The sequence below is a fragment of the Staurois parvus genome, unplaced genomic scaffold, assembly GCF_062004578.1.
Source record: "Staurois parvus isolate SC_StPar_1 unplaced genomic scaffold, SC_StPar_1.0 ptg000394l, whole genome shotgun sequence".
NCBI classification, from domain to species: domain Eukaryota; kingdom Metazoa; phylum Chordata; class Amphibia; order Anura; family Ranidae; genus Staurois; species Staurois parvus.
In genome coordinates this window covers 2,338,109-2,482,287 of record NW_028318190.1, presented here as the reverse complement: position 1 = coordinate 2,482,287, position 144,179 = coordinate 2,338,109, and the positions used below count along the sequence as shown (strand labels likewise).

General features: G+C 42.3%; 4 protein-coding genes across 5 annotated transcripts; 3 read left to right on the top strand and 1 right to left on the bottom strand.

Annotated features, from left to right (window-relative positions):
- The first annotated feature begins 19,328 nt into the window (after window positions 1–19,328).
- Window positions 19,329–40,702, top strand: KDF1 (keratinocyte differentiation factor 1). 2 transcript variants are annotated; one of them, XM_089686236.1, is made up of 4 exons: window positions 19,329–19,588; window positions 23,116–24,069; window positions 24,205–24,279; window positions 40,164–40,702. In XM_089686236.1, the coding sequence occupies exons 2-4, from the start codon at window positions 23,133–23,135 to the stop codon at window positions 40,244–40,246; spliced, it is 1,095 nt and encodes a 364-aa protein (XP_089542362.1). In that variant the 5' UTR covers window positions 19,329–19,588; window positions 23,116–23,132; the 3' UTR covers window positions 40,247–40,702. The 2 variants fall into 2 exon arrangements, with proteins under 2 accessions (XP_089542362.1, XP_089542361.1); XM_089686235.1 differs by having other exon boundaries at window positions 19,587–19,717.
- Window positions 40,703–48,475: 7,773 nt separating this feature from the next.
- Window positions 48,476–100,961, bottom strand: NUDC (nuclear distribution C, dynein complex regulator). Its single transcript, XM_089686238.1, has 9 exons — window positions 100,483–100,961; window positions 94,296–94,373; window positions 87,169–87,363; window positions 85,319–85,393; window positions 78,468–78,584; window positions 64,247–64,441; window positions 53,990–54,073; window positions 53,717–53,835; window positions 48,476–50,886 (listed from the first exon to the last, which is right to left on the bottom strand). The coding sequence occupies exons 1-9, from the start codon at window positions 100,567–100,569 to the stop codon at window positions 50,835–50,837; spliced, it is 1,002 nt and encodes a 333-aa protein (XP_089542364.1). The 5' UTR covers window positions 100,570–100,961; the 3' UTR covers window positions 48,476–50,834.
- Window positions 100,962–101,032: 71 nt separating this feature from the next.
- GPATCH3 (G-patch domain containing 3) lies at window positions 101,033–138,696 on the top strand. The gene is made up of 6 exons (XM_089686234.1): window positions 101,033–101,371; window positions 103,335–103,759; window positions 119,863–120,037; window positions 120,163–120,344; window positions 132,755–132,882; window positions 137,518–138,696. Exons 1-6 carry the CDS (start codon window positions 101,059–101,061, stop codon window positions 137,681–137,683), a joined length of 1,389 nt encoding a protein of 462 aa, XP_089542360.1. The 5' UTR covers window positions 101,033–101,058; the 3' UTR covers window positions 137,684–138,696.
- Window positions 128,022–129,368, top strand: LOC149455398 (uncharacterized). The gene has a single exon (XM_089686237.1). The coding sequence runs from the start codon at window positions 128,168–128,170 to the stop codon at window positions 129,359–129,361; it is 1,194 nt and encodes a 397-aa protein (XP_089542363.1). The 5' UTR covers window positions 128,022–128,167; the 3' UTR covers window positions 129,362–129,368.
- Window positions 138,697–144,179: the final 5,483 nt, after the last annotated feature.

Below are 144,179 nucleotides of genomic sequence, written 5' to 3'. Positions count from 1 at the left end.
TATGGTATATCTAAAGAAGAATCCATGATCTAAGGTCTGTAATATAGTATATCCAACATTACTCTGCATTTACAACCCTGAGTCTAAAGGTATATTCTGTAATGTTTTAAACTGCCTTCACAATCTATGACGTCATATTATTGTATATTGCAGCTATGGTCACATTTTTTGAATCAACTATATTCACAAAATCAATATGTAAAACTACCTAATCCAAACATTAAAAAAAATGTAAATATGGATCCACAAAATGCCCATTTCTATTACACACTCTGAACACTCATTTGAAAGTACAAATGCCTGTACACTCAAGATGATACATTACTTTTTGGTGCTATCAATTAGTTGCAGTATTGGTGGGCACAAGAACTTTCAGTATTGCTAAAATTTATAAATAATAAACCTCCTGTATTCTGATCGGTAACACAAAGGTGTTTATTTACTAAAGCTGGAGAGTCCAAAATCAGACTCCCTTCTGCATAGAAACCAATCAGCTTCCAGGTTTCATTGCCAAAGCTTCATTGAACAAGCTGAGGTTAGAAGCTGATTGGTTTCTATGCAGAAGGGAGTCTGATTTTGGACTCTCCAGCTTTAGTAAATAAACCCCAAAGTGTTGCAGGTCACATCATGGACATCTTCCATTCCTTACACACGCCAATAAAACTGACAACTGCAGGAGTAATTGTTCATCTGAAAGCACTGATCTCTGCTGCTGCTATCTGTGAAGGTTTCCATTTATCCAGTTCAAGTATAGCTATTCACACTTATAGTTAGTCACATTTAGCTGCACTTGTTCTGTAATGGTGAAGAAATGTTGAAGAGTATCCAGGCCACTTTAGTTCTAACAAGTGTCAAAAACATACCCCAGAAATTATATCTGCATTTATTGCGCCATGACGCCACTTCTGGTGCGCGATCTCCGGCCACCGAGGAGGTGCATCCTGCTCCTCTCATTCCTCTTGTGGGGTTTTCTTCAGACCGCTGGCCTTAGACACCTGTACACCATCCATTGTTGCTCTCACCTTTCATCTATAGAGATCACCATCCAGGCTCTCCATTTCTATGTCTACGAAACATGAAACCGCTCCCATCATTCCCTCAGTCTATGGTTTGCACTGATCCCTGTATGACATCCATTCATGGATACATCCTGATGGTAATTCTTGCTTTTATTGCTCCATTAAACTGTTTTAAATTGTCTGCTGGTCATGCACTTGATTGTTTTTTATTCAGGACATTTGCCACGAGCGCTCTGATTTTTTTATGTTTTTCTTTTGTCTACATACTCCCAATGGTCATTGGAGGAGCTGTGGGATTGCCTGTCTTTCCTTCACTCTTGTATATGTTGGTTAAGGGCATTAGCGCCTAGTCATTTGTTTTTGCTGAAAGCACTGATCTTTGCCTGCTGATATCTGTGAAGGTTTCCATTCATCCAGATCAAGTATAGCTAATAGCTATTTACACTTACAGTTAGTCATATTTAGCTGGACTTTTTCTGTAATGTTGAAGACATCTTGTAGATTATCCAGGCCACTTTAGTTCTACGAGTGTCAAAAACATACCCCAGAATTTATATCTACACAGGTAACACAAACACCCTAATCCAATCACCATGTGTAAAGGCAGATGCTGATTGTCCAACATCAGGATGGGAGTTGTGAAAGATGTTGAACCACCCTGTTCTAGCTGCATAATCCCATTCCTTAAGCTGGGTACACACGGGTCAAAAATTGTCTGTTGGTTCAGCTGGAACTGGCAGACTTTCAGCCCATGTGTAAAGCTGTTCTACAGAAGCCAGTGATCTGGAAAACCAGCATCTGGCCTGCTGCTAGCATTGATCAGTCTGTTCTGGCAGGGAGGCAGTCCCCGTCAGAACACAAAGGCACAGTAGGGTAGACTGGGGCACGAACATTGCTTGTATTAGTATGGTGACTTCTGGTGTGTAGCTTTAGTGTCAGGAAATCTGCTTAGGTATTAATTTTCAATTCACATGGCTGAAGTTGTGAATTGTTGTCAAATCACTGGCAAAAAGAAATTAACATGGTATAATATGTGGAGGACAGATGGTGTTGAAGGCCACCCACCCACCCACCACTGTTCCTGCATGGTTGTTATGACATAGATGGCCTCTTTCACACTTGCTGTCCAAAATGTGAACCCCATGTTCCTCAGCAAAATGTCACTTTTGCTTAAGGTGTTCTGAAAAACAGCTGTGTCTTATACTGTAGAATTTGCCCTCCTATGTTGGTTTATTTGTTCAGGGGATGTTCTCCCCAATAGTGGGGTATGTTCCTGACACACAACCGAACTGTAGAAATGGCTTAGATAAGGTATGAGCCATCTTCAACATTAAAAAACAAGTGAGGTTGAATGTAAATAACTCCTACTAGCCCAGGCCTGCTTTTTTTTTTTAATCAAATATTTACAATTCTGTCCTAACTTATAGCACTAGGGTAGGATAGAAAGTAGGACATTTTTACTTTGGCAGGCTATGGATTAGAAGTCCTGTTAGCTGACTATCCAGTGAAAACACATTAAAGCAGGACAAGGGGCGGACTTACAAATCATGGGGCCCCCGGGCAATAGGGGATCATGGGGCCCCTGTGTCCTCACCCACACTCAAATCACACCCAAAAAAAGCATATGAAAGGTACCAGGGACAGCTCATGGGGCCCCCTACTGACCCCAGGCCCTCAGGCAGTGCCCAAGTTCCCCAATGGTCAGTCCGCCCCTAAGCAGTACTAAAGTCCAGCAAAGGAAAAGAGTTAGATTTTTTTGTGAAGTACATATCCCAGCGCATTGTTGTTATCCTGAAAAAAGGGGATGGGATGATGCAATTTCAGTTACAGCATCAGTGGCCACCCAATGACTGCTGAAAAGGTGTGTGGCAGCAAGACCATGAAGAAGATGGCACAGATAGAACCCGGGGGGGGGGGGGTGCTTGGTGTGGGTTTTACACTAGGAGATAAGCATTCCCTGTTGTGCAAACATGCTGTCCGTGTTTTTTGCACATTATTGCAAGAGCCTCTTCCCTAGCCAGCAAGATTTAGTTCTGCTTTAATGACCCTATGCTATTATTGATACATTTAAAAAGTGTTACTGAACCCACAACAGTAAAATCAATCTGTATATGCTGTAAAGCATGCTTGTTATACTCACTGTGGAACCTAAGGGGTTAAACCTCTGCATTGTGTAAAAAGACTATTTGATCCTATTTTCTCTGATACTCCCCTTCTTTTACTGTCCCCAAGCAAGTCTGCACATGCTCTGTTTGGTGTGTATGGCTAGAGGGCCAATCAGTGCTGTTCAGAGGGTCAGGGGTCATGCAGCCTCATAGGACAGTTAGTGGAGAATGAAAACTCCTCCTAAGAGATTAACTAGTGCTTGGCCGGACACTGATAGAAGTCACAAGACTCCTATATACTGCTGGTGAGAAAAGATTTAGCAGTTTATATTTACTAAAATAATTGCATTCCCATGTTCTGTGCACTGTGGAAGACCGAATATAGTGAATTCAGGGTCCTGGGTTTAGTAACACTTTAAGATTTTGCTTTAGGTCAGGGGTGTCAAACTGGCAGCACTCTAGCTGTTGCAAAATTACAAGTCCCATCATGCCTCTGCCTTTGGGAGTCATGCCTGTAACGGTCAATCTTGCAATGCCTCATGGGACTTGTAGTTTATCAACAGCTGGAGGGCCGCCAGTTTGACACCCGTGCTTTAGGTTGTTATGCTGCTACCCTCTTATACGTTAAATGCAATTAAAGATCTTGCATATACAAAAGCAAATACAAATCTGGGATGCATATCCAAAAACATCATTTAATATAAGTGTTGTACATACATAACTCACTTGTTAGGCCACATTTTGAATACAATGTACAGTGATGGGGACTTCACTGAAACAAGGATAACAGAAGATCGTCGTTCAATGGTTGGCAATCAAATTAATACCAAGGATGGAAGGTCCAACATTATGACAATTCAGAAAATCTAGGCTTGCTTAGTTTCCAAAAAAAGACAACTTTGATGTGGCTTGCAATGGATAAATGTATTCAAAGCAAGCATGAAGTTTTAAATTCAAAACACTGTATGACAGGTCACTGGTCTACCGTTACACAGGCTATCCCCCCTTCAGTCTATTATGAATGCTGCTGCTAGACTCATACACCTTACCAACCGATCAGTGACTGCTGCCCCTCTCTGCCAATCCCTTCACTGGCTTCCACTAACCCAACGTATAAAATTCAAGATACTAACCACAGCTTACAAAGCCATCCACAACACTGCCCCTAGCTACATCACCAACCTCATCCACAGATACCGCCCAAATCGCCCACTCCGCTCCTCCCATGATATCCTCCTCTCTAGCTCCCTCATCACCTCCTCCCACGCTCGCCTCCAGGACTTCTCCAGAGCCTCTCCCATCCTCTGGAACTCCCCACCACATCATGTCCGGTCAGCCCCCACCCTGTCTGCCTTTAGGCGGTCTTTGAAAACTCACTTCTTCAGGGAAGCCTACCCCACCTCCACCTAAGAACTGTGCTTGAATCACTTCCACCAGATCATCCCCCGCAGCTATCACCTTTTGTATCACCTCCCCCTTCCTTTAGATTGTAAGCTCCACGAGCGGGGCCATCCTATTCCTTCTGTACTGAAACGTATTGTAATTGTACGGTCTCCCTTATATTGTAAAGCGCTGCGCAAACTGTTGGCGCTATATAAATCCTATATAATAATAATGACAGGACAAGTGGATATAATTTGAGCATAGAGGAAAAAGATTTCACCACCAGTATAATAAGTTGTATAAGGGCTTGTGCATACAGGCATTTGTTTGCTTCTCTTCCTGATACAACTCAATGTGAATGCAAAGGCACAGTGAAGCTAATCTGAAGAAACTATGCCTGCATACACAAACCTTGAGAAAGGTGAACCTGTGAAACAACCTACTGCCCGAGGTAGTAATGGAAAGTCATTAACATTGTGATATAAGCAACTTATCCAACTGAATGTTAGAAAGTACTTTCTTCCAATGAAGAAAAACTGACATCAGTACAGGAGGGGGATTTATTTAGCCTTCCTCTGAATGGGCATATTTTCCCACAGCCTAGCTGACCATAAAGCTACACCATAGTGCCCATAATCTTAAACCTCTATTGAGGAAATCTAAACTTTCATGCATATTACATAAATGATGTTATGCAAATCTAACAGCCACTGCCTACCCGAAAACAATTTTTTTTTTTGCCAAAGTTTTTAATTTCAGTACTATCACAATTTCACAGGGCTGCCTATCAGGAAAGCACATTTCCATTTTCAGAGCATGCACAATGTGACATCCTACATCATCCCTGAAATTTGCTGCTCATGTACACTGCAGCTGATAAACTCACGTTTAGGAGCTTTTCTGCGTTTTTCTCAGCAGCCCCTGAACTCTCCCTAATGTTTTCCTATGTGTCCATGTACACTATGTCATTTACAGGCAGTTCAGTTTACAGTTGTTTTTTTGAATGCAGAAAACTTGCGTTCAGCAGTAGATTTTATCAGAGTTTCAAATGCCAAATGCTTGTAAACGCATTTACAAGTGTTTGTGTTTAAATTTTTTTTTAACTCTTCCATTTCCAGATGCTGTCCAGAGCCTTTTTTCATCATGAAAAATGCATGCAAAGTGTTTTCCCGGTACTGAAATGGACCTGGTACACCATACTTTGAGGTTTTGCCTGAAAGAAAATATGTTAGATACTGCTAAAATAATTTCTGCACAGAAATGAGATGGAACACATCCAAACCGCACAAAAAAAAAAAAGACAGCTAATCTCAACAAATACTGCTCTCTCTGCTTCTGCTCTCTCTATTTCTCTCAAAATGTCTGAAATAGTTAATTTTTTACGATTTTTCAGTGCATTCTGGGCATTTTGGAAGGTCTCCTGAGGTTATCTTTAAAAAACGTTTCTAAACAAAAACGCTTATAAACGTGGTATGCAAACGTGGCTAAACAGACGTTTTTTAACCTACGTTTTCCAGCAGATTCCATCGTTCAGAAGTGTCCCGTGTACATGGAGCCTTAGAACCTTCTTCACTGCAGTGTTTGGATGCAGTCAGGGCTGCTGTTAGACACCACGGGGCCCTGTAAACCAACCTGATAGGGCCCCCTCCCCACAAAAAACACACAAGTTACTATGCTTCAGTTATGAATGAACACAGTGAGTGATCAGTACTGATCACTCATTGTATTCATTCAGGAAGAAAAGGGGTTGGTAAATGTGACATATTTACCAGACCCTTCCCACATTCTCCGTGCTGAATGATCCTACTGTGTGCCTGCAGCTGCCAATGGGAAGGAGAGGAGGGAAGCCGGCAGCCTTGTGGGGGAGGGGGCACACAGGGGGGCCTGGGCAGCAGGGGGAAACATATGGTGTACAGGGAGGGTAATGGGTGTTGGGGGGCAAATAGTGGAACCGACCACCCTGTATGGCTCTCTATGCAGCAACTGAAAGCCAACTAGAAGGAAAAGCAAGGAGAAGAAACCAGCTTTCAGCTGCTGCAGAGAGAGCCATACAGGGGATCGGTTCCTGTAACTGCCCCCCCCCCACCAATCATCTCCCTGCCCACATCTGTTTCACCTGGGGCCCCTCTGCTGGACTGGGCCCCATATAGGAGGACTGGTGGTATTCCCTTATCCATGGCCCTGGGTGCAGTCACTTTCCATCTTTCTCATTACAGCAGCAAAGATAGGCAAGCCATGTGTCAAACTGCTGATATAAAGCCAGGATGATGGGTATTTAATAGAGAGAAATATGGAAACATTTACTAGCACAGTTGAAAACGGTGTGAAACCTTGAATGTGTATAGAGACTAGATGACGATTTTACATTTTTTTAAGCTCCTAGAAGCCAAATAGTGTTTTCCTATGTGTCCATGCACACTACATTAGGCTATTAGCATTTTTTGAGCTTCAGCTTCAAGGAGCAGAAAAAAAATTGTTTTTGTAGAATTTCTTTGTAGCGTTTTTCCAGCAGAAATAAATGCTAAACACTTTCAAACACTCCTAAAAGCTTTTTTCTAACTTTTTCTCTTTTCTACATGTATTGTAAAAATGCTAATAAAATGCTAGCGCTCCTAAACGCTACTAAAAAAAACAAACACTATTACCAGTGTTTTTTATCCAGTGCCTTATTGTCGTCTGTAGCAGATGACCTTTAAAGTGGTCCTAAAGACAGATGTTTTTTTTACCTTCATGCATTCTCTGCATGAAGGTAAAAAAAAAAAAAAAAGTCTGCATGCAGTTCCCTTCCAGCCCCCCCCCTAAATACTTAACTGATCCAGCGATGCGTACGAGAGCAGCGGCTCTCTCCCTTCTCATTGGCTCAGAGACAGTCAATTAAAGCCAGTGAGGAAGGAGCAGGACCGAGCCACTCTCTGTGTGACTATGGGCACACAGAGCAGACTTGGGAGTGAGCACAATAGTGCCCTGATAGCGAGCAGCTTGTTATGGGGCACTCGGCAAGGGGGGGGGGGAAGAGCCAGGAGCATTGAGAATAGGAGGATCAGAGCTGTTCTGTGCAATACCATTGCACAGCATAGGTAATAATGTTGTGTTTGTTATTGTTTTTTTTAAAAATGAAAAAAGTATTCCATTACAATCACTTTAAGATCAAACCAAATGATATTCCAGTGCTCATAGAGAGAGAAACCCAACATTTTCAATGGCTGGTATAAGCAAGCAAAGAATAAATACAATCTTCAAGTTGTAAAAATAAGTCTGTGTGCAAACCCACATGGAAAAAAAATATATTTGAAATATATTTTAAAAATATTCTTCCTAAATATATTGCCATATATTTGAAATGCTACAATTTTGACCATATTCAATATATTTCAATATATATATATATATATATATATATATATATATATATATATATTTATTTATTATACATTTACATGCATACACACATTATATATATATATACACACACATACATATACACACATACATACAAACATATATATATATACTGCATGTTGCAATGTGTTATTATAAAACATGAAAAAATATTTTTAAAAATACATTTCAAATACACTATGTCTTTAAAAATACAAATCTACATTTTTGGAATGTATATAAAAATATATGTTAAAATTACTTTTTTATATGTTAAAAAAAATCTGAAGAATATATTTAAAAAATATATATTTTTAAATATATTCTTTAGATTTTTTTAACATATAAAAAAGTCCTTTTAACATATATTTTTTATGTTAAAATAAATCTGAAGAATATACTTAAAAAATATATTTTTAAAAATATATATATTTTTTAAATATATTCTTCAGGTTTTTTTTATATTGTATATTTGTAAATGCGTTCCAAAAATGTAGATTTGTATTTCTAAAGACATACATTATATTTGAAATGTATTTTTAAAAATATTTTTCATATATTTTGTAATAAAACACATTGCAACATAGAGTATATATATGTGTATATATATATATATATATATATATATATATATAATATGGCCAAAATTGTAGCATTTCAAATGTATGGCAATATATTCGGGAAGAATATTTTAAAGATATATTTCAAATACGCAACCTACGTTGACCTACACTATATTGACCTATTCATTCCTATAAACTTTATGTAAAACACCATAATGTGTCTATATAACATCAGCAGCCCCATCAATGTTACAAGCAGCAGCCTAGTTTAATTTTTTAGCTACAGATTTTATCCTCGATATCCATCCAGACAATCCATCTGATAGGTTAAATTGTTCATGCAAAGACTGGTATTTCAGTTAGTCCTTCCTTTAGCATGCTTCTTCAATTACAGAGATAAAATGTAATTATAACAATTATGAAAATATTATTGTGGATAATAATTATATATATTATTTGAACATGCAGCGGATCAGTCATTTAAACTAGCCTGTTACTTGCATATAGGTATCTCTGAATGACTTTTTTTTGGAGAATGTCAAGAGACAGCCATAAGTCAGAGAAATAGGTATTTGTGCCAAGTCATTTAATGACAAAGATCTATAGATCAAATTGCTGCACAAGTATTAAAGGAGGTTTAAAGCTCAACTGTTGAAAATGGAAAAATCCTTCCTTGCAGTGGGCCTGCCCCCACTTCAAGGATCAAACAATAGTTTAGATCTAGTGGACGAGAAAAGAAGTTTTACTTACCCAATCCTCTGCTTTCCCAGCAGACGGCAGTCCGCTCCAGTAGTGTTCCTTAGCATCCACACATCCAATGCAAGGCTATTAGCCCTGCATCGGTCTTCAAGACATCAGAGGATATCAGACAGAAGCAGCATGGGGAGGCCAGTCTTGCAGCATGGAGGAGCTTGCATGAACGGTGGACTGGGCAAGTAAACTTGCTTTTCTCAGTTCCCTAGATGTAAATGATCATTTAACCCTTGCAATGTGTATGCAGCCCCATTGGGAAGTATGCTCTGTTTACTGAGAGAACAGACGATCGGGTACGTAAAACTTCTCTTCCCTTCCCCTAAATCTAAAAGAACGTTTAGGGTGAATTTACACTATCTCCCCATTAAATCGCAGAGCAGCTGGAGCGATTCACCGCACTGTGTTGCTGGCTGTGCTGGGGGGGCAAGCGTGATGCACGATTTAGCACATCACACTGCTTTTTTTTTTTGTTTGTTTTCTACTAGCTTTATTTGAAGTGTACAAAACGTACACTTCAATCACTGCAATATTGGGCAGCACGTTGTGCTGCACTGCCTAACATTGCAGTGAGATTTGGGCCAATGCACTGCGACAAAATGAATCATGTCTATATTTTAGCGCAGTGCTAGGTTGCATTGCAGTGTGAATGGGACACATGCAGTGTGGGTGCAGCCACATTGGGAAGTATGCTCCGTCTGCTGAGGGAGCAGAGGATCGGGTTAGTAAAACTTCTCTGCCTTTCCCCTAAATCTAAACAAACATTTAGGGCGACTTTACACTATCACCCCATCAAATCGCAGAGCAGCTGGAGCGATTCACCGTCCCGGCCTCTCTGTATTGTTGGCAGGGGGATTCAGCACATCACACTGCTCCTTTTTTTTGTTGGTTTTGTACTAGCTTTATTTGAAGTGTACAAAGTGTACACTTCATTCACTGCAATATGGGGCAGCAGGATGCGCTGCGCTGCCCTACACTGAAGTGCGATTTGGGCTGATGCACTGTGATAAAATGCAGCATGTCCACATTTTAGCGCAGCGCTAGGCTGCAGAGAGAGTCTGACATTGACCAACAACACCCCTGCCCCCCACTCGGAAAAGCCTTCCACTAACCCCCCCCTGGTGATTGAAGATGAGTGTCTTTCTCTCTAAGCTCCGGACATCTCTGGGAATAGGAGTCAGGCTCTACATACACCATCAAGCAGCCCGCAGCCTCTCTTGGATCACCTGGTTCCCATGGCACGCATGTGCCTTCTTTCATCCCTTTTTCTGAGAGGTGCTGCCCCCCTGAAAAATGCCGCCCTAGGCAAGTGCCTTGTTGTAAATACGCCCTTGCCCGTTTTGACAGATGTTTTACAATGCAGAAAAACTTCTATCACTGCATATAGTAGGAAGTGGCCCTTAACCTTTGAAATGGTGAGCAGCCCCACCGTAAGAAATGTTTCCTTTTTCCTCAGCTGAGCTTTAAACCTATTACTTGTGCAGCAATTTGATCTAGAGGCCTTTATCATGACTTTGTACAAATACCTATTTTATCACTGTCTCTTGACAGCCCCCCTACAAGGGAGGATTTTAACTTTCCTTGTAATGCAGCATTATGAATCTTTGTCATTCATTCAAGAAGCTGATAATATTCACTATAGAATATGTATATTAATATGTGTAAAGATTCCCTGCAATTATCCAATCCTGCGAAAAGAAAATCCCTGTTAACTTATTTCATCTGCACACAATTTATTGTGTGAACGTTCTCAGACCTTTTACTAAATCAACCTCATTACACGAGACTCCAGTGCCAAAGCATCACACAGTAGATGACCCTACAAATTGAAAATAAAAATACCCCATCCTATAGCCTTCATTAAGGCATGCGGACATTCAAATATGAGGAAAGAAAGATGGTGAGATTCTAGAGAAGACTGGATTGTGAACGCAGGAGGCTATGTGCACAATTTTATCTACTGCCTCTTGTAGGCAATGGCTATGCACAGGAGGGTTCCTAGCTCTTGAAAGAGTCACAGAAAAGGCAGAACGTGTTGCTGCTGTCACAGTCAAATTTCTAGCTTTCTCGAATAAAATGTAGAACTACAGTACTATATATATTATTTATATATATAAAAAAAGGATTGTGAGTCATCTTTAATAATTACATTCTTTAGCAAAGTATGTTACTCAAAATACATTAACTTTTACAATACTAGAATTTTTATAACAATAGTAATTATTCATTTACAATATATATCCAGATATATACTTAAAAATACCTGACTAGAACTATACTTAAGCAGCCAATGATATTAAACGTGTGTACGTTAAAATGTAGTATTCCTGTGATTCTATTATAGATAATATGTACCAATAATAAAAAGCAGATTTCCTAACTGGTCTATTGTAAAGCTGAGATCTTCACTAGTTAATCTGTAATATTCATAGAATAACAATCATTCCATATATCGTTCTCTACAAAATAGAGCTATATACACAATCCCTGCAAACCATCTATTTAAAGTAGCCAGTTTTCATTTGGAATTATTTCATTTCAGTCTATAATCAAAACTGACAAGGCTTTTTCCCCATTGTTGACCAAGCTTTATGAAGAGAAATTGAATATATTATAGATACATGTATTATTTCTATTGGAATACATGAAGTCTTCCTGAAGTGCACCTGTCATAACAATATGTAGGTTGTCATTGCTGGACTTTTGAAACGGTTAGTTGTCTGGCTTCAGTATGTCACAGACCGAAATGAGCATGACGCATAGAAAAGTAATAAATCCACCTAATGTCTATACACACACCAGCCACTTTATTAAGTACACCTGTTCAATTACTTGGTAACACAAATTGCAAGGGGATTTAAGTGACTTTGAACATGGCGTTGTTGGTGCCAGCTGGGCTGGTCTGAGTATTTAAAAAAAAACTGCTGATCTACTGGGATTTTCATGCACAACCATCTCTAGGGTTTACAGAGAATGGTCCGGAAAAGAGAAAATGTCCAGTGAGTGGCAGTTGTGTGGACAAAAATGCCTTGTTGATGTCAGAGGAGAATGGGCAGACTGGTTGCTGCGACGTTCAGATGGCAGGGTCAGAATTTGGTGTAAACAACATGAAAGCATGGATCCATCCTGCCTTGTATCAATGGGTCAGGCTGGTGGTGTAATGGTGTGGGGGATATCTTCTTGAAACTAGCAAGGTGTACCTAATAAAATGGCCAGAGAGTGCATGAAGCCATGTCCATGACAGAAAGAACTGAAGCTAAAGCATTGGCATGACTTTGAGGTAAGTGGTGTAGGTTTCCCATGACAAGTGTACTTCGACTTCGAGAATTATGTAGATTACCATTGCTTACCTTTCTTCTGAAAATGCCTGGCTGTCTCTGGCTTAAATACTTTGAGTCATGGACTTGAAACAAGCATTGAGCTAGTGAAGTCAGAAAAATTCCATAGATCTGAACTCCCCATGTTCATTTATTCATGAATCGGCATGAAAGTCAGGAAGCTAATACTGAGAGCTCAGTGATGGCAGCCTCCACAGTATTTTAAAGTCCACCCATAATTGCTGGTAGGTTAAAGCACCCTCAGGATTCTTGTATCACCTTGCGTCTACAAAACTAACACCATTTCTGTAGAGTTCCCATTTTTTTGACAAAATAAGGATCCCTGTAAGCAGAAGTCTTACCACACAAGATGCCCTGAGAAATATTAGAAGTCAGTGCCCAACTCCCCCACCCCCATCCATGAGATATTGAAATATATCCATTTTGACCATACCGAGTCATTCATTAATGCAATACCTATAAGGGATAGTAACTAGAAGCACTAATTTTGTAAACAAAAGAGCAGAGGACTTATAAAACTGACCACTGCTACTGAAAAAAGATGGAATGCCCTATCACATTTTAACAAGGTTTGCAGCCTCAATCAAGCAAGAGACAAGGAAAGTGCAAAATCGCTAAATAACTGCTCACGGCAGCTAAAAAAAGTCAGAAGCAGCAGTTTTAGGAGGCGCCTACATTACCTAAATATCAGATACCATATATTTACAGGAAACCCCCGCTTAAATCGTCATTCAAATATTTAGGGCCCATTCACACCGAGTGCTGGTTATGGTTTGCATAAAGCATGTGCACTGCGGTGTATTGTTTCAACGCATTGCAGTGCTTGCCATTTTCTCTTCATTTTTTTTTTTTTTAAACGTTATTTAACTTTCTGATTTTTTTTTTTTTTTTTTTTAACTTTTTAGCTGTTTTTGCCACCTGTGAACAGCTAGCTGTGGCTTCTGAGCCCTGTACACTTCAGTGACTCTATGCAAAGTAGTGCATTACTGTGCGCTGCAATGGTTTTCTTAGGCTATATTCAGACGGGCAACCAACTCCGGTGCAAAGAAGAGCAGCAAGAATGACAGCAGTGGAGGCTGCAGCTATCCGTGGCTGTTCGCATAGGTAGCAACTACCTGCGGTGATTGCTGCTGGACACAAACTGCGCCCAGCAGCGATCACCGCAGGTAATTGCTGGCTGTGCAGACAGCCACAGATTGCTGCAGCTGCCGCCGCTGTCGTTCCTGCCGCTGTCCTTTGCACTGAAGCAGATCGTCCATGTGAATGTAACTTAAGAAAATAACTGTTCTCTACGTGCCCTGTTCACATCATACAAGTGTGCTGAAAAAAATGCAAAGCACAACAATATGGTACGATTCAGAGCTGTCATAGAGTCACTCAGGGCTCAGAGGCCACAGCTAGCTGCTCAAAGGGGGCAAAAACAGCTGCAGGAATCAGCAGATTTCCTGTGTCAATGTAGTCTAAGCCTGGCCATACATTTTAAAATTCTTTTGTACAATTTTTGTTTAGATTTACCAAAACCATATAATATGACGTCAAACCTAAACACTTAAATTGTATGCAGTCATGCAGACTCTTGCACTACATAGGTGAAGGTAAATCTAAAGGAAATTGAACAAGAAAATTGTATAATGTATGGACGGCTTTAGTTTCTGTGTAGATCAATGCAGCTCAACGCACCTGGTGTGAACGAGCCCATACAGTACTTTGAGTGCTTGTCATATTATAAAATTAGCAGATTACCATCATCTTTCTAAAAAATTTTTTAAAAAACAAATTACTAAATTGTCACGAAGGTAAGCTCCCTTTCAGATGGGGTTTCTAGCCCATGTGCACACAATCTTGGTGTTTTTGCGTTCCCGGGAGGCACAAATGCAGCATCTAGCTCCTCTACCTGTCAAATTCTATGGCAGGGTGGAATAAGCTGTGGCTGGTGGGCAACAGAGTGGACACTGCTCCTGTGCCTCCTGGGCACGTTAAAAAGCAGTGACTGCATGAACAGGGGCTAGACGCCATGTATTCAAGGGGCCTAAATGTTCAGCAATATCTTCAACTTAGCAACACCAGAAAATAAATGATAAAATATTTCTATATATACACATACATACAGGTTAATAAACTAAATATTACACTGAATTTTCATTGTAGCAGGACAGAATAAATAGGCTACAGTAAGAGCTAAAAAGAAACCTTACTTGAAGAGCATCTTAAAGCGGACCTTGACTCAGGCAACCTTACCCTACAAGCACTGCGTGACAAGTCAATTGTAAATGATGTAGCACTTCTAGTATGCATTCTACAGCTCTTCGTTTGCCTAGGTCCAATGTTTCATCCATTACACAGCACTTTGTGGCTATAAGGCAGCCACCATATCAGCAGAGGAGCAAGCTATCTTTAGGCAACTCTTTCTGTCCCTAAACCAGGCCTCTTGATGACACAGAGAGGAAAATTTATCAAAATTAATTGGCAACCAATCAGCTTCCAACTTGCATTTTCAAAGCTTAACTGTACAAGCTGAAGATGGAAGCCGATCGGTTGCAATGCACAGTTCAATGCATCAGAAACAGAAATGGTCAGTGTATGCCTTTGGTGATGCATGACTCCTGATAGGCTATATCAAAGATTCTTAACCAGAAGTAAGGGAACCAAAGGTGGTATGGGAATGGAGGCTCAATTCATAAAATAATTAACACAAGGCTGTCCTATTAAGCCATGTGAATTAAGCCTTGGCTCTCTAAATAATTAAAACAATATATATATTTTATATACACACACACACTGGATTCTTTGCATTGACATTTAAGTAACATTGTCAGTAACCGTACCTCAATAACGTTTTGATTGCATGAAACAACAAATAAGCTTATGTATATGTCAATGGCTGTTTTTTATTTTTTAATAAGTATGATAAAACAGGGCTTGAAATTTCCACTCGCCTGCTCGCCAATGGCGAGTGGAAATTATGGTGGGGGCGAGTGTGTCCCCCAGGGCCGTCTTGCTGAGCAGGCTCGTAGTTCAGGCCGGATCTGTCATTGGCACTGGGAGCTGTCAGACTGCTCAATAGCTGAGCACAGTGAAAGCAATGCAATGAGTGTGTGCTGTGCTCTCTGCCTCCCCCTAGAGTGCAGTACCCGGATCTGTGAGTGAACAACGAAGTACTGCAACTTTTTATGGGGGGTGGTGGTGGTGTGTGTATGTACATGTGTGCATCTGTACATGTGTCTGCGTGTATGTACATGTATGTGTGTGTGTACATGTGTCTGTGTGCATGTGTGTTTGTGTGTATATACGTACGTGTCTGTATGTACATGTGTCTGTGCGTGTGTATTTCTGTGTAAGTACATGTATCTGTGTATATGTGTGTCTGTAAACATGTGTGTGTGTGTACACGTGTCTCTGTGCGTGTATGTACATGTCTGTGTGTGTGTACAGGTGTCTGAGTGTTTGTTGGTGGCGAGTAACTCTAAGGTCTGGCTAGTAGCTCAGGACTTGAAATTTTAAGCCCTGTGATAAAATTCCTTACAATATTCCTACAGTTCTGTTTCTAGCTATGCATATGTAAAGTAAAACCAAGCTATTGCCATCTTTTTGAAGTCCTACTGGTACCCAAAATGACTGGTGATGATGATCTTTTCTACAAACCCATTGGAGGCTTGTAATCATAAAAAAGTGAGTGTGCCTAGGCATGGTTACATGTACTTTGGTGCTGCTGCTTCTAATCAGTAATGATATGCTTAAGGTATGATGTTTTACTAAATGCCATGGTCATGTTAAAGTGTGCCAGCGATGATCCGTTAAGACAACTCAACCTCAGACTTCGATCCGCATGAACACACTACGTTTGGTTCCCCTGCTGAGTCGTTACTTTCTATTCTGCTGAACGATGATAGTGCTTCTATAAATATATTACATTTCGCATTGCCTCATTAACTCATTACATTACAAATTTAGGACCTGATTAAGCAGAATTTCATAAGACAAATCCATTCCATCCAGGATTGCGTGAAGAAAAATCTGCCCTGTAAACATTGCCAATCGCAAAAAAAATGAACATTTAACAGAACAGAGCTGTTGGTGAATATGTCATACTGAAGCAGCCTGTACATTTTTCACCACTATTTCACATTCAACCACATAGCAGTTCAGCATTACCTTTCCTAGAAGTCAGTTATTCTGAATGCCTGACATACAGTTGTACACAGTGAAAGATCAAGTGATTATATAATCAGAGCAGCTTGTAAAAACCTCAGTACAGATGCTGCAGAAATATGGTACAGTGGCCACGGAATGTCATTTCACTAGTGATTTTTTTCCATAGATTATACTGGTAAGACCGATGGAGCCAAGTGGTTTTAGGAACATGGAGTTATGTCAACCGATTACATAAAACATTGGCGCAGTTAAATTTTTATGGAGTATGAGTGTAACTCTTAGTTTTATGGCTAAGCAGTACTAGAATGAAAAAGCCTTAATGTAAAAAGGTAACTGCCAAAATGTTGAGTCACAGGAAGATGGAATAATCCTTTTTGGTAGGAAGAGATGCAAGTCTTTTTTGGGTATTTAATGCCAGCATGTAATAGAAAAAAATGATATTCAGCAGCATAGCTTTTTAAGGTGAGAAGCACATTCAAAGGACTACAAGGTAGGTATAAGGGAGCCCTGACATCTATATATTAATCTCGTGTAGCAAGTTCTTCACTACCTACACAGCCTCTTAACACTTGGATTCGACCCTGGAAAACTGCACAACGTGAATGGCGAGGGTGTTGAACACTACGGCGCTCTGTTTTTGAAGGCCAGGGTACACACAGCGCACAAGCCAGCAACCGTGGTTTGTGACGGCGTAGAGCTTTCCGAATCCTTTGTCCATGAACTGCCGTTTGCACCTCAGCCCGACCTGCAGACTCTACCAGCTTTGCCAAGCCTTCCTTCTGCCTTGCTACTCGCAGTTCAGCTTGAAGAAAGACATAGTGCACCTGTTGGACTCTCGTCTCCAATGCGCAGAGAGCCCGCCTGCGACATTCCACTGCCATCAACCGGCGACGTGCCTCCATCAACTCTGACCAAGGCGGGCTAGGAGTCACCGGAAGCTGCTCCCCTTGTGTAGAGGCTCTTCGGGATGAATGGGGAGGAGGAGAGTTCAGAGGTGACTGAGCTGGAGAACTATGTGAGGAACTGCATGATGCATGTCTACGTGGAGTGGATGCAGCGGTTTTACGAAGAGAAAGTGAAGGACTACAGCGTGGTGAACGCTGAAGGGCAGGGGAGCGATGCTGGCCAGAAACATGTTCATCAGATGTTTCCTTAGCAATCAGTTTTGGGGAAGACAATTTAGATGGTGAAGGTTTTGAGCTCAAGTCAGAAAGACCTGGACAGGGCTCCTGAGGGTTTAGGTACTGAGGCTTGGCAGGGGATATACCAGGTGAAGAACCCAAAGAGCGTAGACTGAAGGAAGGCGACTGCGATGGAGAAGAGATATTTTGGGGAGAGCTAAGTGTACTATCAGAAGTGGAAGGATGTTTGGAAGCCTGATGTTTAGATCCAACAGGAATTTCAAGAACGTTCGGCTTTGAGGTAAAGGCGTGAGGTGCTGAAGTTGACTTACTAATGCTGGATTCATTGGCTGACACTGCTTCTGCCGGGGATGAGCTGCTGCAAGGACTCGGAGCTGACTTATGAGGCAGCCCTTGTGGAGCAGAGGCTGACCGTTTTGGAGACTGGCAAGGGGTCGACGAAAACCTAAGAAAAAGGCTAGAAGCATTAGCGGACTTCCAAAAAGAAGACCCATGGGAGGAAGGCACGGATTTGGCATCTTTGGTCTCAGTCTCTTTCGAAGACCTTGGATGGTTGAAGACCCTCTGGAGATTCCACAAGGCACTGCCCTGCACTATAGGCATGGTAGCAAAGAAACGTAGAAGCGATGGCAAGACTGGAAACGACACACAACACAGAGTCCTTGGTTAAAGGAGCTTTCCTGCAATGTGCAAGCTCTTGTTCCTGGTGATGTAATCTTTAACCGAGAACATCAGACATACCGAACATGCCACTCATGGACATGGTGAGCATACACAAGGCATTAGTAGGTCATATGCTGATGTTCCTCCAGGCATGACTTCACATCTGTCCTAAACGTCAGATGCAGACTGCTCTCCCCTGGCGATAAGAAGCTCAGTGCGGAGACTCGGTGTAGCAAGGCTTCTCCTCACATGCAGATTGATAAATGCTGCACCAGTCCCTTTCTCCTGAATACATACCATCCAACGTACAGATCACCCCAGCCGTAGATCTGCTTCATTCACCATTCGCCGTTCTGCAGATCTCTAGCAGCGACTTGACGTCACCGCTCGAAGATTGAGGGGGCAGTTAACCGGCTAAGCGCTAGAGGCCAAAACAAGAACGGCTCTAGCGCCAGTACAGGTGTTGTGCGGCGACCATTTTTCTGGAGACCAAAACTATTCCTAGCGAATACACCTGTCCAGTAGGTTTGTAGAAGGGGCCGCGAGACTGCTTTATCTTCTCTGTTGTCGCTAACGTGCTATATATGAGAATAGTAGACTACAAAATACAAACATAATACATTTATAAGTAGGGTTGCCACCTCATCCCTTTAAAACCGAACACAAATGAATTACACAGGTTCTGTGCCTGATTTAAAGTGATAATTAGAATCACTTAGTGCATTAAATCAGCCTCAGAACCTGTGTACTTCATGTATGTTCGGTTTTAGGGGGATGAGGTGGCAACCCTACTTATAAGACGGAGGATACAAGTTAAAGGGAGAATAAATTCAGTTGCCTCAGGTGCTTGGCGCCTAGGTTTTGTCCTTAGGTCGCCTCTTCAGTCTCCAGTGTGACAGAGAAAGGGCCTGGCTAGCTAAAGCGAAGCGGTGACGCAGACACGCAGGTGGGGGCGTGGTCGCGGCATACACACACACCTGGTGGACAGGTAGAGGCGGTGGTGGCCGGAAACGGAAATTGAAGCTCGCGAGAAACCCGGAAAATACCGGAACCGACCCCCCGGAGACTCTCGGGCTCTTTGTGAGGCTCCTCAATGTGAGTTTGGAGACGGCGCGATGTGGAAGTCTGGAGAGAGAGCGGGTGGGAGCAGGAGCTCGCCGGAGGGGGGGAGACGGCCAGGAGAGCTTAGCCACAACAACAGGGGAATGGTGAGGAGCCACCGAGGTGGGTGTCTGGAGCTACACGGGATATGTGCCTGTTCTGTTGCTGGGGGGTAGGGGGCGGTGTCACCGGGGAAGACTGAGCTGGGTATAGATGGCTTGGACGAACTAGGAGACTGTTCTGGGATGGGGCTAGAGCTCTATTAGTATTTATCAGAAGTTCTGGACAGGCACAAGGGCTGTGAATATCCACATCATGGACAGTTGTTATAATACAGGATGTATATAGCACCAACAGTTTGCTCTGCACTTTACAATATAAAGGGAGACAATACAGTTCAATACAAGAGGGTTAGGAGGGCCTGATCCTGGGAGCTTACAATCTAAGAAATGACACTGACTGCTTTTATTCAATGCAAGCCAACAGTTGTGGGTCAAGTAGCCCAAACTTTTTATTTTCAGTTCATCTGGCTAGAGCGGGGTAGGGATATCCCCTTGTTTTAGTCAATGTTGGCTGAGTTCCATTGCTAGGAATGCCACCTGACTGGTAAAAATGGAAGTTATTTTCAGTTATATTCAAGCCGAGCTTCCCTCCCAATTGTGGATTGCTTATGCCAGGCCCTCCCCATTCCTTTTAAAGGGTGGTTCATCTTTACCAAATAAACTGCCTAGGAAGATGCGTGGCATTCATAGATAAAAACAAACTGTGCAGATCGGATTTAAGTTGAACAATTTGCTATAGGTGAAGGCCATTTCTGTACCTTCCAACGCCTGACTGGAATATTCACTACTGCTCACCTCTACCATCAAATGTTGAGCTCAGAACTAGCGCATCAGGTGAGAGAGTATTTGAAGTGTTACTAAACCCAGGACTCTGCATTCACTATATCTGGTCTTCCACAGAACACAGAACTGCAATTATTTTAGCAAATATAAACTTCTAAATACCTTTTCTCATCAGCCGTATATAGGAGTCTTGTGACTTCTCTATCAGTGTCCGGCAGAGCATTGATTAAAACTGGCAGGAGGAGTTTTCATTCTCCCCTGATTGTCCTATGAGTCTGCAGGACCCCTGACTCTCTGTCTGGACAGTGCTGATTGGCCCTGAGCTGATCAAATGCACTCTCCTAGGAAAGAAAAAAAACTCTCTAGCAATATACACTAAATTGAACATTTGTGGCTTGCCTCCAGTAGAAGGATTGGGGACAGTAGAAGAAGAGGAGGATCAGAGAAGGGAAGATCAAAAAGCCTTTTTACACAATGTGGAGGATTAACCCCTTATGTTTCACAGTGAATTAAAAAAACCTAGCAATGCACACTAATCTAAAAACTCTAGCAATACACACCAAACTGAGCATTTGTAGCTTGCCCCCAGCAGATGGATTGGGGACAATAGAAGAAGGGGAGGATCAGAGAAGACAGGATCATACAGACTTTTTACACAAGGTGGAGGATTAACCCCTTAGGTTCCTCAGTGAGTATAACAACCATGCTTTACTGCATATACAGACTGAGTTTACTGTTGTGGGTTTAGTAACACTTTAAAAGGGTTTGAATCGGAGAAAGAGCTCACTCTTGTGATGGTAGAATTGAACAGCTGGGCCTCTCTTTGCAATATCCTGGGAATTTTCCCAGTCAGGCTTCATGAGCTATGTAAATGACCTACAGCTACTGCAAATACATTATTCCATTGTGGTCAGAGATGCCCAGTTTGTTTTTATCTAGAGAAGTCCCTTATTTGCATAGGCAGTTCTTTGGTAAAGGTGAACTATGCCCTTTTAATACATTTGGAAAGTATTTTTTCGAAGGTATCAAATGCCTTTTCAATAAGGTACTTGCTTCCACTTCCTTATTCTGCACCTATGCAAGGATGGCATCTGCTGAGGCTGTCTGCAGGCTCTTGGGGTACATCATATATCCCAGGAGGCTTTGGGATAGTCTCCTCCAACCCGTGCCTCTCGCACATGAACAGGAAATTTGAAGGAATGGAAAACTCTTCTCATGTGGATTTCTAACAGTGTGATTTTCGTTTGGGAAAGTTTGTTACTAAAACTCGCAAACAACATACTAACAGCTAAAATCAACAGTCACTATTCTGTACTCTTAGGGATCGTTCACACCATACTTGCTGAAAAACTGATGGAAATTGACATGTAGATTTTACTTGCAGAGACCTCAGTTTACATGCGCATTTAAATGAGTTTAAATACACATTGCAGATTCCTGTGCAGGAAAAAAAAAATCTGCACATGATACTAGTATTGTGGTGTGAACAGGGCACATAGAAAACAATTGATTTTATTGTGCTCTTGCAGAACGCGTGCAGAAAAACTGACGTCTCTGCACACTGGTGTGCACGATGCCTTACTCTTAGACCTCGCTGGTGTCTTTGATACAAATGACCACTCCATCCTTCTTTAAAAAAACAAAAAAAACTATTTCCTTGGTCTCTGTGACTGTACTCTCTGTTGGTTGTCATCTTGCCTATCTCACCGCACCTTCTTGTCACTTACAACTCTACTTCCTCTTCTCCTTTTCATTTTACTGTCAGAGTCCCCCAAGGTTTTGTCCTTGGACCTCTCTTATTCTCGATCTACAATTCCTCCCTTGGTCAAGTGATAGCATCCAACACCATTTCTATGCAAATGACACCCTAATCTATCTCTACCCATCAGCTCACCCCATCAGTTTCCTTCCTTACAAAAGTTTATACAAAAATCTACTAGAGTAAGGCCAGCATCATAGCTGGTTACCGAATCAAAGATGGTGGTGCGGGATCTAAGACAGTGCTGAAGATTTTGGATTGTACAAAGACAGCGCTGGACATCATCGGCTGGTAAGTACCTATTTTGTAAAAGTCAGCAGCTACAGTACTTTTAGCTGCTGACTTTTACTGTTTGGAGATCCAGCTGAAGTTCCTCATTAGTAGTAAGAAAATATGGCAGGTATTTTTGTACTAGAAAATGTGGCAACCCTACTCATTGGAGAGAGTTTAGTTCACTTCCTGTCCTGAAGATGCAACATAAGGGGTTCCTTATACTGCATCCATGTGCTATTGAGGAGGCGAAATGAGGTTTCAACTTGTAAATTGGCCGTAAATGCCTTCCAAACTCGCATCTTACACAGTTCTGACTTGTAACTCAGAGCTGCAGATATTGTGTTTACCATGAATCCAGTAGCTCAAGAATGCAACATTAGAGAGTTGTCACCAGAACATCTTACTCTGCTGGCAGCTGAAACATTTTAGATGTCCACAAGGAAAGGTAAAAACAGTGAGTCTTTCTAGCAGGGACACAGCCCTAACTTTGCTGTGGAAAACCAATAAAATGCTTGCACTTTAAAATGATGAGATGGCTCCATAGATAATAAACATAACCTTTACTGTATAATGGGTATGAATTATGAAAAACCGAATGCTTCCAATTGTAAAAACCTGACTATGTTTCTGACCTTTATTTCCAGGACTTATTCGTGAAGAAATGCCGCAACCCCAGCTCCAGCCAATGGCTATTCCTCGTACCCGGGGTTCCCCCCCAGCCCATCTTCCTGCTCAGCGTCACAGCTCCCCACCACAGATCTCAAGTGTTCCAAGTCCCAGACGCAGGAGTCCACCAGAAGACATCACTTTCATTTCAGGGTCTGCTGAAACACCACCAGAAGAGCAACCATGTTGCCCCCCGCTCTCCCGTGCCTGGTCAGCATACAAAGCTGTGCTCTGTTATGTGGTGTCCTGCAGTTGTTGCCCACAAAAGGACCCCGAGGTGTATCTTCCTTGTTCGGTAGAGGGTACAGACTGTCCGCCGGTGAATGGGCACCCTGCAAATAGCCCTCGTGTTACCCGTTTGGGTGAAAGGAAAACAAACCTTGGTAACAGTTTTAGTTACCCAGATCTTAAACTGATGGGGGTACCTGTGTATAACAGACAGCCTGGTGTCACAGATATAGAAACTGTAAAGGAGCCACCTGCCCCACTGCCACCACCAACGCTCCATAGTTCTTCTGGGGATTACTACTCATTGCGAGAGTCTGATCCAGAGCTGTCCAGGCTGAGCGGCTCCCTTTCCAATGCGGAGATTGATGTGCTCATCTGGCATAAACTAACTGAGTTGTTTAGTCTCCATCAGATTGATGAACTGGCAAGGTGTACATCCGATACAGTCTTCCTGGAGAAAAGCAGTAAAATCACAGAGTTAATCAGCAGTCTAACACAGGACTACCAACTAGAAGAGCAAGATGCTGAGTGTAGGCTCGTAAGAGGAATCATCCGCATCAGTACTCGCAAGGTCCGACAACGTGGAACCTCCACCCGCAATGGGGAAAAGGGTGGTGGACAACAGCATACCAGCCGCAGCGGAGGCAAAGCACCTGACAGTGGCAATGAAAGCATGCAAGAATCTGGACTTACTAGTCAGGATGGTGCGCATCTTTAAAGGGAAATTGGTGGGGTACTTGTTTTATGTAGAAGATACAGAATTAGACTCATTTTTGTTTCTTTTTTCCTCTACCTTTTTCTTTGCTATCTCTTCTGGTCTGCTGTATTTTCTCTTTCAGATCTGGATGTGAAGATTTCACAAGAAACCTCATCAGATCTCATGGCTCGAAATATGAGGAGATATAGCGCCCCAGGTAATTACCATGTTTTATTTTTTTAATGTTGTAAAGAAGAGTTTGAACCTATGTCAAATTGTTACTGCTGCCTGTACCCCTGGAGAGTGGCAGTTACAGCTTCCCCTTGTCTCTAAACACAGATTTCATTTTGGTATTGTGGGGATGGGTTAAATCCTCTATCAGATTTGTGTTTCTGTGTGTGATTCAGTTCAAGAGTTTTCCCTCAATTTCTTGTAGCAGCCACAGTGATCACTGGAAACTGGGAGGGAGAAAATATCTCTACACTAGGGATATAGAAGGCATTACAAATCTAACCCTTCCCTACTTCCAAAACAGGGGGGAGGTTTGCTGCAAATTGACGTTTAAGCATAATTTTTACACTCTTATGAAACAAAAAAATTGTGCTAAGAGGATGCCAACTTAAAGTGGTAACATTAAGTGTAAACAACACTAAAAAAATGCAAAAACGTGGTGTTTTATTGCGATATTAATAGATGTTTTGTTCTGGCCTATCCCATTACCACATTCTTTTGCCATAAAGTTGCTCCTTAGTTGCACTGTATTTAGGGCCCATTTACATTTTTGCATGTCATCATAAAGGCAGTCTACTTATTATGAATAGGCTGTTTTAACATGTGGCACAACAAATCCTTAAATTCACATGACCCAGTGACGCCAGACACAGCATGTGGGTTTGGTGCCACTGCATTGTTAAATACAAAAATATGAATATACCTTTTAGTGTATACCTGAGGGCAATATGGGGCTGCCATTACTAGAGTAAAATGTTTGTAGCTGCGGAAAAGTATTATTGACAAAACGTCAGAATTCCTTGCCCTTATACTTGTTCTGGGTAAATATTGAAGCCAGATAATCATCTTATGGCCAGGAAACTAGTGTTTCTAGAATGTAGCTCATATATTTCTACCTTGGCAGTTTTTCCTTTAGCAAGTATAGTTTTCTATAATTTGTAGGCTATTTTCATTCTTCCTGGATAATCCCAAACACTCTTCAATTGTTGTGTTTATTTTAAATGTTGGGAGACATCTGGTTGCTAAGGGTCAAAATAGGAGACAGCGCTTTCCTCAGAAACTTTAATAAATGAGGCTAAATCTGATTTGTGCCAGTCAGTTCTAAAAGCCAGAAGAAAGCTTGATATTCTTCCTCTGGCTCTGACTGAAACACAGCGGAGGGAATTCGATTTGTGCTGCTCTGTTTAGTTCACAGGGGTCTATGTGGAAAGGTCGACATTTCCTCTATGCCATTTTTCATAGAAATGTAATTTCCAACAGTTTTGCTTATTTTTTATAGCTGCTTTAGGCCATTTCTTTACATGGTTTTTAAATGTATTGTGCAACATGGCAATAGCCCAGTGGAATTTGTTAGAAACACATTTTTCTGGTTCTGGGCTGTAACTTAAGCCACTGTTATTCAGGGTTAGTCTTTTGTGTAAGGTGAGACGCTGGAATAGGTTTTGTGTATTTTTTCTTTTCTCTTCCAGATTTAGCTTCATTTTATTTTTTAAAATTTTTTTTTGTTTTCTTTCGGTCTACTTTTCAACATTTTACTACACTTTACATTACTATTTTCCTGTGCCAAGGAACAAGACAGAGGGGCAACAAGAGTCTAGGCAGGCCCCGTCATTAGGGGCCTTCATATTTGGGAGTATGAGGAGAGGATCAGATTAAACGCAGGTGATATACAAATACACATATCTTGATGACCCTGGCCCTACCTTAAAAAGTGGGCTGACAATTGTTGATGAATATGGACTGCATTTCCACTCTCTAACCTTCTTCACAGGTCCAATTCTGAATTACCTTGGTTCTTGCATTTACTTACTATTTCCAGACCCTGTCTACATACTATCTAAGGCAGCCTTTCTCAACCCCTTTAACACAGAGGAACCGTTTAAATAACATTCCTGTCTTAGGGAACCCCTGCTAGAAATAACTATCTACAACTCATGATACAATAGTGTGATGGTCAGTGAGAAGAATGTTCCTTTAACACTTGTGGTTATTGGGAAGAATTGCCCCCTTACAAATGTCTAATAAAAGATCAATGGTGTTAGTGGGGACTATTTTGAGAGGCAGAATTTGCTTACTGGTCAAGAAACCCCTAGCAATCTCTGGAGGAACCCTAGGGTTTCATGGAACCCTGGTTGAGATGCCCTGATCTAAGGGTTACAGGATACAGAAGAAGATCCCTAAAACACCCCAAGATAATATTTTTACCTAGGCCCTTTAAAGTAAGGGAGAAAGCTATAGATGAACTGTAGATTACCCCAAAAAGCAAATACAGTGCCTTGAAAAAGTATTCATACCCCTTGAAATGTTCCACATTTTGTCATGTTATAGCCAAAACCGTAAATTTATTTTATTGGGATTTTATGTGATAGACCAGTGGTTCTTAACCTGGGTTCGATCGAACCCCAGGGGTTCGGTGAGTCAGTCTCGCTGGTTCGGCGGAGGTGAAGACCCACACCCGACTCATATGATTCGTGATGACATGCCCCGCTTGTCCATCATTGGCTGCAGGTGGTCACGCAACATCGCTTAGCCCAGTGGTCGGCAAGCCGCGGCTCGCGAGCCACATGCGGCTCTTTACACGCTTTAATGCGGCTCTTGTGTGCCGGGCGCCCGCTCCCCTCCCTCCTCTCGGGCGGCAGGGACTCTGCAGCGTGATCCAAAAAAAAAAAACAGCCAGGGCAGCGCGCTCAAATGCACTGATTGGCCAGTCTCGCTGCCACTCACATCCTGATAGCCAGTGATTGGCTGTCAGGATGTGTGTAGTCGGGGCAGCGTGACAAACGTGAGAGGAGCTAGGCTCCTCTCACAGTCCGCCCTGAAGACCGGAACGGCGCGGGAATACGGCGAGAGGAACGCGCGGAGCAAAGGTAAGTGAATTGACACAGGGGGGACTTGGCTTACTACTTGCTACTTACTACTACTATATGAGGGATGAATTAATATGGGGGATGAATTACTATATGGGGGATGAATTACTATATGGGGGATGAATTACTATATGGGGGATGAATTACTATATGGGGGATGAATTACTATATAAGGGATGAATTACTATATGGGGGATGAATTACTATATGGGGGATGAATTACTATATGGGGGATGAATTACTATATAAGGGATGAATTACTATATAAGGGATGAATTACTCTAGGGGGGATGAATTACTATAGGGGGGATGAATTACTATAGGGGGGATGAATTACTATAGGGGGGATGAATTACTATAGGGGGGATGAATTACTATAGGGGGGATGAATTACTATATGGGGGATGAATTACTATATGGGGGATGAATTACTATAGGGGGGATGAATTACTATAGGGGGGATGAATTACTATAGGGGGGATGAATTACTATGGGGGATGAATTACTATAAAACAGTGGTTCTTAACCTGGGTTCGATCGAACCCCAGGGGTTCAGTGAGTCAGACTCGCGGGTTCGGCAGAGGTGAAGACCCACACCCGACTTATATGATTCGTGCAGTAAATATTCATTATTATGTTTTTGTGTGAAAATCATGTTTTAATGGTTTTGTTCTTTGTTCTTAACGGTTTTGTTCATTTTGTGCACCTATGTATAAATATATACCTATGTTTTGAATTTTAAAAATCATATTTTATTTTTCCAATTAAGAAGGGTTCGGTGAATGCGCATATGAAACTGGTGGGGTTCAGTACCTCCAACAAGGTTAAGAACCACTGTGATAGACCAACACAAAGTGGCACTTAATTGTGAAGTGGAAGGAAAATGAGAAATGGTGTTCAACATTTTTTACAAATCTGTGAAAAGTGTGGCGTACATTTGTATTCAGTCCTCCTGAGTTAATACTTTGTAGAGCCATCTTTCGCTGCAATTAACAGCTGCAAGTCTTTTTGGGGATGTCTCTACCAGCTTTGCACATCTAGAGTGACATTTTTGCCAATTCTTTTTTGCAAAATAGCTCAAGCTCTGTCTGATTGGATGGAGAGCAATTGTGAACAGCAATTTTCAAGACTTGCCACAGATTCTGAATTGGATTTAAGTCTGGACTTTGACTGGACTATTCTAACACATGAATATGCTTTGATCTAAAACATTCCATTGTAGCTCTGTCTGTATGTTTTGGGTCGTTGTGCTGCTGGAAGGTGAACCTCTGCCCCAGTCGCAAGTCTTTTGCAGTGTCTATCAGGTTTTCTTCCAAGATTGCCCTGTATTTGGCTTCATCCGTCTTCCCATCAACTCTGACCAGCTTTTCCGTCCCTGCTGAAGAAAAGAATCCCCACATGCTGCCACCACCATGTTTCACGGTGGGGATGGTGTGTTCAGGGTGATGTGCAGTGCTAGTTTTCCGCCACACATAGCATTTTGCTTTTAGGCCAAAAAGTTCAGTTTTGATCTCATCTGACCAGAGCACCTTCTTCCACATGTTTGCTGTGTCCCCCACATGGCTTTTCGCAAACTGCAAACAGGACTTCTTATGGCTTTTTTTCAACAATGGCTTTTTTTCTTGGCACTCTTCCATAAAGGCCAGATTGTGGAGTGCAGGACCAGTAGTTGTTCTGTGGACAGATTATCCCACCTGAGCTGTGGATCTCTGCAGCGTCTTCAGTTACCATGGGGGCTCTTGGCTGATTAATGCTTTCCTTGCCCGGCCTGTCAGTGTAGGTGGACGCCCATGTCTTGGTAGGTTTGCAGTTGCGCCATACTCTTTCCATTTTCGGATGATGGATTGAACAGTGCTCCATGAGATGTATATAATACAAATTTTTTTTTTTTATTATTATTAAATTAATCTAAGCGGGGTTTTTGGAACCATAGCAGTGTAGACAGCCTTTTATTTTTGCAGTAGGTGGATGAGTTTACCACAGGACTGTATGTGACTCTCAGCCCAGAAACATCAATCAGACTCCATTGCATATGCACATGACTCTTGATTATATAAAGAAAGTTAGACTACATAATGGGTTATTTATTGGTCTAAGAATCGGCAACCACTATATTGTACATCATAATTTAAACATTTAACGGAAATTGAAAAATTTCTGTTAGAGAAGTACTTTGAAACAAACCTGTTTTAAAGTTGGTGATCTTGATAGCCAGAAAACTAGCATTTCCAGTAGTAAGGCCACATACTGTATTTCTTTCATGGCAGGTTTCATTTTGCAAGGATGGTTTGCTTCTCTAATTTGTAGTCTATTTTCGTTCTGCTGGGAGATCTTCCCAAACAGACTTTTCGATTTTGTATTGTATTTATTTTACATGTTGGGAGAATGACAAAAAGGATCTGGTTGCAGAAGGTCAAAAAAGACTATCGAGGACAATGCTTTCCTCAGAGACTTTAATAAATGAGGCTAAACCACTATATTGAATAGAAAAAGGATTCAGCACTTAATATGCCTTTGTCACTTTTGGCTCCAAGGTCTGAGCTCTCACCTCCACATCACTCAGTAGACTAATAGAGAAGTTTGTATTGCAGCCTTGGAGAAAACAGTATTTTTGATGTTTTGCTATTAACCGCCTCCCGCCCACTATATAAAGAAATGGCGGGTGGTGGTTCTGAGAGGATATCCTATGATGTCCTCCCACTTTAACTGCTCGTGTGCAAGCCGATTGGTGGTGCGCTGTGTCGCTGGGACACAGCAGATCAGCGGAAAGAGCCGATGACGTCGGCTCTGTCGTGATCAGCTGTGTCCAATCACAGCTGATCACATGTAAATAAGGAAATGCCAGTTATCAGCATTTCTTTCCTCACGAGCTGTCATGCTGACAGCTCATGAAGAGAGGAGAGCTGGTAATCCGCATTCCTCAGAGGGGACATGTGCACTTATGATCAGTGTAAGCCCATCAATGCCACCTGTCAGTGCCTACCAGTGCACATCAATGCCACATATCAGTGCCCATCTGAGCTGCCTTTCAGTGCCACCTCTCAGTGCCATGAGTGCTGCCTTTCAGTGCTTATCAGTGATGCCAGTCAGTGCCCATCAGTTCCACCTACCAGTACCTCCTCATCAGTGCCCATCACTGCAGTCTCATTAGCGCACATCAGTGAAAGAGAATCACTTATTTACAAAATTTTATAACAGAAACTAAAACTTTTTTTTTTCAAAATTTTGTTTTGCAAAATAATAAAAAAATCCAGTGGTGATTAAATACCACCAAAAGAAAGCTCCATCTGTCTCAAAAAAATGATAAAAACTTCATATGAGTACAGTGTTGCATGACCACACAATTGTCATTCAAAGTGCGACAGCGCTGAAAGCTGAAAATTGCCCTAGGCAGGAAGGGGGTGGTTATACATGTCCAGTAAAAAAAAATTACATTTTGTCATAAATTTAGGCCAAAATGTGACGTCTTTGCAAAAAAAAAAAAAATCCCAATACGTGTAAATTAATTTGGTTTACGTGAAAGTTATAGCGTTTACAAATGGCAGTATAGATACTGGTATTTTTTATTTTCTACTAGTAATGGCGGCAATCAGTAAATGCGGCAGACATTCTGACACTGGAGGGAACTGACTTGGTGTCACTGACAATCCCCAGTGACACCAATACAGTGATCAGTGCTAATAAAAAGCACTGACACTGTACTAATGGCACTGGGCAGGAAGTGGTTAACATGAGTGGAGATCAAATGGTTAACTATGCAAGGAGTGTTGTACTAGGAGGCCATGTCAGTGTGCTTCACTGTAAGTTAATAAACAAAACCATCGTCCTCCCCGTCGGAGACGCTCGGTAATCACCAGGTGCCGGTGGGTAATCACCGGCAGGGACGTGGTGATTGACTGTGTATGTGTGTATATATATATGTGTATGTGTGGGTTTTTTTTTTTTGCACATCCGTGCCACCCTGTTGCAGTATTTCTGCTATAGGGCAGTTGGGAAGCGGTTAATGAACAGCTATGACCATCTGTATTGCCATCTCTAAAAGGCTTATAATTGCTTTTCTGATGGAGCCACTGTTGATGCTTTCCAACTGGGTAAAGGAATAAAGTGAAATGTGTAAAAAAATGCAAAAATTATGACGTGCCAACAAATATGTGCTTAAACGCCATTAGGATTGCACATATTTAATTTCTTCTTTAATATTAAAGGCAATTTTCTTTCTAAAAAACAAACATGTTAGTACCTGCTCTGTGCTCGTGGCCCCGCTCTCCTGCCAAGTGCCCCCACAGCAAGCAGCTTGCTATTGCGGCATCTAAAGAGGCTCCCTCTCGAGCTGCTGCTCTGTGTCCATCCACACACAGATCTGCAACTCTGTCCTGCCCCCTCTCTCCTCATTGGATCCTGGCTGTGATTGACAGCAGCGGGAGCCATTGGAGCTCAGGTAAATATTAGGGGGGCAGTGGGGAAGAAACACAGATGGTTCTTTACCTTCATGCATAGAATGCATGAAGGTAAAAGACATTCAGCCTTTACAACCACTTTAAGTTAGGAACTGGCAGGCCTTCTGCATCCCAGCTGCTATTGCTCAGCCTCCAGGTAGCATACTCAGACTAGGAGCATTGCATTGAAGGCAGGTGTATGGATTATGGAAACTATTAGCATCTAATGGTGTCTTAATTTGTGACAATTTTTCCAATTCAAGTTTTTTGTAAGAAGTTGTAAATACAGTTGACCCAGAGTGTTTGGAATTTTTCAGGTTACTAGATATAACTGTTGTTTTCTGCTTAAATCACATTAGTGCTAGCAAAACTTAAAGATTCTTCCTCTCTTTGTCCTGTTTACCATTATCATTGAAAGTGAAAGAAACCCAAAATTTTGGGTTGTCCCCAGAAGTAATAGAGGGGAAATTTTTAAATGGGGACACTAGTTCTGGTGACCTGGGGGGGCCCAAGGAATTCCTTTTTAATTTTCTGAGATTTCTCACTTTCTGTTTTGGCTATGGGACAGGAAGTAAAGGTTTAACTCCCCAATGGGACACAGATGACAAAAAAAAAAATAATCTGACAGAGGTTGTAACCTTCTCTTACTCTATCCAAAATAGGGGGGAAAAAAGTTTTGCCTATACTGTAGCTTTTCTTTAAAGCTGTTCACTAATATTTGTATGCTTGTTAAACTACATGTATTACATAATACAGTTTGAAGGGTTTTTTTCATGCTGTTTGTCATTACATTAGGACACTACTACCAATGGAAAAATAATAGTTGGCTATGTTTTTATTTTGGTGGTGTTAATGTAGAAATGTATCCTTTTTTTAGAATTTTATTTCATTAATGTTTGCAAACATGCTTTATAATATGTTCATGCTGTATTGATCTACAATCATGTACTTTCTTTTTCTCCCCCCCTTCGCCCAAGAATCACTTGGACATATGCCCCTTGTAAGTTCTCTGTGATGCCCGCTATATAAAGTAACAGGTGACATATTGTAACATATGCACAAAATCGAGCACATGGTGATAGTAAATAATTGTTGCACTAGAGTTTACCTCTCTGATGGTGTTTCTTGTAGGACATTCCTGTTAGTCACCGGGTGATGTGGGGTTAAGTTGCTTTTTGTCTGAACTCGAATAGTATTGGTTTTCTAGTTAAAATAGATGTAAAATGAGATTGCATATTAGTTGGTCTCAACTAAAATATCTAAAGGAGAGAAATTCTTTTCTTTTAATCAGTCTGGTTCATTTACTAGAAAAAGGGATCAGCAGATATCTGTTTACTGTAAGAAAATATTTTTTCTTTCCTCTACTGGCTGTTAATTAGGATCACCGTGTTTTAGGATTTCAGTCTGTCAGTCTCAGAAGTATGCCATTTACCTTTTTGAAGCGGAGTTCCACTCACCCTGTCAAAAAAATAAGTCAGCAGCTACAAAAACTGTAGCTGCTGACTTTTAAAAAACAGCAACTTACCTGTCCCCCGGTCCCGTGGTGTGTCACACACAGCCAGTTTCACCAGCCATCCTATATTCCAGGAGGCCGGCATCTTCAATGTGGGCACCCGGCTGTGATAGCTTGTGGCTTCACAGCCGGGTACCCACTGTGCATGCGCGAGTAGCGCTGCGCTTCATGAATGGTCCTGTAGTCTTCTGGGACCTGTCACGTGTCCCAAAAAACTACAGGGAGGGAGGACACCTTCCGTTTCCGTTCGCCTAGGCGATCGGACTGGAAGTGGGAGCAGGTACCTGTCATTCGAGTACCCACTCCCCCCGCCCCCCAAAGGTGCCAATCCTTAATGGGGAGCGGTCCTTAAAGCGGAACTTCCCCTTTTGGGTGGAGCTGCGCTTTAAAGTGTTACTAAACCCACATCAGTAAAATCAGTCTGTATATATGCAATAAAGCATGCTTGTTCTACTCACTGCGGAACCAGAGGGGGTTAATCCTCTGCATTATGTAAAAAGGCTGGTTTATCCTGTCTTCTCTGATCCTCCCCTTCTACTGCTGATAATACAGAGCTCTAGTAGTCACTCTGCACATGATCAGTTTAGTGTGTATTGCTAGAGTTGTTTTTGTTTTTTTTCTTTGGGAGAGTGCATGTGATCAGCACAGGGCCAATCAGCACTGTCCAGACAGAGGGTTAGGGGTTATGCATCCTCATAGGACAGTCAGAGCAGAATTAAAACTCCTACAAACGGTAACCAATTCTCAGCTGGACACCGATAGAATTCACAAGACTCCTATATCGTGCTGATGAGAAAATGTATTTAGCAGTTTATATTTACTAAAATAATTGCATTTCCAGTGTGTACTGTGGAAGACCAGATATCGTGATTGCAGGGTCCTGGGTTTAGTAACACTTAAAGATGCTACACTCAAGTGTGAATCTAGCCTTAAAGTGTTTTTCACGCTTTTGTGTGTTTTTCATACAACGTTTTTCAGGCATCATTTGTTACTAGGTTTTTCAGCTTTGCCGTCCGCTTTTTTTTTTTTGTATTATTCATTATCTTTTTGTTAGGGAAAGAGGTTAGAGCTAAGGTTAGGATTAGGGTTAATATTTTATTTTTGTCTTATTTATTTTTTGTTAGGGTGTTCATAATTATAATAACACTAATAAATAGATACATGTAAAAATAATCATAAATGAATAATATATAAAGCTCATCCCTAAATCTTTTTCCTGTTTTGTGTCCAATTTCCTAATCTCTTGAGGAGGGACACCAAAATTAAAGCTGATAGAAGTTCTACCATTTGTTTGCTCCATAAATAACTAAAAAGCACACAACCATGTTCAGTCCAGTTGTCTAGTTATCTGGTGCGCAGGGAAAAACTGTGAAATATCTGAGAAACAAACCGCAAGTGTGAAAAAATTATAACCATCTAAACCTTAACTTCTTGACGCCAGTTGTACGCAAATATGTGACCACTCGGTGGGCTTTAATGCCGAGCTGCTGCATATATTCAGCCCTTTTAAAACAACTGTACTTTGAGTGGGCTTCTTGCACGGTAAGCTTACTTGTGATCACAGCTGTCACATGACCTGAATGCCCGCCTCCCAGCTTTTCAAGCTCTTAAAGGGCCTGGAGGCAGTCAGCACAAAGGGGTTAAGGAAACTTGTACCCTAGAATTATGACCTCTTCTTGAAAATGCTAATCCTTTGCTTTTATGCTGATCCAATAGCTTTCTTTTTCACTGACTTGGAACATGTATACAGATTAGGGGTTCTTGCTTTACTAATCTGCATACTTCTTCCAGGTCAGGGTCTCTAAGTATGAAAACCAGAGATGGTTTGGCAACTAACTAGATTGAGGTCAGCAATGGCAGCCTCTGCATTCCTCTTGGGACAGGTTTCCTTTGAGCACAAACATCATAGAAAATTAAATGGGTGGATTTTTAACTATTTTTGGACAGAGAAAAATCTAAGACAAATGTATGACTTGCAGGTGATTTCACATTGAAGTCCATGGAAGTCATGCAGCACATAAATGGCCCAAAAGTGGTGAAAAAGTGTGTGTTTGTTTTTTTTTTTTTGCAGAGTCTCGGGGCAGCACCCATTAATATATTTTCACTTGACCTGTGATTTTACATGTTGCTGGAATATTACTCTTGTGTGAACCAGAGCTTGGAGGTCTCTTTCTGCTTGTTTTTGTTCTGTTTTCCTGAAACAGTAGTTCAATAATAATTACGGTTTAGTGCGTTTTGAGATGTAGAGTCATGGTTATCTACAATATAAATGTGTGAAATGGGGCATTTTATTTTTAACATAAAAAATGTACAAAATAGGCTGTTCTAATTCTGGTAGTGTTTGCTGGGCTGCAACGTCTACCTGGTAATAATTTTATTTAAATAAATTGGAACTACACTGCCCAGCCCCCCAGTTTTTGACAGGTACCCGCTTCTGGTTCAGTTCTCTGCAGCGAAGTGAGCCAGAAGTTTGGCCCCCTACTTCCTTCACAGGCCCCAGAAGACTGTTTTTCAACGATATCTGCACCATTTCACATCAGGTTTGTTTACAGCTCAAGCTGTCTCTGTGCCTCACATGAGACCAGGCAATGTTTTTCCAATCTTCTATTGTCTCATTTTGGTGAGCCTGTGCGAATTGTAGCCTCCGTTCTTAGCTGTTAGGAGTGGCACCCAGTGTGGTCTGCTGCTGCTGTAGCCCATCTGCTTCAAGGGTCAACATGCTGTGTGTTCAGAGATGGTAGTCTGCATACCTTGGTTGTAACGAATGGTTATTTGAGTTACTGTTGCCTTTCATCTCGATCTAATCTGGATATTTTCTCTTTTTCGGGCCATTTTTTGTAAGTCCTAGAAATGGTTGTGCATGAAAATCTCAGTAGATCAGCAGTGTTTTAAATACTCCAACTAACCCATCTGGCACCAACAACCATTCAAAGTCGCTTTAAATCCCCTTTCTTCCCCATTCTGATGCTCAATTTGACCTTCAGCAAGTTGCCTTGACCATGTGTAGATGCCTAAATGCATTGCGCTGCTGCAATGTGATTGGCTGATTAGCAATTTACCTTACCAAGCAATTGAACAGGTGTATCTAAAAAGTGGCCGGCCTGTGTATTTGAAACCATTTTGAAGAATGACTAAAAAATTTTAAGTGTAAAATAACTTAAAATTAATTTAAAAAAAATTCTACATTTTTAGCACCTCAAAATTTCCTATTAACACTTTCCTGCCCAGCCTATAGCAGATTGACGGCTGGGCGGGATGTTCCTCCTTCTGAGTGGGCGTCCTATGACATCCTCTCAGAAGGTGCTGTGTTCTGCCACTGGCTGTGTCCACCAGACACAGCCAATGACTTATCACTACACCGGCCTGCTGCCAGTGTCTGTAGCGCTGTGACCAATCATAACAGATCACATGACAATTGTTAACAATGGATGGCTTCCTTTCATCCTGATTGGTCACAGCAATCAAATGGTAACAGGGCCAATCACAGCCCATCTGTACCATGTGATTAGCTTTTGCCAATTACAACTAATCACAAAAATAGACACTGAATGAATCATTTTCATTCGTTAAAAATGGTTTCTTATATCAATGAAATTCATTGATATAAGCAATATATCAATATAAATATATAATATATAAAAAAAATCCTGATCACCTCCCTAGAGTTACTATGTAACTGTGGTATGTAACTGTTGTGACACTGTATTGTTCTGGTAACAGTGTGTTTAAAAATAATTGTAGCAAGTTTAATTAAAAATTATTTAGGTTTTTTTTTTTTTCCATACTGTCACCAGTCAGTGTCCCTGATCACCGCCACACCAGTTATATAATAACGCTGTACTGGACTGGTAACAATAGGTTTTTAAAAAAAAAAAAATTCTGAATTTTTTTTTTCTTAATTCCTAATTTTCCCCAAAATTTTGACAATAATTACAACTTCAAAAAACTCACCATGCCTCTTACTAATTACCTTGGACTGTCTATTTGCCAAAAAGGGGGTCATTTGGGGGTATATGTACTTTCATATATACAAGTGTACCTCGGTTTACAAATGCTTTGGTTAACGTAATTTTCGGTTTACGAAGGAAAATCCATTGAAAATAATGCCTCGGTTTACAAATTTTTTATGAATTTTTTTTCGCAATACGAAGTGTATGTCGGTGCCGATTTTTAAATGCAATTGTCTGCTTTTTTTTTTTTTTTCTTCTGTATAGCTCACAGAATTGGCTGTCACTTTCCCCAGAGTTAAAGGAAACTTTGTTTCTGTTAGGAAATTAAAAGGAAACATTGTTTCTTTTAACTGGGGGAAATAAACTAAAAGGAAACTTTCTTTCTTTTAGCTGGGGGGGAAAGTGACAACTGAATATAAGCTATAGTGAAGAAACGAAAAGCGGTAATTTCCATTTAAAAACCGGCACCATAATAAATAAAAAATGGCATGGGGTCTGGTATGGATTTTGAGGGGAACTCCCATGCCAAAATTAAGATAAAAAAAAATGGCATGGGGGTCCCCCCCAAAATCCATGCAAGACCCTTATCCGAGCATGCAGCCCAGCAGGTCAGGAAAGGGGAGGGACAAGCGAGCAGCCTCCTCCTGAACCATACAGGGCCACATGACCTCAACATGGGGGGGGTGCTTTTGGGAGCAAGGCACCCCCTCCTCAAAAGCACCTTGTCCCCATGATGATGCGGACAAGGGCTTCTTCCCTACAACCCTGGTGGTTGTGGGGGTCTGCGGGCAGGGGGCTTATCGGAATCTGGAAGCCCCCCTTTAACAAGATCCTGCCACCCCCCCCCCCCCCCCCATGTACCCATGTGAATGAGTATGGGGTACATGGTCCATGGTACATGGAAGAAACAAAAAGTGTAGTGTGAAAAAAGACAGGACACGGTCTTTGACAAGTCTTTTATTAACCGAAAAGAATGGCCCCCACAGTAGATCCAACGTCAATCGCAATGTCCGCCACGGCTGACCTGAAAAAAGAATTAAAAAAAGCTCCGCTCCCAACGATGGCCTCCGGCCGTCTGCCTGCTCCGGTGGTTTGACAGTTCTTAAATATGTAAGAAGCGGGGTCACCCAGTGACATCACGCATGTGATCCCACCCCATGTGACATCAACATGGGGACACGGTGCACAACCCTACCCCATGTTGAGGGCATGCTGCCTGGTGTGGTTCAGAAGGGGGGTCACCGCTCATCCCCCCCCCCCACCTTTTCCTGACCTGCTGGGCTGCATGCTCGGATAACGGTCTGGTATGGATTTTGGTGGGGGGGGGGGGCCCCCAAGCCGCCTTTTTTTTCTTTTTTTTGCGTGGGAGTTCCCCTCAAAATCCATACAAGACTCGAATGGCTTGGTATGGATGGGAGAGGGGACCCCACGCTGTTTATTTGTTTAATTGCCGGCAGTTCTTACATTCAGCTGTCAGTGGGGAACCCAGCTGACGGCTGAACCATTACCACATGGTTGTCACTACTAAAATAACTTATGTGGTTTTTTAGTAGCATTTACTTTTTTCTGACCTCGGGAATGGATTAATTGGTTTTCAATGCATTCTTAAGGGAAGTAACATTTCAGTTTACGAGTTTTTCGCTATTTTTCTTTTTTTTTTTTCTTTTTTAGTTTAGCCAAAAATAAACTCAGTGGTGATTAAATAACATCAAATGAAAGCTCTATTGGTGTGGGGAAAAAAAATTTCTTATGTGTACATGATCAAGCTGAAAATTGGTCTGGACAGGAAGGGGGTAAAAGTGCCCGGTATTGAAGTGGTTAACAGTGTACACAATAAGACTTCTATGTCCATGAAATGGTTATTGTCAACTACAACTTGGGCCAGGTTCAAACCTATGCAGTTTGTGTTTTGATCTGTTTCTGCAGTGCTTTTTGAGGTGCATTTTGCTGCACCCGTTTCTAATGTGTTTTTATGGGGGTTTTTTGGCAAACTTATTGCTGGGCAGATTAAGCAAAATGCTTCAGATACACACTACATGCATTTCTGCAGCTTCTCTATTTAAGTCTATTGAACCAAAATGTACAGTTTTGCATTTAAAAAAAGTCCCTGACCCTTTCCAAAAATTGCATTGGTTAAAACCGTGGAGATGTGAACCTCACCCATAGGAAATCATGCTGAATGGACTGTAGTATATTTCTAAATAGATGAATATTAATAAATAGTGAAAAAACTGTGCTAAATATGTGAAAAGTGATATATACCACTAATGAATATATATACATGAATGTGTGTAAACACAAATATATAAACAAACTTGCACTTTAAAATTATTGAATATAACATGAGTGTTTATTCATGTAGTGCATTTCTGCATACCGCAAAATGCTTGGGTGTGAACCTAACCTTACTGATTGCTTAATTATTTTCTGGAAACTTGGGATTAAATGACCACTGTACAGGAGTGGGTTAAAGCTGAATTCCAGGCAAACGGCTAAATACAAAGTTGCAATACATATAGAGTACTTTTCTACCTTCCAAAGGATGTTTATTTCTGTCCATCCAGTCCTGAGGCTGCGTACCTCTGCCTGGCAGGGAAGGAATCCTTCACTTACATGTTCTCCTTTCACGGACCACTTACATTATAGGTGTGTGGTGAGAAACTGTAGACTGATGAGCTCAACTCTGTCACTGCACCATCATCCTATTGGCAGATTTCTTGCACTGCAACACACCTGATTGGCTCATTGCGCTACTCCCCCCCTTCCCAAGTGAAAGCTTGGCTGTACAAACCGTACAGGAGTGATACCAATTCACATTCAGGTACTTTCACTGCTTGTTAAAAAAACAAATGATTACAGGGATGCATTGATTTGAAAAATTTTTTTATTCACCTGGAGTTCAGCTATAGCACACAGACACTCCAATCCTGTAACAAAAATTGCAATGAAACACTATTTTTTCCAACTGCCTTGAAACTCAGAATATTTTGCATAACACTAGCATTGTTTGTGGCTGGTCCTGCCAAATTGTAAAACCTTTAATTCCTTATGGGGGTCGTACGAATGTCTGATAGGATACTTATTACTATCTCTATTCTTTGCAGGATCTCCCTTCCAGAAAGATGACTCGCTACCAGATACAGAGACTGACTCCTCAGGTACTCCTCTGCTCAAAGTTTATTGTTAATATCTTGGAAAGAATCATGCTGCAGAATCTTCTGTTCATTGGGTGGAGATGAATGTCGTGGTTTTCTTCTGGATTAACCATTGGAGTATTTTACCACTGAACAATCTATTTTACACATTCAATACTGTTGGATACTTCTGGGGAAGAACTTTTCAGCCTTTTGCAATATTGATGTTGGGGATTATGCATGAACGATGTATCCTTTTCAGACTCCAGGGTTGGAACTTGTACTATATGTCATTTAAATGGTGATCATTTTTAAAATGTCATTTGTTCACTTGGACATTTTGTAGGTCTTTCTTCAGTGCTTTATGTTGCTTTATTTTCCTACCATGTTACATGAAAATGTGTTGGCTGTTTAAATGTTGTGACTGATTTACACTTGTAGATAAATGATATAAATATGTAATTAGGTGACCCAGCCTCTAAAATACAAAATGTGATGGGATAAAGCGAGTTTGAAGTGTGGCTGTGCTTGTTTGTAATCAATGTGTGGTCCATGTATCTTATTAGAAAGCTAAAAGCACATGCACCCTGTAATCTGCCTGTACTTGTGTAGCAAGGTTTTTTTTTTTTTTTTATCTACTGGTGAAAAAAATAAAATAAAAATTTAGGGTACACATATGACCACCAGGATGGATAGGTGGATATACAGTGCTCAGCATAAATATGTACACCCCTTTTTGAAAAGTAAGATTTTAATCAATATGTCAATGAATCCAGGGAGCATTTCCAAAATTTTGCCAAAACTGAGTTTTATAAAACATCTGTTTTAGCTTATTACAATAAAGTAAGAATAAGTAACTTAGATTACACAATCTTCAGTTTTACTCAAATTAATTGATGCAAAAATGAAGACACCCCACAACAAAAACTACTCCATCTATTATTTTGTATGACCTCCATGATTTGTAAGGACAGCACCAAGTCTTCTAGACATGGAATGAACAAGTTGGTGGCATATTGCAACATCTTTTTCTTCAAGAAATGTCCTCTTTTAGATCCTGATAGCTGGATGGAGAGTGATGCTCAACTTGTCTCTTCAGAATTCCCCATAGGTGTTTTCGATTGGGTTCAGACCAGGAGACACACTTGGCCACTGAATCACTTTTACCATGTTCTTCAGAAATACAACAGTGGCCTTAGATGTGTGTTTTGGATCATTGTCATATTGGAAAAGTGCACGACGACCAAGGGCACGGAATGATAATCGCATCTTTTCTTTCAATGTAGAACAGTACATCTGAGAATTTATGATGCTATCAATGAAATACAGCTCTTGACATCAGCAGCATTCGTGCAGCCCCACAGAAGGATGCTGCCACCACCATGTTTCACTGTAGGCACCATGCATTTTTCTTTGTACTTATCACCTTTTGCAACGGCTTCAAAACTGTATGGCATCAGTTCCAAAAATGTGGTACTCTGGAATGACCAAGATAAGAGTCCCAGTCATCATCTTCTTTTTCAGCACGGGCCCTGGCAAAGGTGGGCTTTAGGAGAGGCTTACGTCGTGGATGACACCTATTCATGCCATTCCCTTGCAGTGTACGCTGCATTGTTTCATGGGAAACAATCACCCCACTTTGGCTGTCTACTTCTTTAGCTAACTGCAGTGAACTTGCATGGTGATTTTCTTCAACCCTTCTCATCAGAAGATGCTCCTGTCAAGGTGTTAACTTTTGTGGGCGGCCTGGACATCTCTGAGATGGTTGCAGGTCCATCTTTGTTTCTGTATCACTTTTACTATAGTATTCTGGCTGATGAGTAAAGCTTCACTGATCTTCTTGTAGCTTTCACATTTCTTGTGAAAATAAATTTTCTTTCCCAGACCTTGTGACATTTCTCTTCCATGTGGTACCGTTGCTGACATGAAATGGGAAGGGATTTTCTTTAAGTAACACCTTTTTATAATCAACTGTCTGCTGGACACCTTTTTAATAAATAATTAGACTCCCCTGTAGTTGAATTCTTGTTAATTAGGATTTTGTTCTCTATAATCTAGCAATATGATCTTGAATTAATTTGTTAGGTAAAATACTTTGTATGTGCAAATTAACAAATCTTGTTTGCAATCAATGGCCCACATTTGTGGGAATATTTTATAGTATAGTGTCCCATAGAAAACCTTTGATTCTGAAAAGAAGTAAAAGTTTTCTGACAAATCTGTTGTACTCATTTATGCTGAGCACTGTATACACTATATTGCCAAAAGTATTGGGACACCTGCCTTTACATGCACATGAACTTTAATGGCATCCCAGTCTTAGTCCGTATGGTTCAATATTGAGTTGGTCCACCATTTGCAGCTATAACGGCTTCAACTCTGGGAAGGCTGTCCACAAGGATTAGGAGTGTGTCTATGGGGATGTTTGACCATTCTTCCAGAAGCACATTTGTGAGGTCAGGCACTGATGTTGGACCAGAAGGCCTGGCTTGTGGTCTCCGCACTCATTTATCCCAAAAGTGTTCTATTGGGTTGAGGTCAGGACTCTGTGCAGGCCAGTCCAGTTTCTCCACTCCAAACTCGTTCATCCATGTCTTTATGGACCTTGCTTTGTGCACTCATTTGCAGTCATATTGGAACAGGAAGGGGCCATCCATAAACTGTTCCCACAAAGTTGGGAGCATGAAATTGTCCAAAATGTCTTGGTATGCTGATGCCTTAAGAGTTCACTTCACTGGAACTAAGGGGCCAAGCCCAACCCCAGAAATACAACCCCAAACCTAAAAAAAAATTTCCTCCACCAAACTTTACACTTGGCAGAATGTAGTGAGGCAAGTACCATTTCCACCAAACCCAGATACATCCAGTGACAGCGTGCTTTGCATTGCACTTGGAGATGTAAGGCTTGGGTGCAGCTGCTCAGCCAGGGAAACCCATTCCATGAAGCTCTCTACGCATCGTTGTGCTAATCTGAAGGCCACATGAAGTTTTTTTTTTTTTGAGGTCTTTAGCTATTGACTCTGCAAATAGTTGGCGACTTCTGCATGCGCTGACTCCGCTGTCATTTTACATGGCCTACCACTTTGTGTCTGAGTTGCTGTTGTTCCCAGTTGCTTCCACTTTGCTATAATACCACTAACAGTTGACTGTGGAATATCTGCAAGGTAATTTCATGGAAGGACTTATTGTACAGGTGGCAACACGGTACCACACTTGAATTCACTGAGCTCCTGAGAGCTACCCATTCTTTCACAAATGTTTGTAGAAGCAGTCTGCATGCCTGGGTGCTTGATTTTATACACCTGTGGCCATGGAGGTGATTGGAACACCTGAATTTAATGATTTGGAGGGGAGTCTCAATACTATTGGAAAATGTATATGTATATCTGTTCTTATGCCCTATTACTGAAAGGCAAGATGCTAGGAAGTTACAAGCGTTGCTTCTTCTCTGGACCACATAAAACTCCTGCAATCAGCCATCCTCAGCAGTAGCTAGCTAGCAAAAAGTATAAGGATGGTGAACCTTGATACAGGTAACAGGCCTGACAACTACAGCCTCTCAATGAACTGCCACAGAAAAGAATTTTATGGGAACATACAGAACTGTTGGATGTCTAAAAACAGTCCCAAACAAAAGGGAGGATAAAGTATAACACAACACAAAACCATTTGTGTTCTATATATTTATTGGGGATGGTGCCTGTTTGTCTATTGTCACTTCATCCACATACATTTTTGTAACACGTTAAAGTATAACACCTCTCAGGTAATGTTAGGTCCACTCACACAGCTGCTTACAAGACATTTGGCCAAAGGAGGCTACACCACAGCAGTTATGTACATATGTCAAAACTTAGTGAACTGAAGACAAAGTCCATTCACACTTGCAAATGGGGCCTTTACCAATGGAAGACTTGGCAGGGCTATTAGCTGTGGGTTGGAAGCCTTATTGAAACAGTCTGCCCTTATGGATGATAATCCACAGGTAATTGATGCATAAGTGATTAAATGCTCTGGCCCCAAAGAGCTGCCCGTACAGTCTGGCTCCCATTGTTTTCAGTAGGGCTTCCTATCCACAGCTAATTGCACTGAGCCCTCTGTGGGTAATTGCAAGCATGAATGGGGGTCACTACAAGATTCATCAATGCCCTAGTTGCACTGGAGGCCAGAATGTTCTCTCCCAAAGGCATCAAATATGCAAAACACAGAATTCAACTTTTGTAAAGCAGCAGTATAGCTTGGGTAGATTCTAATTACTACATCTAAAGAATGAAGAGCAAACTCTTTTGGCTGGGAAGGAAAAGGGGAGAATGATGTCCTCACTGATGTCAAAGGAAGATACTCGCTTGTCCTTCTAAAGCACCAGAAAGGGTGACATAGGCGCATGGTGCAATTTAAGAACTCCTTGCTGAGGTATATGTGATCAGAAAAGCTACCTTCTGAGGTCATTTGTAATCAGAACTGGAAAAAATATTCTGCTTTCTTGGGTTACTAAGCTACACTGGTTTGCTGTGGAGGAGGGCATAGCACAGAGATATGGAGCCAAGCCACCTTTTTTTTTTAAATTTCCAGCCTCCTAGGATCAGGGCATGTACCCCCACAGTGACTGCTGAGAGAGCTGTTTTGGTTCAACCTTAGGAACACATGGTATTTGTTTCCATAAAGTTTTACCCAGTCTTTTATGGTCAAAATATAAGTACCATTTCCTGCAGCACTTTTGTGTTCATGCTATTTGTACTTTATGTAAGCCTTTTTTTTTTTCATTAGCTCTGATAAGATTTATGATGTTGATGAAAAGCTTAAAGCAGGTATCACATAGCTGACACATCCGTCTTCTTGACATTTCAGCCCCATCCCACAAGCTTGTTTGGTTACAGACTGGTTTGATTTGATTTAAATAACTAGTGAAAAGGCTGGATTTAAATCATAATTTATATGATCTTACCCCCTTCCTGTCCAGGCCAATTTTCAGCACTATCACACTTTGAATGACAATTGCACAGTCATGCAACACTGTACCCATATGAATTTTTTAGCATTTTTTTTGAGACAGATAAAACTTTATTTTGGTGGCATATATTCACCACTGGGATTTTTATTTGTTTTGCTATATAAATGAAAAATTTCAAAAATTTTGAAAAGTGTTTTCTTATAACATTTTGCAAATAAATAATCTTTCTTCATAAATCTTGGCCAAAATGTATTCAGTTATCTTTTTAGTAAAAAAAAAAAAAAAATTAGTTTAATCAAAAATTATAATTTTTAAAAAAAAATGTAATTTTTTTATATATTTGTTTTTTGTTTTAACATATTGTCAACCAAAGTGAGACTGTACTACTTGTGGGGGGGGGGGGTGATAAAAAAAAAAATATATATCTATATATATATATATATAATCTTCAACACCCATAAAGGCTGTAAAAGCAATCATTTCTCCTCTTTGCATTCTTACAGCCATTGAGAAATACTGTGAGAGCTGTGATTGGTACAAGTGTTGTGAATAGCCTTGTACCATGTGACTTTTGTGATCAGTCACAGATTTCACTAGTAGTAAGCAATGATGTCAGCAAGTGACATCTTGCTTACTACTATTGCACAGGCTGTAAATGCGGGTGCCATTTATGAACGGCAACCCGCTCATGAATGGCAACCCGTGCCTGCACTGCTCCTGTCCGGCCGTTTATGTACATGGGCTGGACGGGAAGTGGTTAAAGAGCAACTGTCATCTCTGTCCTGCAGTAGCTCCTCCTCTGACCCGCTGTTGACTCACCGACAGTCCCAGTCACTTTAATTGGACGGCTGGTGATGTGGCAACAACACAATAAGGTGAGGGACGTGGTAGGAGCAGGTGAGTGGATGCCCGCAAACTGGCACTGCCATGATGGATCTAAAATGACAGGTGCTCTTTAAATGTAAGGACTCCGCCTCATTCTTGCTGGTAGTTAGAATCTCTCATATTTGCAAACCAAGTGAAGGTTTCCTTTTTAGAATAAGCTGCCATATGAGAACCAATTTTAGGTTAATCACAGATAGTTGGAGAATTGCTCAAATTCTTTTATTTCATGTTTTTTTTTTTTCTCATGGTTACTGTGAAATTATGTGAATGCAGTGCATGTTCTCAGCTTGCAGAGTTTGGATTCATTGAATGAGTTTACCACAAATGTAAATATTGTAGAATATGCAGCCTCATGCTACATAACTAAGCTCAATTTCATGCTGAATAAACTAAATCATTAATGTATCTTAAATAGAAAACCTATCTTTAGATAGGTTTTACTCCAAAAGCATTTTATTAAAATAAATGATTTTTTTTTTTTTTATCCACGCTGCTTACAGAGACAAAATCATTGTACTGAGATCAGTAATTAAAATGTAATGACAAAAATTACTTTTAAAGCTCGTACACAGGCACAAATTTCATACTTTTGGCTCTGTATGCCACCAGAATAAATTAAAATTAAACAATCCAAGTGAATTTGAAGTGCAGACTTTCAGCTTTAATTCAAGGGGTTGAACATAAATATCAAGTACAAATTTTAGGAACTGCAACCATTTTCAGCTGTCACAATGACAGCTCAAGAGGAGAGCCGGTAATCGGCATTTCTCGGAGGGGACATGTACACTGATCTTCAGTGTAGGCCCAGCAGTGCCACCTGTCAGTGTCACATATCAGTGCACATCTGAGCTGCCTTTCAGTGTCACCCATCAATACCTATCAGTGCCCATCAGGGATGCCTATCCGTGTCCATCGGTGCAGCCTCATTAGCACACATCAGTGAAGGAGAAAAATCACTTGTTTACAAAATGTTATAACAAAAGCTAAGAAAAAATGTTTTTTTTTTTCCAAAATTTTCAGTGGTTTTTGGTTTAAGAAAAAAATTAAAAACCCAGGAGTTCATTAAATACCACCAAAATAACGCTGTCACAAAAAAAAATAATTTCATATGGGTACAGTGTTGCATGACTGCGCAATTATCATTCAAAGTTCTACAACGCTGAAAGCTGGAAATTGGCCTGGGCAGGAAGGGGGTATAAGTGCCCTGTAGGCTTGTAGTTAACTAGTTGGCGACCGCAGATAGCCGAATGACGGCTGCACTGCGGCCGGCCAGTTCTGAGTGGACGTCATATGACGGCCTCCCAGAACGCGCTCTCCTGCGGGGGGGCGCGCACCCGGCGATCTCCGTGATCGCTGTGTCCTACAGACACAGCTGATCACGTGATGTGGTAAAAGGCCAATCACAGCGGCCTTTTACCACGTGATCAGCGGTGTCCAATGACACGCTGATCACAGGGAAATGCAAGTGCCGGTTCTCGGCTGCACTTTCCTCACGCTGTCAGATCGTGAGGAAAGTACTGCCGAGAACCGGCAGTTGTCAGAGCGGGGATCGGCACCGATCATCAGGGCACTGATGATCAGTGCCCAGCAGTACCACCCGCAAGTTCCGCCCACCTGTGCCCAGCAGTGCGCCCACTAGCTCCGCCCACCTGTGCCCAGATCACCCACCTGTGCCCAGCAGATCACCCACCTGTGCCACTCTGCAGTGTCACACACCTGTGCCCAGAAGTGCCACCTACCTGTGCCGCCCACCAGTGCCACCAGTCAGTGCCCAGGGGTTGTGCCAGTCAGTGCCGCCAGTCAGTACCCATCATCAGTGTCACCTATCAGTGCTGCATATTAGTGCCGCCTATCCGTGACACCTCATTAGTGCTGTCTATCAGTGCCGCCTATCCGTGCCACCTATCAGTGCCCATCAGTGCTGCCTCATCAACGTACATCAGTGAAGGAGAAAAAATACCTGTTTGAAAAATTTTATAATAGAAACAAAGAAACTTTTTTTTTTTCTTCAAATTTTTTGCACTTTTTTTATTTATAGCGCAAAAAGTAAAGCGCCCAGTGGCGATTAAATACCACCAAAAGAAAGCTCTATTTGAGAAAAAAAGGATCAAAATTTCATATGGGTACAATGTTGCATGACCGCGCAATTGTCAATCAAAGTGCGGCAGCGCTGAAAGCTGAAAATTGGCCTGGTAAATAAGGGGGTATAAGTGCCTGGTAGGCTTGTGGTTAAAGAAAGCTCCATTTTGTTAACTTATCACAAGGGGAGCCCTGGGCTGTCACTTAAAAGCAGGGTGATAACAGGCTTCCATACAAGCTTCAGAACTAATTGGCAAAAGGATTTTTTTTTTTTTTTGTAATGTTGTGTGTATAACATCCCCAAACTGCAGATGAAGAGCACTTCAGATGAAGAGAAGTGTCAAGAAAGTGCCTCATGCTATTCTCCTTTGATGAACTGGAGCTTTATTGAACATAAAATATTTAACAGACATTTGTAACTTGTTTAAGAAAAAAATCTGAAATTACCATTTAAAAAGGAAGTTATGCAAAGAAATCTTCCATAAAGTCACAAAAGATGAACTATTGAAGTCAACACATTGAAAGATCAAGGACAACACATTAGTGTGGATCACTGCATATTGTAAAGTAAATAAGGCCAGTTGGTATCATACACTTTAGATGCCTTAAACAAAAGGATGGTGAAATGTGTAAGGCACAGCTGCTACAATGCTCAAATACAGACACAAGCTTTTCAGTCTATTAATGTGTATGTACAAACTCCTAATTGAACTGGTGGTCTGTACTAAATGGTTGGTGTTAAAACCATTTTAAAAAAAATCACCTTAGCCGCAGCCTGAAGAGCATCTATGATAAACAGCTACTAGATGCAGCACCACCAATAAAGGTCACAAGACCTTCAAAAAAGTGTTCAGGTAGCAGCTTTTCTGACTTTATGAAGCTTTGTTACGTGTGAGAGCCAGGAACCGGATTCATTACACTGAGACAAGCTTGCAATGTACTTTTTTTTAAAAAAAGTACATCAGCATTTTTCTCTGGTGGTAATTCGTATGTGTTAAAGATGCAACACTAAAAGTGCCGGTCTAGTAAAACCCTTAGTAATCAGCCATTGTTTGTGCTGTCATGACCTAAAAAACACATGGAAAATTGCTTTGGTTGACTGTAATAATTTATGATGAAATAACATGCATATTGATAGCTAATGCATTACACAACCATTTTAATTAGAACAGATGCAGCTTGTTCTTTCCACAGCAGGCATTCTCATATTCACCTATGTGGGTGTTGTATTGCAAGGACACCTGTACCTCTAGCTCAACAACATATATTAAGTAAGGATTTTAACCAAACTGCAGACCCTTACTTTCTTGTTCTGCAAATGATATTCTATTACAGTAAATCTTACACAGGCCTCTGTGCATGATAGCTATGTTGGAGGTTCATCCTTTGGTGTAATCACATGTTCAGTTGTAAAAACACAGTTCAGTGTTGTTAAAAAAAAAACAAAAAAAAACCTCCCAGCTTCCTTCTAGACATGCACATTCAAAGCCAAAGGTGAAACTTCCAGTGCAAGAAGTAACTAAAAATTCTAGGGATTGGATTTTTTATGCTTAAAAGGGTAAGTTCACCTTTTGACAAAAAATAATAAATGCATTTTTTTTTTAACCTGCAAAGAAAAAAAATGCATTTATTATTTTTGTTAGTGCAGAAACCTGTGAAGCATTGCATCCGCAATCAGGAGATCGCTGGTGCTATGCAGGACTCCTGCAGACCTATCAATATATCTGCTTATTTGTAAGAGCAAGCCGATACACTGACAGGAAAAATCAATGACCTGCCACAGCTCTGTGGTAGTTCATTGAGAGCTGGCAGCCACTATGGCTGTCGGGACTTGTAGTTTTCTCATTCCCAGAGGATTCTGCCCGCCCGGCAGAAATTGTTTTTTTACATTTTGACAGCAAGAGGGGGGAGAAGATCCTCCGCTACCTGTCAAAGCGGGGGCCAGTCCTTTTGTAACATGTTACATCCTGAATATGGGTGTAACATATTATAAAAGGTGAACTTATAAGATTGCCGGTAGTGTGACCTAAAGTGGAACTGAAGTTCCGCTGTGACAACAAGCAAGCAGGCAGGTTTTCATTGCACATGCACTGATTCTTCTGCAATAAAATGCCCCTGCCTGCCTGTTCACGGTCCTCCGGCACTGTAAACTGAGCTGCGCATGCACAGCTTACAGAAGTGGGCTGATCCCTGTGTGCCAGGATGAGTGAAGTCACCCCATGCCAGCCATAGACCAATGCACAGAATATGCTGGCCCCTGTAAGGGACAGTTGAAAAGGCAAGAATTAACCGCTTAGTTCCTTTTAAGTTCTGACCAGCATTTTAGGGGAAGCAGGATGAGGATTCTGGGAAGTAGTTGTATAACGAACGTCATGCAGCCAGTTAGGTTAATCTTTAATAACCAGAAAAAGCACTTTATTTGTTTTGGGGGGGGGGGGGGGGGTTAGGGTGTGCAAGATTTCTTTTTACAACATTGGGATAAACTTAATATCAAAGAGCTAGAGCCTTGGTGCTCATTTTTAAAAGGTTTCAGACAGAGCTTTAGCATGGACCATTTATTCCAGTATTTACAGAACAGAAGAAACTAAGGATTTGTTGAAAAATGTCAAAATCCTTGTATATAGCGGACCAGCAGGTATTGTTTTTGTCACCACAAAGTACAACTGTCCTTGGCCATTTTGCAATACAGACAGTGCCTCTCAAGCAAACATTTTGGATGGAGAGGATCAGCTGAATTTGGCTTTAGAGAAGTCCATTTCTGGGTGTTGTTCCATGAACCTGAAATACAGAACACGAGAATTTACTTCTTGTTTGTCCATGCTGTTAGCTGCTATTTCATTGCTATTCTGAATTTGAATTTCAGAGGGGCACTATTATTTCTCTATTACACATCTGTGTTTCTGAACATTTCAAATGCCTCAATCACTGCTGGAAAAAACTTGCCATACACTGATCTTGGGTCACATTAATTTACACACTATGCAAATGGTGATTGAGTAATGATACTCATTAGCATAAATAAGAATAATGTGCATGACAACTTTTAACCGCCATATGTAAATTAATATGTTCCCAGCAAAGTTCCTTAAGCCACGTGGGAATTATTTTATTAGCAGATGGCAGGTTTGCTTTCTCTCACATACATTCTTAAAGTGTTACTAAACACAGTGCAGCACAGCAGCTAAAGGGTTAGCACTTCTGCCTGGCAGTACTAGTGTCGTCAGTTCGAATCCCAACCACGGCACCACCTGCCTGGAGTTTGCATGTTCTCCCTGTGCCTGCATGGATTTCCTCCGGGTACTCCGGTTTCCTCCTACACTCCAAAGAAATGCTGGTAGGTTATTTGGATCCTGTCTAAATTGGCCCTAGTATGTGTATGTATGAATGTAAATTAGATTGTACGCCCCTTGAGGGTTAGGGACTGATGTGAATGTATAATATATATATATATGTAAAGTGCTGCGTAAATTGACAGCACTATATAAGTACTTGAAATAATTAAATAGACCCAGGACCCTGCATTTCACTATATCTGGTACACAGAACTGCAATTATTTTAGTAAATTTAAACTGCAAAATCCCTTTTCTCATCAGCAGTATATAGCAGTCTTGTGACTTATATTAGTGTTAGACGAAGCACTGCTTAATCTTGTAGGAGTTTTGATTCTCCTCTGACTGTCCTATGATGCTGCATGACCCCTGACCCTCTGTCTGGACAGCGCTGATTGGCCCTGTGCAGATCACTTGCACCCATACAACCTCTCTAGCAATAAACACTAAACTGAGCATTTGCAGCTTGCCCCCAGCAGATGGATTGGGGACAGTAAAAGGGGAGGATCAGAGAACACAGGATCAAACAGCCCTTTAACACAATGCAGAGGATTAACCCCTTAGGTTCCACAGTGAGTATAACAAGCATGCTTTACTGCATATACAGACTGATTTTACTGTTGTGGTTTAGTAACACTTTAACCCTTTCACTTCCAGAGCCTTTTTTTTGCACACGTTTAAAAAAAATTATTTCAGGCCTGAACATTACACAAACTCCTCAAACATTATATATTGTTTGAAAGCAGACACCTTAGAGAATAAAATAGTGGTAGTTCCAATTTTTTATGTCACACGATTTTACCTCCAAGGTCTAGGAAATGCAAACTTTCAGTAAAAACACACTAAAGTGAATTTGAGGGCAAACAAATGCAATAAAATTACCCAAATTGATGCTAAAATATATAAGATGAAGTTGTGCCGAGTAAATAGATACCCAACATGCCAAACCTTAAATTTGTATACGCCTATGAAATGGCAACAATTTTTTTTTATAGGCGATGCTTCAAAAGCCCCTATAGGTCATCAATTTAGTACTACGTAGGACATCTTGTTCTAGAATTATTGCTCTTGCTCCGGAGTGCGCAGCGATATGTAATCTGTGTATTGCAATGGACGGTTTCATGTTTAGACACCCCGACGTGTGTTTATGTTCATGTGTGCGTATATGTGGGGGCCTCAACATTTTTTTGTGAGGGCGAGGGCATATTATGTGCTTGGGTGTAACAATTTTTTTGCAAGAAAAAAACATTTTTTTTTACTTAACTTTTTTCTCCCCATCACATAGGGGACACAAAGGAGGCCATAGAAGCGATCGGGCAGGCAGGAGTCTGCTTTGCTGCAAAACTAACTTTTTTTTTTTTTACCCATTGAGGGACACAGGAAATCTTTAACCTTTGGGTATACTGTCACCTACAGGAGGATTGGACACTGGCAAAAAAAAAAAAACCCAGACAGAATAGACCCTCTTACTACTGGCCTACCACAATTTTATCTATTGCCCTAAGAAGATAGACAACTTTTTTTCCTGCTCTGCTTTTGTATAGACTAAACAGTTTTCTTTTTTCTAGCAAGTTTAGTTTCTCCTCAATCATTTATTAAATCAAGACTCTGCATAGATGACCTGATAGTGAGCTTTTGGCACTGAGTTCCACGGGGGGTACCTTTCAGATTCTGGTGGGATTTCAAGGTCCTGAGCCACTGGCATCACCTCTAGACTCTCCATCTCTGAAGACTCACTCGGGCAGTAGACCTGGTTGGTAAGTCACTAAGCTTTGCTGGGAATGGAGTTAGCACCGTTGCACTCTTTCGAGACCAGCACAAGCAGCCATGAACCTCATGATTTGACAAAGGTTCCACGTCCGGCTGTTTTCTTTCCTAGCAGTATCAGCCTCTAAGGCCTCTATGGAGGCTGACCTTTCCCCTGCCATATTTTTCTTTCATGCACTTCTGACTGCATCTCATATAGTTATTTTTCCTATTTTATTGGCAATGCGTTTACTTAAAGCTAGAGTTAACCCTTCAAGCCAAAAAGGCCAATTCTGACAGAGACAATAATAATCAAAAACATGGCACTCTCTGGTATACAATGATGCAGTAGAATAACAATTCAAAGTGGATTTTTAGATCACCACAAATACCCATTGGTGCCTGGTTCTTTATAAACATTAGCCAAACAAATATTCCTAGGACAGTGGTTTCAAAACATTACACCATTCATCCATCTGCAGTTGCTTGAGTTTCATTTTAAAATGAACAAAAAAAAAACAAAAAAACTTACTTTTTCAAAATGTCCTGCTTCTTCTGTTCATCTGAAGTTGGAAGGCCCATTGATTTCTGTCTTTGGTCATACATCATTTTTTCTACCATACTCCGGGTCTCTCCATCTAAATCAGACAGCTAAAGGCAAACAGATATACAAATACTGAATGAAAAGAACAACGTACAAATATCATTAATGTCCAAGAATAAGGATCTTATGTTGTTCATCTTAAGTAATTCTTATACCAAAGTAAACCCGTGGCACACAACTCTCAAGTTCCATAAACCATACCTTAGAGTTTTCAGGATTAATTTTCTTTGTGTTAATTTCTGGTTCTGTTTGGATTACACGGCTCCACCATTCCATTATGTTGATCTACAGGGAACAGGAGTAAGATTAGTCTCTACCTCACACAGAATCCAGTCTTCTGATACATAAGCAAGTGATTGCAGAATTAGTATACGTCAGTGGGACCCTGGTAGAAATTTTTTTTGGTGGTATTTAATCACCAATGAGTTTTTATTTTTTGCTATGCAAGCGAAAAAATACTGAAAATGTTGAAAAACAAAACATTTTTCTTAACCACTTGCCGTCCGCCTACTGTTTTTAAACGGCAGGACGGTGGCACTCCAGGGGCGGGTTGCCATTCATAAACGGCACCCGCTATTTCTAGTTGTGCGCGCTCCCTGGGACCGCGATCCGGTGCTCGCTGTGTCCTCCGGACACAGTGATACACCGATCGTCTGACGGGACCTCTGTACGAGGTCCCGATCATGTGATCACTAATTGGCCAATCAGTGATCACATGCAAAGTAGTAAGCAAGATGTCACTTGTGACATCATTGCTTACTACGTGTGAAATCTGTGAATGATCACAGAGGTCACATGGTACAAGGCTATTCACAACAGCCTTGTACCATGTGACAAGTCTCTGACCAAACACAGCCCACACAGTATTTCTCAATGGCTGCAAGAATGCAGACAGAGAGAGAGAAATGATTGATTTTACATCCTAAATTGGTGTAAAAGCAATCGTAAAAAAAAAAAAAAAAAAAAAAATCTTCATCACCCCCAGTAACAGGGTAAAAGATCAGCGGCAGGCAAAAAAACATGATTGACTAACAGGCCAAGGTCCGATCAGATGGAAGACAGAAACGTGGTTGATAAACAGGCAGCGCGCAGATGAATAGTCAAGAAACAGGCCAGGGTCAATCCAGGTAGCAGGCAGAGACATGGTCAGTTTAGGCAGCAGGCAGAGGCGTGGTTGACGGGTGTTACATCTAACTCCCCCTCTGGAGCATGCCCAACATTTTATTTTAACGCTTTGGCCTATTTCTTTGGGAGGGAATATATCTAGAAAATGTGTTTTGTGGTGTCTGCTCTCTGCATCTGAGCAAATGTTTATTAATGTGAGGCCTTCCAGGTACACAAGGGCAGTGACACTATCCTCCTGATATCTGAGAAACGATCCGGGGCTTTCAGTGGATTTACAAAAGATAACATTGCCAAATTAAAGAGGTAAATGGAAACTTTTTAATACCAATTGTGGGTTCTTCTTGTTGCTAGATAGGGCTGTTATCAACTGATCATTATAATTGATACCCCAATGAACATATTGTACTGATGTACACATTCGAGTTCCTGGACTGGGCCATTCCTTCCGTGCCATGGCCAGATCTAGGGGTTGCTGGGGTGGGCTTTGCCCCCCCCAAATTTCAGTTGCGCTCCCCAAGCCTTCAGATCCCCCACTCCCACCTTCAGGGCTTCTGATAAGGGGACAGTCGGACGCAGTTCCCATAAAGTCTGCAGGGGAGGGGGGCAGCGAGGCGGCAAGAAGGCTGTACATTGAGTTGCCACTGTCTCCTGTATTAGAATACATGTCCTCCCGGCTGCTTGCATAGTAAGCTAGCCAGCTGGGACTCAGAAGATCCGGAGTGATGTCAAGGGGGAGGGGCTAAAGAGTGATTCAGCTAACCATTGGTTGAAGAGGCGAGCATCACTGCTTCCCACTGCCTCTCCAGCCAATGGGTACACAGGGTGCACTGTCCATCACTACAATCAAGTCTTCATCCCGTTGGCTTCTTGTATTGGTGTGGGATGGATCAGCTCTGCCATGAAGATTTTGCAGTGATTAAAGCGAGGGAGGACTGGAGTGTAAGGAGGGGGAATGTGGAGACCCCTGATGTAATGAGGGGGGCTAAGGGGACTCTGATGTAATGAGGGGGGCTAAGGGGACCCTGATTTAAGGAGAGGGACTATGGACACCCTGATTGATATAAGAAGGGGGACTATGGGGACCCTGATTTTTTGTTTTTGTGACACTTTACTACAAGGGTGGACTCTGGGGACCCTGATGAAAGGGGAAGTGACTCTGGGGACCCTGATGAAAGGGGAAGTGACTCTGGGGACCCTGATGAAAGGGGAAGTGACTCTGGGGACCCTGATGAAAGGGGAAGTGACTCTGGGGACCCTGATGAAAGGGGAAGTGACTCTGGGGACCCTTATGTAGGGGGGACTTTTGGGACCCTGATGAAAAGGGGAGGACTTGATGCAGAGAGGGGACTGTGTTTGAGGGGGAACTTAAAAATTATTCTTCGTTCTGAGGTTTGTGTATTGGTGAGACTGTCACTTGTGACATAGTAAATAGGAGTATTTTGTGGGTACAAGGACTGTGATATGTGTGTGTAAAGTATACAGTGAGGTACAGATTTTGTTTAATCATTCCCCTTGAAGCTTCTCCCACTTCTGGACCTGAACTCAGCAAACTTACTACTGACCTGTGAAGTCTGCCTCATATACTCCTGACCCATGTACACTGCCCTACAAACTAATGACCTCTGTACACTACTATACAAACTTCTGACCCTATCCTCTGCCCTGCTTACTCCCTATACACTGCCCTGCTGACCTTCCATCTTCTGCCCCCCCGACTTTTTTTTTACTGCACGCTCACATCAGACAGGCTAGATACGGCCCTGTTCCATGGATTTCTATGGAGGTGTCGTGGATTGAGGAAAGCATATATCCACTCATTTGTCCCTCCATAGCCAACACTTCTTTTCGCAAATTCACCAACTCCCCTCTTTGTAGTTTAGTGTTCACAAGCCTTTGCAGGAAGCCCTTCCTATAAGCTCTCACTGTGCCACATACTAGTGTTTGCTTTATCAGACTAGTGTTTGATGATCAGTGCACTTATTTGTGGCACTGCATAGCATTGTAAAAGGTCATAACTCAATGTCCAGCGGTCTGTGTGTGAAGAAAGGAGAGCTGGATAACCGGAATAGACTTACTGTGTTTACAATTGTGATTGCTTGTGACTGGACACAGCAAACACGTCGTAAAGGACCAATGTGATTGGCTCTTTATCTCAATCTGTGGCGTGCTGTATTTAAGGCACACAGAGATCTCAGAGACTTCCCAATGGGGTGCGCAGAACTGGGGAGCCATATATCCATTATAGCGCGGGAGGGAAGTGGTTAAGCGGGGGGTTTGAGGGGCTGCAGGTTTTTTTTCTTTTTTCTGTGGAACCTAAGTGGTTTATCCTCTGCATTGTGTAAAAAGGCCGTTTGATCTTGTTTTCTCTGCCCCTTCTCTTGTTCAAATGTCCACGTCTTATCTCCTGATAAGACAGACTGAACCTGTAGCCACATGCACACGCTCAGTTTAGTGTGTATTGCTAGAGCTTTTTTTATTTCCTTGGGAGAGTGCATGTGATCAGCACAGGGCCAATCAGCACTGTCCAAACAGAGGTCAGGGGTTCTGCATCCTCCTAAAGCAGAAAGAAAATTCCTTCTACAAGCTTTAACCAGTGCTCTGCTGAAGTCACAAGACTGCTCTAACTGCTGATGAGAAAAGGTATTTAGCAGTTTATATTTACTAAAATAATTGTGTTTCCATGTTCTGTGTACTGTGGGAGACCAGATATAAGAATAGAGGGTCCTGGGTTTAGTAACACTTTAAAAGCTGCTTTAAATTTGGACATGACTCTCCAACATTCTCGCACCACCTTTTCTCGAACTGCAGTCATGGGTTAGATTCCAGTGACTATTAAAACAGGCTTGTGCTTTAAAAAAGGTTACCTTACCCTTGAAGCACCCATCAAATGCTGGAGAACATATCAACATAGCAGGGGATTCACATGTTTTTAGCCCTTTATGCTACTGAATACCAGTCTATGTTCCTGATGCTCCAGTGTGCCGTTTTAAAAATAAATCAATTCAATTACAAAAAAAGAAGCACACTTGCCACTGGCAGATTAAAAGAAATGTGCAGATCAAGTCACTTTTTGTTGATTCCAAAAAAAGGCACCACTCCAAACTATTAACCTTCCTCCAGTTCAAGTAACTTACCTCTAATTGTAATGCCTAGTTTAAGTTACAATATAAATACTAGCTGAACACATTAGTGGTTAAGCATCACTTATAGATCTACATTTACATGCAAAAAAAAGTTCCTATATACAGGTGAAACTCAAAAAATTAGAATATCATGCACAAGTTCATTTATTTCAGTAATGCAACTTAAAAGATGAAACTAATATACAGTCAGGTCCATAAATAATGGGACATCAACACAATTCTAACATTTTTGGCTCTATACACCACCACAATGGATTTGAAATGAAACAAACAAGATGTGCTTTAACTGCAGACTGTCAGCTTTAATTTGAGGGTATTTACATCCAAATCAGGTGAACGGTGTAGGAATTACAACAGTTTGCATATGTGCCTCCCACTTGTTAAGGGGCCAAAAGTAATGGGACAATTGGCTTCTCAGCTGTTCCATGGCCAGGTGTGTGTTATTCCCTCATTATCCCAATTACAATGAGCAGATAAAAGGTCCAGAGTTCATTTCAAGTGTGCTATTTGCATTTGGAATCTGTTGCTGTCAACTCTCAAGATGAGATCCAAAGAGCTGTCACTATCAGTGAAGCAAGCCATCATTAGGCTGAAAAAACAAAACAAACCCATCAGAGAGATAGCAAAAACATTAGGCGTGGCCAAAACAACTGTTTGGAACATCCTTAAAAAGAAGGAACGCACTGGTGAGCTCAGCAACACCAAAAGACCCGGAAGACCACGAAAAACAACTGTGGTGGATGAGCGAAGAATTCTTTCCCTGGTGAAGAAAACACCCTTCACAACAGTTGGCCAGATCAAGAACACTCTCCAGGAGGTAGGTGTATGTGTGTCAAAGTCAACAATCAAGAGAAGACTTCACCAGAGTGAATACAGAGGGTTCACCACAAGATGTAAACCATTGGTGAGCCTCAAAAACAGGAAGGCCAGATTAGAGTTTGCCAAACGACATCTAAAAAAGCCTTCACAGTTCTGGAACAACATCCTATGGACAGATGAGACCAAGATCAACTTGTACCAGAGTGATGGGAAGAGAAGAGTATGGAGAAGGAAAGGAACTGCTCATGATTCTAAGCATACCACCTCATCAGTGAAGCATGGTGGTGGTAGTGTCATGGCGTGGGCATGTATGGCTGCCAATGGTACTGGTTCTCTTGTATTTATTGATGATGTGACTGTTGACAAAAGCAGCAGGATGAATTCTGAAGTGTTTCGGGAATATTATCTGCTCATATTCAGCCAAATGCTTCACAACTCATTGGACGCCGCTTCACAGTGCAGATGGACAATGACCCAAAGCATACTGCAAAAGCAACCAAAGAATTTTTTAAGGGAAAGAAGTGGAATGTTATGCAATGGCCAAGTCCATCACCTGACCTGAATCCGATTGAGCATGCATTTCACTTGCTGAAGACAAAACTGAAGGGAAAATGCCCCAAGAACAAGCAGGAACGGAACACAGTTGCAGTAGAGGCCTGGCAGAGCATCACCAGGGATGAAACTCAACATCTGGTGATGTCTATGCGTTCCAGACTTCAGGCTGTAATTGACTGCAAAGGATTTGCAACCAAGTATTAAAAAGTGAAAGTTTGATTTATAATTATTATTCTGTCCCATTACTTTTGGTCTCTTAACAAGTGGGAGGCACATATGCAAACTGTTGTAATTCCTACACCGTTCACCTGATTTGGATGTAAATACCCTCAAATTAAAGCTGACAGTTTGCAGTTAAAGCACATCTTGTTAGTTTCATTTCAAATCCATTGTGGTGGTGTATAGAGCCAAAAATGTTAGAATTGTGTCCATGTCCCAATATTTATGGACCTGACTGTATGAGATAGACTCATTACATGCAAAGCAAGATAGTTCAAGTCGTGATTTGTCATAATTGTGATGATTATGGCTTACAGCTCATGAAAACCCCAAATCCACAATCTCAGAAAATTGTGAAAAGGTGCAATATTCTAGGCTCAAAGTGTCCCACTCTAATCAGCTAATTAAGCCATAACACCTAGTATGATTTCTTTCTACAACCTTTAGTGGTACAAACTCCCTTGTACCTTCGTGATACGAAACAAGTACTTAACTTACTATATGACACTGATATTACACCAGATACCTACTTGATAACAGCAGATGTCGCCTCGCTGTACACGGATATTAAGCACCCGGATGGCATGGAAGCTGCTGAGTTTTATTTAAAGCACTACAGCACTTTATTACCTATGCAACAGACTTATATACTGAATCTTTTGGAGTATGCTTTACAGCACAATTATTTCTGGTTCAACCAAACATACTTCCTGCAGACAAAAGGTGTCGCAATGGGGGCTAAGTTTGCCCCCAGCCTTGCAAATCTATTTATGTCACGCTGGGAGGAAGACATAATCTATAGTAGAGAGTGGCCAGAACTAATCACTTATAAAAGATATATAGACGATATCTTACTACTATGGAAGGGTGATGAAGAATCTCTTATAAACTTTTTTGGAACTTTAAACAATAATACTGTTAATATCAGTCTCACTTATGCCTATAGTAAGCATAGCATTCATTTCTTGGATTTATCATTGAATAACATAAATGGGAAAATAGCTACGGAATCTTATTTCAAGCCAACAGACCGTAACAGTTATATCCCTATAGACAGCTGCCACCATCCCACCTGGTTGGCGAATATTCCAAAGGGACAATTTATGAGAATAAGACGTAACTGTTTGGATCTTAATACATATTTCTCACAATCTATAGTTCTGAAAAAGAGATTCCAGGAAAAAGGCTATAATACCACAAAACTAGACACTATTATTAATGCCGTGGCAAATATGGACCGGAGTAATATGTTGCAGGATAATACCAAATTATTGACACAACCAAATGTCTGCCCATTTATTTCTACTTACTCCATTCAACATAAAAAGGTTGGGAATATTATTAAAAATAATTGGAACATCCTGAAGGCTGACCCTGTGTTATCTACCATTCTCCCAGAAAAGCTGCATCTATGAGACACACTCTTGCTCCCAATGTGGTAGACCCTCCAAAGAGGATTTCTTTTTTTTCTGATATACATGGTTTCCATCCGTGTAATAAATGTATTATGTGTAAATGTAACTCTAGCAGAAAATCCAGAGTAAATACATTTACCTCAGAAAGTACTGGCAAGACGCATACTATCAATAAATTTATTACTTGCTATAGTAAATATGTGGTGTATTTACTGCAATGCCCTTGCCGCAAGCAATATGTTGGGCGTACCACTAGGAGGCTCCGAGACCGCTTGTGTGAACATGTGCCCAACATAAAAAAGGGCTACAGAGAACATTCTCTGTCTAATCATTATAGGACCCACCACAACTGTGACCCCTCCATGCTTAAATATATAGGAATTGATATCATTAAGCCACATTGGAGGGGGAGTAATAAAACAAGAGCGGTGTCTCAGGCTGAAACAAAATGGGTATTTGAACTCAGCACGCTCCATCCATTAGGTTTTAACATAGAACTGGATATAAACTGTTTTATTGCCAATAGTTAAGGTTTTATACCACTGATTCTGCTAATTGTCTATGTTCTTTTTATTTATTTATATGACTGCATTTATTTGATTTTTATATATGTTTTATCATTTTTAATGTCATCAGCACGTTTTTATTAATTTTTTCGTGCTGTGATTTTACCATGATTGGATCTGTTTACCGTGGCTTTATTTTATTTATCTATTGATTAGCATTTAATATTGCATTTCAGATTTATATATATTTTATTATTGCTGTGGATGCCCTTTTATAGCATTAGTTTCACCATTACCTCTATTCATCAGTAGTATGTTTGTGGGCTGATGACTACCCCTCCCTCATAATATATATATGGATATATACTGGCTCCTTAATTAATTAATCTGCTTGTGACAGTTATGCGGACAGTATAAGCATAAATTGCCAGACCAAAGGGAAAATGGCCGCTGCGCATCGCACTACGCCTGTGCTACTCTAATATGGCATTGTATTTGGAGCCAGTATATCCCTTTATTGGATGTATTCCTCATTTGCCCCAGTGTTCTGAAGCTTTCTCATCCACAATGCTTTCCTTGATCAGGCCTATGACAAAATGGCCAACAGAGAGCTATTTAAACTCATGAGACCATCTGTGCTGTTGGTTCTCCCTCTGATGAAGTGCTATTTGCACGAAAGGCCTCAGGAGGAACTAGACAGTACAGCAGACTTCTGCCGCCTGGTGCTGGATTGAAGCCCGGGCGGCTATTTTAAATGAAGGTATAGTGCTTTTTTATTCTATATCACTATACCCTGTCTGTGATATGTGGTACTGCAAATAAAGGTTCATTAATATACTACACTATGGGCACCTTTTTCATGGCTCCTATTTGGAGCTATTAAGCCCACAGGTACCTGTCAGTATCCAACATATCTGGAGGAACAGGAGCCCCGTATCCAGGCTGATTACCTCATTTAGCCTAAAGAAGGAACTCCTGGTCAAGGGATTCAACACCGTTCTCCAAGGGCTTGATGACTGCACCATAGGATAAAGTTCACCAGATTGGCCAATCTACTGTGGAAATTTATATGTATGCGCATTATCTATGCGCTTCCAGTTAGTGCGCATTTTTCAGTTTTGGTTGGAGTCACAAGTTCATCTGCTATATTTCTTCTTGATACAGACTCTATATCCGTTTACGCATTCACATGCATTTATATATGTGGACATATTGTTTTTATTTGTTTTGAGCGCTACACCCCACTTATTTATCGAAGCCATAACACCTGCAAAGGGTTCCTGAGCCTTTAAATGGTCTCTCAGTCTGGTTCAATAGGAATCACAATCATGAGAAAGACTGCTGACCTGACAGTTTTGCAGAAAACCACCATTGACACCCTCCATAAGGAGGGAAAGCCTCAAAAGGTAATTGCAAAAGAAGTTGGATGTTCCCAAAGTGCTGTATCAAAGCACATTAAGAGAAAGTTATGTGGAAGGGAAAAGTGTGGAAGAAAAAGGTGCAAAAGCAGCAGGGATGACCGCACCCTGGAGAGGATTGTCAGGAAAAAGCCATTCAAAAATGTTGGGGACTTTCACAAGGAGTGGACTGAGGCTGGAGTCAGTGCATCAAGAGCCACCACACACAGACAGATCCTGGACATGGGCTTCAAATGTCGTATTCCTCTTGTCAAGCCGCTCCTGAACAACAAACAACGTCAGAAGCGTCTTACCTGGGCTAAAGAAAAACAGACCTGATCTGTTGCTCAGTGGTCCAAAGTCCTCTTTTCTGATGAGAGCAACTTTTGCATCTCATTTGGAAACCAAGGACCCAGAGTATGGAGGAAGAATGGAGAGGCACACACTGCAAGATGCTTGAAGTCCAGTGTGAAGTTTCCACAGTCTGTGTTGATTTGGGGAGCCATGTCATCTGCTGGTGTTGGTCCACTGTGCTTCATTAAGTCCAGGGTCAACGCAGCCGTCTACCAGGAGATTTTGGAGCACTTCATACTTCCTTCCGCAGATGAGCTTTATGGGGATGCTGACTTCATTTTCCAGCAGGACTTGGCACCTGCCCACACTACCAAAAGCACCAAAACCTGGTTCAATGACCATGGGATTACTGTGCTTGATTGGCCAGCAAACTCGCCTGACCTGAACCCCATAGAGAATCTATGGGGCATTGCCAAGAGAAAGATGAGAGACATGAGACCGAACAATGCAGAAGAGCTGAAGGCCGCTATTGAAGCATCCTGGTCTTCCATAACACCTCATCAGTACCACAGGCTAATAGCTTCCATGCCACACCACATTGAGGCAGTAATTGCTGCAAAAGGGGTCCAAACCAAGTACTGAGTACATATGCATGTGTATACTTTTCAGAGGTCCAATATTGTTCTATGTACAATCCTTGTTTTATTGATTGCATGTAATATTTTAATTTTCTGAGATTGTGGATTTGGGGTTTTCATGAGCTGTAAGCTCACAAGTATCACAATTATGACAAATCATGGCTTGAACTAGCTTGCTTTGCATGTAATGAGTCTCTCTCATATATTAGTTTCTCCTTTTAAGTTGCATTAATGAAATAAATGAACTTTGCACGATATTCTAATTTTCACCTGTAAATTATCTGCAGAATACACAACTCTATTAATAAAATGTATAAAGTAATTTGAATTCCACCTTTTCTTCTCACCTTTTCCAAATGAACTGTAACCACTTTGCCATCTTCTATTAGCCATGAGCACTCTTCTACCTTGATCTCATTAAAAAGCTCTCCATCCAACACAGGATTCTGGCCCTTCAGCCCAATGCTGAGCTTTCTTCGCCGAATGTCCACTACAACATCCTTACTCTTCAGACGGAAGGACACAGGAAAAGGAATAACTAGCTATAAAGACAAAAAAATAAATTATTTTATGCTCTCAGTTTACTTATTTCCCAGCCTACAGATGTCTCAAATGACTAACAAATATGGAAGCTAACCTTAAATTATATATGCACTGATCAGCCATAATTTTTTGACCACTGACAGGTTAGGTGAAGAACACTAATTATTACAATGGCATCTGGGATATATTAGGCAGCAAGTAAACATGTTGTCCCTGAAGTTGATGTGTTGAAAGCAGTTTGTTGTATATGGGGCTGCAAAGTCTTGGTGCCCATGCTTACCCATGTCCACAGGCAAAGGCACCCGCAATGGACATGTGAGCATCAGAACAACTGGACCACAGTGCATTGATAGAAGGCGATTTTGTCTGATTATTCATGTTTTCTTTTACACCATGTGGATGACCAGGTGCATGTGTGTTGCTTGCCTGGGGTAGAGATGGCACCAGAATGCTGCATGGGAAGAAAACAAGCCAGCAGAGGCAGTGGGATGTTTTCGGCAATGTCCTGCTGAGTCCCGCTATTCATTTGGATTTTACTTGACACGTACCACCTACCTAAACATTACTGCTGATCAAGTACACCCCTTTGTGGAAATGGTAGTCCCTGATGGCAGGATAATGCTCCCTGCCGCATTGCAAAAATGGTTCAAGAATGGTTTGAAAAACAAAACATTAGAGTTGGAGGTGTTGACTTGGCCTCCAAATTCTCTAGATCTCAGTCCAATCAAGCATCTGTAGGATGTGCTGGAAAAACAAGTCCAATCCATGGAAGCCCTCAGAGGAAATCTCCCCTCAGTCAGGTTTGGCATGGTGTGATTACTCCTGCATCGCCCTCCTCTCCACCTTGCTCTAATTCCACCACCCAGCTTGTGCTCTGCCGAGGTGAGTGACCCTACAGACGCAACTGAATTTACCCTGCTGCAAATCATGCACGCTATAAAAGACTGTAAAACTGACGTCTCAAATTAAGACCATCCATATGGAATTCTCTCTTTTAATTTCATCACTACACCTGAGAAGGAACTTGTCATCTCCAAATTACCCTTTCAGAAACCCCAAGCCTAGATGGCTTCCTGGCCAAGTAGTATGTTTAAAGAAATGATTAGTCCTTATTTACTTGACAGGCTTCAGCATTAGCAGCTGCGGTTCTACCACTCCCTATGAGAGAGAGACTCATTGTCCCCATTTAAAACCTCAAAAATGGCCCTAGATGTGAGGCCTATCGCCCTATCTCCTTATTAACGTGGACATCAAAATAATGTTCTAATACACATGCACTAGTGTCTTTAGAAACTCTTTATACAGACCCAGTAACCAAGGCGTGTGTAAATAACTTTGACCCCTTTCACTATCTACCATGAGACTGGGCTATCAATACAACAAACACTTTTCTCCTGCGCTATGAAAGGACTCAGTAGACCCAATAGGAATGTTCTGGAATATGCACTGCTTGCTGCCCTCAACAGACCAGGGTGGTCCAAATACACTAGATGCAAATGGAGAAACAGAAAAAGGGCGCACCGACCTAGTGCATTATTGTTTAAAGTATTTATTGAAGAAACAAAGTTTCTGGCTCTGAGGAAGAGGTTGTGTCCTCGAAACGCGTTAGCCAGTTGGTCATCCAGGGTTCCATTGTATGGACTCAGATGTTGTTTGGATCATACATCTTGTTCAGTTTGACATGCCAGTGTTTTTATGTCTATTGTAAGTATTATACTTACTTTGTTTCTTCAATAAATACTTTAAACGATAATGCACTAGGTCGGTGAGCCCTTTTTCTGTTTCTCCATTTGTAACTGGGCTATCAATGTCCCCTTTGTTGTAAGACCTAACTATTGAATCACTAGTGATCTAAATATGCGCCACAGCTAGTGTGGTGGGCTTAACCACTGGTTCCCCCTGAACAATGTATATCACTATATGCAGATGAAACCCTAGTATATTTGCTTGACCCTGACCGCTCCCTCAATTTTCTACTGGAAATAGTGGAAGAATTTGGGACCTCTTCTGGTTTTCGTGGTATACAAGAGAAGTCTAATCACTTTCTAATAGACTAAGCTGCAACCCAAATAGTTCATCGAAACTCAAAATTGCAAATCTTAAACTTCTTTAGAAACCTTAGAACGATGGTGCAATCACCCTTACAACCCTACATCTCAAATGTCCGGCCCTTGATTTCTTTACTACAACAGAAAACAAACCAATGGATGGATCTCCCTTTGGATGTCATGGTGCAGGATTAATATAATAAAAATGATAATCTTACCTAAACTACTGTATTTCCTAATTAACACCCGCTGTTCACATTTTTATGAAATTCAGTGTCATCTGCTCTAGTTTTTTTGGCAGAAACAAACCCCAAGGACTGTTCTGGATATACTTCAAATTACCCATGCACATGTCAGGCTTAGCCTTCTCAGACTTCCATGCCTACTACCTAGGAGAGCAACTAATTCACATCCAAGATTGGCTCAATCTAACTCTGGGCAATGCCTGCACTGCAAACGAGACTGCCATAGCAACCTCTTATGAATCTTTGCACTACATAGTATATAGAGGTAAAGTTTCCCCTTTCCAGAAACAACTACGTTAAGCACTTCCTTCTCAGTATTCCTCTACATATTAAAACATTTATTTTGGGAACAATGGTCATGCTCACTCTATAACACTTTGTGGTCAAATCCCTCTCTGTCGGAACTGCTGTCTATTCATGCAAAAATGGTTCTCACATGATATAAAATTACTTTCTCATTTATGTTCCTCACAAGAAATCAAGTAATTTGCTCAACTATAGGAGGACTTAGCGTTACCGTCTAAATTACTATTCCAGTATTACCAACTTTGACACGCACTTGAAATACTATTTTGAAACCTATAATAACCCTACATATCATTCCCTCTGAACAACTTAGAAGAAGGCCAGATACCACCAAATTAGTCTTTACTTACTATTCAACCCTCACTACTACGTTTAGGATCAGGTATTGACAGGCTCAACCTAAGTGGTCTTGACCATTACTCCAAATGACCGACCAAGACTAGTCAGTGTTTAAAGACACACAAAGGCTCAGTGATTTCCTCTAGGGCAGGCATGTCCAAAGTCCGGCCCACGGGCCATTTACGGCCCGGGGGTCAGTTTAATACGGCCCTCCAACAGCCCTCCCTGCTCTGTGTAATGTGGCCCTCCCACGGCCCTCCCTTCTATGGCAGACAGTCTTCTGCTTGAGAGCAGAGGGCAGTGCGCACGCCTGACTGCGGCGCGTTCTCCCTGGTCTGTGTAAATGCGGCTGTCGCACGGCCCACCCTTCTGTGGCAGACAGTCTTCTGCTTGAGAGCAGTGCGCATGCGTGACTGCGCCGCACTGGGAGCGACAGAGGGTGGTGATGTCAGGGCCGGGCTTCCAGCGTGAAGTGTGTTTCTCTTCCCCTCCCGGCTGCCGAGCAGAGACTTCAGCTCCAGCTACCTTTTTCACCCTTCACATCAGTGCAGGTAAGTTTTTTTAAAATTTATTTTCAATACATTGTGAAAACTCAGCTGTCAGTTGATCTTAATGTTATGAAATGAAAAGTATGTCGTTTGCAATTAATTTGGCATAAAATAATTTATTTGCATTTAATTGTAATGGTTCAAAGAATGTTCGGAAAAATGTTCGGCCCTCCACCATGTTCACTTCATCCAATCTGGCCCTCTTTGAAAAAAGTTTGGACACCCCTGCTCTAGGGATACAACTAAAATTGTTTTATCACACCCACTATACACCTGCTATACTTTATAAAGTTGATTTATTTCTCCTTAGCAGTGTGCTTTAGGTGTGTGTGCATAAACTGCTGACTTTTTTTTCCTGTGACCATAACTAGAAATATTTTATGGTCCGTGGAAGTAGCCCGAATGAGGCCACAAGAGGAAAATTGACCCCTGATTAAATAGAAGGCTATTTTCAACAGTAGACAAAAGGACCCACAAAAACTGCCAAAGAGATACAAGCTAAACTTGAAGATAAAGGTACACCTGTCTGATTGCACCATCCATCACTTGAGTGACAGTGGGCTCAAACCCGGGAAGATGCTATGAAAAGGCAGACTGGAATATGCCAAAATGCATATCAAGAAGACACAATGTTTCAGGGAGAATGTACTTTCGACAGATGTGACTAGCTAAAAAGCTAAATTTTTTTTTCTCATCAGCATTAGCTTCAGAGGGCATGTGAAAGTACCTACTGTGAAACATGGAAAAGGTTCGGTTATCTGTTTGGGCTGCCTTCCTGCATCTGGCAAAGGGGTACCTTGAATCTCTGCAGAAAATAAAATCTCAAAACAATCAAGGAATTCTGGAGCAAAAATGCACTATCCAGTGTTAGAAACCTCTGTCTCAGTCAAATGTCATGGGCCCTCCAAAAGCATAATGACCCACATACTGTAGCTAAAAGCACTGAAAAATGGCTAAGAACAAAACAATTGACAATTCTGAAGTGGCATTGTATGAGCTTTGATCTGAATCCTATCAAACAGCTATTGAAAGAGCTGAAACATGCAGACAGCACCCTTCAAATCTTTTTGAGCGGTTTGCCAAACTATTAGTTAAAAGGCACAGAGGTCTCATTAACAGAAATTGTTGGTTTGCTGTGATTGCATCCAAGGGTACTGCAACAGAATATTTGGTTAATGGATTCATTATTTTTGTCCTTGCCATTTTTATTTGTTTTAATACTTAAAATATTCTGTTGAATCTAAAATCTAAGGCAAAGTCTGATGTCATTAACTTTTGTCAGTTTCAAGTTAATACAGAGGAAATTGTGGGTTCATTTTTATGTAAAAGGGTACCTAATGTCTATGTCTGTATTTACAAATGCAAAACATTTACGAAAGTCAATGTTCCCATCACAGCTATACCAGAACAGCAAAAAATAGAATTAAAGATTAAATCAGTGGTCCTCAAACTGCAGCTCTTTGCTTGCACTTAACTGGCACTTGGGGCACGATTATTCTCATTGGTGTCAATGGGGTACATTTTCTTCCAATTATGTGGCACGATTAACATTTCTCACACTAACAACTGGGCATACTTCCTCCCACTGACACAATTAACTGGCAAATTCCTCCTACTGACATATCTAATGGAGCACCATATTGAGACAGATAGGACGTTTCTGTGGCATTTAAAACTACTGTTTTTTTTTTCTATTTAAAAATAAAAAAAGACTAAATATTTAGAAAAATTAAAGCTTTTCCTTAAATACTGTTATAAAACATATATAATCTTTCTTCATACATTTGGCCAAATGTATTCTGCTACTTTTTGGTAAAAGCCCAAATCTTAATATTTTTTCGTCTGTATTATACAAGTCTACAAACTATGGTACCAGAACAGTAGAAACACCACTAAAATGACTCCTTTTAGGAAAGTAGACACCCCAAGAGGCATGGGGAGTTTTTAGATTATCTAAATGTTTGTCACAGTTTTTCAGGAAAATGAAAAAAGTAAAGGTTTCTTGAACAGAACACTGACATACTTGAAATTTAATTGCAAAACATATTCTGCTACTCCAAATGTGAATGAGAACATCACCTCTGAAACTTTTTTTGCAGCCCAGCCAGATAGAGATGCTCAAAATCCAAGGAGCACTTTTAGGCTTCCAAGGGGCATACATTACACATCTGATTTCCCAATTACGTAACACATTTTTGGAGGGCTCAGGACTGTAAGAACACCCACACAATGGCCACATTATGAAAAGCAGACATTCCAAGGTATTTGAAAAAAGGCATGGCTCAGAGGTCTCTCTCTCTATATATATATATATATATATATATATATATATATATATATATATATATATAGAGAGAGAGAGAGGTCCCTCTCTGTAGGGGTCCCTCAAGGTTCTGTCCTTGGACCCCTTACTTACGTATTCACTCCCTGGTTATCTCTCGTCTTGACTATTGTAACTCCCTCCTCATTAGCCTACCTCATCGCAGGCTATCCCCTCTTCAGTCTATCATGAATGCTGCTGCCAGACTCGTCCACCTTACTAACCATACTGTATCAGCCACCCCTCTCTGCCAATCCCTTCACTGGCTTCCCATTGCCCAACGGATAAAATTCAAAACAACAATAACATATAAAGCCATATATAACTCTGCCCCAAATTACATCTCCAATCTTGTCTCCAAATATCACCCAAACTGTACTCTCCGCTCCTCGCACAACCTCCTACTCTCTGGCTCCCTCGTCTCCTCTTCCCATGCTCGTCTCCAGGACTTCTCCAGAGCTTCCCCCATCCTCGTGAACTCTCTACCCCAATTTATCAGACTATCGCCTACTCTGCTCACTTTTAGGCAATCTCTGAAAACCTATCTCTTCAGGGAAGAACATCCTGCCCTCAGCTAATAATGGAATCTTCTACTCCTCCTACCAGTTTATCCCCTACAGTTACTACCTTTTGTACCACTAGCCCCTACCTCTTAGATTGTAAGCTCAAAGGAGCAGGGCCCTCCTAACCCTCTTGCATTGAACTGTATTGTTGCTGTATTGTCTCCCTTTATATTGTAAAGCACTGAGCAAACTGTTGGCGCTATATAAATCCTGTATAATAATAATTTTGCACATATTTGCGAGTATATACCCAAGAATACTGACCGGCAACTCAGATTTCTGTATTTTTTTTACAAGCCTGTGTGTACAAAACACATTGGAAACAATGGGCTGCATTTGGATCAGTAAAAATTACACCCGTATGCCTGAAAACTGAGCGTTTTCAGACAGCAGTATGAAAAAAGCCATATTCAAATGTTAATAGTTCTGAGAATAGCCCCTGCTAAGAGATGGAAAATGCTCTCAATACCTCTAGAATAAGAAAAAAAAATACTGGATAAATGACAAACTTTTCAACATAAAAAAGTGTATGTAAACTCCAACAATTAATTTTTCTTTCCAGTGCACAATTCCTATGTTATCTTCAGGCTGCCTTCATACTGATCCATTTTTCTTTTTTTAGCGGAAGAAAAACATGTGACCGTGTATTCCTATGGAACACCTGTTGTGGGTCCAGTGCATTTCTTTTTAAAAATCCTGCTTGCTACATTTCTGGTGTACTTTCGCACTGATCCCTAGCAAAAACGGGTACATTTTTAATGTGTTTTTTGAGTGACATGTCCTGTAAAAGACGCACCGCAAACTAGGTAAAAACAACAAAAATGCATATGCGTTTTTGCTACGGATCAGCGTGAAAGTAGCCTAAGGAGTCCTTCCAGTTCTTATCATAGACTATAGAACTTTTTATTCCCATGTTGTAGAAATGAGAAGATGAATTCAGTAGTTTATCAAAACAAAACTGGGCAGGACAAGACTTGGGAGCTGAGTGCACTTTTGGCGGATCCAAAGGTATTCTTCTGTACTTACTATGTCTATAACCCCTTAAAGCGATTCTAAAGGTTAATTTTTTTGGGGGTGGGGGGGAATAACAAACATACTATACTTACCTACTGTGTGCAGTGGTTTTGCACAGATCAGCCTGGGTTCTCCTCTTCTCGGGTCCCCCACAGGCGCTCTTGGCCCCTCGCTCCTGTCGGGTGCTCCTAAAGCAAGCAGCTTGCTATCGGGACACCCGCCGCTCTGTGTGTCCACTCACACACGGAGCCATGGCTTGGCCCCGCCCCCTCTCTCATTGGCTTACTGCCTGTGATTGACAGCAGCGGGAACCAATGGCTCCCGCTTACTGTCTCAGCCAATAAGGAGGCAGAGACCCGGGACAGCCAAGGATGTTGTTCACATCGCTGGATCTCGATGAGGCTCATGTAAGTATTGAGAGGGCTGGGGGCACTGCTGCACACGGAAGGTTTTTTACATTCATGCATAGAATGCAAGCAGGTAAAAACCTTGAGCCTTTACAACTACTTTAAATACTGGCATGTTTCTTCATTTCCAGAAAACTGTATAAGAATATAGATCAACTTGAGTGGGGGTGTTTGTACTGCACTGGCATTTTTATTTTAAAAGAAAGTCATTGATTTTTTTTTCCCACAAATTTCTGGTCCTTCTCCTTCATATAGTAAAAAAAAATGTAATTAAAAAAAATAAAAACCAGCGATTTAATAACCACTTCAGAACCAGCATTTTACACCCCTTCCTGTCCAGTTTTTAGTGCTGTCTGTAATGGCCTGGAAAGAAAGAGGTGTAAAATGATGGTATGGCAGGGGTTAAAGGAATGAAATAAGGGAAAAAGGTGCATGTAGTGCAGAGATGTGCTGCATGCATTTTTGTTTTAATTTTGCCCCGACAAACAATTTAAACAGCAAATGATGTAGTTTGAAAAGAACTGGTACAACCAGATTCCCTTACCCCTTTATCTACTCTTTCAATCCAGAGATACCCTCCAGTAATAATCCTTCAGATGATGTCAATATGCTGGTATCAAAGAATCTAACCATAAAACAGACCTCCTTGATATAAAAAGTAGGTTAAATACTTATGTGAAACTAAGGGGTTAACAATGTTGAAATTTTAAATTGGTTAGATGAATTTTCTTTGTTTGAACAAGACATTCCAGTGCAATTATTGCAATAAATGAAATTGTACATAACGAGGTCTTAGAGTGACACCAAATTCTGGTGTATACAGTATCTCACAGAAGTGAGTACACCCCCCCTCACATTTTTGTAAACAGTTTATTATATCTTTTCAAGTGACAACACTGAAGAAATTACACTTTGCTACAATGTAAAGTAGTGAGTGTACACCTTGTATAACAGTGTAAATTTGCTGTCCTCTTAAAATAACAACACACAGCCATTAATGTCTAAACCACTGGCAACAAAAGTGAGTACACCCCTAAGTGAACATGTCCAAATTGGGCCAAAAGTGCCAATATTTTGAGTGGCCACCATTATTTTCCAGCACTTCCTTAACACTCTTGGGCATGCAGTTCACCAGCGCTTCACAGATTGTCACTGGAGTCCTCTTCCACTCCTCCATGATGACATCACGGAGCTGCTGGATGTTAGAGACCTTGCGCTCCTCCACCTTCCATTTGAGGATGCTCCACAGATGCTCAATAGGGTTTAGGTCTGGAGACATGCTTGGCCAGTCCATCACCTTTACCCTCAGCTTCTTTAGCAAGGCAGTGGTCGTCTTGGAGGTGTGTTTGGGGTTGTATCATGTGGGAATACTGCCCTGCGGCCCAGTCTCCGAAGGGAGGGGATCATGCTCTGCTTCAGTATGCCACAGTACATGTTGGCATTCATGGTTCCCTCAATGAACTGTAGCTACAAAAATAAACAAATCCAAAGTGATCTGATCCAATCAGGATCTACTTTGTGACACACATACACGTGACACGAAAAACGTGACATATCAAAATGGTCCTGAAATTGGACCCCGTGTGGTGAAAAATAAAATGACACCAACAACAACCCCCCCAAAATCCCTAAATGAGATCAATACATAAAAAACAAAGACTAGTGCAAACAACCGTGAATCCCCAAAAGTGGGGGATAATCAACCTAATCAAAGTGACAGGTGCTTAAATATTCAAAAATAAATAAACACTCAAAGACCATAAGTAAATATAAATAAACACAATTCATCCATCACTGGATGGTATCCATAAGAAATCCCCTCAATGGTGGCGCTTAAACATCTCAGGTCCCCTCCAGATACAGGTACCCGCAATAAAGCTCAATCTCCTTAGACCCAGTCTGTCCGGACAGTATGGATGTTTTCAGTCTTTTGAAGTGTAGGAAGATGATACCTTCCCAAGCCCTGTCCATGTTCCTTCAGTCAGTGTTAGAACTCAGAGACAGTCTGTCTGTGCCCCCATTATCATTGAAAATGAAAGTAAGGAAAACCCCAAATTTTGGGTTGTCCCCAGAAAAGTAATAGAGGGTACATCTTCCTATGGGGACACTAGTTCTGGTGACCTGGGGTCCCAAAAGGAATTCCCTTAAATTGCAGGGATTACCTCTCACTTCCTGTTTTGGCTATAGGACAGGAAGTGAAGGTATATCTCCCTGATGGGATACAGAAGGCAAAAAAAAAAAAACTGACAGGGGTTATAACCCTCCCTTACTTTATCCAAATGAAAGAAAAAAAAACAAGTTTTGCCTATAGTTCTACTTTAACTCAAAGTACCTTTGCTCTCAGTGCCTCCAAATCCTTTTCGATGGGCTATAAAAGACTGGGGCGGCACAGTGGCTTAGTGGTTAGCACTTCTGCCTTGCAGTAATTGGGTCATGGGTTCAATTCCCAACCATGGCGCCTCCTGCATGGAGTTTGCATGTTCTCCCTGTGCTCACGTGGGTTTCCTCCGGGTACTCTGGTTTCCTCCCACACTCCAAAGACATGCTGGTAGGTTAATTGGCTCCTGTCTAAATTGTCCTAATTTCATCCCTGGTCACGTGGGATTTCCTGCATGGTAGTTGTTGGGGAAAGACCTGGAAACCTACCCTGTAAAATAATTGCTAAGAGAATTCATGGAAAAAGTCGCTTATGAGTGACGGTCCATGCAATCGCCAAGGGTCGGATACGACTGAATGGATGGATAGATAGGTAAACGACTGGTTTTGTAGTGTGCACAGAGAAGTGCAGATGACCTTAACTAACAGAGGACAGAGGAAAAAGAACTTAGGGAGCTCATGGTGGAAAAATAAAAGCACAATTTAATGAAAAATAGATTACAGGTCCTTTAAATAGTGGATGTACATGGATTCTTTTTGGAGAACAACGATATAATTTAGTGTTACTTCAACGGTTTCTGATATTTCTTTTGAAATTGTTAGGTTTATGTGCTTTTATAAACGTGTTAAAATATACATTGTTTGAAATCCAGAAAATACCGTATTTTCCGGCGTATAAGACGACTGGGCGTATAAGACGACCCCCTACTTTTCCTGTTAAAATATAGGGTTTGAGCTATACTCGCCGTATAAGACTACCCCTCTTCCAACGCACACCAAATAAAAATGAAAAAACATCAGATTTGATTTCAATATGGTATGCTATTCCAGTATGGTATTCCAATGATGGGGTGCTATTCCTCGCACTGACACCAATGATGAGGCACTACTCCTCCCACTGACACCAATGATGGGGCACTATTTCATCCACTGACACCAATGATGGGGCACTATTCCTCCCACTGATACCAATGATGGGACACTATTCCTCCCACTGACACCAATGATGGTGCCCCATCATTAGTGTCAGTGTGTGAGGAATAGTGCCCCATCATTAGTCAGTGGGAGGAATAGTGCCCCATCATTGGTGTCAGTGGGAAGAATCGTGCCCCATCATTGGTGTCAGTGGGAGGAATAGTGTCCCATCATTGGTATCAGTGGGAGGAATAGCACCCCATCATTGGTGTCAGTGGGAGGAATAGCACCCCATCATTGGTGTCAGTGGGAGGAATAGCGCCCCATCATTGGTATCAGTGGCAGGAATTGCGCCCCATCATTGGTGTCAGTGGGATGAATAGCACCCCATCATTGGTGTCAGTGGGAGGAATAGTGCCCCATCATTGGTGTCAGTGGGGAGGAGGAATAGTGCCCCATCATTGGTATCAGTGGGGAGAATAGTGCCCCATCATTGGTGTCAGTGGGGAGGAGGAATAGTGCCCCATCATTGGTATCAGTGGGGAGAACAGTGCCTCATCGTTGGTGTCAGTGGGGGAGGAACAGTGCCTCATCGTTGGGTGTCAGTGGGGAGGAGGAACAGTGCCTCATCGTTGGTGTCAGTGTGGAGGAGGAATAGTGCCCCATCGTTAGTGTCAGTGGGAGAGAGGAGCGGCTGCTCCTTCTTCCAGTGCGGCCGCTCGCCGGTGATTGGTCGCCTGTGTGCCTTTCCAGTGCTGGCGCCCAATCACCGGTGAGGAGGCGGAGCCGAGCGGCCGCATGACCATCGAGCGGCCGAACTGAAAGAAGGAGCAGCCGCGCTTCCTGGACCGGATCGTCGCGGGACCGGTGCCAGGTAAGGTACAGCAGCCCCTCTGCCCACCCCTGTACTTGGTGTCAGTTGGAGGAGGAGGGGGGGCGGCTCCGTGCCTCGAAAAAGTGCCGCCCTGACACCGGCTCGCACCGGCGTATAAGACGACCCCCGACTTTTCAGAAGATTTTCAGGGGTTGAAAAGTCGTCTTATACGCCGGAAAATACGGTATATAAAAGTACAGTATATCATTTACAGCCACTTAACATTCATGGCAATGAAAAATAATGGACCAATTTTTTTATTTTTAACTACAGTACATTACACAAAACACAGCATGTGCGTTGTGGTGTAATGCACCATGGGTGCATTGCCTGCTACAGTACTTCTGAACGAAAACAACCAAGTACACACAGTGAAGTACACAGACATACAGGTGAAACTCGAAAAATTTGAATATCGTGCAAAAGTTCATTTATTTCAGTAATGCAACTTATAAGGTGAAACTAATATATGAGATAGACTCATTACATGCAAAGCAAGATAGTTCAAGCCGTCATAATTGTGATGATTATGGTTTACAGCTCATGAAAACCCCAAATCCACAATCTCAGAAAATTAGAATATTACATGCAATCAATAAAACAAGGATTGTACATAGAACAATATCGGACCTCTGAAAAGTATAAGCATGCATGTACTCAGTACTTGGTTTGGGCCCCTTTTGCAGCAATTACTGCCTCAATGCGGCGTGGCATGGAAGCTATCAGCCTGTGGCACTGCTGAGGTGTTATGGAAGACCAGGATGCTTCAATAGCGGCCTTCAGCTCTTCTACATTGTTCGGTCTCATGTCGCTCATCTCTCTCTTCTCAATGCCTCATAGATTCTCTATGGGGTTCAGGTCAGGCAAGTTTGTTGGCCAATCAAGCACAGTAATCCCACGGTCATTGAATCAGGTTTAGGTGCTTTTGGCAGTGCTGCTGGAAAATGAAGTCAGCATCCCCATAAAGCTCGTCTGTGGAAGGAAGCATGAAGTGCTCCAAAATCTCCTGGTAGATAGCTGCGTTGACCCTCGACTTAATGAAGCACAGTGGACCAACACCAGCATCAAATCAACACAGACTGTGGAAACTTCACACTGAGCTTCAAGCATCTTGCAGTGTGTGCCTCTCCATTCTTCCTCCATACTCTGGGTCCTTGGTTTCCAAATGAGATGCAAAAGTTGCTCTCATCAGAAAAGAGGACTTTGGACCACTGAGCAACAGATCAGGTCTGTTTTTCTTTAGCCCAGGTAAGACGCTTTTGACATTGTTTGTTGTTCAGGAGCGGCTTGTCAAGAGGAATACGACATTTGAAGCCCATGTCCAGGATCCGTCTGTGTGTGGTGGCTCTTGATGCACTGACTCCAGCCTCAGTCCACTCCTTGTGAAAGTCCCCAACACTTTTGAATGACCTTTCCTGACAATCCTCTCCAGGCTGCGGTCATCCCTGCTGCTTGTGCACCTTTTTCTTCCACACTTTTCCCTTCCATATAACTTTCTATTAATTTGCTTTGATACAGCACTTTGGGAACATCCAACTTCTTTTGCAATTACCTTTTGAGGCTTTCCCTCCTTATGGAGGGTGTCAATGATGGTTTTCTGCACAACTGTCAGGTCAGCAGTCTGTCCCATGATTGTGATTCCTACTGAACCAGACTGAGAGACCATATAAAGGCTCAGGAACCCTTTGCAGGTGTTATGGCTTAATTAGCTGATTAGAGTGGGACACTTTGAGCCTAGAATATTGCACCTTTTCACAATATTCTAATTTTCTGAGATTGTAGACTTGGGGTTTTCATGAGCTGTAAGCCATAATCATCACGGTTATTACAAATCACGGCTTGAACTATCTTGCTTTGCATGTAATGAGTCTCATATTAGTTTCACCTTTTCAGTTGCATTACTGAAATAAATGAACTTTTGCACGATATTCTAATTTTTCGAGTTTCACCTGTTTGTGATGTTTTAAAAATATAAAATATGTAAAATATACCATTTTAGCTTCCATGTTCTAGTGTTCTCCAGAGAGTGTACCAGCTAGTAAAATTTAAATTCTGAAGCTCATCACTTACATCCACTTCTGACAGGGTTTGTGTCCAGCGGTAATTTGGAAGATCTGCTCCATTGCCTGAATTTGGCTTAAGCTTTCCTTTGTCCTTCTCATCTTCCTCTTCCTCCTCATCACTAACCTGTAAAGAATATAGCTGTGTTAACAAGCATGAATTAAACAAATAAAAGCATTGATTTAACAGCTTCACAAAACAGTTACATTCAAGGCAAGTCATGAATGCTAACTGTTACATTTGCTTGTGCCCTCTACCGAACTGTCAAACCAGCTGGTGTCATAACTGATCACATGTGCAGCACCATGACAACTGGAGATGAAACAGAGGCCTAGATGGCAGCTTCCTTGCCTGAAAAGGATGGAAGGGTTTAGTTCCACTTTAAAGTAGAATGTTAGTCAGAAAATTAAGTCCTGCTAGATCACTTTATGTTGGCCCCTTTTGCAAGTATAGCTATGTAAAATATTAAAAATAAGTGGCTATACTGTTTAACTACTTGCCAATGGGCACTTTTACCCCCTTCCTGCCCAGGCCAATTTCAGCTTTCAGCGCTGTCACAATTTGGACAATTGCACGGTCATGCAACACTGTACCCATATGAAATTTTTATCATTTTCTCACACAAATAGAGATTTCTTTTGGTGGTATTTAATCGCCACTGGATGTTTTATTTTTTGCACCATAAACAAAAAAAGAGCAAAAATTTTGGGAAAAAAAGGGTTTTCTTTGTTTGTAATATAACATTTTGCAAACAGGTAATTTTTCTCATGGGCACTGAAAAGGGGGTACGGATAGGCAGCACTAGTGGGCATCGATGAGAAGGCACTGATATGCAGCAATGATGGGCACAACTGCTGGGCACTGATCATCAGTGCCAATCTGCTTGGCGACAGCTGACGGTTATCGGCAGTACTTTCCTCACGCTGTGACAGCGTGAGCAAAGTGCTGCCGATTACCGGTAAATGTATTTACTCGGTGACCTGCTGGGTCATTGGACACAGCTGATCACGTGGTAAAAGGCCGCTGTGATTGGTCTTTTACGTCATCATGTGATCAGCTGTGCCGTAGGACACAGCAATCACAGAGATTGCCGGGTGTGTGCTGCTGGGGGCGTGTTCTGGGAGAACGTTATACGACACCCTTCCAGAACTGGACAACTGCGCTGTAGCCGTCATTCGGCTATAGCATAAGCATGTGGTTAAAATCCAACAATGCTCTGTCTCATCCTGCACTGCTTGCTATGGGGGCACCTGCTGCTCTGTGTGTCCATTCACACACCTCGTCTCTCTCCTCACTGGCTGTGATTGACAGCAGCGGAGGTCAATGGCCCCTGCTTGCTGTCTCAGCTAATGAGGAGGCAGAGACCCGGAACAGCCGAGGCTGTCACTCACATCACTGGATTGTGATGAGGCTCAGGCAAGTATTGAGGAGGCTGGGGTCACTGCTGCACACAGGTTTTTTTACCTTCATGCATAGAATCTCCATCTCCGCCACCCCCCTCTGCCAATCCCTCCACTGGCTTCCGATTGCCCAACGGATCAAATTCAAAATCCTAACACTGACGTACAAAGCTGTCCACCATACTGCCCCGAACTACATCACTGACCTAATATCCAAGTACCAACCAGCACGCACACTCCGCTCCTCACAAGACCTCCTTCTCTCTAGTTCCCTGGTCTCCTCCTCCCATGCCCGCCTCCAGGACTTCTCCAGGGCATCACCCATCCTCAGGAACTCCCTACCCCAATCCATCAGACTATTACCTACTCTCCTTTCCTTTAGGCGCACCCTGAAAACCTACCTCTTCAGGGAAGCCTACCCCACCCCCTGCTAATTGCCGTCCTCCTCCACTCTTCCTACCACTCTCCCCCACAGCCATTTCCTCCTGTACCACTATCCTCTCCCTCCTAGATTGTAAGCTCTAAGGAGCAGGGCCCTCGTACCCCTCGTGTACCGCATTGTATTGTTATTGTACTGTCTCATGTATCGTCTCCCATTGTAATGTACAGCGCTGAGCGAACTGTTGGCGCTTTATAAATACTGTATAATAATAATATTCCAATGCTGGAGACAGTAATTAGGACTCTGCTGCAAGTGGCTGTCACCCAAGGACACTTCCTGGATTGCAAGCGCTGTACAGAGCTTTGATTTGAAACTCATGGGTCTAGAAATTGTGAGACAGCCTCCTCTTTCCCTATGTGAATGCATAAAGATACTAGTAGTGAGTGCGGGACTGGTCAAAGCTCAAATGTCAGCAAGCTGACTTTCTTTTCCACTGAAACTGTTATTTCTAAGAGGGCCCACCTCTGCCAGCCAAAGTCCTCATCTCATCTGCCACTGTCCAGTAAGGAATGGACTGTTTAGCTGCTAGAATTAGCATTTTTCCTCTTGGTGCTATACAGTTGCAGATTGCTAGAAAAAAGCATTGCTAGTGCTTAGTTATTATTCACTTTATAGAAAATATATTGTTTTGTTGCTTGTATGCCAATTGTCTTTTCTTACATTGCTGCTCTTAAAATAATTGTAAAAAATGCCCAAGGTGTGTCGGTAAGTGCTGGGTGAGCCAGGCGTTTCATCTCCAATTCCACAGAAACTTAATATCCAGCGGCTCCTCCAGGGGAAAATGCTACATAGATATGGAGTGATGCGAACATTGGAGCACCACATCCCTGAATCATTAGAAAATAAAAATTACCAAATATAATGCTGGAATTTTATGGTGCAACCTCTCAACAAAACTTCACAGACCACAGTTCATAAAATCAATTTATTTTATTACTACAAACAGCCAAAGAAAAAAATCAATAACTATCATCATTCATTTACTATTATTTAGTTCAATACCCCAATAACCATGTGTCTATATTGATATATAATCTATATCTATGTTATTCCAAGGCCGAACAACAAAGGTTTGTAACACAGTGCAGTTCCTTGCCGGTTAGTTGTAGATATGGTCCTTTTTGACTGGTTTCGCATAAAACTTCTTCAGGAGTAGAGTGAAAATGGAAATTGTATGATGTTCACAAATGAATGCTAGATGTCCAGACGTTAACACAGGGCCCAGGAAGCCAAAATCCTCCCCAAACATCCACCGGTGGCAACCACAAACACGTTATACAAAGATAAGGCTATGACACAGTCAACACAACCAACATGGCCAAGACAGCGACCAAATTAACTGAAACCAGGTGGCATGTAAATAATGATTTGATTAAATTATTCTGAAAAATCTTTATTTGTACAAAATCACCAAAAAGGGCATATCATTATCACATAATTAATCAAACATCTACCCTCCACCAGATACCGCTTTAAAAAACAGACAAAGTTGTCTTCACACACAGAAAATTGTCCAAACATCAAATCAGTTATATAAAACACATGACAACCAATTAAAGGCAAATGCCATCTATCCTTAAACAGCCTAAATATGTAGCAATAATGGCATATTTGGTGGCAGGTAGATATTAGATTAATTAGGTAATAATGGTATGTCTTTTTGGGTGATTTTTCAGAATAATTTATTCAGATAATTATTTACATTCCACTTGGTTTCAGTTTTATGGTCGCAACCTTGGCCTTAATGACTATGTCATGGCCTTTTCTTTGCACAGTGAAATTTAATAGGACCATTGAGACCACATTATCACACATAATTTGACGTGTATTTAGTGGACTCCCTAAACAGCCTTTTTAGTGTTTTTAAACCAAAAACACACTGGCTGCATATCCTGAAATGCAAATACATCAAACACTGATACAGACTAGTGTTATTCCAAAACCTGTGCTTATTCAAGAGTAATTCTGAGAAATCTGTGTTCCAAGGAGTGTCCTGAGCTGTCGTATGGACATCTAGCATTCATTTGTGAACACCATACAATTTCTATTTTTACTCTACTCCTGAAGAAGCTTTATGCTAAACATGTCGAGAAGAGCCATATCCACAACCGAATAACCAACAAGGAACTGCTCTTTGCTACAAACCTTTATTTCTTGGACTTGGAATAACATATACACTATACTGCCAAAAGTATTTACATACACATGAACATTAATGGCATCTCAGTCTTAGTCCGTAGGGTTCAATATTGAGTTGGCCCACCCTTTGCACCTATAACAGCTTCAACTCTTCTGGGAAGGCTGTCCATAAGGTTTAGGAGGGTGTCCATGGGAAGGTTTGACCATTCTTCCAGAAGCGCATTTGTGAGGTCAGGCACTGATGTTGGATGAGAAGGCCTCGTTTGCAGTTTCCACTCTAATACATCCCAAATGTGTTCTATCAGGTAAGGACTCTGTGCACGCCAGTCAAGTTCCTCCACCTCATACTCGCTCATCCATGTCTATGTGGACTTTACTTTGTGCACTGGTGCACAATCATGTTGGAACAGGAAGGGGCCATCCCCAAACTGTTTGGTATACTGACGCCTTAAGAGTTCCCTTCACTGGAACTAAGGGGCCAAGCCCAAGCTCTAAAAAACAACCCCACACCATATTTCCCCCTCCACCAAACTTTACACTTGGCACAATGCAGTGAGACAAGTACCATTCTCCTGTGAACCAGTCCAGTGGCGGCATACTTAACGCCACTGCATCCGACCCTTTGCATTGCACTTGGTGATGTAAGGCTTGGATGCAGCTGCTCAGCCATGGAAACCCATTCCATGAAGCTCTTTATGCACTGTTGTTGTGCTAATCTGAAGGCCACATGAAGTTTGGAGGTCTTTTGCTATTGACTCTGCAGACAGTTGGTGACTTCTGCACACTGTGTGCGTCAGCATTTGCTGACCCCACTCTGTCATTTTACAAGGCCTACCACTTTGTGGCTGCTGTCCGCAGTTGCTTCCACTTTTTTATAAAACCACTAACAGTTGACCATGGACTATTTAATAGCAAGGAAATTTCACGGATGGACTTATTGCACAAGTGGCAACCTATCACAGTACCACACTTGAATTCACTGAGCTCCTGAGAGCAACGCATTCTTTCACAAATGTTTGAAGAAGCAGTCTGCATGCCTAGGTGCTTGATTTTTTACATCTGTGGTCATGGAGGTGATTGGAACACCTGAATCCAATGATTTGGAGGGGTCTCCCACTGCTTTTGGCAATATAGTGTATATGTCATCATAAACAAACCTTTTTGTGGTTTTGACCTCAATAGATGGGTAAATGAATGCTGATAGTGTTACTAAACCCAGGACCCTGTATTCACTATATCTGGTCTCCCACAGTACACAGGACATGGAAGTGCAATTATTTTAGTAAATATAAACTTCTAAATACCTTTTCTCATCAGCAATTAGAGCAGTCGTGTGACACAGAAGTCCGCAAATGAATGATGCGGCCCTGTGAGCGGAGCACTGCAAGGTCATGCTATTTTCAAATTTGACAGTACGGGGAGACTTCTCCCCATACTATCTGTCAGAGGGAGGGGGGGGGGGGGGGGTGGCGGCAGCCGCAGCTATGGGAACATGTTACATGTTACTACCTAAAAACGGGTGGAACATGTAACATGTTCTGAAAGGTAAACTTATCCTTTAATGACCTTGAAGTATGTAAAATGTCATAAGCAGTTAAACACAGGCTCCCAGAAGTGTAAAACGTCAGCATCAGTTAAAGTGTTACTAAACCCAGGACCCTGCATCCACTATATCTGGTCACCCACAGTATACATGAAAATGCAATTATTTTAGTAAATGTAAGCCACTAAATACCTTTTTTCATCAGTTAGAGCAGTCTTGTGACTTCTATCAGTGTCCAGCCAAGCACTGTTTAAAGCTTGTAGGAGGAGTATTCTTTCTGCTCTATAGGAGGATGCAGAACTCCTGACCTCTGTCTGGACAGTGCTGATTGGCCCTGTGCTGATCACATACATTCTCCCAAGATAAAAAAAACAAAAACCTTTCGAGCAATAAACACCAAACTGAGCATGTGCAGAGTGTCTCCACACGATATGTCTTATCAGGAGATAAGAGGGGTACACTGGAAGAAGGGGAGGATCAGAGAAGACAGGATCAAACCACATTTTTACATAATGGGGATTAACCCCTTAGGTTCCACAGTGAGTAGAACAAGCATGCTTTACTGCAAATATAGACTGATTTTACTGTTGTGGGTTTAGTAACACTTTAAATAGAGGCTCCCAGAGGTGCAAAATGTCAGCAGCAATTAAGTGTATACATACCGAGTTTCTATCTAGAGTGACCTGGTAACCCTGAAACATGGGGTTACTTCATTATGCAAATTCAAACTTCAGCAAGAAAGCTAGCTTATTAGCCAGCCCCCTTTAGGCATCCTGTGCCCCACTGATGTGAGGCAGCTCAGGCATCACACTGACCAGAGGTACGGTGGGAGGGTTGGACCACATTTATTGATGAAGTTGGTAGTTGCATACCACAGCATCCCATATTTCAGGGCTCTTGGGTAACTCTAGAAGGCACCAAAATTTAACTCCCACTAGCATTTTATATGCTTCAATTAATGTAACCATTACTTGTTAAAATTGGGCTGCAGCCTACATACTGTGTAGATGACTTCACTCTTGACTTCATAGTCACATTCTTGATCTGAGCTACTTACCCAGAAACTGTTGGAAACCAGAGAAAGCCAAGCAACTAGTTTTTTTTGTTTTTTTTTTAAAAAAGGTGAGCAACAGCAGCCACCAATTTTTAAGTGCAGCTCTCCTTCAGTTTTCAAACCGGATCAATATACACATAACTAATATTTTTAGGGTAAAACAGGTTCATTTTAAATTAGCATATCATTTGATAAGCAAAGAGATAGATGAGAAATAGATGATACAAAGATATACCTGAGAAAGAGTGAGAGAGAAATGAAAATACTCAAAAATGAGAATACCTTTTGAACAACGGAATTTTTATCTGCGCCAACAGCGGGTTTATCTTGCTCTTGCTCTAGCTCTTTGGCTTTATTCTGTTAATACAAAAACACAGTAATACATTAATTCAACCAAAATGTAACTCAAAAATATCTTATGTTTAATACAATTCAGTTGCCCCATTTAATATAGAATTAGTATAGTGTGTATACTTTCTCTCCCATTTACAGATAATCTGATGGTCTGCAAATCCATTTTGCCCATCTGTACAATACAGATATTAAACCTATCCTCTGTACACTTTTTTGGTATCCCTCAAATACAGAAAACCCTATGTATGAAAATATCAGTACTAAGACATATGTCATAACCACCTATCAAATTCAACCCTTCATTGAACACAAAATCTGATTATTAGGATAGCAAGAAAACAAAACCACTGCACGGGTGAGTGTGAGGTGCAGCGGAAAATCAAGTTACAGTGGATTATGCAGAACTCTTATTAGGTTAACCCCTTCACGCCTAAGGGTAAAACAAATATTAAAGCCTAAGCACAATTTTGCAACTTTGACATGTGTTAGCAAAACCGTACATATCATCACAACTACTTTGTGCATCCAGGTGAATTATACCATGTTTTTTTCAGGACACATCGGGCTTTCATTTGGTGGCAAATGGTAATGGATATCTCCTTATTTTTTTATCAAAGAAATAGTGAAAAAAAAAATTGTTTTTTTAAATTTAGTTGTATATTTCTTGCTACTACCATAACTAAACACCAATGAAGAACCCAAAATAATTTCTTCAGCTCCTGACGGTTGCAGCAATACCACATGTGTATGTTGTTGTTTGTACCCATAGCACGGCCCAGAAACAATAGTGCGCATTTTGCTTTTTTTTTTATCCTGCCACTGATACGAATTTAAAAATTGACAAAAAATAAATACTGACCCTGACCTGGACCCAAACTCTAACCCTGGCACTGACCTAGAACAAACCTTGATCTAGGTATTTTTACTTTATTATTATTTTTATTTAGTTATTTTTACAAACACTTTTTTTCTCTCTGAAAGGACAGAGAGAGATACAATGTATCTCTCTCCTCCATTCAGAGAGAGAAAACAAAGGGGGCAGGCTTCACAGTGACTGATCACTGTGATAACCAATCAGAGGCGCTCACAGCGATCATGTGACTCGGAATCGGGAGTTCCGGGTCCCGATCATTAAAACAGGACCCGGGGCACTCATTGACACCCTGGTCTTTGTTCTGGGAGCGCACCGTGCTGCATGCTCCCAGAACAAAGACAGGTGCACATATTAGCAGCCACATAGAAAAAACCCCAGTCCAGTGGGACTTCTAATTTGTGTAAGCTCAGCGCCAAGGGGTTAAACTATATTATTATACAGGGTTTATAAATCGCCAACAGTTTGCGCAACGCTTTACAAAATGAAAACTAAGTGGACCTTATATCTTAACATACTTTTATGCTTAGAAAGATTTCCATATATGCATTTTTGGATGATTCATGTCATTGTGGATCTAGCAACTTATTTCTTTGGAGGTGAGATTGGTGCAAAGTAAGAATAATATTCAGCATATAGATATGTTACAGAAGCTAACATTGGTGGCATGGTGTAGGAAGAGTAAGACAACCAATAAAAATGCATTTGCCTGACACTCCTGTAAGTCGTATAGTTGTCTCCTATGAGCATGCACGTGTGCAATGTGCCTGGGTCCAGTGTTCCTTTTATTTACAGAAATCATACTAAAAGTTGCCCAAATTTTCACTAGCCCCCTCTAAACTGCAGGTACTACACAATAAGTACCATATGTGTGTATTTGCTTTACATTAATTTTACAGTTCCATACCTTATCAATTTCCTTTTGCAGTTTATCTGCTTCTTCATCTGTTAGCTCCGTGATCCTTGGTTCCCCAGGCTCCATAGGCTTGTGTTTGGCAGCTTGCTCACGTTTTGCAGCGTTGCGTTCCTGTTGCTCGGCCTCCTTCTGTTCTTTGACTGCTTGGGCTAATTTATTGTGGTGCTTGAAAGCATCATTGATTAGCTGGAATAAAGAAGATGACAGTTTGAGGTTTATTCTTTTACTTAACCACTTAATGACCAGACTGTTTCACCTTGAACAATTGCTCAGTCATGCAGCACTGTATCCAAATTCATTTTATATCTTTTTTTTTCTCAGAGATTTCTTTTAGTGGTATTTAATCACCACTGGGTTTTTCTTTTTTGCTACATAAAAGGAAAGAAGACTTAAAATTTTGAAAAGAAAAACATTTTTCTTAGTTTCTGTTATAAAAGTCTGCAAATAAATAATCTTTCTTCATAACTTTAGGCCAAACTGTATTCTGCTACATTTCTTTGGTGAATAAAAACAAATCAGTTTATATTATTTAGTCTGCGCAAAAATTATAACCTACAAAGTATGGTAGACCTGGTCCTGTAACCCGCTCTGTGATTTGCTGTGTGTAAGGGACACAGTGAAAAATTGCACCCCACTGCACGCTCTGAAAGCCACGCACAAGCAGCCGATGTGGGAAGCCATATACAGTTAGGTCCATATATACAGGTGTACCTCGATTTACAAATGCATCGGATAACGGAATTTTTGGTTTACTAATGAAAATCCATTGAAAATAATGCCTCGGTTTACGAATTTTTTACGCAATACAAAGTGTATGTCGGTACCGATTTTTAAATGCAATTGCCGGGTTTTTTTTTCTTCACGAGAGCTCACAAAGCTGTCACTTTCCCCGGTGTTAAATGAAGCTTTGTGTCTTTTAAGAAATTAAAAGGAAACTTAGTTCCTTTTAACTTGGGGAAATAAACTAAAAAGAAACCTTCTCTTTTAGCTAGGGGGAAGTGACAGCTGGATCTCTGAGCTATAGTGAAAAAAAATAAAAGCGGTAATTAGAAAAACAAAAGCGGTAATTACATTTAAAAACTGGCACAATAAATTAAAAAAAACACGTGGGGTCCCCCCTCCCATCCACACCAAGCCCGTCTGGTATGGATTTTTAGGGGAACTCCCATGCTCCCAGATCCCGCCCCCACCCACTATGCGAATGAGTATGGGGTGCATGGTCCCAATACTCATTCACAAGAAACAGTAAAGTGTAGTGTGAAAAAAGACAGCATGCGGTCTTTGACAAGTCCTTTATTAAAAGAAAAAACTAAAAGAATGTCCCCCACAGTAGATCCACCATCAATCACGATGACCGCCGCTGACCCGAAAAAAAGAATGAAAAAAAAAGTCTCCGCTTCAGATGATTGTTCCCGTCGTCGCCTGCTCCGGTGGTTTGACAGTTCCTAAATAGGTAAGGGGCGGGGCCACCCGGGGACATCAGGCATTTGACCCCACCCCATGTGACATCATTGATGTCACATGGTGTGGGGGTCACAATTATTTAATTGCAGGCAATTTTTTTACATTCAGCTGTCAGTGGGGAACCCCTCTGACAGCTGAAACATTAACACATGGTTGGCACTACTAAAATATCGCATGACTTGGTAAAATAACTCATGCGGTATTTCAGTAGCATTTGCTTTTTTCTGACCTCAGGAACGGATTAATTGGTTTTCAATGCATTCCTATGGGAAACGGTGTTTCGGTTTGCGAATTGTTTGCTATACGAAAAGTCCCGCAGAACATATTAAATTCATAAACCGAGGTATGGTAAGTGGAGTTACCGTTTAACAATTTCCCATTCGGCCACTGTATGAAAACAGCTGAATAGGACAAGAGTCGATGCAAGGAGCGTACATACGGTTAGGGTCATATGCATTTGGACACAGGCACAATTTTAATTTTTTCAGGTATTTACCAAAACATGTTCAAGCTATAGTTATATAATTGATATGGGCTAAAAGTGCACACTCTCAGGTTTAATTTGAGGGTATGTACATTCAAATAGGAGGAAGGGTTTAGGAATTACAGCTCTTAAGAGTAGCCATCCCCCCTTTTTCAAGGAACCAAAAGTAATTGGACAATTGAATATGATCATAAATAAAATGTTCATTTTTAATATTTTGTCAAGAATCCTTTATTGGAAATTACTGCCTGAAGTCTAGAATCCATGGACATTACCAAAGACTGTCTCCTGCTTTCTGATGCTTTGCCAAGCTCTAACTGCAGCTGTCTCTAGTTTTTATTTGTTTGTGGGTCTTTCTGCCTTTAGATTTGCATTCAGCAAGTGAAATGCATGCTCAATTGGGTTGGGATCAGTTGACTGGCTTGGCCACTGCAGCATATTGCACTTCTTTCCCTTCAAAAGCTCCTGGGTTGGGCGGGGGCGGAGCCTGACCATGGCGGCGGCGGAGAGCTCGAGGTAGGAGCTCCCGCACGAGGCTCCTCCGACCTACCCCCCCCCCCCTTGGACTTTAAAATTCCCCCCATGGAGATGGAGCCTTAGAAGCCAGAGACCTACCTTGACCGGGGGGTTTACTGGCTCCTGTCGCTGAGTGGCTGCCCGCGGTAAGAGAGGAGGGGACGCTGAGCCTGGACGCCGAGCCGGGTTGCCGGGAAACAAGGAGGCAAGGAAGCCGGCCGCCCGGCCGGAGGCTGACAGAGAGCAGGAGAGATCCCCGTTCTGTCGGACGACCTGCTATCTCTGGAGCCCTGGCAGGGGATCGATGGTGAGCCTCCCCAACTAACAAACCAACAAGGCAGAAGAGCATGGAGGAAGTCCTGGAGGGTCCCCCTGAGAGGAAGAGAGCTGACCTATCGAGGAAGCTGGAGAGTGGAGCCTGGAGCCGTCTCACGAGAAGCGCAGGAAGGGTGAGTGAGACTGGCGGAGGCCCCAAATATAAAAATTAAAAAAAAAACGTATAGAGCTGGGAGAGAGAGAGAAAAGGGGGGGACCCCCAGAGAATAACAATAAAAATAAGGAGAAGAGCGCAAGGTGCAGCCAAAGGCGCATAGAAAGTTGGGAAGATAGAGCTGGGAATTCTACCTCTACACCTTATTAATTCCCTTGTTTTGTAAAGTATAAGTCTATGAGAAGAAAATAAAAGTTATAGAAGAAATGAAAAAAAAAAAGTACAAAAGGAACCGGGCCTAAAAGGGACCCAAACGGGGACAATTAAAAAGTATACATCCCAGGGAAATGTGACCCCAGAAAGGCCCCAGAGTAGAAACAATAGAGAATCTGATCTAAGTATGCAAAGCAGTCCTAAACAATCACTAGAATTGGACACAAGCAATCAACAAATATCAGAGATAGAAAAAGATCTACAAATTCCAAATAAAAAAGATGACAGAAATGTTTAAAGATCTGGAGAGAACAATAAAGCAAGAAATGGTAAATATTTGGAATGACCTGGGGCAGTTGTTGTTAAGAGTGGAAGAAACAGAGCAGAAAGTTAAAAATCAGACCCAGATTATTTCCGAATTAGAGAAGAAGATAATTAATATGGAAAAAGTTCAGGAAAAATTGCAGTATAAAGCGGAAATTCAAGAGAATAGAGAAAGAAGGAGAAACATAAGGATAAGAGGGGTACCGGAAAGTTTAAAGAGAGAAATACTGGAAGAGATGGTCTGCAAAATACTGAACTATATAATGGAAAACTCTGAAATGGAAAGGACTAATATAGAAAGAATCTCTAGAAATGGGAAACTCCAGGGGAATTATGAGAAGGACAGGCCGAGAGACATACTTGTAAAATTTTATGATCTACAGCAAAGGGATAGACTCTGGAGGAAAACGAAGGGAAAATCAGTTATAAAGTATGGAGAAATGGATATTCAAATATATGCGGACTTGTCACTAGAGACTCTCCAGAGGAGGAGAACTCTGAGGCCTTTGCTGGAGCAGATGAAAAAACAGAAGGTGCAATATAGATGGGGAGTTCCGGAGACTTTAATAGGATGGAAAAATGGAATAACAGCCCATTTGAGGTTCCCAGAGGACTTGAGAAATTTTTGTGATAGACTTGAAATGCAGAAAATTGAAATAAATGGATGGGAAGAAGAATATGGGGGAAATAGATCAAGGAGAGGGGAGGGGTGGGGGAGGGGAGGGTGAGTGAAGAAGAGAGAATTGTTTTTTTTTTTTTTTTCTCTCTCGCTTTCCTTGCTCCCATTCCATCGCTTCTTTTTCTCCCTAGTTCCTCCAGCCTGACCCCTTTTTTTTTTCTTCTTCTTTAGAAAGTACAGGTAGAGAGGAGTTCAAGGGGGGGATCCGGAAGGCTGTCCACGGGAGGAGTGAAGCCCTAAGGATTAAGTCAAAGGTGGATGCTATCTCCACAAATGATGGTTAGGCAAAGTGAAGGCCTAAAAAGAGGGGGGAGGAGGGGGGGGGGAGAGGTGGGGAGGGAGGAGGAGGGAGGGGAGGGAGAGGAAAGGGATTGAGGGGTGTATTGAGAGAGGGGGGGAGGGAAAAGGGGAGAGAAAAGGGTAGAGGGATAAAAACGCTCCATAGGAATAAGAAAGAGGAAGGAAAGGAGGAAGAAGGAGATGGTAGGAAAAGGGTAAGATGGAAGAAATTCAATATATAACCTACAATGTAAAAGGGTTAAGCTGTCCAGGAAAGAGATTCAGGTTATTTAAAGAACTCCAACATAGAAAATCCTCAGTGGTATTTTTGCAGGAAACACATCTAGAGATGGAGTCGAAGGTTAGACTGAGGACTAGATATTTTCCAACATGGTTCTATGCGGATTCACCAACTAAAAGAGCAAAAGGAGTTGCTATAGGATTCGCAAAGAATATAAGGTTCGAACTGGAGGAGAGATTAACAGATCTGGAGGGAAGGTTTTTATTTTTGAGAGGTAAATTACAGGGAATTGAGTGTACAATAGCAAACATATACAGCCCAAATAAGAGCCCGGAGAGGTTTATGAGAGAAGTGTTGAAGAGACTGATGGACTTTAAAAGCGGGTGTATGATAGTAGCGGGAGACCTAAACATCTGTATGGACCCGCGGATGGACACCACTTCCTCTGTGAGGAGGGAGGAAAGCAAATCCTTGAGTTGCATTGAAGTTAAGATGGGGTAGAGAAGGTTATGTATGGCGGTTGAATGAGGCACTTCTGATGGAGGAAGAGATTGGTCAAAGAAGAAAAGAAGGTCATATATAGGAATAAATTATATAAGGAGAAAATATGTTTTTGATAAATATTTTAATAGGAATGTTGAAATGACTTGTATATGAAGTGAAAAATTAATAAATATTTATAAAAAAAAAAAAAAAAAAAAAAAAGCTCCTGGGTTGCTCTTGCAGTGTGTTTTGGATCATTGTCCATCTCTACTGTGAGGTGCCGTCCAATCAACTTCGCTGCATTTGACTGAATCTGAGCTGACAGTATACTTTTAAACACTGCAGAATTCCTTTGGCTGCTTCTCTTCTGTCACATCATCAAGCCATGCATTCCCATGACATCACACTGCCTCTACCATGTCTTACAGATGACTTTGTGTGCTTTGGATCATGAGCTGTACCAAGCCTTCAACACAATTTTTTCTTCCTGTCATACTGGTAAATAAGATTAATCTTAGTTTCATCCATCCAAGGAATGCTTCTCCAGAACTGGTCTGGCTTTTTTAGATGTTTTTCTGGCAAAGTCTAATCTGGCTTTTCTATTCTTCAGGTTTATGAATGGTTTGCACATTGTGGTGAACCCTCTGCATTTGCTCTCGTGAAGTTTTCTCTTGATTGTAGTCTTTGACAATGATACGCCCACCTCCTGGAGAGTGTCCTTCACTTGTCTGGATGTTGTGAATGGGTTTTTCTTTATCACAGACAGGATCCTGCAATCATCCACCATTGTCTTCCATGGACGTCCATGCCTTTTTATGTTGCTGAGCTCACCAGTGCGTTCTTCTTTCCTCAGAATGTACCAAACTGTTGATTTGGCCACTCATAATGTTGCTGCTATCTCTCTGATGGATTTGTTTAGTTTTGAAGCCTTACAATGGCCTGTTTCACTTGCATGGACAGCTCCTTTGAACGCATGATGTAAGTTCACAGCAATAGATTCCAAATGCAAATACCACACTTAGAATCAACTCCTGCTTAATTGATGAAGAAATAACGGAGTAGCCCACACCTGGCCATGAAACAGCTTTTGATTCAATTGTCCAATTATTTTTAGTCCCTTGAAAAAGGGGGATGGCTACTCTTAAGAGCTGTAATTCCTAAACCCTTCCTCCAATTTGGATGTACGTGCCCTCAAATTAAACCTGAGAGTGTGCACTTTCAGCCCACATCCATTATATAACTATAGCTTGAATATGTTTTGGTAAATACTTAAAAAAAATTAAAATTGTGCCTGTGTCCAAATATATATGGACCTAACCGTATGTATGCTCCCTGCATCAATGCTTGTCCTATTCAGCTGTTTTCATACAGTGGCCGGATGGGAAATTGTTAAAAGGTAACTACTTTTGTGGGAAAAAAAATTACAAATAATTAAAAAAAAAAAGCATATACAATTACGACAATTAAGTCATATTGTAATTGTATGTTATTAAAAAGCAAGTTTCCTTTTCAATCTGGAGTACTGTAATTTTATGTAAAATGCAAAGCAATATGGCTGCCTGGAGGTGTTCTGAATCCCCCCCCCCCAGCAACAAAATTTCCTGCTTGTGTGATTGGCTCACTGCTCACTGATTTTCCAAGAAGTCTGCACTAAGATACAATTCAGATTTCAGGCATCCCCTGCAACAAAAATGTAATTTTTTGGTGAGATACTCCCAATAGGAAAACACATCTAAAGGGTGCAGACCCTGCCACTTTCCTTATTAGAGCCCTGCAAGTGCAGCATCTGATTGCTCATTTTGAAACTACTCCCATCAGATTCACTTTGCACATGGACACCGACAAACAGCTCTTTCTTCAGAATAACAAAAGATAGGACTCTGCAAAAAAGTTTGTTAAAATCCTTGCAATGTACATAGATCACCAAAGGGGAAGGTTTTTTTCCTCAACTAAAGTGCAGTTACTCTTTAAAAACCACAATGCCTACTGTATAAAGTCCTCTTACCTGTTCAGCTGCTCCTCTTTCTCCTCCCATAAAGAAGTCAGTTTTTCTTCTTAGGAAACTGAAGAATGTGTTTATCAGCTGTGTAAGAGAACAGAAACAGGTAAAATTGGACTCATAAACATGCGCTGGCATCAGCCTTTGTGGAATAAAAAATAAACCTACATTAAAGTGGTTGTAAAGGCTGAATGTTTTTCACTTATGCATTCTATGCATGAAAGAAAAAACCTTCTGTATGCAGCAGCTCCCTCAGCCCCCTCAATACTTACCTGAGCCTTATCATGATCCAGCGATGTGAATGACAGCCTCGACTGTCCCAGGTCTCTGCATCCTCATTAACTGAAACATTGTCAATCACAGCAAGTCAGCAGATGAGGAGAGAGAGGGGACAAAAGGTGAATAGATACATGGAGCAGTGGGTGCCGCCATAGCAAGCAGCTTGCTGTGGGGGCACCTGACAGACAGGAGGAGCCAGAAGAGCCTTCGAGCCTTCCGGGCTTCTCTGTGCAAAACCACTGCACATAGCAGGTAAGTATGCTATATTCTGAAGCTATGTTAAAAAAATACAAATGTAAGGGTGGAATAAAAAAAAAAGAGCTTTGTGGTGCAACAGTCATCTCAAATAAGAAGCATGATGTATGCAACAATATCTTGCCTAGCTGCTAAGGCCTTGTTCACTTGCGGCGTACTAAAGTATATGCCTGTGCAGGGCCATGTTTACCCATATAGAGATGCACAGGTGTGCCATGCATCCCCATGCAGGCAGTCCCATTGATGTAAATTGAGAGCATCTGTGCAGCAATGGGACTTCTGGCACAGAAAATCTGTGCATCCCTATGTGGGTAAACATGTCCCTCCATGGGTGTACGCTTTAGTATGCCCCATATGAACAAGGCCTTACAGTCAAAGCGCTGCACAAACTGTTGGCACTATATAAATCCATAAGAATAATAACTCTACAGTTCATGTCCTAGATCTCCAAAAAAATGATGGCTCATTATTTTGGTAAGTCAAGCTAAAAGCTCCTACACAACCAAGTGTTTACACAAAGAAACCCCATTTTCATATAAAGGATTGCTTGTGTTCTGGAAATTTGTGCATGCACCTGCACTGAAATAATGGGTAATAATCCATCATGTACATGTGACAATAACCACCTCAAATTACCTGTGCATTTCAAGCATTCTTCCTAAAAATTAAAAAGAACTTGTAACGTTAGGGTGCTCCAATGTGCAAATTTGACTTAATTTATAACACTACTGTCTGGTACTGCCCCCACATCCCCTTATTGAGTAAGTTCTCCTTTTGACCAAAAACAATAAATGCTAATTTTTTGCAGGTAAAAAAAATGAATTTATTATAGTTGGCTGCAGGAACCTGTAAAGCATTGCACGAGTGATCAGCAGATCGCTGGTGCCATGCACATCTCCTGCAGACCTGTCAGTATATGGGCAGCACAGTGACTAAATGGTTAGCAATTCCACCTGGCAGTACCAGGGTCATTTGTTTGAATTCCAACCATGGCACCACCTGCCTGGAGTTTGCATGTTCTCCCTCTGCCTGCGTGGGTTTCCTCGGGGTAATCCGGTTTCCTCCTACACTCCAAATGATGGTAGGTTAATTGGATCCTAAATTGGCCCCAGTATGTGTATGTATGAATGTGAGTTAGGGACCTTAGATTGTACACGCCTTGAGGGTTAGGGACTAATGTGTGCAATATATATGTAAAGCGCTGTGTAAATTGACAGCGCTTTATAAGTACCTGAAATAAATAAAATATCTGCTTGCCAGTATGGGATGTGCAAGCAAGCAGATATACTGACAGGGAGATGTGCAGGCAAGCAGATATACTGACAGGGGGCTACACAGCACCATGGTAGATTATTGAGAACTACAGCTGCTAAGGCTGTCAGGACTTGTATTTCATTCATTCACAGAACGCTGTGAATGAATGACGGAGCCGTGTGGGCGGAGCCCTGCATGGCCATGCTGTATTTAAAAGTGACAGCTTGTACAGGGACAGCAGACAGCTTTGGGAACATGTTACATGTTCCCAAAGGTGAACTTATCCTTTAAAGTTTAACTGAAGGCAAACCTTTTTTAGTTTTGGATGGGATTAGAACACCTGTCAGGTTTCGATTGCTATCTGTCCACATTCGGGAGATTCACCCTGTCTACTTGTCCGGTTTACTGTTATCACTGAAAGTGAAATAAAAACCCAAATTTTGGGGTGTCTCAAGAACAGTGAGGAAATCTTCCAATGGAGATACTAGTTCTGGTGACAACCGGGAAATCCTTCAATTTGGAGGGCAGCCCGAACATTTTTTTTTTTTTTAACCACCTCCCACCCGCCATATAGTAATATGATGGACGCAAGGTGGTTCTCTTGTTCTGGGAGGACGTCCTCCCATTCTAACCGCGCATGCCTGGCTCCCGGAGCACGGCGATTGGCAGTGTGCTGTGTCCCTCGGACACAGGGGATCACCGATCCACAGAAGGAGCCGAAGATGTCGGCTTGGTCATGTGATCAGCTGTGTCCAATCACAGCTGATCACATGTAAACAGGGAAATGCCGGTTATCTGCATTTCTCTCCTCTCGAGCTGTCACGCTGACAGCTCGAGAGGAGAGCCAGTAATCGGCATTCCGCGGAGGGGACATGTACACTGATCATCAGGGCACTGATGATCAGTGTGCCCTGATGATCAGTGTAGCCCCAGCAGTGCCACCTGTCATTGTGCATCAGTGCCAGCTGTCAGTGCTCATCAGTGCCAAATCAATGCCACATATCAGTGCCCATCTGAGCTGCCTTTCAGTGTCACCCATCAATGCCAATCAGTGCCGCCTATCAGTGCCATACATCAGTGCTGCCTTTCAGTGCCCATCAGAGATGCCTGTCAATGCTCATCAATGCCACCTACCAGTGCCACCTACCAGTGTCCATCAGTGCCACCTATCAGTGCCACCTATCAGTGCCCATCACTACAGCCTCATTAGCACACATCAGTGAAGGAGAAAAATCACTTATTTACAAAATTTTATAACAAAAACTAAGAAAAAACTTTTTTTTTTTTCAAAATTTTCAGTGGTTTTTGGTTTGTTTAGGAAAAAATATAAACCCAGAGTTGATTAAATACCACCAAAATAAAGCACTGTCAAACTAAAAAATGATAAAAATTTCATATGGGTACAGTGTTGCATGACTGCGCAATTGTCTTTCAAAGTGTGATAGCACTGAAAGCTGAAAATTGGCCTGGGCAGGAAGGGTCCAGACTTGAAGTGGTTAATAGCAAGAAGTCAAAAATATTGTTTTTTTTTCAAAATTGCTGGTCTTTTATTGTTTATAGCGGAAAAATAAAAAACGCACAGACGATCAAATGCCACCGAAAGAAAGCTCTATTCATGGGAAAAAAAGGACCTAAATTTCTTTGGGTTTAGTGTTGCATGACAATTGTCAGTTAAAGTAACGCAGCGCCGAATCACGAAAAATTGCCTGGTCAAGAAGGAGGGGGGGGGGGGGAAATCCTCTGGAGGACAAGTGGTTAGGAGGGTTTGAATCAGAGAAAGAGCTCACTTCTGTGATGGTGAAGGTGAGAAGTAATGACTAGGCTTCAATTAGGAAGTATTCCAGTCGGGCCTTACGAGGTACAGTATGTAACTGGCCTACACCTATAGCAATGCTATTATACATCTTTAGTCAGAGATGCATAGGCTGATTTTTTTTAAAGGTGAACTAATCCTTTAAAGCCACATTCCCACTTTGTGTTGCGTGAACATACATACCCGTTCACAATTTTTAGGGGGCGTTTTACACAGCCCATTCCCTTGAACAGGCTGCCCTATGTGCGTTTGTCACGCAATAGGAGCTCCTTCACCTTTTTTGCTTGATTTTGTCATTAAAGTGGTTGTAAAGGCAAAAAGTTTTATCTCCATGAATAGAATGCATAAAATGAATAGCACCCAAATGGGCGTCTTGCCGCAATTTGGAATCACAGAGACACGCAGATTCTGCCTGTCATTCCGAATCACTTGGGGCTCCATTCACTGAAGCAGTTTGCATGTAGTATTCAGCTGTCCATACACGTTTTGATATCACCCGAAGGGCCTGGTGTGGACTGGGGTGGTAAACCCCCATGTTGTTTTTCTTCTCATTTTTAATCACTTGCCCTCCTGACATTCCCAGTGACACCAATACAGTGATCAGTGCTAATAAAAAGAACTGATGCTGTACTAATGGTACTGGGCAGGAAGGGGTTAACATCTGGGGTGATCAAAGGGTTAATTGTGTGCTGTTTCATATTATGTGCGGTGTGTGCACTTCACTGTAAGCACACTGCTTTGTATGGCTCTGCTATACAGAGCCATACAAAGCAGTGTGCAGGAGCTGACAGGGGAGAGATCTGTATTGTTTACATACAGTTCTTTCCCCCGTCGGTAATACTTGGCGACCACTGGGTGCCGGTGATTAATCACCGCCCGGGACCCGTTGACTGACAGCCTAGGCCATGAATGGCGGCAGGGGTAGAGCGTGCGCCCCCTACCCGGAACTGCAAAACCACACACACACACACACATATATATATATATATATATATATATATATATGTGATTTCACATACCCGTGCCACTCTGTGGCAGTATTTCTGCTATAGGGCGGATGGCAAGCAGTTAACCGCTTCCTGACTACCCTATAGGAGATATACTGCTACAGGGTGGCACAGGTCTGCAAAATCATGTATATATACGTGATTTTGCATTTCTGGGTAGGGGGTGCATGCGAGCCCTACCCGTGCCACAGCAGTCAATCACCAGGTCCTGGCCGGTGATTGCTTGCCGGCGCCCAGTGATTGCCGAGCATCTCCGACGGAGAGAACTGTTTGTAAACAAAACAATTCTCCCTGTCAGCTCATGCACACTGCTTTGGATGGCTGTGCACAGTATATCATATCAAATAAAAAGGTGCTGCACTATAAGTATATATAAAACTATCAATGTCCATAAATAAATATGCCAAATATTAAAGTGTCTGTCTGTGCAGATCTGGATGCCATGGTAGTTCATTGCTTCTGTCAGAATATTAATATTATACAGGATTTATATAGCGCCAACACTTTTCGCAGCCCTTTACAAAATGAAGGTGGACATTACAGTCACAATACAATTTGGTACAACAGGAAACAGAGGGCCCTGCTCGTTACAGCTTACAATCTAAGAAATCTGCTTGACCGTACATCCTGTATGGCAAGCAGATATTCTGACAAGTCTGCAGCAGAGCTGCATGGCATCAGTGATCTACTGATCGCTGGTGCAATGCTTTACAGACAAAAATAATAAATGCACGTTTACCTGCAAAAAATGTGCATTAATTTTTGTCCAAAAGGTGAACTTGTGCTTTAACAACATTGACAGTTGCTGTTTGTTAAAGCGGAGTTCCACCCAAAAGATGAAGTTCTGCTTAAATGATTGGTCCCCTGCTTTTCATTAAGGATTGGCACCTTTGGGGAGTGGGTACCTGAATTTGACAGGTATCCGCTCCCACTGCGATCACCTAGGTGATCGGAAATGGAAGTTGTCCTCCCCCCCTCCTTCCCTGTAGTCTTGTGGGACAAGTGACAGGTCCCAGAAGACGACAGGGCCATTCAGGAAGCACAGTGCTGCTCGCACATGTGCAGTGGGCTCCCGGCTGTGAAGGTGCAAGCTGTCACAGTCGGGTGCCCACACTGAAGATGCCAGCACCTGGAATACAGGACGGCCGATGAAATGGACTGCGTTGGGGGCAACATGGGATCGAGGGACAGGTAGGTGGCTGTTTTTATTATTTTACAGAGTGAATGGAACCCCGCTTCAAGGACAGCAGCTACCATCTGCATTAAATTACTGCAAGTTTTCACTAAAATACCAGATTGCTTCATAAAATAGTGCATGCTGTATTTTAGTAACATTTTTTAGTGAATTGAAAAAAAAATTTTGGTTAAAAAAAAAAATTCCTAAAGCGGTAGATACTGCTGTGTGAACGGAACCTAAATGAAGTTTTTCAAGTAAGTTTCTATTGAATGGCGCAGTATAACTCATGTTTGTCTTGTTATTACAATACTGATGTGATAAAATGACGGTGACTGAATGAGTTGATTGGGCTCTATGAGGTAAGAGTCTGCCCATGTGAGAGGAGTGCAGAGCGGAGACAGCGCTCACCTCCTGCACGCCGCCCTCGTGCTGCTGAGCCATAGCCAGTAACATAGCGTCAAATCGCTCCTCATCCGCACACCCGCCGGCCGCCATCCTGCTCAGTCCAACACACGCTGCACAGCTTCCGCCAACCACCAACACGCCCCCTCCTACCTCTAGTCTAGCCAATCGCTCTACTACGCTATAGCCGTTGCTACAGTTACCCAACGGCGCTCTACAATCGCAACCGGAAGTGTCGTTCCTACTACTCTATGGTCAGAAGTAAAAGGCGATTGGCTAACGGCTGCCGCTGCTGTAAATGGTTTTCAGCCAATCAGCAGAAGTATCTAGAATATTCGTTCTCCGCAACGGCTGTTCTCCCGTTTAGTTCCGTTAAGCGGCTAGTGCGAAGACCTCCCCACCACCACTACCACTAGGACTTCCTAGATCTACCTATCTCCCTACACTTCCAGTCAGCTGGAAAAGAATAAAGCGGCCACTCCTTCTCCTCAGTAAGATGGCGGAAGGTCCTGTGACCATGGAGTTGGCTTCCGCAGGCAAGATGTCGGGCGGTCATGTGACTTCCGCTAGTAGTTCCGGAAGATGGAGGCGACCAGTTGTCCGGTGGTGTTTGTTGTCAGTGGGATTCCTCGGAGTTTTCGGTCAGCCCAGCTGCGACATTACTTCAGCCAGTTCACGGAGAGCCGTGGCTTCGAATGCTTCCATTACCGGCATCGCCCGGAACGGAGGGGCCCGGACGGTAAAGCTGTTACTTTCTGCTGTCCGGTGACTGTGAAGGCGGAGAGAGCGTACAGTTTCCGATCCATGTATCATGGCAAACCATGGCTGGACACCCAGGGCAATCAGGTGCCCGGGAAATGCTTCATCTACAAGGTGCGGCCAGCTCCAGAAGGAGGTGAGTGTGTCTGTCTATATACACTGGAAGATCCGCCTGGTATGGCCTTCAGGCAGTCCTGATGTAAGTAGGCCATACATGGATAGGCATTTGATGAACTGGCCGAATTTCTATCCGTCTATGGCTACTCCTGTTCACGACAAGTTGATTGATAGAATGGTCCTGCTGGCAAAATTCCATTTGATTAGCACTTGCAGCCAATCAGCTGCAATGCTGATCAATGTATTCTGATGATGGGGGCAGTCCCACTGTCAGCATACAACAGCACAGTGGGTAGGACTCCTCTATCTCACTTGTGTGGATGGCAGCAGGTAATTGCTGGCTGTTTGGACAGCTACGGCAGCGGCTAGCCTCTCCCAGGTGGAAGAAACCGCTGCAGGATTAGCAGATTCCTTCCGCTGTCATTGGTACTGAGGATAGTTACCTATGTGTAGGCCTAGGGGCTCGTTTACATTTGCGGTGTCCTCTGAAGAGTGGTGCACAGTGGATCGTCATGGGTGTTGAAGCTTTTGAAAAAAACTACTTGTCCAGCGACTAACTTGGGGTTCCAATCTACTTGTCCCTCATGACAATCTACTTGTCCAGATTAAAAAAAAATATTTTTTTTAACCAATTCCTTATTGAAATTTAAGGAGCTTTGAGGAATGTTTGGGGTGTTTAAAAACAAAATGGGCTTTATGGCAACTTAAATGTATAATATTTTTACCATTGCGCTGTATATCTCCTCCTCCCCTCCCTGCCTCTCTCCAGCACCGTACCCAGGGACTAGCAGGGAGTAGAGAGACCTTGCAGTGTATTGAGCACCGATTGGGTACTTGTCAGGAAAGGGGAGTGTCGGGCTTATCCTTTATCCCTTTCACTGCCAGAGCTGTTTTTGCATTTTTTGCACACGTTTAAAAAATCAGTTTAGGCCTGAAGATTACGCAAAACCCCCAAACATGATCTATTTTCTGAAATCATAGACCCTAGAGAATAAAATAGTGGTAGTTACAATTTTTATGTCGCATGATATTACCACAAAATTTCAGTAAAAAATACACTTAAGTTAATTTTAGGGCACAAAAAAGCAATAATTTACCCTATTTTTTTTTTGTAAAATGTAAAACACGAGGTTGCACAGAGTAAATACATGTCAAAACTTAAAATTACATGCACTCGTGAAATGGCGACAAACTTTAGTATCCTATATTTTCTATAGGTGACGCTTTTAAAGCCCCTTCCAGGTCATCAGTAGAGTGTTACGGAGGAGGTCTGCTGCTAGAATTATTGCTCTCATTCTGGCATGCGCGGCAATATGTAATGTGTATCTCAAGCAACGTTTTCATGCGTAGGCGACCCTGCGTGTGCTTTTACGTTTGTATGTGGGGGGGAAGGAAGGGCCCTCCAATTTTTTTTTTTGTGGCAATGTTCTGTGCTTGGGTGTAACTTTTAAATTTTTTACAATTTAAAAAAAACAAACTTTTTTTTTTTTTCTTTTTTCATTACATGGAGGACAAAAAGTCATGTGGTGATTTTTGATGACAGGTTTTCTTTGAGACATCCAAGGTCTAAAAGACCCTGCATGTCTCCCCTTGTACTCCACTGAATGTAGTGTGGTGCACATCGCACCGCATTACGTTCTTTCCTGACCTCTATGGCTGGGAAATCTTTCAACGGGGACCCGGAAGTGACATAACGTCACTTTCGGGTCAGGACAAGAAGGGGAGGGGAGCAGACGTGCCCACTCTCCTCCCTCCCCTCTAGCAGATGGCAGTGAACCGGTTCCGGACCTGCAAATGGGCAGCCCAGGAGACAGTGGATAGTGTGGGGGGCAGGGGCTGGAACTATATGCTGTGTGAAAGCAATCGGGCGGCTGCTGCCTGAATTCTTTTACCTGACAGGTGAGCCCTGCTTTTTTTTTTTTTTTTTTTTTAATGTAGAAGCTAATGTATTTTTTTTTTGTATGTTTTGAAAACTATAATAGACTTGCAAGACTTTCCGTACAAGACCCGTCATGAAGCACGTCTTGAAGCCCAGAAACATTCTACTGATGTGGAAAAACAAGTAACTTCAAAAGAGTTATTTAGGATGTCTGAATTCAACCCGCCAGCACTGATGGCTCAAGGAAATGTTGGAACACCAATATCCACATTTTTACAATTAATAAGGTCTTGTCGTTTACCACCTAAACTTATACCTCGATTGGGTCTGCAGTTCCGTCGCTCAGGACGACGCTATGGCAATGTTCCCTATGACTATGTAGGAACAGAAATTGCGAACCAAGAAGAAGGTGTATATACAGCTACTGGACATGAGATAAAAGAAGGGGAAAGTATAGGATCTAATGTGCTCCAAGACGAGGAAGACATTGTGGAGGAAGAAGACATTGTGGAGGAGTCCCTGTCTGATGTAAGTATTGATTTGGGTACTAGCAAAGAGGAGGAGATGCCCTTTATGTCAAAAAGCACAAAGAAAATTTGAAAAATATCTCTCTACCTCCTGCCTCACTCCTTCAGTCTCCGCCCAAATCACTAGCCTTCTAAACGACATATCAGACTGGATGTCACTCTACTTCCTCAAATTAAACCTTACCAAAACTGAGCTCCTAGTTCTCCCCCCAGCCCACGCCCCCCCTTCCCCCGACCTCTCCATCACGACCAACCATGCCACCATCAGCCCCACTCCGCAAGCCAGAGTACTAGGTGTCATTCTAGACTCCAATCTGTCTTTCCAGCCCCAGATCCAATCGCTGACAAATTCATGCAAACTCCACCTCCGCAACATCTCCAAAATACACACGTTCATAACTCAAACTACAAAGCAACTCATTCACTCACTTATCATATCACGACTTGACTACTGCAACTCCCTCCTTGCCGGCCTACCCCCAACACAGGCTATCCCCGCTGCAGTCTATCCTGAATTCTGCGGCCAGACTCCTCTACCTTACCAACCGCTGCGTATCTGCCACCCCCCTCTGCCAATCACTCCACTGGCTTCCGATTGCCCAACGCATAAAATTCAAAATATTAACATTGACGTACAAAGCTATCCATAACACTGCCCCAAACTACATCACCGGCCTGATATCCATCTACCACCCGAAACGCACTCTCCGCTCCTCACAGTTCCCTGGTCTCCTCCTCCCATGCCCGTCTCCAGGACTTCTCCAGGGCTTCCCCCATCATCTGGAACTCACTACCCCAATCCATCAGACGGTCACCTACCCTCCTCACCTTTAGGCGCACCCTGAAAACCCACCTCTGCAGAAAAGCCTACCCTGCCCTCACCTAATCGCTGATCTCTGCTCTCCCCACCACTCCATCCCCCACAGCTATTTCCTCCTGTACCACACTCCCCTCCCTCCTAGATTGTAAGCTCCAAGGAGCAGGGCCCTCGAACCCCTCGTGTATTGTGTTGTTACTGTACTGTCTCCCATTATAATGTACAGCGCTGAGCAAACTGTTGGCGCTATATAAATACTGTATAATAATAATAATTCAAGAAAAAAATTACCTACTTGAAACCCCCTAGATCACAGGCATCAAACTGCGGCCCTCAAGCTGTTGAGGAACTACAGTCTCATCATGCCTCTGCCTTTGTGAGTCACGCTTGTAACGGTCAGCCTTGCAACGCTTCATGGGATTTGCAGTTCTGCAACAGCTGGAGGGCCGCAGTTTGACACCCCTGCTCTAGATTATCCTACAAACCAGAGAGGGACCTTTCCTTAGAATTGATGTAGTATGCAGATCCACAAGACATTCTGAGGATTATAAATACCTGTTGCTTGATGAACTGACTTAAATGTGAATGAAAGGTGAACTTTTAATTATAGGTGATGTCAACATGTTGGTCATTAACTGGAGATCTCAAACTGTGCTTTCAAGCAATAGCAGTGATATGTTGGTTATATTGAAAGGGGTTTCTCTAAAACCATTAGCCCAACCAGAAGTGATTTATTTTCTTACCTGGTAAAAAGGAAATGATTGTCTGAGGTCGGAGAAGATTTGGATTCTAGTAATCACTAATATCTTTTGTTTGATATTAGAACAAAAAGAGTTTGCAGTAAAATAGTAATTGGCAAGAGTAAACCGCATAAAAATATTATTATTCATTACAGAGGTATGTAGGGTAGTAAAGAAAAAAGCAGCATATAGGAGATGCAAGGAATCAAAGTGCAGCTGATAGAGGAATGTATAAAAATACACAAAGTGAGGTCAAATATATTATCAGTGCTGCTAATGTGCAGAAATACAAGGGTGCATAAATCCATCAAATTTAGGTAAACTTTATATATTAAAAAAAAAAAGCAAAAAACAGCATTCAGGATGGTAATTTCATATAACTTGCGCTGTTGCCAGCTGTCCTAGTTGAAATCCGAAGTACACCCCCCAAAATCCCCACAGATGCAATTTTCTAGTGCTAAGGGGGTTAATACGAGTGCTGGATCTGTCACAGACACTTGTCAAAAGTGACAACTATGCCTGCTCTTTTTGCCTCCTTCTCCATTCATAGAACCTATACTATAGCTTCAAGGAATGAAAAGCGATCTATGAACAGAAGATGGGTGGATACATGAAAGGTCCACCTCCTACAGAGACACTCTACCTTTTCTGCCATCACTGTTTTTATAAACCAATAATAGGAATTTTTCTTCCTGTGCTTAATGTCAGTTTACAATTCAGTGGTAGGGACAGGCACAGATACAACTGTCACACGGATCCTAGCTTTAACTCTGGTTTAACATCTGTGCAGCCTTGAGGGCTGCGATTTGTGCAGGCACGAGAGCCCACTCATTTGAATGGACTCCCGTGCCCTGGAACTAGCAGGGAAGAAGTCCCTGCACTACTTGGGAAATCGAAGCCCGCACGGGAACTGAGGTTCCCAGTACGGTTGTGATTTCCAATACGGGTGGCGTACCATTAGAATTAATGGCACCTGCCTGCGAGTCCCACATTCCTCTGTGGGGGTGGTGTGGGTCCCGTGTGATGTATACAGAGTGTTACTACTTGGAGTGATTAAATTGGAACATGCAATCTGAAATCTGAGTTCACTTGTTACATGCTTGTTCCAGGTCCTAGTGCTGAAATAAAGAAAACAAACCGAAACCATTTTTGCACCAAAAGAAAATTACATTTCTGAGGGCATTCAGTACATAAAGGGGTTTATCTACTTAAACTGGAGAGTGCAGAATTGGGTGCAACTGTGCATGGTAGCCAATCAGTTTCTAACTTCAACTTCTACAGTTAAAGTGGTTGTAAACTCTGTTTTTTCATTTTACCTACAGGTAAGCTTATAATAAAGGTTAACTATAGCTAAAATGAATATCTCCTAAAATGTGCACTTTTTAGGAGATAATCTCTTCATTTAATCTGGTGCATGCACTCTGAAGGAATGGCATACCCATGCCGTTCCTTCAGAGCTCGGTACCGTGAACCGTGACATCGCGGTCCAACTTGTCAGAATGCTGGAGCTCGCGAACCCGGAAGGAATGGGTGAAGATGGAAGCCTCTACAGCAGTGACAGCGTGCTGCTGGAGGGCTTTGTTTTAAGGTACGTTTTACATAATGTACTAGTATGCGATGCATACTAGCACATTATGACACAAACTGCAGACAAAAAAAAGTACCCTGCAAGGTAACTATCGCTTTAGTGATGGGCTATGAATGATAGTTTACTACTGCTGTAGTGATAGGCTTGATGTTCTACTTGAACGTTGGCTGTTCATGTGTTCGGTGGGCTATTCACCCGCTGTGCCCCACAATGCACTGCACTTTCATAGTGCATTGTGATTGACCAGATCGCTGCACTTGACCACAGGCCAGGTGCATTGCTTTGGCCAATCATAGCACAATGCACTGTGAGAGCCATGGTTGGCCAAAGTCACTGTGACTGTGGCCAATCATGGCTCACGGCTAAGTCCACGCCCCACACTATATAAGGCTGCTTAAACAGCAGCCTTGTGTAGTGTGTTGCTGGAGTTTATTGGAGTAGTTAGAAGTGTAGTTTAGTGTAGGGCAGTGTGTTGTGAAGAGCAGTGTAGTGGCGTCAGTGTGTTTTACAACACTTTTGCTGTTCCCATTTCTTCTTTCTTTTTTTAAATTTTATCTCTGCAGCATCAGATTCTGTTGCTGCATCATTAATGTGTTTTCCCCCTTCTGTGTCGCAGGTGTTCCTCATTCTGCTTCAGCAGTGGTTTCCTTTTTTTGCTTTCTGAATTTTTTTGCCGCAGCAGCAAAAATAATTTGGGCATAATTGCTGTTATTTCTTCTGCATCACAGGTGTTCCTTCTTTTGCGTTAGCAGTAGGTCCCTTTTTAGGGTTTTTTTTTTTTTTTTCCAGCAGCAGCAAAAAATTTTTATAATTGCTGCTCTTCCTTCTGTGTCACCATAGGTTTATTTTTCTTTTTTGTTTTTTTTTATTTCTGAATCTTTTTTTAAATTTTATTTATTGCAGCAGTAAAAAAAAAATCTTATTTGTTGTACCGCTATTTTTCTTTATAAAGAAAAACAATAATAAAACGGTTTATAGTGCACCAAGCACAAAAGTATTGCACCTAAGCACGAAATTCCCATCCCACACTCTAAAATAAAAAGTTATAAAAATCCCCATCATGACTGAAAGGCCAACAAGGAAAGGCAGACGCTCACATGTAGCTAAAAGAGGGCAAGCAGCCTCTGTGTCCACAGTGAAAAGTGGTGGTTTGGACATTGTGCATCCTATGCAGGCAGGGCATGCTTGTCCTTTTTTTCCGGTGCTGGCCATGTTATTGAGCCACAACATGCAGAAGAGGTGGTGGAGTAGAAAACTAAGCCATCTTCATTCTTTGTCACCCAGGCTCATACTAGTTCGCCTTCCACTGCAGCTGCCAAAGTGACGTATTCAGCAGGCACTCTCTATGCACAGCTACTCCTTCCGTAGCCCCACCTGCATGGAGGAGTCACCTAAATAATTCAAGCATAGTGTCAGTCACATACTGCTGGAGGATGCACAACAATTTCAGTGCTACGATGTTGGTTCCCAGGTTGAAGAAGGGAGTGACATGAGCCTAGAGAGAAGGGGTGCCAATAACGGACAAGAAATTGGCAGTCATGTTCCCCCAGCAGCAGCATACTGTTAAGTTGGCTCCAGTGACGAGGAGGGATGGGATGATGAGGTCACTGTACTTGGGTGCCCGAGAGAACAGAGGAGGAAAATGAGGAGGAGGCTCAACTCCAAGGCAGGATGTCCTCCAGGGGCAGGCATAATGGCAGTCGCCCTATTGCATCACACAACAGAGCTCCACAGGTGCAGGGTGCTGCCGACTTCCAAAATTTCATTGGTGTGGGCTTTTTTCAACACGTGCAGCAGACCACAGCATTTCTGTTTGTAGTCTGTCTGAAGCAGATCAAGCATGGTCAAAACACCAGCTGCTTGGGCACCACATGCTCGACAAGACATGATGACCTGCCATGCAGCCCGTTGGCAACAGCACCTGAAAACCCCACTTTTAAAAAAGTAGACGTCTTCTTACTCCTTATCTGGGATCTTTACCCCTACTATACCTCCATTTGTCTCAACAGCCTCCACTAAGAGGGTTTGATGGTATAGCAATGGGTGCCACAGGTCCTTGCACCCAATCTGCTAGCAGTACACCACCTGTTGATTTCACCAGGCAAATTTCGCTACCCCAGTTGCTGAACCATTCACAAGTTGAGCATCGAAGTGCTAGTTTGGCCAAATTGCTATCATTACAACTTCTGCCTTTCCATCTGGTGAAATGTGCCCCCTTCCGTGAACTTGCAAAATGTGCTGTACCTCAGTGGCAGGTTCTGAAAAGACATTTCTTTTCATGTAAGGTCATTCCAGCTCTGTACCATTATGTGGAAGGCAATGTTTTTTGGCTTCGTTGGACAGGGCAGACAGCAGCAAGGTCCACATTACTGCTGACACGTGGTCCAGCAGGCATGTCAGGGACGGTACATTTCCTTCACAGCTCACTGGGTAACTCTGCTGGCAGCTGGGAAGGATGCAGGACAGGGTTCCGTGCTGAAGCTTGTTCCACCACCACAACTCCAAAAAGCTGATGGTGATTCTGCCACATCTGTCTTCTCTTTCTCTTCATCTATGGCTTCTGTTGAATTGTTCTCTGAACCAGCAGTACTCCGTAAGCATTCAAAGGGCTACAGTTAGCCTAAAAGATGCCATGCGGTGCTACAGCTGGTCTGTCTAGGGGACATGTGCCACACTGGGACAGAGATTTTGTCAGCTCTGCAGGGGCATGCGCAGAGGTGGCTGACACCACACCAGCTTGAGCCAGAAATGGTTGAAGATGGCACCAACTTTCTCTCCATCTTCCGACAGGGACACTTGACACATTCCATTCTTGGCACACGTCCTGAATTTGGTGGTGCAGCATTTCTTGAACAGGTACCCAGGCTTACAAGATCTTCTGAGGCAGGCCACAAAAGTCTGTGGTCATACACGGCTAGTGTTCGGTTGGCTGAGATTCAACGGGAATTCCAACCAGCCCACCAACCGCCTCATTTGAGACATGCCCACCAGGTGGAGCTCAACATTGGCAATGCGGCAGCAGCTGCATGGGCAGCAGAGGGCCATCAATGAGTACCTGTGTAATTGGAACAAGGACAGGCTCAGGGGAGTATGGCTTCTTTTCGCCATGCCAGTGGATGCTGATAAAGAATGCATGCACTGTCCTGTCACCATTTGAGGAGGCCACAAGGATGGTGAGCCACGACAATGCATGCATTAGTGACAATATCCCCCTAGTCTTCCTGCAGAAGCACACGCTGTGTGAAATCATGGACAGGGCACTTGAGGCAGAACAGCGGGAGGAAGAGGAGGACTTCTTTTCCTCTCAAGGCCCCCTTTATGCAGACACCATTCCTGCGGGGTTACAGAACACACAGGAGGAGGAGGAGGATTGTGGCAGCAGCATGGAAGTAGAGGATAACATACGCCAGTCTTCAAAGGATGGTTTTCAGTCCCCAGAAACCCCAGGAGTAGTACGTGACTGGGAGGAGGTAGTTCCTGGCAGCGTCATGCTCCGTGACCCAGAGAAATCAGAATCTCATGACTCATGGGCTCCCTGATTCTGCAAAGCCTGCGAAAGGAGCTGAGGATTCCTGGTATCACAGAGAGGGTAATTTAATGGTTGGCAACCCTTGATCCATTTTACTAGGGTTAAGTTGCAGAGCTCATCATGTCCTTGCAGAGGATGAAAGCTCTTGACACTGGACTACGTGATTCTTTGTTCGGTCAAAGGAAGAGGTGTGGAGAAGGTGGCTGGCTGATCGATGCCTTTAAACAATTCTTTAGTCCTCAGCGCCCAGGGATGTTAGGTTTAAGCATCCATCTGCAGCGTTTGCTTCATATGGTGCAGGATTATCTAGGGGCAAGAAAATACTTTCCAACTGAGGATCCACTGGGTTACTGGATTGCCTAGCACTTGTTCAATATGCAGTCGAGCTGCTGTCCTGTCCTGCATTCAGCATGCTTTCCAAACGGACATTCAATACTGCTGGAGGTTTTGTGATGGATTAAAGAGTGCATCTGTCCACAGACTCTGTTGACTGGCTGACATTTATCAAAATGAATTAGTCTTGGATCAACAGCAGCTATCAAGCCCCTGATGCTGACGTAACTGATTACATTTGTTAGGGATCTGTGATCCTTTGAAGACTGCCTATGCTACCTGTCCTATGCTAGCTTCCAACACCTAAGGCCCGATTTTTCTGCACCTGTTTGACAGGTGCGTGTAATTGAATTTTTTTTTTTTTTTTTTTTTAGAGCAGTGCCAATTCCTGCGCTCATCAAAAGTAACTGTAAGGGGTTAAAGTGCAGAGGCACCAACACCCAAGGCCCATTTTTTTAGAGCAGGGTCCAGTCCTGCACTCATTAGGAATAACTCTGAAGCGTTATGATGTGAAAGCACCACCAACTGTTCGTCTGCCAAACACCCCACAATGCACTGCGCTCTCAGTGCACAGTCCCTTACACACACTATATAAGGCTGCTTACACAGCCTTATGCAGTGTGTTGCTGGACACTGCTGAAGACAGAGGGGAGAATAGTCTCCCCAAAAAACCCATAAAATTAAAAAAGAAATGCCCCCCCCCCCCAATCCATTTGGGTCTTTTAGGTCTGGTAGGAAGGTTAGAAGGGACCCCACAGTAAAAAGAAAAAAATAGTGCCAATGGGGACAAGGGCCTCTTCCCCATAACCTTGGCAGAATGGTTGTGGGGGTCTGCAGGGAGGGGAGCTCATTAGCCTCAAGGTACCCCTTTAATTGCTGCCCCACCTGTACATGAGTAAGGGGTACCCCTACCCATTCACTAAAGGCTTAAATTGAGTAAAAAATTTAAGATGCCAAACGTTTGAAAAATTCCTTTACTGAACAAAAAACAAATAGTTTTTGACAAGTCCTTTATTTAAAAAGATGGTTCCATTGTTGTAATCCATCATCAATCGCAGTGTCCAGTGTTATGACGACGCTGGCTTGCCTGGGAAAAAAACCTGCCGTCTATCCGCACCCGCCACAATATGATAGGTCTGACAGTTGCAGGTCACATGTAAACAGTTGGGGGGAGCTAGTGGTGACGTCACTGCTAGCTCCACCCAGTTTTCATGTGACCGGCAACTGTCAGCCCTGTCATCAACAATTGGATGGTGCTAGCTGTGACGTCACTGCTAGCTCCGCCCAATTGTTTACATCAGACCGGCAGATGTCAGAGTGCAGATGGGTTGGCAGGCGTCAGGTTATTTTCTCTATTTTGGCGAGTCGCAATGTCGTGAAAAGAACCCCTTGCTCATTCACAAGGAGAGGGGGTGCAGCATCAGGGTGCCCCCTTGTTTAAAGGGGTCCCCTGATGCTAATGAGCTCCCCTTGTGGGGAAGAGGCCCTTGTCCCCATCGGCATGGGAAAACTGTCCCAAAGCCTGGCAAGCCTTTTAGGGGGGACGTGGTTTTTATGGGGTTTTTTTATTTTTTATATTTTCCTGTGGAGTCCCTCCTAACCTTTTTACCAGACCTAAATGGATTAGGGGGAGGGGGGATCACACACTCTTTTTGTTTTGTTTTTTTTACCACATCCCCACCGCCCTTTAGCAGAAAACTGCTACAGGGCGGCAGGGGTGCGCGAAATCACGTGTGTCTATATATACGTGATTTTGCATTTCCAGGTGTGGGGGCGTGTGCGAACCCTACCCGCACTGCCATCCACGGCTGTCAATCACCGGGTCCCCGGGGAAATTACTCGCCAGCGCCCAGTGGTTTCCAACGATCATCGACGGGGAGGAGGACTGTTTTGCTTACTGGCAGTTGTCCTCCTTGTCAGCTCAAGCACACTGCTCTGGTTGGCTGTGCAAATTTTTTTTTTTTTCTTTTTTTTTTTTTTTACAAAATAAATAACAAACATGTCTACACTTACCTGCTGTGTGCAGTGGTTCTGCACAGGGCATCCCGGATCCTCCTCTTCTTGGGTCCCTCTCTCCTGTCGTGTGACCCCACAGCAAGCCGCTTGCTATGGGGGCACCCACTGCGCCGTAGGTCCATTCACACACAGAGCTGTGGCTCGGCCCCACCCCCTCTGTCCTCATTGGCGCACTGGCTGTGATTGACAGCAGTGGGAGCCCATGGCTTCCGCTTCTGTCTCAGCCAGTGAGTGGAGGGAGTCCCAGGATAGCCGAGACTAGGGCTTAGGTGAGTATTGGGTGGGGGGGGGGGGATTGGAGGTGATGCTGTAAGCAGAATGCATGAAGGTAAAAAAAAAAGAGAACCTGGAGTCTTTTGAAGTACTTTAAACATAACACACCTTTTGGTGCAGTCTTGCACTATATTATAAATTATATTATATATTGCACTGCATTTATTAATGTGAATATAGGTGTAAACACAGAGGTGAAAAAGGTGCATCAGGAAGGCATCTTCAGACACTTTAGCAGAGATCATCCCATATAATTTTAAACATTTATAGAATTCTATTTTTAATTTTTGAATTCCAAAAACCAAAAGGAATCCTTGGATGAGTTACAAAATTTATCTCCCCACATGGACACACAGCCCAAACTGTATTATTAAATGAAATACAATCAAAAGGCAGTTGAGACTCTTGATAATCGTTCTTAACCACTTGCCCTTGAGAAGATTTACCCCCCCCCCCCTTCCTGGCCAGGCCATTTTGTGCTGTTCTGCACTGCGCTATTTCAACTGGTAATTGCACAGTCTGCAATGCTGTACCCAAACTAAATTTATGTCCTTTTTTTCACACAAATAGAGCTTTCTTCTGGTGGTATTTGATCATCTCTGCCGTTTTTTCATTTTTGCACTATAAACAAAAAAAGGCCACAAATTTTGAAATAAAAACAATATTTTTCAGTTTTTGGTTATAAAAAATATCCAAGAAACTCAGTCATAAATTTAGGCTAAAATGTATTCTGCTACATGTCTTTGGTAACAAAAAAAAAATCTTAATATTTCTCATTATCTCATGTATATGAATTGGTTTGTGTGAAAGTTTTAGCCTCTACAAACTATGGTGTATGTGTATATATGTATGTGTGTGTGTGTGTATATATACAGTTGCAAGAAAAAGTATGTGAACCCCTTGGGATTACATGGAGTTTTGCATAAATTGGGCATAAAATGTGCTCTGAACGTCATCTAAGTCACAACAATAGAAGAACACAGTCTGCTGAACATAATACTACACAAATATTAGATGTTGCCATGGTTTAATTGCACATAACATGTAATCATTCACAGTGCAGGGAGGAAAAAGTATGTGAACCTTTGGACTTAATAACTGGTTGACCCTCCTTTGGCAGCAATAACCTCAACCAAACGTTTCCTGTAGTTGCAGATCAGACCTGCACAACGATCTGGAGTCATTTTGGACCACTCCTCTTCACAAAACTGTTTCAGTGTAGCAATATTCTTGGGATGTCTGGTGTGAATCGCTCTCTTAAGGTCATGCCACAGCATTTCAATCGGGTTGAGGTCAGGACTCTGACTGGGCCACTCCAGAAGGCATATTCTGTGCTGTTGCAGCCATTGTTTTGTTGAATTACTTGTATGCTTTGGGTCATTGTCCTGTTGCATCACCCATCCTCTGCGGAGCTTCAGTTGGCGGACAGATGGTCGTACGTTTTCCTGCAAAATGTCTTGATAAACTCTGGAATTCATTTTCCCATCAATGACAACAATTCGTCCAGGCCCTGAGGCAGCAAAGCAGCCCCAAACCATGATGCTCCCTCCTCCATGTTTCACAGTGGGGATGAGGTTTTGATGTTGGTGTGCTGTGCCTTTTTTTCTCCACACATAGTGTTGTGTGTTCTTCCCAAACAACTCAATCTTGGTTTCATCTGTCCACAGTATATTTTGCCAGTAGTGCTGTGGAACATCCAGGTGCTCTTTTGCAAACTTCAAACGTGCTGCAATCTTCTTTTTGGACAGCAATGGCTTCCTCCGTGGTGTCCTCCCATGTACTCCATTCTTGTTTAATGTTTTCCTTATTGTAGATGTGTCAACAAAAATGTTAGCATGTGCCAGAGATTTCTGTAGGTCTTTAGCTGACACTCTGGGATTCTTCTTTACCTCATGCAGCATTCTGCGCTGTGCTCTTGCAGTCATTTTTACAGGACGACCGCGCCTAGGGAGAGTAGCAACAGTGTTAAACTTTCTCCATTTGTAGACAGTCTGTCTTACCGTGGACACATGAACATCAAGGCTTTTGGAGATACTTTTGTAACCCTTTCCAGCTTCATGCAAGTCAACAATCCTTGATCGTAGGTCTTCTGAGAGCTCTTTTCTGCGAGGCATGGTTCACATCAGACAGTGCTTCTTGAAACCAGTAAACCCAAAACAGGTGTGTGTTTTTCAAGGGCAGGACAGCTGTCAGCAACACATCCAATATCATCACACTGATTGGAGTCAAGGTTGGCTCACTCCTGGCTCCAATTAGCTCTGGGAGAAGTCATTAAGCTAGGGCCTCACATACTTTTTCCTCCCTGCACTGTGAATGTTTACATGTTATGTGCAATAAACCATGGCAACATCTAATGTTTGTGTAGTATTATGTTCAGCAGACTGTGTTCCTCTATTGTTGTGACTTAGATGATGTTCAGAGCACATTTTATGCCCAATTCATGCAAAACTCCACGTAATCCCAAGGGGTTCACATACTTTTTCTTGCAACTGTATGTATATATATATATATGTGTGTGTGTGTGTGTGTGTATATATATATTGGAATTTACGTCGCTTTTACTTTCTGACTGCCTATCACATTTCTTGAGGTGCTATAATGCCAGGGAAGTACAACCCCCCCCAAATGACCCCTTTCTGGGAAGTAGATACCACAAGGATTTTGCAGAGAGATGTTGAGTCCATAGAACATTTTTTTTTTTTCTACAAATTTTTTGAATATTACTCTTCTCTTTTTGTTTTTTTTTTTTGTTTTTTTATTTACACATAGTTGTCACTTTAATGATATATTGATCATGCATGCCATGGGTATATGTGGAAAAACACCCCAAAATATATTCTGCTACTTCTTCCGAGTATGGGGATACCACATGTGAGAGACTTTTTGGCGGCCTAGCTACATACAAGCCTCCAAAATCCAATGACCACCTCCAGGCTTTCAAAGGGCATATTTCCTCAAATCATTTCCCCACTACCTATCACAGTTTTGGAGGCTCTAAAATGCTAGGATTGTGCAAACCCCCCCCCCCCCCCCCCCAAATATCCCATTTTTTTGAAAGTAGACACCCCAAGGAATTTGATAAGAGGCATGGTCAGTATTTTACAGATATCATTTTTGTCACAGGGTTTTTAAAATAAAAAATAGATGTTTTGTTTTCCAAAAACGTGGCGACAAATGAGATCTGCAAAACACTCACTATGCCTTAGTAAATACCTTGGAGTGTCTACTTTCCAAAAAGGGGTCATTTGGAGGGGTTGCTTCTACTATCCTGGCATTTCAGGGCCAGCATTAGAAGCTTATGCCACACATCACCCACTCTTGAAGACCAAGCCTTTTCTGACACTTCTTGTTCACATGAAAAAACGACTCTTTTGCTAGAAAATTACTTTGAACCCCCAAACATTATATATATTTTTTTAAAGCAGAGGCCCTAGAGAATAAAACAGTGGTTGTTGAAATTTTTATGTCACACAGCATTTGCGCAGCAATTTTTCAAACGCAAATCTTTTGGGAAAAATACACTTTTTAGAATATTAATGCACAAAAACACAATATATTGCCCAATTATTTGATAACAGATATTACGCTGAGTAAATAGATACCAAACATGACATGCTTTAAAATTGCGCATGCCTGTGCAATGGCAACAAAGTACATACATTTTTATTATCGATAGGCGACACTTTAACCTCCTTGGCGGTGTTCCCGAGTGTAGCTCGGGGTAGAATTTCTATACCAAGAACGGTAACCCCGAGCTACACTCGGGCTTACCATGCAGCGTTCTCTGGGGGTCCCTGCAGCACTTACCTTGTCCTTCGCTCCCACGATGGGTCCCCTGCAGCGTCCCCGTCCATCTCCTCCGGCGGATGCCGGCATCTGGCTTCCGTGTTCCGGTCCCCGTGACGTCGGAACGTTCGGGCGGCGGAACCGGCGGGAAATTTGAAATTTTTAAAAAATGACATTTTTGCTGTCATTGCTGTTTCACTGCATTTCACATACATTTTGTCCCCACTGCTTTGTCCTGTGCCCTGCCTGCATTTTGACTGTTCTTTCTGCCTGGAAACTTCCATGGCGGCCAAAAAGCATCCCTTTACGTCAAAAGCGGTTTTAGAACAGTGATAGTAAATCAGAACCACTTGCAGAATTGAGTGATAATGATTCGTGGGGAAATTCGTCATCAGACACTGAAAACGATTTTGCGACTTTGCTCAGCGATGTGCGAATTTGCCTCTGTATTTCAAATTTCAGTGTTTTTGGTTTGATTATATTATTGAATTAAATTTATTATTATTATATTATTATTTTTTATGATTATTTATTAAATTATAATTTATGATTTCGTGTTTCAAGTTTTATCATATCCGGAATGTTTAATGGACTCTTTTTCGGATAGATTTCAGTGAGTTATTCCTAAAAATTACAGCCTACAATTAAAAACTACATATTTCCATGCAAAAAAATGGTACCGCTTTCAGCACAAAATTCCTGACATGATCATACCGCCAGGGAGGTTAAAAGCCTTTACAGCTCACCAGTTTGTATTTACACAGGAGGTATAGTGCTATAATTACTGCCCTTGATCTGATGCTCGAGGCGATACCTCACATGGATGGTGCAACTGCTGTTTACATACCGACACAGGGTCAGCGATTGCGCATGCAGGTGTGCGTGCTGGGAGGCAAGAGTGTTTCGGTTTTGGTTTTTGTTTTGTTTTGTTTTTTTTTGTTTTTCTTTAGTTATTTAGATTTTTTTTTTCTTATTATACTGTCTTTTTTTTTTTTTTTTAATTTTTATCACTTTTAATGCTATCACAGGGAATGCAAATATCCTCTATGACTTCAATGGGCATTGTCATATATTCTTTTTTGAGAAATCTTGGGTCTATCAAACTCTAGATATCTCCTCTGCCCTTACATTATCTAATCTCACCAAGATCGTTGTGATCAGATGCTTTCCCAACTTACAAATGGCACTGTTTATATCCTGAAAAACTGAAGTGATGAAATGCTCATAGCTTCCAGTCTCTTGGACTATAGAGATGATTGGAGCCATTCTGGTCTCTGATCAGCTCTATGGTCAGCCAGTGGATCTGCCAGCTGCATTCTCGGATTCCCCTGTGGGACAGGAGAGCCCAAGAAAACTGTGGAAGGCAGCAGGAAGGTGGGGCGGTGTCTCTTCCTGCTGCTCGAAAAAAAAACAATTCGGCAGCTAATTGGCCAATAGGATTTACATGAAAGCTGACCACCAGCTGAAAAAAACGGTACCAGAATGATGCCTGTAGCTGCAGGCATCATCCTGGTATAACCACTCAAAGTCCAGCGACGTTCCAGTACATTGCTGGTCCATGTTGGGCATATATGTAACAGCAGAGACACGGGCATACCATGAATTGGCTCTGTGGACCAATATGACTGCAATTCATTCTTTTCTGTAATGCCCATGTTGAGGGTTAGACCCCAAAGAGTTTTAAATTCAGAAACATTGTGATAGGTTTCCATGCGAATTGTCTAGCAAGAGCTGAATTTGGGTGTGCGGTCATGTATTGTTGTGCGTATAAATTGCCTTGGCCCACAATGAATTGGTACAAATCTTCCATGAAAAACAGCGGAAGGGCTAAACGCTAGTGCTGGCAGCTAACGGGGCAGATCCTGCTAACTCTGCGTTTTTGGGGACACTATACAAAGGAGGCACTAGTATAGTTTGTTCATGATGAATATATTGATCCGTACAAACACTAAACTAGTAATGGGGTTGATCAGCGACCTATAGTGTGCGGGCAATCTAACGCTAGCTGACCCTGACTGGGCAGGATGCTTACTGACCCTGATGCTATCTGATGTCACTAGTGGCAGGAATTCAGTGATCAGTGAAAAATTCTATATGCTGACACTGTACTAATGGCACTGGTTGGGTTACGTTGTGATCAAAGGGTTAATAAGGGCGATCAAAGTGTTAGATGTGCTAATCTAACGTGTGTAAAATGTAGTGGTGCTTTTACTTGGTGCGGTGTTCTCCCTTCTCTCCCTGGACCAATGGGTGGGGGGGGGGGGGGGCAGCAGGGTGCACAGGTGCATTCATAGCCCAAAATAGGAAGCGATGCAAGATTACGTCGCTTTGCCAAGAGCTGCCGCTCGCCCGCAAAATGCAGGTAAGCGGTTGGCAAGTAGCAGGGAAAGAAAAAAAATTATTTTTTTTTAAACTTTTTTTTTTTTTTTTATACTTTTTATCAGAATAGTACAATGTTACCATAGTAACATTGTACTACTTTGGGGGGGAGGGGTGATCAGGGTTTTTTTTTTTTTTTCACACCAGCTGGAGCTGGTCATATGGTACAGGGTGCTGTGATTGTCCCCATGTATCATGTAACATCTGTGGGCCAATCACAGCTCACTAAGAAGAGAAGCAGAGCTGTTATGAATGAAATTGATTCATAACAGCTTTGCTTGCATAGTGATCATGTGATCGCATAGCGATCACATGATCGCCGAGTTCCATTCACCGGGATCTTAATTCCACTGGACACAGCAGACGCGAGGGGGGGAGCGCTGTGTTCGTGTTAGTACAGCCAGAGCAACGTATGCTTTGCCTGTAGCTGCTGCTCTGCCGCAGTACATTGTGGGCGGGCAGGAAGCGGTTAAAGGGCAGGAAAACAAAAGGAAAGCCTAAATGGTCATAAACATGATATATCTCTTCAGCCCATTATGTTGAGGTGTTCCTCCTCTATCCTTGTAACAAATCAGGAGAGAAGAATTGTATGTTTTGGCTACAATTTTAGAACAGTGTGTGAGCAGTCATCTTTTTGTTTTAGGATAACGACACATGTGAAGAATGGGAGCGTCACGAAGCTTTACATGAGGATGTCACGTCACAGGAGCGCTGCAAGGAACGCTTGTTTGAGGAGGAAATTGAACTGAAATGGGAGAAGGGTGGATCAGGACTGGTGTTCTACACAGATGCTCAGTTGTGGCAAGAACAAGAAGGGGGTAAATACTGATCTGTGAAAAATTACAGATTTAAGAAATTGAGCAGACATTTTAAAGTGCTTTTCTTTCACGGTCTTTACATGTTTTTGCCTTTTTAAAACAACATCTTTTCATTTCTTTACCAGATTTTGATGAACAAACTGCTGATGACTGGGATGTAGACATGAGTGAATATTATGAACCTGGTGCTGGAGATAAGGATGCCAAAGATTATTTAAAGATGCGGTCAGAATCTAGAAGGCGAGATGGACTGTATGATGCAAAAGAGAAAAAAAATGGCCTTGGCTGTTTTGAGCAACATACAAAGGTTTGTCTTGTTATTATACAAGGTTAAACTACCAAAGTTATAGAACTTATAATTCTAGGGTATTTCCTACAGCAAAACAACTGGCACATGTACCAGTTTAACAATGCTTCCAATGTCCACATATCCACTAAAAATAATTTTACTAGATGTTTTGTTTTTAGGCTTTGAAAAAATTAAAATCTATTTACAATAACTGGATAAATCCGTAGAACCCATTAGTAAAATAAAATTGAGCTGGTGCCTACTTGGGTTTTTTTTTTTCTTGTTAATATAGGTTGATTTAGTGGCTCTGTATTTTACATGATTGCTGTTATATACATACAGTTGGTAATAGTTTTGTACCATTTTAAAGAAAGCATGAGTGATGACTTAGAACACAAAATGGATGACACAATCTCCATAGTATATAGTCACGAACAATACTTTGACGCTGTCAAACTTGATATTTCAACTGCTTTATTTAAAATTGAGGACTAGGAGAATCATAGTAGGAGGGGAAATGTCAGAATCTGCAGCCTCCCCAAATTCATCAAATATCTTAACTTTACTGTGACTGCCTTACTGCAAGAGCTTATCCTGGAAATTCTGGTGGAAAGACAGCAATTCAGCTGTATCCATAGAGTCCTGGGCCCTAAAAGAGCAGATGGTCCTCCCTGGGTGATATCCTAGTGAAACCCACCTATTACAAAACCAATGAGGCTATTATACAAGCAGCCTGGTCTAAAAAACTTAAGATTTTACTCTCAAATACTAAATCTTCACTGACCTGGCTCCACAGACCTTGTTAAATCAGATCTCGAACCATATATACAAATCCTGCAAAACTACAATATCAAGTATCGATGGGGCTTCCCTCTCAAACTGTTTTTTTTTTTGTTTTGTTTTTTTGTTTGTTTTTTTTACATGAGTCATCCATACTCTCTCTTCCCTGGATGAGGCACAGAAAGTCCTTTTGAACAATTGATCTTCCTACCCTTCCCACACTTTATCCCCTACCCCCTCCTCCTCCCATCACTCCCTTTCCTATCCCTTAGGCGCTTGTTATATCAACCACACATCAGGATGGTCCTTGTGACCCTCACATTCTCGTAGTGCTTCAGTGCGCCACCAGTGCTTTTTAAATTGTGTTCTCTCTGCTATAACTTTTTCTGTGTATGGCATTTCACAAAAATACCCCCTTCACATGTTCCCTCAAACTCGCTGACCTTACCTATCTGGTAGATTGTTAGAGTTAGGGATTACATGTACTACTCAGCGCCTTCATAGAAATAGACCATTTCCTTGTTCCTTAGTCTTTCCTTCCTGATATTCTCAGTCCTGAAATAGAACTAAACCCATAGAATTTAAGTTTCAGAAACCATTCCCAACATGTGCTACTAATGGTAATTGTTGCAGTTGCTTGTGCCCTCACCCAAACTGTCAAACCATCAAATGGCTGGTCTTATATCTGATCACATGTGTAGCATCATGGTAGGTGAAAATCAAAGGCTAAGATGGCAGCTTCTGTGGTTGTAAATGATAGGATGGTTTAGTTCCACTTTAAGATCCTATCTATGCTGTAGTCCAATCTCCCACTTCTACTTTACTTAAAATCCATGACCTCGGCCCCGCAGCAATAAGCTTGGCATTTAAATTCCTGTTTATCTTTTAAGGATACAGTTGATGCAATCCATACTTCCCTTTCTGTGAAGATTTTGTGGAAAGCCCATAAAGCCACAATCTGGGGGGCAGTTATTCAAATTCCTACACGCAAAAGAAAAGAGATTCTAAAATCGCCCACTATCCTCTCACCTTGTCCAACTAGAGATTCAAATCACTCCAGACCGCATCTGCAAAAACATATAGAAACAGCCAGAGCAGAAGTGATTCTTCTGAATGATGGGACACAAAACAATTGCAATGGACTTGGTAAACATTTTACACCTGTGCTACCAAGCCAGGTCCAATGCTAGCGAACGTATTTAACACCTTCCCATCTGGCCTATAGCAGATTGACGGCCGGGAGGGACACTCCTGTCGAAAGGAGCCGCTCACGGGGCCGCAGAGCGGCAAGATCTTGCACACTTGCCCGTTGCCAGAGTCATGTGACTGTTGTGATTAATCACAGCAGATCACATGTCAATTGTATACAATGGATGACTTCCTGTCAAGCCATCCATTGTGTACAATTGTGGTGTTAGCTGTGATTGGTCAAAGTAGTCACATGGTACAGACAGGGCCAATCACAGCCCGTCTGTATCGTGATGAGCTTTGCCTAATCACAACAAAAGACTGAATCCGTTTCATTTAGTAACAATGATTGCAAATATCAATGAAATACATTGGTATTCGCAATCATAACGTGTAAACAAAAACAAAAAAAAAACCTGATCACTTGCCCAGAGTAGTTCAATGTTACTATGGTAACATTGTATTGCTTTGACAGTGTATTGGGGGGGGAAAAAAAAAAGTAAAAATAATGTGATAAAAAAAAAAATAAACATTTGAAAATAAGAAAAAAAAATTTTTTAATTTACATACTGTCACCACTCAGTGTCCCTGATCACTGCCACACCAGTTATATAATAACGCTGTACTGGACTGATGACAATGTTTTTATTTTTTTTTGTTTTTAATTTCTACATTTTCCAAAATATTGTAACAAAAAATTACAACCTCTAAACAAAAAACTCACCATGCTGCTTGCTAAATACCTTGGACTGTCTATTTTCCAAAAATGGGTAATTTGGGGGGTATTTGCACTATCCTGGCATTTTCAGGTCCCCAAATCCACAATCTTAGAAAATTAGAATATTACATGCAATCAATAAAACAAGGATTGTACATAGAACAATATCGGACCTCTGAAAAGTATACACATGCATATGTACTCAGTACTTGGTTTGGGCCCCTTTTGCAGCAATTACTGCCTCAATGCGGCGTGGCATGGAAGCTATCAGCCTGTGGCACTGCTGAGGTGTTATGGAAGACCAGGATGCTTCAATAGCGGCCTTCAGCTCTTCTGCATTGTTCGGTCTCATGTCTCTCATCTTTCTCTTGACAATGCCCCATAGATTCTCTATGGGGTTCAGGTCAGGCGAGTTTGTTGGCCAATCAAGCACAGTAATCCCACAGTCATTGAACCAGGTTTTGGTGCTTTTGGCAGTGTGGGCAAGTGCCAAGTCCTGCTGGAAAATGAAGTCAGCATCCCCATAAAGCTTGTCTGCGGAAGGAAGCATGAAGTGCTCCAAAATCTCCTGGTAGACGGCTGTGTTGACCCTGGACTTAATGAAGCACAGTGGATCAACACCAGCAGATGACATGGCTCCCCAAATCAACACAGACTGTGGAAACTTCACACTGGACTTCAAGCATCTTGCAGTGTGTGCCTCTCCATTCTTCCTCCATACTCTGGGTCCTTGGTTTCCAAATGAGATGCAAACGTTGCTCTCATCAGAAAAGAGGACTTTGGACCACTGAGCAACAGACCAGGTCTGTTTTTATTTAGCCCAGGTAAGATGCTTCTGATGTTGTTTGTTCAAGAGCGGCTTGACAAGAGGAATACGACATTTGAAGCCCATGTCCAGGATCCGTCTGTGTGTGGTGGCTCTTGATGCACTGACTCCAGCCTCAGTCCACTCCTTGTGAAAGTCCCCAACATTTTTGAATGGCTTTTTCCTGACCATTCTCTCCAGGCTGCGGTCATCCCTGCTGCTTGTGCACCTTTTTCTTCCACACTTTTCCCTTCCACATAACTTTTCTATTAATGTGCTTTGATACAGCACTTTGGGAACATCCAACTTCTTTTGCAATTACCTTTTGCGGCTTTCCCTCCTTACGGAGGGTGTCAATGATGGTTTTCTGCACAACTGTCAGGTCAGCAGTCTTTCTCATGATTGTGATTCCTACTGAACCAGACTGAGAGACCATTTAAAGGCTCAGGAACCCTTTGCAGGTGTTATGGCTTAATTAGCTGATTAGAGTGGGACACGTTGAGCCTAGAATATTGCACCTTTTCGCAATATTCTAATTTTCTGAGATTGTGAATTTGGGGTTTTCATGAGCTGTAAGCCATAATCATCACAATTATGACACATCACAGCTTGAACTATCTTGCTTTGCATATAATGAGTCTATCTCCTATAATATATATATATATATATATATATATATATATATATATATATATATATATATATATATAAATATATTCTCATGGATTGTGGACTCTATAACTTTCCTACAGGCTAAATTATATACACTAATTTGGGGTATTTTCTCTAAAGAAATGTAGCAGAATTAATTTTGATCTAAATTTATGAAGAAATGTTATTTATTTGCAAAATTTTATAACCGAAACGAAGAAAATGCACTTTGTTTTTTTCAAAAGATTGAGGTTTTTTTTGTTTAGCAAAAAATAAAAAAATCAGTGGTGATTAAATACCACCAAAAGGAGAGCTCTATTTGTGTGAAAAAAAAAAATGATACAAATTTTTTATGAGTACAGGGTTGCATGACCGCACAATTGTAATTCAAAATGTGACAACACCGAAAGCTGAAAATTTGGCCTGGCAGGAAGGGGGTAAAAGTGCCTGGTATTGAAGTGGTAACGCTCATATATTTAAGAAACTAAAGCTAATAAATTGTGTTTACTTAATAACATGACCACAGCTAATCCATCTACACTCATCAAGTCCCTTGGGCTCATTCCATAGGGATCTATCAGGTACCTTCTTTTAAAATATCAAACTTCCTTTCTGTTCCCAAACTATGTTATACATGACGTTTCATAAATTAGCAGTAGATTGCTTATGTCCAAATGCTTCTGTCATAATTTTGCATTTTGTAATACATCAATAAGAAACTAAACCTAATATATTGCGTTAACTTTGTAGCACAATCAGGGCTAATCCATCCCACAGTCGTGAATAATTTTGCATTAATTGTGTCGGCTTTTTAGCAAACCTCGGACTAATGCCTCCCACCATGGTAAAACCCACTAGAATTCTTTTCATGGAGTGATAGCATCCCAAAAGGAGCTAGGGGGTAAGATGTGTATCAATATTCATATAATATTGGTACTTTTTAAATTCTTCTGATCCTTTCAGCAGGATTTTGGTGTACCACATCCTGCATATTTTTCAATATTTTCAAAAGACATGTAACAGCAGCATGGTTTAGCTTGACTGTTAGTTTGATTTTCTAATTTGGAAAATGTCCTTTTTCAGCTAGGACAATATAAGATAATCTTCATGTATCACTCAGCACTGCTTAATTCTAAAATTAATAGACTCATGCAGACTAAACCTATTGGCATAGAGAGATACCTGATTTCCCAGAGGCAAGAGATATTAGTTATTACTTCTAAGGATATGGTTATCAAAGTAAAATACTTTTACCGTATATTATTTTTCACCAATATATCTTATACAAGTTAAGCAAAATATCTATATGCCTATCTTACTTGGTCTGGGATTGCTCGGCTATACAGACAGGTCTGAAATCACAGACTTCACGAGTTCTCTTTGAAATTTACCCAAGATTTGTAATACAACCAGATGTTCATTAGGCTGTATAGAAGATCCTGAACTTCCCAGCTGCACAAAACTGCTGTTGTGCCTGTTCTTTTTCCACGCCAAAAAGACAATAGCTATTCAATGGAAGTCATATGAATTTATAGGCCGCAATGAAGATAATACAATATACACTATACTCCCAAAAGTATTGGGACGCCTGGCTTTGCACATGAATTTATTGGCATACCAGTCTTGGTCCGTAGGTTCAATATTGAGTTGGCTCGCCCTTTGCCGCTATAACCGCTTCAGCTCTTCTGGGAAGGCTGTCGACAAGGTTTAGGAGTGTCTATGGGAAAGTGCATTTGTGAGGTCAGGCACTGATGTCGGATGGGAAGGCCTGGCTTGTGGTCTCCTCTCTTAATTCATCCCAAGGTGTTCTATTGGGTTGAGGTCAGGACTCTGTGCAAGCCAGTCAGGTTCTGCTCATACATGTCTTTATGGACCTTGTTTTGTGCACTGGTGTGCAGTCATGTTGGACCAGGAAGGGGTCATTCCCAAACTGTTCCTACAAAGTTGGGAGCATGAAATTGTCCAAAATGTCTTAGTATGCTGACGCCTTAAGAGTTCACTTCACTGAAACTAAGGGGCCAAGCTCAGCCCCTGAAAAACAACCCAACACCATAATCCTCCCTCCACCAAACTTTACACTTGGCACAATGCAGTCAGGCAAGGAAATTTCACGGATAGACTTATTGCACAGATGGCAACCTATCACGGTACCACACTTGAATTCACTGAGCTCCTGAGAGCGACCCATTCTTTCACAAATGTTTGTAGAAGCAGTCTGCATGCCCAGGTGCTTGATTTTATACACCTGTGGCCATGGAGGTGATTGGAACACCTGAATCTGATTTAAAGGGGTGTCCAATACTTTTGGCAATATAGTGTAGTTGTTACATACTATGTTTTGATACTGATTCTTGATACTTATTCATTTATTTTCATCTGTTGATTGACTGACTAGTAACACACCTCCTATCTTAGGTTGCCTAGATTGCTCCTTTGTAAATACAGTGAAGGAGTTAATGTAACCACCCATGGACAATCGTATTGTCAATTGATGGAGAGGGTTGTGTTAGTTGGACTAGTAGATTAGCTGGACTTTACAAAACGGACTAACAATTTAAAGCCAGACTCCAGCTAACACCTTTTTAAGCAGTTACAGCAATAGTTTTTTCTCTTTTGGATACAAGTTTTACATAAATGAATAAAAGCTGACCATTGTTATCATCTCTGACAGTGTTAAATGGTTTGTCTCTGCTCTCTAACTGCCACTTTTTCTGGATAGCTTGGTCTGTTAAAGGGAGTTGGGGAAAAAAAAACAGACTGAATCATGTAACTTTTTTTCCCCTACCGTCTTTCAGGCCAGCACTCTGAGAGACCTCGGCTCCTCCCCATCTGAGGAAACACCTCCGCCTACAATAAAAAAGCTCCACTCCCCTCTGACCTCAGTTCAGGTGTTTCCTCCGGTGGGGAGACACGAGGAGGCGCAGGAAGACGATAGGGGAGCCGAGGGCCGGATAGCCGGCTGTGAGGCCCAACGCAGCCGGGAGTGAAGGCCGGAGTGTCCGGCTGCATATCCTCCCAGGGCAGGCTGCGAGCAGTGAGAGTGCATCCTGGGGGACGGGACAAGGCACTTACCTGCTATTCGCCCCCTGACCCTCTCCGGCGAGGGGGGGCGTCGGGGTGGCCGTGGTGAGATCTGGGGAGGATTGGGGGGAGTTCCGCTCCTTCCCATGCTGGCGGTCTGAGGGCTTTGCCGGGCCGGACGTCGGGAGACGACGGTTTCTGGTGGAAGGGGCGGGGCTTCGCCCAGGACCGCGACTTCTGCTTCCGGTCGCGGCCTTCACACCACGGCGGCGCGAAATTTAAAAATGGCGGTGCGGTGCACAGCGGTCTGGGGACAGACCAGCGCCAGGCGACCACCCTCCGGTACGGGATGTCGGAGGCACCGGGACCAGGAGATGCCAGCACCAGCCAGTCACAGGTAAGGTGCCTCAGTGGAGGCCTCCCCTACCTGTGGGCCCCTAGCAGTGGGAAGGTGGGGCAAGGGGTCTGCGGTGTTTCAGGCCCTTTTTTGCTCTGCCAGGAAGGAGCGGGGGGGGGGGGTGTTTAGTGTTGGACTGATTGGGCTTCCCTCCTCCCTCCTTTCTTTTGTGTCTTTCAGGGCAAGGCCCGAGCTAAACTTAGGCACCAGGAGCCCAAGCGGAGATGCCCTTCCTGTAAGGAGGTTTTGAAGGAATCTTGGCGAAAGGTTCTTTGTGGCCCATGTATACAGGGGTTGGTGAGGGAGGAGAAGCCGGAACAGGGGGACCTAGCCAGGTCAGTGAAGGAGTTGGCTACCACCTTCGACTCCTTCAAGTCCCTCATGGAGAGGTTTGCCCTCCCATTACCTACACTTCCCCCCCCCCCCCCCCCCAGGTGGCTTCGGTGAGTCGTCGGGAACCCCTTATGACCGGGGAGGAACCAGTGGGGGACTCCCAGTCTGAGGAGGAATCAGCGGGGGAGGGTCCCTCGGAGGAAGGAAGGGGCCCCTCCCGGTACAAGTTGACTCTAGAGGAGGTTGATGAGCTCCTGGGGGCTATATACGAAACCCTGGACATTAAGGAGGAGGTTAAGGCCTTATCTCTCCACGACCAAATGTATCAGGGGTTGGAGGAGCACCAGCACAGAATATTTCCTGTGCATGACATTTTGGTGGACACGATTAAGAAGGAGTGGCAGGACCCGGAAAGGAAGCCGTTCTTCTCAAAAGCGTTGAGAAGGAGGTTTCCGTTTTCGGAAGACCCGGAGGCGGTCTGGAACAAGAGCCCTAGGCTTGACGCGGCCTTTTCCCAAACGACCAGGAGAACTGACCTAGCGTTTGAGGACATGGGGGTCTTACCAGACTTATTGGACAGAAGGGCGGAGTCTCTCCTTAGGAAGGCCTGGGACTCGACCCTGTACAACCTGAAGCCGGCCATGGCTATGACAGTGGTAGCCAGAAACTTAGAGTATTGGCTTACGCAATTACAGGCCCATATTGTGGCAGACTCTCCCAAGGAAAAAATCTTGTCCTCTTTTGAGACCCTTTTGCAAGGAGTGGGGTATATTGCGGACGCTTCCGCAGAGTCGGTGAGATTGGGGGCCAGGTCTGCTGCCCTGACCAATTCAGCCAGAAGGGCGCTGTGGCTAAAAACATGGCAGGGGGACATCACTTCAAAAATTAGGTTATGCGGCATCCCCCTCACAGGAGACTGTCTGTTCGGCCCGGGGTTGGAGGAATTATTGGACCGGACAGCTGATAGGAAGAAGTCCTTCCCCCTCAAGAGGAAAATGCAGGAGGGGGGGACACGGAAGGCCCGCCCGGCAAAGAGGCTGAGCCTGCGACCGCCTGGTCAGGGTAGGTCGGCTGGACAGAGAGGTAGGGGAAGAGGGGGAGCAATTTTTCGCCCTTCTGAGCAGCCCCAAAAACCAAGGTGACTTGGTTCCTCCTGTGGGGGGAAGATTGGCGGCGTTCCTCCCACAGTGGGAAGCCGTGGTCACCAGCCCCTTCATTTTGGATGTCATCCGAAGGGGTTACCGGTTAGAGTTTCTAAGGCCGCCACCCGAGACTTTTCTGGTGACGACCCGTCCAAGGGATCCGATAAAAGATGCGGCTCTGGTGGGCGCTTTAGAGATTCTAGAGTCCCAGGGGGTCATCTCCAGGGTTCCAGTAGCGGAGCGAGGGAAGGGAGTTTATTCCCATGTGTTTGTGGTTCAAAAGCCGTCTGGGGCGTTCAGACTGATTTTGAACCTGAAACCCTTGAACAAATCAGTGCGTTACCGGAGGTTCCGCATGGACTCCATTTTTACAATCGGGTCCCTAATCCCACCAGGTGCATTCATGGCATCCATAGACTTGAAGGACGCCTACCTACACGTACCCGTGGCGGAAGCCTCTCAGAGGTTCCTCAGGTTGGCAATGGGGGGGGAGGAAGGAATTCGACACTGGCAGTTCAGGGCTCTTCCATTCGGCCTTTCCTCCTCGCCAAGAGTATTCACCAAGTTTCTGTCGTAGGCACTGATTTCTATTCGCTTAAGGGGGATTTCAGTGGTGGCCTATCTGGACGATTTGCTGCTCTTCGCGGATTCAGAGGCTCACTTACGGCAAGACCTGGTTATAGTGAGGGGCCATCTAGAAAGCTTGGGGTGGATTTTGAATCTAGAGAAGTCCTGCCTGGTGCCTTCTCAGAAGGTGATTTACTTGGGCTACACTCTAGACTCGGTAGACCAAAAGACCAGCCTGACTTTGGAAAAAGTCACCAAGTTGGAAGCCGGGGTCAGATTACTGCAGGGGAGCAGGTCGATATCCATAAGACAGGCTATGTCGGTACTGGGATTACTGACAGCGTCCATTCCGGCAGTTCAGTGGGCAGGTCTGCATATGCGTCCCCTCCAGTTGTGGATCCTGAGGGTTTGGGACAGGAGGAGTCACTCCCTAGAATGCAGGGTCCTGGTTCCCCCCAGTGTGAAAAGGTCTCTATGGTGGTGGAGGAGATCGTCCAGTATAACTCAGGGGCTGTTGTGGTGCTTTCCGATATCCACGGAGGTCACTACGGATGCCAGGGGCTGGGGAGCCCAACTGGGAAATTTGGTGAATCAGGGGGAATGGTCCTTAGGGCAGAAGGGCAAATCCTCGAATTGGAAGGAATTGAGGGCAGTGTGGGAGGCTCTGCACTCCTTCCAGGTGTGGGTCAGGGGCCAGCACGTGCGTGTCCTAACGGACAATGCCACGGCAGTGGCTTATATAAACAGGCAGGGAGGGACAAGGAGCAAGGCCCTCGGAGCCTTAGCGGCGACACTGTTGTCCTGGGCAGAGGTGAACTTGGCGTCCCTGTCTGCGATACACTTAAAAGGGGAGCTGAACCAGAAGGCAGACTTCCTGAGCAGGACTCGGCTCAGGGAGTCGGAATGGACCTTGAACCCCGATGTCTTTCAGGAGATTGTGCGGAAGTGGGGATCCCCGGATGTGGACCTTTTTGCCTCCGGAAGGAACAACAAGGTCCCAAATTTCTTCTCTCTATCCCGCTGGGACGGGTCCAGAGCGGTGGACGCATTAGGTCAGAGGTGGGACTACCGGCTTTGTTGCGCCTTCCCCCCGGTTCCTTTGCTCCCCCTGGTCCTGAGGAAATTCAGGACAGAGGGGACCTCGTTAATCCTGATAGCTCCCTTCTGGCCACGGCAGGCGTGGTTTGCGACCCTAAAAAGTTTGGCCTCTCGTCCACCCTGGGAGCTGCCACCAAGAGAGGATTTGTTAACACAGGGGCCGGTTCTTTGCCCCAGCGTGGGAAGATTGCGGTTAACGGCCTGGTTTCTGAGCAGCAGCTCCTCTTAGAAAAGGGGTTCTCGCCTAAGGTAGTGGCGACATTACTGGCCAGTAGGAAGGAGGAGACCCAGGCCATTTATGGTAGGGTCTGGGGTTGCTTTACAGCCTGGTGTGATCGGACAGCAGTGGCAACCCATAGTTTGGTTTCCGTGTTGGAATTCCTGCAGGCAGGAGCGGACAAAGGATTGTCTGTCAGCACGCTCAAGGGCCAGGTCTCGGCCCTCAGTGTGTTCCTAGAGACGCCCCTGGCCAGGGAGGCGTTGGTGAGTAGGTTTTTCAAAGCTCTGGTGAGGCAGAGGCCTCCGAGGTCCAGACCGTTTCCGGTGTGGGATTTGGCCAAGGTGCTCGGGGGGATGACTAGGGCTCCGTTCGAGCCCCTGGAGTCCTGCCCGATAAGTGAGCTCACCATTAAAACGGCTTTTCTGGTGGCGATTACCACGGCGAGGAGGGTGTGTGAGATGGAGGCCCTCTCGATCAGAACACCTTATCTCCGTATTTTTTCGGACAGAATCGTTTTCAGACCGGACCCGTCCTTCATTCCGAAGGTAGCTCGGAGTTTCCAGAGGGAACAGGACATTGTCCTTCCCTCGTTTTTTCCTGACCCAGTGGGGGTAGATCAGGAGAGGTATCATTGTTTGGATGTAAGAAGGTGCGTTCTCCAGTATCTAGAGAAATCTAGGGAGTTCAGAAGCACCGAATCCCTTTTTGTTTTTTTTTAAGGGGCTAGAAGAGGCAAGAAGGCGTCTAGGACGCTGGCCAGCTGGCTGTGGCTGGCGATTGCAGGAGCGTATCAGGCAGAAGGCCTGGAGGTCCCGGAGGGTATCAAGGCACAGTCCACCCGAGCAGTGGCGGCTACCCAGGCAGAGTTTAGCAGGGGTTTCCCCAGGGCAGATTTGCAGAGCGGCAACATGGTCCAACTATGACACATTTGCCAAGCATTACAGACTGGACCTGGTCTCGGTGCAGGAGCAGGACTTTGGTCGTAAGGTCTTGCAAGCAGTTAGCCCGCCCGAAGGGTGAGTACTCGCTTATCCTCTCAGAGTGCTGGCCTGAAAGACGGTAGGGGAAAAACCAAGTTACACTTACGGTAACGTCTTTTCCAGGAGTCTTTCAGGCCAGCACCGGTTTCCCACCCACGGTTGATATTGGTTATGTGAAGATGGCTTATTGTGATTATGTTGTCTCGCATTGTGTCTCCCCAGGTGACCGGAGGATGCTTGGAGAACTGAGGTCAGAGGGGAGTGGAGCTTTTTTATTGTAGGTGGAGGTGTTTCCTCAGATGGGGAGGAGCCGAGGTCTCTCAGAGTGCTGGCCTGAAAGACTCCTGGAAAAGACGTTACCGTAAGTGTAACTTGGTTTTTTTTTTTTTTTTGGCCATAGGTGCACTTGAATAATCACCCATGTGGTTTAGTAGATAGTGATATATATGTTTGTACTGTTTGAATGAAATTACACACACCCTCCAATTTTCCCACTAATTTTTTAGCTTATTCTCTTCTTTTTTACAGGGAGTTGGACGAAGGGTCTTGGAGCGTCATGGCTGGATGGAGGGAACAGGACTTGGTGCTAGAGGTTTAGGAATACCAGAGGCCTTGGATAATGAAGGACAGAATCCAAAATGCAAGCGAGGCTTAGGGTATGTTCACAAAATACATAAACAGTCTTTGTTTATATAACCTTAATGTTCCATAATTTTATAATAAACCTTTTGTTTTATCTCTTTAACTGTAATTCCACTTTTGTAGAGAAAAATACCTCTGTGAACATTGCAAGGATTTAGCCAAACTTTGTAGCAGAGTCCCACCTGTTTATGTTCTGAAGAAAAATTTGTTCCACTATGTCCTTGCAAGACTGATTCCTGAATAGGGGATGGGTACTCATTATTACTACCTGGTGCACTTTTGGCATTCCAATGAGGAAAATTGCAGTGTTGGCTTCCCTGTAGAAGCAATTTAACCCTTGAGGGGTATCTTTCCGAAAATTACATTTCTGTTGCAGAAGATGCCTAAAATTTTACTTGTATCTTAATGCAAGAAATTACAGGATGCTTCCAAGTTGACATTGTTTATTGAATTTCTTGAGTCTTAGAAGATTAGAATGGTTTTAGATTTAAAATGAATTACAACGTCATGTGGATTTTTTGTTTTTTTAATTTCCATTTCATAGATTAGTCCACTTATTTACTGTATGTATAACTAACTTTTCTTTAAGAAAGTGTGCTATCTGAATGTATATTGTATTATTAAACCCCAATACATGCCAGCAGTGAGCTCTACCCACTAACATTTATCTCTTTGTATCACTGCCTTGAAGATTTACTGTTTCTTGCTTCAGCAGGAGTCTTTTTCATGTTACTAATTTTTCTGCATTGGAAAGTAGAAGAAAAATTTGGTGACGACTACAGGTTCCCTCTTAACAGTTGTTAGGTAGTGAAGCTTTTATGCTAAATTGCAGATATACAAATGCCAAAGGAAGTCAGTTTGGACTTTTCTTTAGATATCTAGTTAGTAGTTCCCAGCTGGATCAGTTCCCATATCTTTAGACTCTCATCATCATAACCCCTTCTTGGAAATAGAGATAACCAAGGTGGGACGTAATCAATTTACCACTACATACAAAAGTAACATAACAGTTATTTTGCCACTGCAAATATCAGCAGACATTTAAAATCACATTGTTCCTGCGTGACTGACATATATAAATATACTGTACATCCAGTGGACAAATGGAATCTACTAACTCATATGTCCACCTTACATTTATTTAAAAAAAAAAATAAAAGAAGGCAAAGCTTATAATATCCTTTTCAAACATCCATACTTAGAGACAGCATTTTACTTTTCAGATGTAATTTTCAGAGATTTTCCCTTTATTTCTAGACCAAACACTATACCAGATCTTCAGCAAATATTCTATATATTTCAACATGGAACTGCACAAGCAATCTTGCAAATGATAACCCAGTAAGAATTTGTCAATACACCATAGGAATACAAAACCTGTATAGTCAACTGCTCATCCATTCTAATATTTAATAGGTTGTTCCTGCAATCTGTTTTACCCTCCTGGGTCAAAAATCATATCAAAGCTGTTGTGTAGGGTATACTGATATTAGCTATGCAGAACCATGCATCTCACTGAAGCGTTTCCTCCTACCAAAGGGCTCATGGTTATAAAAAGTAAGGACCTCCTTTTACTCAGGCAGACTGTACAACATAAAAATATAAATTAATTATGTTTGGGCTAAATCAGGGTGGATTTGATTTAAATCAAACTGATTTAAATCACGATTTAATTCATGATTTAAATCACTAGTCAATAAGGCTTGATTTAAATCCTAGTTTTCTACATAAAGACTAATTCTTGCTGGTATAACTTTAATATGCAAGTAGATGAAGATGTTTAGAATAACTTTTCATATTAGTTTTTTATCCCCAGTTTATTAGGTTAATCATTCATATTTGGATAACTTTTCTGTTGTACTTAGGAAGGAGAAAAATAATCATTACCTTAATAACAATTTAAATAGATTTATTCAACTGAAACAATAACATTCCAGCATATGTTATTTGCTTAAACAAGCATCCATGTTTGGTAACTAATTTGGCTAAACAAAATATATATATTTTAAGAAACGTAGATTGTCAGCCCCTTCCTCCTCACACTTAGTTTCTCTTTCTTCTTGTGCAGATCTATTCCACTCCAAACAATCAGGAAAATATTGTTTCTATTCTATTCACTGAACTTCTTGAAACTTAGCACTGAAGGGGTTGATTCTGTATTCATAGGTTTGTAGAAGTTAGGATTAAGGTCTTTTTCTTAACCGCTTGCCGCCCTGCCACTGTGTATATACGTGTGCAGGGCGGCAGTGGAGCGTAAAACCACGTTTAAAAATGGGTTCCGCGCTCCCGACACTTTCGCTGGCAGGGGGCGCGCGCTCCCGCCGACCCGCGGGTGACACGATTTGATCCAGGAGGGATCAATCATTAGATTTCAGCCAGTGATTTCTGGCTGAAATCACATGATCGGTCCCTGTCCTATCCTGTCCTGTGTTGACATACACACAGGGCAGGATATGATGTCATTCTTCTCTGCCTGGACACATTCCGTTCCAGACAGAGAAGAAGACATCCAAAAAGTGAGTACACAAGCACTACACTACAGTTAGAACACTCTAGGACACATTTAACCCTCTGATCGCCCCCCCCCCTCTCCCCCCCCGTTAACCCTTCACTGCCCTGTCACCAGTGTCGCTGATCAGTGAAGCGATTTTTACTGATCAGTGTCGCTGGCGACTTCCGATAGTGTTAGCGCCCCTCCCAGATAGCGCCAGATTGCCCGCCAGTACACCAGTAATCCCATTTAACCCCTTGATCGGCCCCCCAGTTAACCCCTTCACTGCCCTGTTACCAGTGTCACTGATCAGTGAACCAATTTTTACTGATCACTGTATCAGTGTCGCTGGCGACTTCCGATAGTGTTAGCGCCCCTCCCAGATAGCGCCAGTTTGCCCGCTAGTGCACCATAAATCCCATTTAACCCCTTGATCGCCCCCCTCCCCCCCCCCCAGTTAACCCCTTCACTGCCCTGTCACCAGTGTCATTGATTACAGTGAACAGATTTTTACTGATCAATGTATTAGTGTCACTGGTGACTTCCGATAGTGTTAGCGCCCCTCCTAGATAGCGCCAGTTTGCCCGCTTGCAGAATACATTTTGGCTTAAATTTATGACTAACTTTGAGTTTACGATATATTTTTTATAGCTGAAAGTAGAAATATTGTTTTTTTTCAAAATTTTCGTGGTTTTTTTGTTTATAGCGCAAAAAATAAAAAGCGCACAGGTGATCAAATACCACCAAAAGAAAGCTCTATTTGTGTGAAAAAAAGGACGTAATTTTCGTTTGGGTGCAGCATTGCATGACCGCGCAATTATCATTTGAGTTAGTGCAGCGCTGTATAGCAAAAAAAGGCATAAATTACAGTATCTATACCATAGTTTGTAGACGCTATAAATTTCACACAAAGCAATCAATATACACTTATTGGGATTTTTTTTACCAAAAACATGTAGCAGAATACATTTTGGCTTAAATTTATGACTAACTTTGAGTTTACGATATATTTTTTATAGCTGAAAGTAGAAAATATTGTTTTTTTTCAAAATTTTTGTGGTTTTTTTGTTTATAGCGCAAAAAATAAAAAGCGCACAGGTGATCAAATACCACCAAAAGAAAGCTCTATTTGTGTGAAAAAAAGGATGTAAATTTTGTTTGGGTACAGCATTGCATGACCGCACAATTATCATTTGAATTAGTGCAGCGCCAAACAGCAAAAAAAGGCCTGGTCATTAAGGGGGGTAAATCCTCTGGGGCTCAAGTGGTTAACTCTGTTCATGTCATAACATTTTTGCTGTGAAGAAGAGGCATGTGATCTCCGCTGAGTCAAATTCAGTTTTGATAACTGCAAAGTAAACCAAACATCTGTGATAATATCTTGTAGGCAGAGAAACTGCCCAATAATCTTACAAAAACCTCTGGAAGAGCATGACATTGTGAATGGATTAATGGAATTTATTTACCAAAAAAATTAAACATATACAGCCTTATTCTACATAATTAAAAAACAAATCTTTATTTCATGATGAAATAACCTTTGGATGGTAATATATTTTCTTCAAAAAGCATCCGATTTAAATAAAAAAAATCTGACTTTTTTTTTAATTTTTTTTTTTTAAAATCATAATTTTTTTTTAAAAAATCATTGATTTTTTTTTTATCCACCCTGGGCTAAATACTTAAAAGTGCAAGGGTGTTTCAAAGGTATAAAGTGTAAAAGGTAATTTTTGGAAGTGAGTCTTGAAGCCAGAGCACTAGAAGACAAGATCTTGGAGGTATTGCATCAACACAAGGACCTGGCAGCAAAAGGAACATTGGGTGCCAATTTAACTCTGAGGGAGAAAGCTAACTAGTGTCAAAAAGTGGTTGATTCAGCAACAGCAAATGAAAAGAATCTGTCACAAACCCCTATGGGAGAAGACTAATTCCATGATTCCATGCCACATTCCAGTTACCAGGCAGTAAAACTGAGCCTATTCAGCGTCACATAAAAATTAATGTCCTGTAATTAGTATTGTGCTTAGGTCAATAGATTTGCCTCCTTGCAGTAAGCCTTCTCACACAGGTATTTATTTTGAGACCAGTTCTTTACTGTAGTATAGGTATGAATGGATTGTAAATATAAATGTAATTGTCCTGTGGTTTTTTTTCACAGGTATCATGGAGAAAAACTATCAACATTCAACTCGGCACCAAAAAAACCAAAGTATTTCATTTCCACAATTTATGATGCGCCAAAAGAAGAGGATACTGGAGACACACTGCTGCGACGTATGCCCTCAACTTCTATGAAGTATTGTAATGAGCAAATGAACAATTAACAGAAATCCTTGACTTTTAAGTGTCTAAAACTTCATGAACTTAATACATCGGTCACAATGAACATTTGCATTCACACAGTTTCAAAGACATACTGTAGAGGCTCTGGGGATACACAAGTCTTGAGTAAGTCTTGAATTTGAGGCCCAGCTCTGTGGATTTTTGCAGTATTGCAGTAATTTTGTGTGACTATTTTGTATATATTGTATATACACAATGTATCTGATTTACTACTGTAACATTTATATTAATGTGTTTATATTTATTTTGGTATATTTATTAAAGCGTTTGCTTTTAGGGGTCCTTCACTTTTGTTGGGGGAGAAAAAACATTCTGCCCCTAGTCAAGTTGCACAAAGATTTTAGCCATTACAAGCTCTAACTGCTCCAATGTTGATGATAAAGCCCACTCTTTGTTGTTACAGGTTCAACTAGAAAGGTAATTTTATAACAAAGAAAACCTATGGCTCTGTCTGTTACCTATTTCCTAACCTTAAAAAGACACTGAAAGGACAGACATTTCCGATGGGTTCATGGGTGATAGCAGCAACAGAGCAGACAAAATAATTTTTATTAGGAAGTGTTAAAAGAAATTGGAGAGACAATGTGCTAAGTGTGTTGAACTTAGGGGAGAATATGTAGAATAGCAGGCAAATTTCGTTGCTGTAGCTCATTTCCTCCTTGGCCAGCCGAGAACTTTTCAGCCACTCCTTATAGTACTGAACATGTGTATGGTTTTACTTTTTTTTTTTTTTTCTTTTTCTTTAAATATGGCTCCCCTGCACAGCTTTTTGAATGTGATCTTGCAGTCAGATGATTGCTGATCATATCCACAAAACTATAGTGTCCTTTTTCCTACCCAGTATCCTTTTTTTTTTCTTTCTGCTCCTCTCCATTAGTGATCACAATACCTGTTCTTCCTGATGCTGGCTTTGTCATACTGCCAACTTTTTTTTGTAGCCATTCATCCTGCTGTTTAAAAATTGAATAAAAAAAAAAAATTTTATTTTACTACATATTTTCACTTGTCAATATCCCTGATTACCCCTACACCAGTCATATGAGGACACTGTACTGCACCTGTGAGAGTGTGTAAAAAAAAAAAAAAAAAATAGCTTAATTTCTTCATCTTTTAAAAAATTGTGACAAATTATGTAAAAAAACTCACCATGCCTCTTACTAAATGCCTTGAACTGTCTGCTTTCCAAAAAGGGGAATTTTTGGGGGTAATTGTACTGTCCTGGTGTGTTTTTTGTTTGTTTTGTTTTTTTTTTGGGGCTTCAAGAAATGAGATAGGCCTTCAGTACATCAGGTCTCATCCATTTTTGGACACACACCCCCCACACACCATTATCCTGTGTGAGCGCATTTCCTGCTGAAGTGCGAAACAGCAGTTGAACACAGCCCCCTGATCATGTCCTCTTTTTCATAGGTAAATGCTGCTGTCTCATCTCCACCTTAACCCCTTGATGCTGACGTCACACAAATATGCGGCCTCACAGAACTGGGCTTTTTTCCGTGGGGTCGCATATTTATTTTTTTTAATTATTATTATACAGGATTTATATAGCGCCGACTGTTTGCTCAGCGCTTTACATTATGGTGGGAGACAGTACAGTAACAATACAATTCAATACACGAGGGGTTCGTGGGCCCTGCTCCTTGGAGCTTACAATCTGGGAGGGAGGGCATAGTGGTACAGGAGGAAATGGCTGTGGGGGATGGAGTGGTAGGAAGAGTGGAGGAGTTCAGTAATTAGCTGAGGGCGGGGTAGGCTTCCCTCAGGAGAGAGGTTTTCAGAGTGCGCCTAAAGATGAGCAGAGTAGGTGATAGTCTGATGGATTGGGGTCGGGAGTTCCAGAGGATGGGGGAAACCCTGGAGATGAGCATGGGGGGAGGAGACCAGAGAGCTAGAGAGTAGGAGGTCTTGTGAGGAGTGGAGAGTATGTTTTGGGTGGTATTTGGAGACAAGATTGGTGATGTAGTTTGGGGCAGTATTATGAACAGCTTTATATGTCCGTGTTAGCGGTTTAAATTTTATCCGTTGGGCAATTGGGAGCCAGTGGAGGGACTGGCAGAGGGGGGTGGCAGACACGGAGCGGTTAGTAAGGTGGATGAGTCTGGCTGCAGCATTCAAGATAGACTGAAGCGTGGATAGCCTGTGGTGAGGTAAGCCGATGAGGAGGGAGTTACAGTAGTTGAGGCGTGATATAATAAGGGAATGAATGAGTTGCTTAGCGGTTTCCGGGGTTAGGAACGGTTGTATTTTGGAGATGTTGCGGAGGTGAAGTCTACATGAGTTTGTTAGCGATTGGGGCTGGATGGACAGATTGGAGTCTAGGATGACACCTAGTACTCTGGCTTGAGGGGTGGGACTGTTGGCAGTGTTGTTGGTCTTGATGGAGAAGTCGGGAGGGGTGCGGGCTGGGGGAAAACAAGGGGCTCAGTTTTGGAAAGATTTAGTTTGAGGAAGTGGAGTGACATCCAATCCGATATGTCGCTCAGTAGGCTTGTGATACGGACGGAGACTGAAGGGGTGAGGTGAGGGGTAGAGAGATTTGCGTGTCGTTGGCATAGAGATGGTAGTTGAAGTCATGAGAATATATCAATTGGCCAAGGGAGGAAGTGAAGATGGAGAAGAGAAGGGGCCCGAGGACAGAACCTTGAGGGACCCCAACCGAGAGGGGGAGTGAAGAGGAGGTGGCAGCGTTAAGGTAACACTGAAGGAGTGCTGTGATAGATAGGAAGAGAGCGGAGTCTCTGAGGCCAAGAGAGTGTAGTTTTTTTGAGGAGGAGGGGGTGGTCAACCGTGTCAAAAGCCGCAGAGAGGTCGAGGAGCAGGAGCACTGAATAGTGGCCATTAGTTTTGGCGGATAGGTCGTTGGTGAGTTTGAGTAGGGCATATTTGCGTACCTATCTTTGTGCTGGGAGAGCACCGCGGTGTCACTGAGAGCCCTGGGTCCCGCTCTAACGATCGAGACCCCTGATTCTGGGTAACATGATCGCTGTAATAGCCTCTGATTGGCTAACACAGTGATCAGTCACTGTACAGCCCAGCCTGGTTTTTTTTTTTTAACAAACATTTTTTTTTCTCTCTATGAATGGAGAAGAGCGATACATTGTATCTCTCGAACTCCTGGCATAGAGAGAAAAAAAATGTTTGTAAAAAAAAAACAAAAAAAACATAAATATTAAAGAAACATACCTAGATCAAGGTGATCTAGTTCAGTGCCTGGGTTAGTGTTTGGGTCAGGGTCAAAGGTCTGGATTTAAAAAAAAAAATTGGTGTTAGTCTCAGTGTGTTTTAGGTAGAAAAAAAAATATGCACTATTGTTTCCGAGCTGTACTACAGGTACAAATAACATACCTATATATGGTATCGCTGCGATCATCAAGAGCTGGAGAATTTATTTTGGGTTGTTCTTTGGTGGTAGGTAATAGTTGTAACAAGAAACACACAGCTAAATAAAAATGATTTTTTTTTTTACTATTTTGGGCTAGATTTCCTTTGATAGTACAAAAAAAAAATCAGGAGCTATCCATTACCATTTACCACCAAATGAAAGCCCAGTTTGTCCTGAAAAAATCAAGGCATAAGCCACCTGGATGCACAAAGTAGTTATGGTGATATGTACGGTGTTACTATCACATGTCAACATTGCAGAATTGTGCTTAGGGATTTAGATTTGTTTTACCCTTGGCCGTGAAGGGGTTAAACTGTCTCACTGCTATGCACTGACTGTGATCAGAGAATCAATCATCTTTTATGACACTGGCCTGTGGCTGCTCTGACTTTGACCAATCCCCCCCAATTCATGTGTTCCTTATCAGTTCCTAATTGGGGTGGAGAAGGTTTTCTCATTTGATTATCTCCCTATAAATTTAGACTAGCTTGTGGGGGAGGTCACAGAAGCGGATTGTCTGCTGCAGTGCAAAACAGCAGTTGAACATAGCAGTATAAGCAGCAAGAAGATACATTAAAGAACTCTACTGCACTCTGGATGGACTGCAAGCAAAACATCTCCTACAAGTCTGATTCCCACTCCATCTGCCTTTTAATATGCCCCTATTACTCCTTTTCATATTTGTATCCTCTGTTCTCAAAATCTTTTTTTTTTTTTTCCCCTCTGCTCCACCCCAAGCTTATACATATTGTGCTCACTTCTACCATCTCCTACTCTCATTACCTCCTCCTAATACTTAACTCACCTGCTGACCCAAACACCAGGACAGGAAGGCATGTTCATACATCCTGTTCCCATCTTACTTTCCTCACCCTCCTTCTCCTAACCTCTGGGGATATCTCCCTGAACCCTGGTCCTCCAGTATCTCACCCTCACACCAGGCACCCTCCTTCCTCCAGGAATAGCTGCAATCCTCCCAATTTAATTTCAATCTGTATGCCACCCTCCCTTTTTCTTATGCACTCTGGAATTCCCGCTCTGTCTGTACTAAGCTCACCTCTGTCCATTATCTTTTTGTCTCCCACTGCCTTAACCTACCAGCAATTATAGAAACCTGGCTTCAAGCAACAGATTCTGCTTCTCCCACAGCACTTTCCCATGGAAGCATCCACTGAACTTCCCCAGACCCAGTGATTAGAAAGATGGTGGAGTTAGTTTGCTTCTATCCCCACGGAACACCTTTCAAGTCCTCCCTACCCCTCCTCTTCTTTCAAAACTTACTGCATTCAGCTGTTTATTCCCATTTCTCTGAGGATTGCAGTGATCTATCATCCTACTGGACCGGTGTCACGCTTTTTTGATGACTTCCATTGCCTGGCTACCCTACTTTCTCTCCTCTGAAATGCCCACTGTCATTCTTGGTGATTTTAACATCCCCGTTAATGTGAACAAGCCAGCTACATCCCAGCTCTGCAGCCTAACCTCATCTTTTGCCTTACCACAATGGACACAGTCCTCCACTCTGATGGGAATACCTTAGAACTTGTTTTCTCCCAGCTTTGGACTCCCTACAACCTCACAAACACACCATTTCCTCTCTCTGATCACAATCTCATCACCTTTACAGTGTCCTCATCTTCAAACACCTATCCCTCCAAGCAGCAAATACCTGCAGACACCTTCACAACTTTAACCCTTCTCTTTTCTACTCTACAACTGACCACCTCTATGACAGAATCTCTCTCCTGTCCTGCCCTGACCTGGCCACTTCTGCCTACAACAGTTCACTTTCATCCACACTAGACTCACTCCTCTTACTACATGAAGTATTAGGCCCTGACCATTAACACTTTGGCAGACTGACGACACCAGATATCTTAAGAGACATAGTCATGCACTGGAGCGATTGTGCCGTAAAAACAAATCCCAGCAAGCATTCACCCTATATAAATCTGCTTTCTTAACATACAATTCCTCCCTCCATGCTGCCAAACAAGCCTACTTTGTCACTCTTATTAATACCTTGTCATCCAGTCCTCATCTCTTCTCTACTTTTAACTCTCTACTTTCTCCACCTCCACCCAGTAACTCACTGCTTACTAGATTAATGCAATGGTTAGGGGCATCGCCTCTATCTAGACATCTATCCCACTTAGCATACCTTATACTAAACCTCCCTCAACACTTTCCTCTTTTGACCTTGCTACTACTGAAGAAGTCACTAAAATTTTCTTAGAAGCCCATCTCACCACCTGCCTCCCTTGATCCTGCTCCCTCAACACTACTACGGTCAGCTTCTTCTTCTATCCTTTGCTACCTCACTCACATTTTCAATCTCTCCCTCTCTACTGGCACCTTCCCCTCCCTTCTAAAGCATGCACAGATCTCTCCCATCCTTAAAAAGCCCTCACTGGACCCCACCAACCTGAACAACTTAAGACCCATCTCCCTGCTCCCATTTAGCTCTTAGAATGCTTAGTCTACAATTGCCTGAGCTCCTACCTCACTGACCACAACCTTCTTGACCCTTTACAGTCTGGCTTTCACTTACTACACTTCACTGAAACTGCCTTACTAAAACTCAATAATGATTTACTAACTGCTAAAACCAATGGCCACTACTCTATTCTCTTACTACTTGACTTCTCTACAGCTTTTGATATTGTTGACCATCCCCTCCTCCTCACAAAAACTCCACTCTCTTGGCCTCTGGGATTCTGCTATCTCCTGGTTCTCCTCCTACCTTCAGTTTTACCTAAAACTCTGTCTCCTCCTCTCCACTTCCTCTTTCTGTAGGGGTCCCTCAAGGTTCTGTCCTTGCACCCCTTCTCTTCTCCATCTACACCTCCTCCCTTGGTGTAGATTCAAGTACCATCTCTATGCTGATGACACACAAATCTATCTTTCTACTCCTCACCTCACCCCTTCAGTCTCCTCCCACATTACTAACCTACTAAGTGACATATCAGCATGGATATCACTCCACTTCCTCAAACTAAATCTTTCTAAAACGGAGTTCATACTATTCCCTCCAGCCCATGCCTCCTCCCCTGACTTTTCCATCAAGATAAATAATACAATCATCAGTCCCTCCC

Excerpts from the sequence above, each read along its gene's own strand:
- KDF1 (XM_089686235.1), top strand. The coding sequence starts at position 19,609 with ATGTGGAAGTCTGGAGAGAGAGCGGGTGGGAGCAGGAGCTCGCCGGAG. Across the intron at positions 19,718-23,115 it reads AATGGTGAGGAGCCACCGAG|GACTTATTCGTGAAGAAATG; the intron begins GTGGGTGTCTGG and ends CTTTATTTCCAG. Across the intron at positions 24,070-24,204 it reads TGGACTTACTAGTCAGGATG|ATCTGGATGTGAAGATTTCA; the intron begins GTGCGCATCTTT and ends TTTCTCTTTCAG.
- NUDC (XM_089686238.1), bottom strand. The coding sequence starts at position 100,569 with ATGGCGGCCGGCGGGTGTGCGGATGAGGAGCGATTTGACGCTATGTTA. Across the intron at positions 54,074-64,246 it reads TTACAGTTCATTTGGAAAAG|ATCAACATAATGGAATGGTG; the intron begins GTGAGAAGAAAA and ends TGTTCCCTGTAG. Across the intron at positions 50,887-53,716 it reads AAGCAGGACATTTTGAAAAA|GTTCATGGAACAACACCCAG; the intron begins GTAAGTTTTTTT and ends TCTGTATTTCAG.
- GPATCH3 (XM_089686234.1), top strand. The coding sequence starts at position 101,059 with ATGGAGGCGACCAGTTGTCCGGTGGTGTTTGTTGTCAGTGGGATTCCT. Across the intron at positions 103,760-119,862 it reads TGGAGGAGTCCCTGTCTGAT|GATAACGACACATGTGAAGA; the intron begins GTAAGTATTGAT and ends TTTTTGTTTTAG. Across the intron at positions 120,038-120,162 it reads GTGGCAAGAACAAGAAGGGG|ATTTTGATGAACAAACTGCT; the intron begins GTAAATACTGAT and ends TTTCTTTACCAG.
- LOC149455398 (XM_089686237.1), top strand. The coding sequence starts at position 128,168 with ATGTATACAGGGGTTGGTGAGGGAGGAGAAGCCGGAACAGGGGGACCT.